This window comes from Lissotriton vulgaris, chromosome 5 (genome assembly GCF_964263255.1).
Source record: "Lissotriton vulgaris chromosome 5, aLisVul1.2, whole genome shotgun sequence".
Lineage (NCBI taxonomy): Eukaryota > Metazoa > Chordata > Amphibia > Caudata > Salamandridae > Lissotriton > Lissotriton vulgaris.
The window spans coordinates 1,905,174,912-1,905,319,090 of record NC_141693.1 but is presented as its reverse complement, the minus strand read 5'-3'; the positions used below and the strand labels follow the sequence as shown (position 1 = coordinate 1,905,319,090).

At 45.2% G+C, this 144,179-nt stretch overlaps 1 protein-coding gene and 3 non-coding genes across 4 annotated transcripts; 2 read left to right on the top strand and 2 right to left on the bottom strand.

The window, feature by feature from the left end:
* Nucleotides 1-45,699: 45,699 nt before the first annotated feature.
* YJU2B (YJU2 splicing factor homolog B) lies at nt 45,700-138,821 on the bottom strand. The gene is made up of 10 exons (XM_086924474.1): nt 138,555-138,821; nt 132,907-132,952; nt 129,047-129,100; nt 119,975-120,057; nt 118,287-118,342; nt 114,522-114,582; nt 112,008-112,150; nt 105,270-105,442; nt 72,860-72,998; nt 45,700-46,787 (listed from the first exon to the last, which is right to left on the bottom strand). Exons 2-10 carry the CDS (start codon nt 132,907-132,909, stop codon nt 46,291-46,293), a joined length of 1,209 nt encoding a protein of 402 aa, XP_086780600.1. The 5' UTR covers nt 132,910-132,952; nt 138,555-138,821; the 3' UTR covers nt 45,700-46,290.
* Nucleotides 138,822-139,200: 379 nt separating this feature from the next.
* TRNAW-CCA (transfer RNA tryptophan (anticodon CCA)) lies at nt 139,201-139,272 on the top strand. Its single transcript has one exon. It is a non-coding gene; the product is annotated as a tRNA-Trp (tRNA).
* Nucleotides 139,273-139,486: 214 nt separating this feature from the next.
* TRNAS-UGA (transfer RNA serine (anticodon UGA)) lies at nt 139,487-139,568 on the bottom strand. Its single transcript has one exon. It is a non-coding gene; the product is annotated as a tRNA-Ser (tRNA).
* A 567-nt stretch (nt 139,569-140,135) lies between these two features.
* TRNAT-AGU (transfer RNA threonine (anticodon AGU)) lies at nt 140,136-140,209 on the top strand. The gene has a single exon. It is a non-coding gene; the product is annotated as a tRNA-Thr (tRNA).
* The last annotated feature ends 3,970 nt before the right edge of the window (nt 140,210-144,179 follow it).

The following is a 144,179-nucleotide window of genomic DNA, read 5'->3' as shown; positions in this document are numbered from 1 at the left end:
AAGCACCAGATGCAGAGTCCCTCGTGTGCCCAGGAATGTTCAGACAACAATAAAAATGTCAAGATAACTCCAGTGATGAACATGATGGAGCGATCTGAGTTTTGACTAGTGGCAATTGTGACTCATCATAAAGTACCACAGAGGGTTAATGTGCCGGCTGCAAAGCATGTGTAAAATGCAGTTCACAGAATTGTATCTTACGTAGAGTGCAGTGGGTTACTGCTTTTGTCACTTTTGTTACTTTCAGGTCATAAGTTACAGTCCTTCTAATATAGCACAGTGAGGTATGTGCTGGTATTAAAGATCTGCATACAGACTGCAAGGCATAGGTTTAGAACATTGTGCTTTTTCCTGTGTCCTTCGTTATCTTAAGGTTGCTAAAAAAAAAGCTATGTTACAGTAGAAATAAATTTGTTACAGTTTAAATGTTGAGTTTGCGCTTCTCCTGACCAGGCACTCTTAAAATATATTGCCTACCAGTATGGATGGCAGGTGACTCCTTCACCTTGTTCTCTTAAGTAACATTTCCTATACATTGATTTTCACATTTCTATGATTCATTATCTCCGTAGAGTGTGTGTGATGTAATGAGAAGTGCTCTGAAATACTACATTGGGATGTACAGAACTATAAAAGAAATTGAGATCATTGCTCCGGAGAGATGGAGGGCACTGTTGGAGTATGGCAGTGAGGGAATCCGTGGAGAAGGAGGTCATTAGGGGTGATCACAAAGATTGCCACTTCGGGCACCACCAGCGCTAAAGCCGGCCCTGCCTGAAAAAGCACTGAAATGCACAAGTTGTTGTGCAGTCTATAACTAGCACAACAGCAAACAATCCATAATTCGCATACCAAGTGCAATGCTCATGGCCTCACCCTTGATGTGACAGTTGAATTACATATCCCATAATCCTTAACACTATGAAGGAGTCAGCTGTGAATGTAGTAATGTTTATTAGTTCATCTATGTGTTGTAATTTAGTTATATTGTGCTGTTCTGTGTTGTTATTTGCTGATATACCTGTTGCTATGTCATAAGCATTGCACGTCTTCCAGGAATCCGAAGATTTCCTAAGGAGGGCGGATATCCAAGGACTGGGATGAGGTAGATATAGACTTTGAGTGATATTAGTACTAAGTATTAGGAATTTGGCTTCCTTCTCTGCCTTCCTTGTCACAGTCCTCACTTCATTAAGGTTGTCTTCACAGCAAAAGTGATTTTACCTACAATGGACCTAGAAGGTTCTGATCCAAAACATTGCTTTGACAGAAATAAAAAGACAAAGAGTCAGAAGACCAGGGACTGGAGGGTCTACCTAACAAGTGCACACAACGATGTGAGATGCAAACATCAGGCTCCAATGGGAGACCTGTATGGCCTTTCTGGGAGATTCATCTGTTATCCTGGTTGACTTCTGGTGTAACTGACACGTGCTAATCAGGCATCCAACTACATGTGCTACACTTTAAAAATAAATCTCTTTTACCCATAATTTGCTATAGCTAACACTTGGGTAAATTCACCGAATATATGTGCTAATCTCTTGTGCAATTGTATAACAATCATTTGTGGAATACATTTTTTCCCCCTATTTCTACCTAAGATAAACATTGGTAATGACAGTGCCCTATTCTACTGATACATGTGGCAACCATATGCTTGCAATAAGAATGTTACCTTAACAATAAAAACACTGATGTGGCTGTTTTAATATGGATGATAATAAAAAAAAGACTTTCAGTTGTGACTTTTAGAGAAGGTTTACTTAAGAATAAAGAATAAATATGGTCTTTGTTTTGAAGTTCCTTGAAGTTGCTGCAGGGGAGGCATTAAAGAGTTAATACATAATGCTAGTCTCTGGGTATTTAATTAAATACAGATTCTTTCAACATAACTCTTGGAGAGCCGTCATTTTTGCAAAGCGTTACCTGAAGACCAGGTTCTGTACATTGAATACAAAGTGTTTTTCATCCTACACCAAATGAGGGAATTCTTCAGGACAAATTGGGTAGGATGGTGTGACAGAAGGCATTGAATCACTGCACTTCTTTTTTTTTTAAATTTTTGAAAACCTTTATTCGTGCATGTAAAGAGAACAAATACGGGCCTACAACCATCAGGCCGGCCACGATACTTTTAAGCACTGGTACAAACATTGCGGCCCCCTAGCGTCAACGGACAAAAAATAGCAACAATTTATGAATGTTACACTGAGGAGAACCATGACACCAGGGGAAAGGAGAAATGAAGGTTAATTTTAAAGTTTTTATAATTTTATCAGGGAAAAAGGCAATGAAGAATAAGTCCCAAGGAGATTCGAGTCCGCATACTATCTTCACATCACGGGAGAGCGGCAGTATTTCGGAAAACAACCGTGGAAATTTAAAATCTCAGGCAGTGAGGCGGTGCGAAGCAACAGCAGGATATTCACACCAGCAAGTACGCACCCCTTCAGCGCCGCCCCCACTCAGCCAGCCCCAAGCCTGGACCCAGAATCGAACCAACGAGAAGCACAGAAGACAGAAGAAAGAAATAAAGGCCCATAGAACTAATAAGAAATACTAAATTACCCCCCCACCCTACACCAATGCGGAGGCTACGGCCTACCCCCCCCCCCCCAGCATAGTGCCTGTCGCCCAGTAAATCCGAAATATAGAAGAGAAAGAAGAGCAAGAGAAGAATGAGAAGGAGGAAAGAAAAACGTTAACACCTATGATATAGGGGGTGAGAAAAGAATAAACTATTCTGATCTAAACTCCCAAAAAGAATAAGGTGGGGAGGAGCCTACGTAGCATCAGAGCACCCGGGACCCCCGGCCATCCACAGCTTCCACACACTAAAAACCTCCTACTCCCAAAGCAGCAGTGCTGTAATCAATTGCAACAATAGCATAGATGGAAGAAGTCATTTCGCGATGTGTGCTAACAACATATACAAAGCAGTTCCAATCCCTGTTCAGCCCACCCGGGAAGCCATATCGTTATGACTCAGCCCAATCCTGCCCTGATAGCGGGCGCAGGACAAAGCCAGCTCCTATAAATAAAAGCATTAACACTTAGAACCCCGGGCCCGTACAGAACCGCCTTCCCGTCAGCAAGGAACACAAAAGAACATAATAATCGCAATCTCAAATGGGAAAAAAGCTGCACTTGCAACAAATCAGCATAGCAAAATACAGTACAGTCCGGGTCTCCGCCAGCCAGTCAAGCAAAGCCGAGGTGAGGGGCACCTTCAACCCTGGCCAGAACGACGAAATCATCACTGCACTTCTTGGCACAAGAGGAATTTGCCACCAGTCATGAGAAGGTCTACACATATCTAATATCTAAGTAACTTGAGTAAGAATTTTCAGTAGCCTTGCATCCACTGAAAAATATTGTGAAGATGTTTCCTACCCTCGAGGAATCGCACCAGTATGTTACATTTTAGTGATTTTTTGTTTGCTACCAAATTTTGTTCAGTCGTGATTCAAATTACTTGAATTGGTTTTCAATTTCACTTGGTGCATACAGGGTCCATGCAATGACTGTTGTGTTTACAAGCACAGCAGCCATTTTTCAAAGACAAATGCAGCCTTTTTTTTACAAGATCTAAAATACTTATCTTGAAAGGGTAATAAATGCTTTGCCATAATACCACAACACTTCAACAAGGAATATGGAAATCCTTTCAGGGCTAGCTGAGTTCACTTCTAAACGGGGATGTATTTCACTGAAAGAAACAGATGGAAAACTACAATATTTAGACATTTATCACTAGCACACTGCACCTTAGAGTCTGAAAGGTAAAGTGTGGATGGACATACCACATGACAAAATATGATATTAAACAGAACAAGCATTGGCATAGCCAATAGGTCTCACCTTTAGGACCTTATAAGTGTTTAGTTATCCAGCACAATATCCTTGGTGAAACAACATCAAGTGTTGCATGGCTAAACACGTATAAGGTCCCAAAGGCGAGCCCTATTGGCTATGCCAATGCTTGTTTAATTTGTAATAAGTCGATTTGTCCTTGATGAAATTTGCAAACTTTGCAGTACATTTTGCAAAACTCTGGGTAAAAGGGAAACACCATTGTCTCATATTTACAGTTGACCTGGTTTAACTATTTCCATGTTTGGTGAATGGGAGCTCAAAGTTTATAGCATTGCCTGCACACGAGTATATCACTTCTCATGTCACTATTTAGTCCTGATCTCCTGTGACTACACTTTTTCAGAGCAAACATGCACAGCACTAGACTGCACTTCTGGATTAATTTGAGATAAAAACTGTGCCACCCTGAAATCACACACAACACAACCAACAGAACACCTTTGACAAAACATGTCACCTATATCCAACATGGAGCTAATGTGACCTCCAAGGGGGCTATTACAGTGCTCCCAATAACACTTGCCAAAATAAACCAAGCGCTAACATTCACACAGCCAGCAACTCTAGTCTTAGACTATGTTAATCACGTGGCAAAGGGCATGTTACCCGCTTAAGCGGTTGATAAGCATTTGGCATATGTCCACTGGCATAAATCTCAGAAACCGAAAATCACACAGCCAAGGCTTACTGAACTGGCAACTGCCATCCAACCAGAAACGGGCAGCTTTGCAGAAAGTGCGTTATACAAATGCCATCAACATAACATTTGTCTCCATAAGTTTCTCAAAGAAAAACATGCCTCCTCAAAAGTACTTTGGGAACCAGCCTCTAAATTAGGAGGTATGGGTATTTAACCCCTTGCATGCTTGTGTCGGCCGGGAACCGTCATAGTGGGCGTGTGCAGAGGACGGCCCCTGGCCATGCGAATCTAGTCCACTAATAAATACTCCCGCACAGGGGGAAAAATTTGCACGCACGGAAGGGGTTAAAAGAACATGCGAGGACATATAAAAAGGTGGAGGGCCCATGAATTTAGGTTGTTGTTATAAAAAAACAAAGTACATAATTTAGAGAAGGAAACATGTAGTATGTCATCTAGTCTAAAATGCTTTAAATTGCAGATTCAAAGGTACTAGCTACCACAATGTACTGTACAATGCCGTTTGTTTAATCAACGCAAATATCTATTGTGGGGAAAGTAACCATTTCTGCGGCGGCCTTCTAAAAGCCTTAGATTATATATTGTAATGTTGATTCATTAGTGACTGTGCCTCAAACTGTGCTTGGCGTTTAGGTATAGTGGGCGTGTCAGTGGCTGATTTAGGTGCTGTGTAAATGGCATTATGTAATTATTGAGTTCCTTCCCCAGGCTGCGTTTCAAGTAGTTTAAGGCCCTGTTCTGAGTGTACTCAGTGTCACAATCTGAGCCTGGGGAACACCGATTATTATGTGTGTCCATGGAATGAACAGTCCTCATGGTCGTGCCTGAAGACCACAATGTGCATGCGAGAAAGCTTATGTTGTTTCGCCCAGTCTATAACTGCATTTATTCAGCACTTACATAGCTGCCAAGGTTCCAGATTGGCATGTGTGACATTTTCATAATTTGGGTGCAATTATGAGTGACATTTCGAGGACTAGGAGTGACACTTTCTCAAAAGCAAAATCAAGCAATGAGGGAAACGTGTCATATATGTACCTTAGCACATCAAACGGTAAGAGCTGTCAGCCAGACCATCAATCACAGAGAGAGAATCAAAGAGAGCAGCATTCTAGAGTCAGGGAGTTCAGTTACCTGCAGGTCTGTGGACTGATGCTGGGTGATGAAATATAATGTGCACTGTTTTAAATAGTTTCTTGTGCATGTATTTAGCAAGAATTACCTTTCAAATTATATTGCTAAATGATTCTAATGCAGGTACGATTTTCAGTGCTACATAATTGTGAATGCAAAAGCATAAGAGCTATTAGAACATTGGAATGTTGGGAGCTCCATTGCAGACAATGGAGTGCTCCCTCCTCCTACGGGCCGGTAAAGGCCCGCAGAGCAACATTCAATACATACAAAGGCTTCTCGAAGTTTGAGGGTATTTATATCCCCTCGAGCTCCGAGAACCCTATGTTTCATTTGTTAGAACATTCTGCCCTCTAGTGTCAGAATGTTCTAATAGCCTTATAGCCCTTCGTAGGAGGGCTATACAGCTATTAAAGTCCAGCTGTTTCGTTAAAGTCCCTCGCCAGCGGGCCTTTAATAGCCGGTATAGCCCGCTACGGTGGGCTATAAGGCTATAATAAAATATGATACAGGTCTTGATAAACCAATGTAAGACACAGTCACTGTACTTGGGACCTCTATGCAGAAAAAACACCAACCTTTCCCTCGCAAAGCTCGAGGTTAGCACATCTCACTATCCACGTCACAATATCAAGAAAGAAATGATCATACCATCCTCCAGGTATGCATGTCAAATGCCTGCTCAAGAGTCCCCTGGACAACTTTAGAAGCAGCAGATTGGTTCTGGGCTCCTATAACTCGTTTAACCAATGCTGGCTCTGCACGCTCTGTAATTGCAGGTAGGCTCACTCTGTTCTACAGCTCAGAGCTGGCTGAAGGCAGGCTGTAGCCACTGGCTGCCGTTAGCTATTGAATTCAGCAGGGGGGGGGGGGAGTAAAATAGCAGCAGCTGATAGCACATGATGACCCAGGCCTGTGCGAGCTGCTGCAGGAAGTGCCGCGACTGTCACAGACGGGTGCCATGATTATCTGTACTACGCTCTGGCCGTTATTTTGTAGCGCTCCGGCCACGGTATTAGTGGATGTAAGGATGAGGCAGGCCTGGGAAAACTCCCGGGGTGGCAAAAGCGCAGTAAAAAAGTTGTGGGTCGGAGAACTTTAGGGAAACAAGTGAGGGGAGTGCATGGTGTTAAGACCAAACACTGACTAAACACTGGCCAAACTGCCAGGGTGCCGTATAGGAGGTCTGCGAGAGCTGAAATTGCTACTGGCAAAATGTTCTGAATTATGCTGTGCTCCCTCCGGCCGCGATTATAATAGGCAGCGCTCCCTCCGGATTCGATAAACTTACTTTGATCAACTAGAACGCCCACTGCACAGAAAACAAGCGAGACAACAAGCGCTTCACGGGTGACACGCGTAGCAGCAACACCAAAATCGAAGGCGGGCAGCAGGGGGTCCTCGGCTGGATTACCTTGTGGGAGCGAGCAGCAAGGCACGATAATTGGCATATGGCACCAGCTGCTCGCTCCCGCAGGGGAATTGCCAAACGTGCACGCGTTGCCATTCAAAGTAATGCAACGCATGCACATTTTGGCCCGCAAAGCTGTGTCCATTGCTAAAGGTCTCTTTCCTATGCAGCGCATGAGCGCTGCATGGGTGAGACCTAAAAATGAGGGTTGAACATTAAGAAAATTGAAGTGTTTTCAAAAATCACCCGCCTTAATGTGCTTCAACCCTTACTAGCTGGTGGGCTAGTGGCTTTCTCAAGGCTTCGGTATGTTAGATTCTGTAATAGTATGTTAAAAGCAGAGCAAGGGTGGCTCTTCCAATAGGGCAGAGGGGCATCACCCCACTGCTTTCTTGTAGTGCAAGAAGCAGAAATATAAAATGGTAAAACTACCATTTTATGTTTCTGCTTCTCCCACTGAGAGAAAGGGGAAGTGCCCGAATGAGGATAGTGGGGGGTGGGGGGCAGGCGGGGCGGTCCTGCTTGAGGGCAGGGGGAAGGCCCTGACTGTTTGGTCGGCACTTGGGCTGACCAAACTAGTCATGCTCACTCTCACTTTTTCTCTATGTACGATGCATGCAGCCTACATAGAGAAAATGGCCTCCATACAGGCAGGGGGATGGAGGCTGCCAGTGAAAAATACAGACCCGGCCAGGAGCCGCAGGAGCTGAGGTGGCGGCACGTGATCAGGGAAAGGTACGTTTTTTAAATTGGAATTACTATCCTGCTTCCCCCACCCGCGAACCCGCGCAAGCCCCCCCACCTGCATGTCATGCCGGCCGCTACTGTTTGCTCCTGTGACTCAGCTGAGCGCGGAGTGTCTGTGACACAATGGGTTCATCCCTGTGAAATATGGCCGCTTTTCTCAGGATTTCGTGCTCATGTTGGGATAGTAAGGCAGTCATTATGAGTTTTGTAGTAAATACTGGTAGTTCAGACCTGATTATATTTATTAGAGGGGGAAATGGCCAGTAAATAGTACACCAAAATCTGCATGTTTTTTCAACAACAAAAAAACTGTGGGAGGCAATAATAATTGTTTGTGGCAAATACCTAACACCTCAGTGTCAGTTTTAATTGTGTGTGACAATTATTGCACCCCGTAGCCTTCAGCTCAAAATTAAGGACTTAGCTTTTAAGCTGTAGCTGTCAATAGGGCTCAGTATTAGTTCTGCAGTAATGTCACAGAGATGCGTTTTTCACATTTTATGTCAGAAATATATTTTGCATCCCATTCCCAGGACTATCTGCTGATATTAAAGCTCATATTACATAGTGACGAATCTGATTCTCAAAGTTGTGTGAGCTTGTAAGCCAGAAAACCACGAATACTTAGAGCTGCCAAAGTTGATTTCATCCACATAAATGTATTGACTCACATGAATGTTTTCATGTGAATAAATGTAAAAACGTACGTTTTTGGGTGTTTACAAACTCATAGGCCATTCCTCCTGGGTACGACAACCGAGGGCCTTGTCTTCCCCAACCCAAACTCATCACAGACCCTTACCATCCTGGAAATGGTTGACAAATTCTTGCTTTCTTATCTGGCAACTCGGAGGCTCGATGGCATCAGCAGAACAGAAATGTGGTGCTGAGGAATGGAACCAGCAAGCTTGGCCTTTCCACCACAGTGGATTTCTGAAGGCTTCTCTATTGCCCTTTTACGACACAGCCTTGTTTCAGCATCTGCTTTAGCTTTGTACATTATATCTTTTGCATTTTTTTTCCAGCTTTTACTTTAGATGGAAGAAGTAAACACAGGCTTTTTAAGACTGGGCACCGGCTTCCCATTTTCCAAGAGCCCACTCCTCGCCTCCCACCACCGATAAAGTGATCTCTGGTTCTTCCCCCGTCTCTTTAGCTCAACCTCCTTCTACATACCTCTACCCCTGACTCTCTCTCGCTCTCTCTACCTATCTTACCTTTACCTCACCAGTCTCCTTCGTTTGCCTGCATCTCTATCCCTTTCTCCGAAGCTCTCCACATGTGTATCTCCCCCTTCCCTCACCTCTTTCTCAGCCATCATTCTATACCTTAACTCACCAATCTGTACCTCTGTCTACCTCCATTAACTTACTCTTCACATCATCTCCCTCTACCTTGGCTCTCTCTAATCTTTCTACCTCACTTCTTTCTTCCTCTCGATATTGTAGTATCTTATCTCTCTATCTCACAATAAATTGCAGCTCTTATCTATCTACCTTTGACTCTGTCACCTTCAGTACCACCCTCTAGCCCCCCTTCTGTGCCTCACATGCCTCTGTCCTTACTTTGCCTCATGCCTCCTAACCACCGCCCTCTACATCGTGATGTTCCCAGTCCCATCTCACCTCTGTCTGTCTCACACCTCTACAGCACCTCTCACATCTTGCAAGTACACTTCTATGTACCTGACCTCTCTGTCACTCACTAGCATGACCTCACCAGGTTACTATTCTCTTTGAACCTCACCGCACTGTTCCCATGTCACTGCCTCACCTCTCTCTCAACCTCATCTTTTGCTTTAACTCTACTCTCTTCATCTCACTTTAGCTCACCTCACTTCGCCCTTCTTTCCCCACACTTTCACTCACAACCTCAATTTCATTTATCTCTCTTCCCCATCTCATTCACTCTCATCTTTGTACCCCACCTCACTCACAAGCTAACCTCTCAATTTGCCTAACATTTATTCACGGCCTCACCTCTCCACCTCCCTTCTTTCTCCTTATTGGTTCCTCCTAACTCGCTTCTCACTACCTTACTCCTCTGTTGCTACCTCTTTCTCTACAGCAACCCTTTATTCAGTCGTTCATTCTCTTTTTACTCCACTGTCTCTGTACCACCTCTGCTTCAGTGCAACCTCTCTATCTCGCTCTTTACCCCTTCATCTATTGTTGTACCTCACTCTCTCTCTACTTTCATCTCATAGTGTACTTCACCTGTCTATCTACTTTATCTTTGCCTCTACAAATCATCTTTCAGTTCTTCATCCCGCGTGCTTTGTGCTTTTACTTGCTTTACCTAACCTATCTTTCCAAACCTCACCTCTCATTTTGTCCATCTCTGTCACCACTCCACCTCTGCTTTTCATCTCCTTATACTTTTAGAAAACGATAATATGGGAAGCCTTTGCTATTACATACATGCATTTTTTTAATGGTGTTTCTTGCATGAAAACTGAAAATGAATTTAAGGAAATAGTGTCATCATATTGATGTACAGCACTACACAGTCAATGAATGTATTTATTGTATAGTTAAAACCATTACAAGTGTAGCAGTGTGTTCAAAAGTTCATATGGGCAAATGATAACATCAGTATACGCAAAGATTGTCCTCATAGCTCATAAAAATTGGCAATTTCTTAAATGATAAATAATTCAATCGTATTGCTTTATTAACCTTCCTGCTACCTCGAATTTACTTGAAAATGCACCATTTGTTAACTTTTTTCAAAATCTTCTCGGGCGAGAACCCCCCCGGACCTTTGGAGGTTGTTCAGGCTCGCACGCCATGCTCGCCGCAGTGCAGTATGACAATAATTTTAGGCTCGATCACTTTCAAATGTCACCTATCGCCACTGAAGCAGAGGTTGCGGTAAGGTATGGGTTTCAAGCACGATCAGTGTAGTCTGTATGGGCTTCTCTGTAAAAACTCAGTGACCTAAATAATAAAGATGATACAACCTTGAAAAATAAAATAACATCAAGGCTGCACAGTACTAACATGTGTTGTGCTTATTTTGATAAACCTATCTGATGTACCTCTAATCCTAATGTGTCAGCACTCTTTCGCGTAACTTTTTAAAGTGTGTTCTTGAGAAAAGGGTCAACCCAGCTTTGAGCCATTTGACATGCAATCTTTATGGCATGGAGATTTGGCTGTTTTCAGAGGACATCCAGTACCTACGCTTTTCTCAACGATTGTGTAGCGACCAGAGCCTCCAACAGAGTGTATAAAATAGAGGCATGGCAGTCAGGCTTCTGATAATATAAACAGTGAGTTTGTTAAAAGTAAGGTCCCACAGCAATATCATTAGGAGCCAGAGCGAAGGACAGCAGGCAAGCACCATGCAGTCCACTATCTTTTAGTGGACTTGCTCCTTTCACAGCACAGCTCCGGCTGGTAGCTGCTGCTGTCCCTGCTTGCTGCTGCTGACCCTAAGGTTAGGAGTTCGAAGCCATCCTCCACCCACAGGCTCCTGCCTGTCATCCTTGGTGGTCCAGTTGTAGAGCGTCACTCCTCTACTGATTGACTGTCCTTCTGTCTCTCTTTCTGATTTCTCTGTTACTCTTTTTGCTTGTCCCTCTCTCTTTTATTTTGCCTCTGCCTTTTGGGCTTTGCTTTTTCCTTACTCCTTCTCTTGTCCTCTTTTTGATTTGACTCTGGCTTTTGGGCTTTGGTTGTCTTTCCTTTTTCCTTATTCCTCCTGTTTGTCCTGTTCAGCGCCCCCGCCGCTGTGATCCCCCACAGCCCACCCACCTCCAGTGTCATTTCCAACTCCAGTGTTTTCCTGCCTTCCAGCTGTCCAGCCCCCCTCCCACAGCACTACTTAATGGCGCATAGATCCTGGTTCTCAGACCTTCCACTGCTACACCGCCAACACCCTCCTTGCCCTCAACCCAGGAGGCCACGCCACCTGCCGTTTCGCATCACCGTAGAAGACCCATGGACCTATTGGAACTGTAACACGCCAGATCCTCTCACCACCCAGTCGACCAACAGTGCACCCGGCAGGTTCAACTGCATCCTCCTCAACGTGCGATCCCTCCACAAACGGACCACAGAAATCTGGGACCTCCTTGACGCCACCTCCCCCAACATTGCTTTCCTCCAGGAAACCTGGACTAACTCTTGCTCCGGACCGGACATCACCATTGCCATCCCGGATGGTTACAAAATCATCCGCAAGGACTGCCCGACTACCCAGGAGGAGGCATCGCCATCCTCCACAAGAACACCCTCTGACTAACCACACACTCTAATGACCATGGAACACCTCCACTTCCAGACCAACCCCAAAACCACCCTCCATGGCACCCTCGTCTACAGACTCCCCGGACCTTGACCGCCGCTCACTAATGCCATCGTAGACCTCATCGCACACCAGGCTCTCCCAGCCACCGAATACATCCTACTCAGAGACCTCAACATCCAAATGAACAAACAGCGACCAGAACACCGCCTCCCTACTGGAGAACCTCACCAACATCAGCCTCAAGCAAGTAGTCACTGCAATGAGCAACACAGCCGGACACATGCTAGCGCCAAGATGCACCCGGGCATGAGCTGCACTTTATAAGTTACATTTACATTACATTACCCTGTATTCTCCACCAGCAGTAACATCATCACACCAATGAACTCTGCCGGACTGACCACCATTGCATGCATTTCGGCTTCGCCACACCCACCGTACACTACCACCCTCACAGTCCCCCCTTCACAGCTGGATCAAGGCCACCGAAGAGCTGCTCGTCGACTCCCTCAGCACAACCACTCTATCAACCCTAATAGAGGCCAACACCGCAGTATGGCACCTTCACCGATGGAGCTCCAACTGCACCAATACTCTGGCACCCCTCTAGGGAAAGACCAGGCAAGCAACACTCCAAGAAAGCCAGCTGGTTCACTCCCACCCTCCTCGAGTCCTGACGCACCTGCAGACAATTCGAGGAAAGATGGAGGAACATCAAAACCCCGGAACACTACAATACCTTCAAATCAGCCATCAACGTACACCACCTCCTCCTCAAAACCACAAAGCAAACGGCCCTCCAAGACAGCATTAGCACCAACACACACAACAGCAAAGAGCTCTTCGCCATCATCAAGAAGCATTCACCGTCACCACCAACTACTTTCGTTCCCTCCTATTCCGGGGTGAGACTGCTGCCCTCATCCTACTTGACCTATCGGCCACCTTCGACACCATCTCCCACCGCACCCTAATCACAAGACTCCAAATCGCCGGCATCCGCGACAAGGGACTGTACTGGATCCACTCCTTCCTCACCGGCCAGGTTTCTAGCGTGTAATTGGACCAGAGTCTGACATCGCATATCCTGAGATGTAGGCTTTCTCACCAACCACGCCAGCATATGAAAAGCCGATTTGCCTCACAAAGAGCGAGTGGTTGTCTCAAAGGGAAAGTATGGATGCTGGATGGTGCCCGTCGCGAGTGGTAACGGAACATTGCTACAGCAGGATTTAAACCAACCCTGTCTACAACCACTGTCACTTGCAGTTGGTTGTAGTTGCACATGAAATCACAGTGGGGTACACACATTTGTTATCATGGACAGTGGTTACTACCTTTATTATTTTTTATTCTATTTAACATGTGATTGGTGTTTGTGTATGGAATTGTTTCCAGGCACAAATTATTTCCACGATGATGCGCACTCCTCCATATTGGATTGCAGTGACTTCTTTTATTGTTTTGGTGTTTAAGAGCTGTTTATTTTGTCCTTTTCTGTATCTACTTCCTACCACTATGTCTGGCATTGTACCTCCTCCTTCATTTCTCACTACATATGGGGAGCCACCCATGGACTGTGAAACATGGGAGGTTGTTTTTTTAGTGTATGTCGATGTTTTAGAAGGGGAAGACTGTGAACCTGAAAGGAAGTTGGTGCAATTGAAACACTGTCTGGATGGTATTGGATTAAAAGAATTTAAGAATCTATCAGTGATGGTTAATTCAGGCAATATCAATGTTTATCAATATGCGTCTAAACAATTGTGGTTACGGTGTGGAAGGAAAACCAATGTGGTAATGGAGAGATTTATTTTTCTATTCCAGAAAGCAATGTTCTGATGAGTCCATTGAGGATTATGTTTCTGTACTTAGATCCTTTGCTATTACATGCGATTTTGAGCACATTTCTTATGAGCAGATCCTAAGGGACCACATTTTGATGAGAACCAATAATAAGATTGCTAAACTCATTGGGGTATATCATCAACAAACTGCGATAAATATTGCAGAGCGCGCTCAGCAGGTATTTTTCTATCGCTGGATTTCATCGCTGAGTTAGTGCGTTATTATCAACGCTTATCTCAAAGGTGATAAGAAATCCAGCGAAAGCAGAAAACGCGGGAATAGCGCGCGAAATGCTGCAATATTTTTGGAGCGATAATGAAAACCTAGTGGATACGCCCCTATGGCCTTGGCCTTGCAATCCACCTCCCATTATTAAGATGGTTAAGTCAACTTCATGCAAAAAGAACAATTGATGGACAGAATGCAAAACAATGTCATACATTTACCCTAGTACAGAGATCTGGGCCTAAATCCATCTTTTTTTTGCTTACAATGCCATTTCAGTTTGGACCAAGCCATATGCACATCAGTCTTGACCCAGCGCCCAGTGGAAACAGTCCAGCCCGAACTGCCAGGCTAGGTCCTCACTGGACTGGAAACAAGCATCCTAGGACCAGTTTCAGGCTTTCAGCCCTCATCAGCCAGGATAGCTTGACACCAGTGGCATGGACAGCACGGGACCCAGGACTGGGCATACCCGTCCTACACGGGGTGACAAATGCAAAAAGAATAAATGATGGACAGAATGCAGAATAATGTCATTCATTCACCCCGTACAGAGATCTGGGCCTAAATCCATCGTTTTTTTAATCACCATGCCATTCCAGTTTGGACCCAGCCATATGCAAAACAGTCTTTACCCTGCACCCGATGGGAACAGTCCAGCCCGAACTGCCAGGCCAGGACCTCCCTGGACTGGAAACAAGCATCCTAGGACCAGTTTCCGGCTTTCAGCCCTCATCAGCCAGGATAGCTTGACTCCAGTGGCATGGAGAGCTCGGGACCAACGTCTGGGCATAACCGTCCCACACGGGGTGACTAATGCAAAAAGAACAATTGATGGACAGAATGCAGAATAATGTCATACATTCACCCCAGTACAGAGATCTGGGCCTAAATCCATCGTTTGTTTGCTCAGCATGCCATTCCAGTTTGGACCCAGCCATATGCAAATCAGTCTTGAGCCTGCGACCAATGGGAACAATCCAGCCCGAATTGTCAATACCAGGTTCTACTGGACTTGAAACTAGCATCCTGGGACCGGTTTCAGGCTTTCAGCCCTCATCAGCCAGGATAGCTTGACTCCAGTGGCATGGAGAGCACGGGACCCACGTCTGGGCATACCCGTCCCACTCGGGGTGACAAATGTTCAACACTCCGTCCATCATCCCCTTTGGTTTTGCTTTGTTTGCCCTGAGTTGGCAGGGTATGCCCAGACGTGGGTCCATTGTTCACTTTGCCACTGGATTCGAGATAGCCTGGCTGTGAGCCCGAAACTGGTCCAGGGATGCTTGGTTCTGGTCCAGAGAAGACATGGCTTGGCAGTTGGGGCTGGACTGTTCCCATGAGGCACAGGTTCAGATTGATTTGCATATAGCCATGTCTGAACTGGTTGGCGGAGTGAGCTAAAGAATGATGATGGATTAAACCCAGATCAGTTGACTGGGGGTGAATGCTTTGCAATGTTCAATACTCCGTCCATCATCCCCTTTGGTTCTGCTAAGTAAACTTTATTGAAGGAGTTAAATTCCTGTGATAAAGGGGCCTTAGCACGATTATTATAATCGCTTCCCTGGTCTGCTGTCAGCTTGATAATATCGCTGGTGTCTTGTCTATAAGTGGATTATTAAAAGAACATTGAACTTTATAAATCACGACTCAGCGTCTTTATAAGAGGACAGTTCAAAGACTTACTAATCTCCTATGATCGGTGGAGACTTACTCTTGCAGCGGTGCTTTTTCATCTATGATAAAAAGGTATCCCATGCTGTTTTACTCAGGAACGCATACTTTGCATGTCATTAGCTATGGCATGCAGGGCGATAAAAAAAACGGCAGCCAACGCGCGAAAACAAGCACTAACAAGGGTTAGCGTGAGCTTGTTAATAGTGCGATGAATATCTTGCCGCTTTTTGGCTTTTAAAGCCAAAAAAGTGGCGATATGGCCCTTGATAATATGCCCCATTTAGCATTATGAAAAGTTTGTACAAGAGCTAGGGGGCAATGTGAAAAGTGACGTCCACATTGTATCGAAATCTTGGGCTAAATTAAAGAAATATCACACTCAGAAAAATGATCCAATGCAGAAACCTGATGGAATGCCTAAGCAGCAAAAGCATGATGCGAGAAGAAAAGTTACCTTCTATTATAGGTGTGGTAGCAGCGCACACCTGGGCAATGTAAAAGTGTTCCCCGCAGTAGACAAACTTTGTTTGAGGTGTGGCGAAAAAGGGCATTTTGGTAGAGTATGCAGGTCACCTATTTAGACAGTGACTAAGGTACAAAGTTATTATGACTATGACAGCTCAAATGACAATAGCGAACTGGATATTAAAACAGTGTTAAGTATAATTGGAAGATCTGGTTCTACCAAATTTCTCTCATGTGTAATTACCATTGATGGGGTTGACCGACTTGTACTGGTGGATTCTTGTGTCTGGTACACTATTATCTCACAGGACATTGTTAGGGAAAATTGGCCCAATAAAAAACTTCTACCTCCAGATGTAGCACCAGGAGGATACAGTGACTTTAAAATTGGTTTGGCTCCTTTTCAGCTAAAATAGAATTTTCTGGATGACAAACGTTTGAGAAGATTTATGTAGCTAGAAATGGACATTTGTTGGGCTAGCAACACCAAGAGGAAATAGAGATCAAATTAGATCCTAGAGCTGACCCCCACCCTCCAGTGCAAATGTTACTGTGTATGGGAGATGTTTCTGGTTTTATTTATGATTCAAAATCATAGTTTCCCAGTGTATTCAGTGGCAAATTAGTAAACTACTGAGGATTTAAGCATAGTATTAGGCTACATGAAGGTTCTGTTCCCACTTGCCATGGGGTGACAAATGTACCATTCTCCTAAAGAAGCAAACTTAAGGAAATTCTACATGGTCTTTGTCAATAGAACATTATTCACCATGGGTTTCTCCGATTCTTATTTCTGTCAAACCTTCAGGAGAACTGAGGCTTTGCATCAATTTGCGCAGTTTTAATAATGCTATTTGTCTTGATCTGGTGGGCACATACCGCCAAGTCGCCTTGGGGGAAGAACCTGACAGCATTCATTAATTCCGAATGGCTATTTAGGTTTTGTCAGATGACGTTTGGACTTGCTATTGTGTCATCTGTTTTTCTAAGGCTAATGAAAGAAACTCTTGATGGTCTATAGGGTCCAATTGCATCCCAAGACGATACTGGGTTTTTGCAGGGATGTGGAAGAGCATGATCACAATTTGAAGAGAGTTCTGTCAGCCTTATCAGCTAAAGGCCTACACTACATTCTGACGGAAAAAAAAAATAGGTTGAGTATTTGGTTATTGCATTGGTGGCATTTGTTATAAACTCAAACTGAACCATGTTGAAAACATCCCCAAAGCTCCTATTCCCACCTCAAAGGAACAGTTAGTGGCATTCCTTGGATTCATTGAGTTCAGCTCAAAATGTATTCCCAATTACGCCAAGTTGGATCCCTTTAGATACTTGTTGAAAAAAGTGCAAAGTTTGTTTGCACTGAGGATATGTCTGCAGCATTTAATATTTTAAAGGAGTTTATTGTGAATGCATCTTGTTTGAAACCATTGGTTGTAGGAAAGCAGTGTTGTTGTGATGGTGGATGCCAGCAATTGCAATTTAGGTGGTGTGCTTATGCAGTGGGATCAGCGTAAACAATGGATTGTTGCTTATGCCAGCAGGGCTTTGCGGGTTGCAGAGAATAATTACTCCATATTAGCTATGTCTGCAAGATTGGCCAGGTTGGCTTTTAGGTTGCAGAATTCCCAGTATCAATTGGAGTTTGTGCATGGGAAGATGAATGTACACGCTGATTGCATAACCAGACGGAATATTCCAGCGAATGATCATGACGTTGTAGATAAAGAAGATTGTGAGGTAGCATTCACCCCACAGGATGTTAATTTTTTGGGGGGACCTATTGTTCAAGAGGCCAAACAGGTAGAGGAGATGGAAAGAGATGTTGAGCTCAACAAAGGTGTGCAGTGTATTTTGCACGGATGGTCGTAGGAGAAGTAGATGCCTAGAGAGTGGATAGATTATTCCAAAGTGCGGGAGGACTTGACTGCGGAGAATGGCATTGTGGTAAATTTGGACAAGTTTGTTCCTCCGTTTAATCTGTGGAAGATGGATATGGCCCATGAAGGTCACATGGGAATGTCAAGTGTCAGAAGGCGTGTCAGGGAGAGCTTCTGGTGGCCCGGAGTGGATGTTTTTGTTGGGCATCGGGTAAGGTTGTGTGGCACGTGTGCTTCCAGTGACAAGTCAGCTAATGCTATGTGTACTGAGCCACAGTCGGTTGAATTCCCTATTGCTTCATGGCGGAATTGGGGGTTAGAGATTATTGGTCCATTTGCAGTATTGCCCAGACAGGAGGCGCATTTGGGGTTGTTAAATGTTATGTTATGTTAAAAACACTTTTATAGCGCACAGCTGCCCCAGCCAAGGGGCGTTCCGGCGCTTCATGGAAAGTACCCAAACACAACACAGCAGCTACGGACAAAAAGCGCACAGATCAGAGAAACTAAACTGTGTGAAGGAACAGATGCGTTTTAATGGCTTTCCTAAACATCATGATCTCATCCATTTCACGAATGTGGGGCGGAAGAGAATTCCACAATTTTGCAGCCAGCACTCTAAAAGACCGACCTCCAGCCCTGCATTGCCTAAACCGTGGGACTACTACCAGATTTTGACCCAAAGATCTTAAAGTGCGTGAGGGCACATAAGGCACCATAATATTGTCAAGAATCTGGGGGGAGGCTAACTTAAGGATCTTAAAAGCGAGGCACAGGGTCTTAAAATGAATCCTCTGAGCTATGGGCAACTAGTGCAGCGAACGGATGGTACTGTCCGCCGAACAGAACCTCGGTAAGCCCACCAGGGCTCTGGCTGCGGCGTTCTGGACACGCTGCATCCGAGCGCTCTCGTCCCGGTTAGCTCCCAACAGGAGCGAGCTGGCGTAATCAAGCCGAGATAAAATGGATGCCTGTATGACTAGCTGCCTGGTGGAAGCATCAAAGAACCTCAAGATAGGTCTCAGCCCTCGTAAGATGCCAAAACAGGTGGCCGCCACTTTTTTAGTGTGGCCACAAAAACTGAGGGCAGGATCCAACCAAACCCCCAAGTCTTTTACCTCTAAAACAGGGATAGGAGTCACACCCAACTCAGGGGGCCACCATGTATCACCCCAAAGATCAGTCCTCTTGCCCACAATCATGACCTCAGTTTTTTTGGCATTTAGCTGGAGACAGTTGGCATTCATCCAGCTAGCCACCGCCAAAAGTCCATTCCGGAATCTGGGGGCGTCAAGGTCGGAGTCTCCACTCAGGACGACCGCCAGCTGCGTGTCGTCAGCATATGAGACCATGGTAATGCCCCACTGCTTGACGACAGCCGCCAGCGGTCTCACATAGAGATTGAATAATGTGGGACTCAACGACGAACCCTGCGGCACACCCAGCTCCAACGGATAGGACTTGGACTCAAAAGGCGAGGTGATTACTTTAAAGGTCCGCTCAGCAAGAAAGGACCTGAACCAGTCGAGTGCAGTGCCCGATACTCCCGCCTCACCAAGACGTTGGAGTAGGATCCTGTGCGAGACCGTGTCAAACACGGCACTGAGATCCAATAATATCAGTGCCGCAGTCTGACTAGAATCAAGCACGGAACGAAGGTGCTCTGTCATAGAGAGCAGTGCTGTCTCGGTGCTGTGACCAGCACAAAAGCCATTCTGGGATGGATCCAGAATGCCTGCCCTCATAAGATGTTCAGAGAGCACCCCATTCACAAAGGCTTCAGTGATTTTAGCCGCCCAGGGAAGGAGTGAAATCGGGCAATAGCTCTCGAGTTCGAGGGGCTCCATAGTAGCCTTTTTCAATATAGGTGTCACAACAGCCTGTTTCCATTTAACTGGAACGACACCCGAAGCAAGAGAGAGATTTATAAGGTGGCTCACTGGAGGGAGACAGATGGCCACAGAGTCTTTGAACTGGGCTGGACGCAGAGGATCATTAGGCGAGCCCGATTTCACTTTGCCGACCAACTTAAGGAATGTCTCCGACGATAAACTAGGGAAAGAGACTAAAGTATGACCTATGGTCGGTGTAAGGTTAGTAGGCTCAGCAACAGGCTCAGTACTAGGAAATGCACGGTAGATAGCTTAGACCTTTTCAATGAAGAAAGCAGCCAAATCTTCACAGTGAGCCGCTGAGCAAATTTCCGCCAAAGGGGCTCTATTAGCCGTCAGGTCCTTGAGGACCTTAAAAATTTATTTGGACGGGTTAGGACTATTTCTGAATTCCTGAGAGTAGTAAGCTGCACGGGCTCTACACACTGCTCTGTGATAAATTTAAATTTTTGCAAAATACAGCGTTTTTTTCTCAGCCTCATAAGATTTCCGCCAGTCCCTTTCTGCCTGTCTACAAGCCATTTTTAGTGGCAGCAGGGAGCTGTCGTACCATGGGCTGGGTTCTCTGGAGCGGCATTTAGTCCAAACGGCAGGAATCAATGGGTCCAGCGCCCGGGAAACCCAATCAGAAAATAGGTCATATCCAGAATCGACATTAAGAAGAGGACCTAATGGATTGACCTCCAAGAGATGATGAAAGTCCTCCAGATTGAGTTTCTTCCAGTGGCGTTTGAGCACTACTCTGTCCACAGGCATAAAAGGATGCGATTGTGTTGCTTGATTACTATTCCAAATAGTGAGTTAGTTAAACTGGTAAATGAAGTCACCTCACAGAATGTCGTTGAGTTATTGGCTGACATTCTTTGTAGGGAGGGTATCCCTCAAAGACTTGTAACTGATAATGGTCCTCAATGCGTCAGTACATTTATGGAGAGTTATTTGGAAAAATGTGAGTGACACATAGAAGAGTCACTGTTTTACATCCAGATGTGAATGGTAAGGTTGAGAAGTTTAACTGTGTGATCAAGGAAGCTATCCAGTTGGCTATGAAGGGAGGTCTCAACTGGAGGAATGCATTGCAGTCTATCTTATTAGCATATATGGCTTTGCCTAATTCTGTGACCACTGTGAATCATTTCAAGTTGTTGAGGGGCATAAACCCAGTACCAGTTTGGTTCCTTGGTGGTTGAAGAACAAACGTAAAATAGATGGTGAGGTTGCAGAGGTGGATTTTAAAGGTATTAGACGCAGGGTGGCGGAGTACAAGTATGAAATTAAACAGGAGTTAAGAAGGAGGACAACTTTTGTGAGCAAACAAGTTGTGAAAATTGGTGATATGGTCCACATCAAGGGAAGGATGGATGGTAAGGGGTGTGCCACTTGGTCGGATCCCTCCCAAGTTTTTCGGGAATGCAGTACGAATAGATGATGGCGGTGTCTGGAACCTTAACAGGGTATCTTTGTTTAAGGGTGAGAAAAAGTGTATGGACCAACATAGGAGCAATGTTTTTTGGGGATGTGGGAGTAAAAGAGTGTGAAAGAAACACCACTTGAGTGTAGAATACAGTGACAAGGACACTTCTAGAAGTGTGATGTCTCAACATCTACTAGGAGGTTCCAGGACTACGCTGTTGGTTTAAAAAGAATATATATATATAAGATTGAAACGAATTTGCAGTTCTCCGGAAGACTATGATAGCTGTGCCAAAGAAATGATGACTAGACTAAAACATAGAGGGTATTCTACTAATAGAGCCATGATAAGGGCTGGGGAGCGATCGCGTGACTCATTGTTAAGTCCTAAAGTTGTAGAGGTCACGAACAGTGAAGAAAGTCCCCGCTTGATAACTACATTCAGTAGGCAAGAAAGAAAAATCAAAGCTATCATACGAAAAAATTGGCCCATAGTACTCATGGATGGGGTACTATCAAGCAGACTAGAAGAGTCCCCCACTATCACTTTTAGACGGGCAAAATCAATGCGGGATAGTCTAGTCAGGACAAGCCCAGAAATCAAAATTGCCGGTACCTGGCTTACACAAAGAATAGGTTTTTTCAAGTGTTCATCATGCAGGGATTGCAGATTCGGTGTAAATACAACCCATTATACAACCCCCTTCTCTGATACATATATATATCAAGGGGTTGGCAGTTACAGGCATTCAGTTGTTGGTTTCAGTTGAGAAGAGGGTGCTTGTCGATAAACACTGGATCATTAATACAGAACATTTCCTGTGTGTCTCGCAATTTCCTACAGACAATAAGTACAATTTCCCCATTACTGCTTGGAGGAGTCTGGCAGGCCACTGTCAATGGTAGTGGACTTAACATCTGATTAGTGGAATCTCCACGTATGCACAAACTTGCACTTGACAACTGTGAATGGTGGGACTTGGTTGACCAGTAGCCACCACCTATCTCTACCTAAGTCAAAATCAAGGGATAAGTGTGCTGGAAAATTTGAAAAATAAAATGTAAAAAATTATTTTCACAGAGTATTTTCCTAGACAATTTGAATACAAATCATTACGTTTTCTACTCAAAGCTTGCGGGAGATAATGGATTTCAACCTTAATCGACTTTTAGCTTGAGTATTCTAACCTAACTCACATATAAAGAGAACTAGAGTGATTGGTATGTTATGTTATTGGATTTGAAGCGCATGGCTGCCCCAGCGACGGGGCGTCCCAGCTCTAGATCCGCAGGTACCAACCAAGGAGTGAGGGAGTGACAGACGATTAATCAGGAAAGAGCCAGGTCTTAACTTCCCTCCTGTAAACCTCATGATCCTGTAGATTCCTGATAGAGCTAGGGAGAGCATTCCAGAAAGATGAAGCTAAAACTCAGAAAGAGCGGCCTCCTGCTTGGGCTCCTCTAACACGGGGAGTGCATAGCAGATGTTGGTTCAAGGAGCGGAGGGTACGTTCAAGTACATAGGGAATGAGAAAATTGGCTAGAAGGAAAGGGGCTTGAGCATAGAAAATTCTGTGAGCGATGAACAAAGACTTGAATTGAATTCGAGTTCCTATCCAGAACCAGTGTAGCTTACGTATGTATTTGGAAGTAGAGCAAGATTTCAGGAGGGTGAAGAGGGTACGGGCACCAGCGTTTTCCACCCTCCTTACACGATTAATGCCTGTCTTATTGGCACCCAGGTACAGAGAGTTACAGCAGTCCAATCTTGAAAGGATAGTAGACTGGATGATGGTCTGGAGAGTTTGAGTGTCAAAAAACCCGAGCAGCGGCTTGAAACCGAGTAAAAGCCCAAAACAGGTGCGAGCCACTGATTTTGTCTGTGCCTGAAAAGTAAGTGACAGTCTCACCAAACGCCCAGGTTTTTTACGGTATCCTTGGGGAGAACAAAATGTTCATTAAAAAAAGTCGAAAGAGGAAAACATAGTGATTTGCCTTAATTAAGAAGTCTACGGATTCCACACTACTGATAAACAGAAAGGAAAATGGCAGCAGCAAATGCATTGTCTGTGAAAGGAAGAATGACACCTACTAACCAAAAACAAGCATTGAAAAAGCAATAGGGCTCGCCTTTGATTAAGTTCAAGCCATTTGCTTTGCTAATGGTATTGTATAGCAAAGCAAATGGCGTTAACTTAATCAAAGGCGAGACCTATTGCATTTTTAATGCTTGTTTCACAGAGTTTTCTGCATCTTTATCTCAGTCCCTTGCCTCTGCAGGTAATGACGCAGTCTCCAGGGCATCATGGCAGATGTTTATCACTGGAGGGGCCAGTTTGTGGTACTTAGACTCACTCAATTGGGGCTGATGATGCCTCGAGGAGCTCGGGGGTAACAGGGACAAATGATAGTGTGGGGCAAATATTAAATCTATATATTTCTAATCACCCTGCCCTCTGCAGAAATTCCAAAGCCACAGTCTGGTCAGAGGTCTGGGATCTAGTGAGTTATCTGAAGCTCTGAGACACAGAAGGGGGGACTCCTTACCTGTTTCTAACACTCAAATATGTGCTTATATCTCAGACACCAGGCAACATCATCGAAAGGTGCAGAAAATTCTGGAAACTGTACCACTAGCCTACGTATATTAACTGTTCAACTTTGAATACGTAGCTAATTTTATTCTATCCATGTCATAAATGGATTTAATATGTTTCTCGTCCTTAAAATCAGAACTTCTCCTTGGGTACAATTGTTGATGCACACAAGAACAAGAGTTGAGGAAGTGTAGAGGTGGTGGTGATAGAATCCCCCTCCTTTACTGGTCTATATAAACAACAGGATTCTATCAATGTGTATTCGTGAATACATTTTTGTTTTTTTTGTGATGATTATCTATCTAATAAGTGTGAAACAAGGCTCTCTCTTGTGATGGTAAGACGAGGGCACTATGTGCTTTTAAAATACCCCTAACACACTAAGAATCCCTTAGTGTCATGCTTCATCTACGGGGCGGGGCGTGCTGCGACCTACGGACTACGTGGGAGCACTAGATGTTGTGACAGTAGGCTATGTGTAGTGCAGTGTGAAGTGATATCAGTGAAGTGTAGGGACCTATATATGTGAATGCAAAGTTAAAAATTCCCTGGCTGGTAGAATTTTTTTTTTATTAACTTCTCTAGCTGGGAACGTTAAAAAAGGGTTTGTGGGTAGAGCGTAGTATGCTTGATACCTGGTAAACATGTTTCGTAAGCAGTCCCCTACTGCTTACTCATCAGGACCTCTGATGGTCCCTACTAAAAAAGTACTCAATTTTGAATTCTAAATAGTCTGCCTAAAGTCCTAAAACCAAGTAGCAAAAATCGGCTACCTAGTTTTGCTTCCGAGCTTGAGTGGGCCCAAGGTGAAGCGCAGAAAAAACTGACCTAATGAGGTCTCTGTGAAGGAAAATGGGAGGAAAAATGAAAGAGAAGAAACATGTAAAGTCATTGCTCTTTTCACATAGTTCTCAACGTCTGCATTTCTCTGGGGGTCATACTATCAATGCATATGTTTCCCTCTCTGATATGGGCGTTGGGAAAAGCATAATGCACTTTCCTTAATGGTTATAATATTGACATGATTAGTCATAAGCTTCTGACAACCACAAAATATGTGGGCCGATGGGACTCAGCGCGCACTCACACATGTCTTAATACATCTAAATCGCACCCCCAGCATGACTAGACGATGTGGCGGTGTTGTCGTTCGGGATTCTAAAATCAAAGGAAACTCATTATGTTACAAATCGTCTCTCTGTCTCTCAAAGCCTTGATGGTAATGCATTAATATGTGAAGAAACGTATTTGTCACGTGTGGCTGAAACAAAGAGCATACATACTGGTAAGATAAATCTATTGTGCCCATGAGCTGGCAAACGAAGAGTTATCCACGCGGTAAACTGAAAGAGAAACCGTAACATACAGTCATTTCACGAGCCTCTTAAGTGAAAATGCCTTCGTAATTGTTAGGACCAAGTTTAGAGACTCCTGGTCAAAGTCTTTACTTTCGTTACCGCTTGTCAAAGCAATGCCTTAATCGTACCCTTGTGCCGCTCCGAGGATAAAGGTGGCAGTATCTGAGCCGTCTTTTATCCTGTGCGAGAGAAAACTGTGTAGTCATCCCTTTCTTCGCTCCCTGTCAGTGGAGTAGGCTAGAACGCTGACCCAAGATGGCCGTCGTTCAGGGCACATTGGTATGAAACCAACGTGCTGGTGGAGTCTTTTTTCTCTTTTTACATGAAATTTCTGTAAGCCTACTGCAATATCAAGCGGACGAAGTGGGAAGTGGTCATTTTAAAATTCTCTATTTGCATTTCCTGCGCTCGTAATGAGGAAGTCCTATATTATTCATTAATGTGAAACACATCATCAGATTGCCCATTGGTGAAAAAATAACAGATCCTGCACACGCTGCAAAATGTGAACTGATTGTGAGGAAGTCCGATATTGGTCATGGGGCACTAGATTGGAGCACATTGTTGATTTTACCCATTGTGAGTCCCGTAGAGGGACGGGAAGGCCTCCATGTTGAAGCATGACACTAAGGGATTCTTAGTGTGTGAGGGGTATTTTAGTAGCACATAGTGCCCTCGTCTTACCATCACAAGAGAGAGCCTTGTTTCACACTTATTAGATAGATAATCATCACAAAAAAAAACTAAAATATATTCACGAATAAACATTGATAGAATCCGGTTTACAATTGTTGATGGCCTGGACTCATGGCCATCCTCGCTCACAAACAGTACAACAAAAGGCACTAGTGCTTAATCCACGGAGCTACCGTACCGTACAATACACCCTCCTTGTGACTGTGTATCTGAAGCACAACTAGCACCCCAGTCAGATACAAGTGCACACAGTGTAAGGCGGGCTGAATCCCAGTAACAACCTGGAAAAGACCCTAAAACTAACACAAAAGCATCACAAATCATTCACTCATTCAGTTTGCACCAAGTGTTTCATTTAATTTGTCTTCGAACAATGACGCTTTGACATGTAGCCTTCTCGCTCAAGAGTAAAACCAACAACTTAAAGTGTACAAAGAATGCACAGTATTTACATGATTTGATTCATCTGCAGCACGGCTCAGAAAAAGCGAAACACCGTGTAACGATGGCACTTGAGACATAAAGTTAAAATAAATATTTAGGCTCTCACAAGCATATCATCTGCTATCCACATTCTGCGTCAAAGCTTTCTCCGCTGTTCAGCCGATGGTCCAAACAAAGCAAATTACATATTCCAGCAGCCGCCTCTGCCATCCCACGAAGTGACCTTTGCAGAAAAACACAAGAAACTACAACTACAGTGGCCTACAACTCCCACCATGCACAGTATTTTCCGGCCTTAGGTTAACGCCGTCGTCTCGTGCAATCTACTAGCCGATCGCCAACTCACGTGGGGCAGAAAGAACACGTCTGAGTACATTAAAAATAAATAGCATCAACCGTCCGTGTTCAGCCTCCTGTTTGCCAGCGGTGAATGGTGGAGCAGCGCCCACCAGTGACTACTACGCCTTAAGGCACCACTGCAGCACGAAGTAAGATAAAACCGAAAGCAGTCGCTTTTATTGATGTTGCATGGTGCTGAAAACAAACAATTCTCTGCCAAATGTCTGTAATAGGTTGCAAAAGTGAAAGCGTTTCACTTGCGAGAGTGAGCAGCGCCAGGAGTGATAATTGCTACCATATGGCGCTGCGCGCTCCCGCAAGTGAATCGCCAAACGTGCAGGCGTTGCCATTGAAGGCAATGGAACGTGTGCACTTTTTTGGCTGAAAAGCCAAAGCAATTGCAAAAGGTCTTATTGCCTATGTAGCTCATGCGCGCTGCGTAGGTGAGACCTAACAAGTAGAGCAACACATTCAGTAACACCAGCAATCCAAGTCCTCTCAGTGAGACTCAGAGCAACAGCAATAAATACGGAAGGGGGGCTTTGTGTTGGGAAATGATTGCATGTTTTGTAAATGGTGGTGACAAATACTGGACAGAGTCCTCCAGCACAGAGAATCGTGCGAGTATGAGATGTGAGGAACCGTATTTGCTCTTTACTGCACGTCTTATGGTTAGAGGTGTGCAAAGTTGTCAAGATTTTATCTCTAAACGTCAGTCAGTTTTTTTCCACACTTCGCAAGCTCTGAAAGTTGTGAATATACAAATACTAGGCCGGAAATAAAAAATTCTCAGCAAAAAACAACAAATCCCCCCAAATAATTTAAGGAATTACCTCCACAGCTATTTTTTTTAATTCTTTGCAGAAGCAAGTGGAGTTCTGAGAAGTTTGCAAACATTGAGAAAAGTCAGCATGTGCATTTGATAAATCTTCATAGGTATAATTTACATTTTGACAAATCCTAGACTAGATATCTCTAATGCACTGCCCCTGCGCATTAACAGGCCCATTCGACACGTGAGGGCGCAACTCCTTCACTCATGCCTACATGATACCAAGTGTGCGGATCACTCTTGAAGAGAACCTGTGCACCTCTGTGCCAGAGGCCCACCATGGAGCCAAGGGAAACTGGCAAATTCGAGAGATCTTTGAACGGTAGATTCAAGCCCTCAGTTACTTGATTTGCAAGTTTGCCACAGATGTAACCTCTGGATGACATTCAATTATGGGAAAGTGACACGAACATAGCAATTCTCTGATTGCGAGAGGACGCTCACCTCCGATTGCCGATGTTGGGGGCATCACAGGAGCATCCTCGCCACGGATGAGATTTCACAACGTCCATCGCACACCCCCTTCTTTGATGTTGTCTCATAAATTGGAACGATGTACCCCAATGGAGAAGCCCACTACCTACATCATGGATGGACGGTGGGGGCAGCTTCCCACTCCTGCTTCCGATGAGCAAATCAGAGCCCAGAACGAAGATGACATCACAGTGCTGCTTCTTCCAGGCTGGACACTGTTCTATAAACAGCCTTGCTGATGTCACAATGCACATCCATCTCTGTCGATTGGCTATTCAAAAGCAGTAACACCAGCACAACCCTCAGCCAGTTGTAATGTGAAAGTTCTTCAATGGAATTCTGCACCTAGGAGATAGTGGAGAAGATGGCCGAACACTCCAGTTGAAATTAAACCAAATGTCAAATTATTTGTGCCACACATACACACAGAAAATGCATGGTGAATGAAGGCTTTTAACACATTCAAATTTGTACCAGAACTTTCTCAGTAGCCTGCAGGAGCTTCGTACTGTGCACGCTCATGCAGGAAATCGGTGCTGTGCCCGCTCAAGCCGGAGCTCTGTGCCCTGCACACGCATGCAGGAACTCTGTACTGGGAACGGTCATGCAGGACCTACCTACTCTGTACACTCATGCAGGCTCTCTGTACTGTGCCCGCTCAAGCAGGAGCTCAGTACTCTGCACACTCATGCAGAAGCTCCGCGCGCTCATGCAGGAGCTCTGTACTCTGCACAGTCCTGCAGGAACTCTGTACCGTGCGTGATCAAGCCAGAGCTCTGTACTCTGCACACTCTCGCAGGAACTCTGTACTGGGAACGGTCATGCAGAAGCTCCGTACTCTGCACGCTCATGCAGGAGCTCTGTACTCTGCACAGTCATGCAGGAACTCTGTACCGTGCGTGCTCAAGCAGAGCTCTGTACTCTGCACACTCATGCAGGAACTCTGTACTGGAAACGGTCATGCAGAAGCTCCGTACTCTGTACGCTCATGCAGGAGCTCTGTACTCTGCACAGTCATGCAGGAACTCTGTACCGTGCGTGATCAAGCCAGAGCTCTGTACTCTGCACACTCTCGCAGGAACTCTGTACTGGGAACGGTCATGCAGAAGCTCCGTACTCTGCACGCTCAAGCAGGAGCTCTGTACTCTGCACAGTCATGCAGGAACTCTGTACCGTGCGTGATCAAGCCAGAGCTCTGTACTCTGCACACTCATGCAGGAACTCTGTACTGGAAACGGTCATGCAGAAGCTCCGTACTCTGTACGCTCATGCAGGAGCTCTGCACTCTGCACAGTCATGCAGGAACTCTGTACCGTGCGTGCTCAAGCAGAGCTCTGTACTCTGCACACTCATGCAGGAACTCTGTACTGGAAACGGTCATGCAGAAGCTCCGTACTCTGTACGCTCATGCAGGAGCTCTGTACTCTGCACAGTCATGCAGGAACTCTGTACCGTGCGTGATCAAGCCAGAGCTCTGTACTCTGCACACTCTCGCAGGAACTCTGTACTGGGAACGGTCATGCAGAAGCTCCGTACTCTGCACGCTCAAGCAGGAGCTCTGTACTCTGCACAGTCATGCAGGAACTCTGTACCGTGCGTGCTCAAGCAGAGCTCTGTACTCTGCACACTCATGCAGGAACTCTGTACTGGGAACGGTCATGCAGAAGCTCCGTACTCTGCACGCTCAAGCAGGAGCTCTGTACTCTGCACACTCATGCAGGAACTCTGTACTGGAAACGGTCATGCAGAAGCTCCGTACTCTGTACGCTCATGCAGGAGCTCTGTACTCTGCACAGTCATGCAGGAACTCTGTAGCGTGCGTGATCAAGCCAGAGCTCTGTACTCTGCACACTCTCGCAGGAACTCTGTACTGGGAACGGTCATGCAGAAGCTCCGTACTCTGCACGCTCAAGCAGGAGCTCTGTACTCTGCACAGTCATGCAGGAACTCTGTACCGTGCGTGCTCAAGCAGAGCTCTGTACTCTGCACACTCATGCAGGAACTCTGTACTGGGAACGGTCATGCAGAAGCTCCGTACTCTGCACGCTCATGCAGGAGCTCTGTACTCTGCACCGTCATGCAGGAGCTCTGTACCGTGCGTGCTCAAGCCGGAGCTCTGTACTCTGCACACTCATGCAGGAACTCTGTACTGGGAACGGTCATGCAGGAGCTCCGTACTCTGCACGCTCATGCACAATAACTGTGAGGTTCTTCCTAGCTGTAAAAGAAATGCATACCTGTGCAGAGCTCAGTAGCTTTTAGGAGCTCTGTACTGTGCACGCTCTGTACTGTGAACACTCATGCACAATAACTGTGAGGTTCTTCTTAGCTGTAATGGAAAGGCATACCTGTGTACAGCTCAGTAGCTTGAAGGCGCTATGTACTGTGAACACTAATGCACAATAAACGTTCGGATCCTAGCTGTAATAGAAAAGGCATACCCGTATAGAGTTCAGCAGCTTGCAGGAGCTCCGTACTGTGCCCGTTCATGCACAATACATTTCGGGTTCCTAGCTGTAATATGAAAGGCATACCCGGCTGGAGCTCAGTAGCTATTATACAATGGCGTAACCCAGTAACCCTCAGAGCCTGGGTGAGTATACAAAAAGCTACAATGGCTCTGTCGGGGAACAGCAATTGCTTTGTGTATCAAGAACAAATCAACAGAAAGTGCAAACACATATTTATGCTCAATTAATTTATGGGAGAATACATCAGAAGCGCGCAACAAAGCAAAATCAATTTGAAACACCCCTGTAAGAAAAAGCGAACACAAAGATATTTTGCAAACAAGTTTTTGTTATTGGATATTTACAACTAGAAGTTGATGTTAGGATGGGATGCACAGCTTGTAAGTGAAAATTCATACAATTGGGTTCACCTAGGGTAGCGTAGATACCCCTAAAAACGCCAGTAGTAAGAACATGGAATGTGATTCCAGTAGGACACTGGGACCATCCCCTTGGGAACACCTTGATTTCCTCTTATGGACAGAGGATTCCACAATATTAAATGTATCAAGTTTTTTTCTTTTTATTGATCAAAAGTTCATTAGACGTTGATTCAAAACATATTGGTTTAGTTCATATTTTCACTCATTGGAAAGCATGAGTGACACCTTAATTCCTGAGACATCATTAAAGTTCAAAATATCCAATGCATTTCGGGCTGTACTATACGCCCTTCATCAGGGAATAATGCTGTAACAAAAGAAATATTCCAAATCACCATCTATCATATAACATTAAACAGTTCATTCAATTAAGCATCTGATAATTTCAAAACGTATGTCTATTCAGTTATACAGAACGAAAACAAAAGGCCAGTCAACTAAAAATAGATAACTCACATGTCTGTTGAGTGATTTGGTAACTGCTCAACTGGTGTGTTTAACGCTGTTGTAGAAAGAAAGAAACGCGGGTTGTAGTGAGTTGTGTCAACGCGAAATGTAAAGTATGTTGTAGCTGCCGTGTATTGGTAGATACACTAACCTGATGAACGGTAAATTCAAACGTGAGTTTGGCCGCTCGTCCGAGGGTCCATGCTCACGGCAATGTGAGATTTCTCAATGCAACAATGTTGCTGTTCGGTTAATGATTTGAAACGCGATGCCGATCACGTGGGTAATGGAGTTAGAAAAAAGACTATCAAACTGGAATGATTATAACTGATTACCCGTGTCATGGTGTGTATGTGCCAGAGATCGACGCCACATATAAGTGTCAGTTTAGTTCATGTAATTAAAAATAAGATAAATAAAAAATGTACATGGATAATAAAAAATGTAAACGAAAAGTGAACGACGGGGTATCAAACCGGTGCACATGAGGAGAAGTCTCCCGGAGACATGCTCCAGTAAATGGTGCTATTGAAGAACTGAGTTGGAATGACTGTTAATGTGGGTATGGTGAATGCTGAACAGGAGAACCAAACTTACAAAACACAAGGGCAAATTTACAGATTTAGAGTATGTATCATAGGTAACATGAAAATTCATTTCTATCATTCAAACCAAATGGCTTTTGCGTGCACAATTTGAAAATCCAATGATTCTCTCTTTGGAGAATATATTTTGTATTGTCTCTTCCTTCTGTTTTGTTGATAGTCTCTAGGATTATAAATTTAAGCTGGGCAATGCTGTGTTTAGCTTCCATGAAATGCATTGCAACGGTTGATTTTGCGTTCTTTAAACGTACGTTAGATTTATGCTCTGTGAGTCTGGTTTTCATCTTGCGTTCAGTCTTCCCGATGTATAACTTGCCACACGGGCATTTAAGAGCATATATGATGTTGGATGAATCACAAGTAGCATTGACTCTAAGTTTAATTTCTTGTCCTTTCATTGGATGGTTGATTTTATTACCTTTTATCACGTTATTGCAATGTCCGCAATTATAGCATGGTATAGTTCCATGATAGATTTCAGAGATAGAAATTCTTGGTTGAATCATTTCTCCTAAATTTCTTGATCTTGTAAATGCGAATAGAGGAGGTTCTTTGAAACTCTGATTGAAATCGGGTTCTAACATAAGCATTTGCCAATGTTTGAGGATAGTCTTTTTATATTTGTAGCTTGTGGTTGAGAATTTAGAAATGGCAACTATTCTTGTTTGCTCTTTCTTTTGGCTGGGTTGTAGAAGTGTGCTTCTGTCTTTCTGGTCAATTTTAGATTTTGATTGATCCAAAATGTGTTGTGGATATCCTCTTTGTTTGAACTTATCTTCCATCTCTTTTAATCTTTTTTGTGATGTGCTGTGTTCTGATGTTATCCTTTTGACTCTAGCCATCTGAGAGAAAGGTAAGAATTTCTTTAGATTGTGCTCATGAAAACTGCTGTAGTGGAGCATATTGTTGCGATCTGTGCTTTTGATGTGTAGATCAGTTGTGAGGCCCTTGTCTGTACGAATACTTTTCACGTCCAGGAATGCAATGGTGGTCTCTGATATTTCCCAAGTTCAGTTATAATCATTCCAGTTTGATAGTCTTTTTTCTAACTCCATTACCCACGTGATCGGCATCGCGTTTCAAATCATTAACCGAACAGCAACATTGTTGCATTGAGAAATCTCACATTGCCGTGAGCACGGACCCTCGGACGAGCGGCCAAACTCACGTTTGAATTTACCGTTCATCAGGTTAGTGTATCTACCAATACACGGCAGCTACAACATACTTTACATTTCGCGTTGACACAACTCACTACAACCCGCGTTTCTTTCTTTCTACAACAGCGTTAAACACACCAGTTGAGCAGTTACCAAATCACTCAACAGACATGTGAGTTATCTATTTTTAGTTGACTGGCCTTTTGTTTTCGTTCTGTATAACTGAATAGACATACGTTTTGAAATTATCAGATGCTTAATTGAATGAACTGTTTAATGTTATATGATAGATGGTGATTTGGAATATTTCTTTTGTTACAGCATTATTCCCTGATGAAGGGCGTATAGTACAGCCCGAAATGCATTGGATATTTTGAACTTTAATGATGTCTCAGGAATTAAGGTGTCACTCATGCTTTCCAATGAGTGAAAATATGAACTAAACCAATATGTTTTGAATCAACGTCTAATGAACTTTTGATCAATAAAAAGAAAAAAACTTGATACATTTAATATTGTGGAATCCTCTGTCCATAAGAGGAAATCAAGGTGTTCCCAAGGGGATGGTCCCAGTGTCCTACTGGAATCACATTCCATACATTTACAACTAGAACATGGGTAGACATATTTGCAAAGCTGTCCAGGTGAAAACAAAGTAAGGTGGTGATAAGTGTATTTAAAGTGACATGGGTGCAAGTGCTAGTGACAAGGTGTATATACAATTAGTGACATTATATACAATTATATATCAGCTCAATAAATTAGTGATTCTCTCTGGTGGTGGATAAGATGCTTTCTGTCGAGCCCAGAGAGTATGCGGCGGCTGAACCACAGTATTAAGCGTTGACGTTTCGACTCAAACGACGCACGAGTAGTGTGTCGCAGCAGGTCTTCTTCAGAACAGGTGGACAGCCCTGTATAATGGATGGAGTCCCGCAGTGAGTGTGGGCTTCCGGAATGGTCTGCAGAGTCAGGATAAGACTCAAATTGGAGAGGGAGGAGAAGGGTATTCTCTCCTGGTTCCTGCGGTGTGAGGGATTTCAGCCAAGTAATGCCAGTGGCAAGGGTAGTTAGTTCCAATGTGGGAATGTCCTACATTCACATTCTTAGTGGTACTCCGGACTGTCACTCTCACATCCTTAGTGATAATCAGGACTGTCACACTTACATTCTTAGTGATAATGAGGACTTTCACACTCACACTCACATCCGTAGAGATAATCAGGACAGCCACACTCACTTCCTTATTGATAATCAGGATGTCACACTCACATCCTTAGTGATAATCAGGACTGTCATTCTCGAATAGTTAATGGTATTCAAGACTGTCACACTCACATCCTTAGTGATAATCGGGACTGTCACTCACACTCGCATCCTTAGTGATAATCAGGACTCTCACACTCACATCTTTAGTGATAATCAGGATTGTTACACTTACATTCTTAGTGATAATCAGGACTAGGACGCTCACATCCTTAGAAATAGCCAAAACTGTCACACTCATACTCACATCCTTAGTAATAATCAGGCATGTCACACTCACATCCTTAGTGATAATCAGCAGTGCCACACTGACACTCAACTCCTTAGTACTGATAATCATGACTCTCACACTCACATCCTTAGTGATTGATAATTGGGACAGTCACACTTACATCCTTAGTGATAATCAGGACTGTCACACTCACATCCTTAGTGATAATCAGGACTGTCACACTCACATTCTTAGTGATAATCCGGACTGCCACACTTACACTAACATCTGTAGTGATAATAAGGACTGTCACACTAACACTCACATCCGTAGTGATAATCAGGACTGTCATACTTAGTGATAATGCTGACAATACAAACATTCTCCCCCAGTCAAAAGATCTGGGTTAAAACCATTGTTGTTTTGCCCACTACGCCACCTCATTTGTATGCTGTAACACTTTTCGCCCTAAGTGGGATGGGTATGTCCAGACGTGGGTCCCTTGCTCACAGTGCCACAGGATTCAAGCTAACCTGGCTGAAGAAGGGTGACATATCCTGAAACCGGTCCCAGGATGCTGGTTACCAGTCCAGGGAGGACCTGGCCTGGCAGTTCGGTCTGGACTGTTCCCATGGGGCAAAGGGTCAAGACTGATTTACATATGGCTGGGTCCAAACTGGGGTGGTGTAGTGGGCAAATGAACAATGGATTTAACCCAGATCTTTTCACTGGGAGAGAATGTTTGCATTGTCAGCATTCTATCCATCATTTGTTTGCTGTAACACTGCTAAGAAAGTGTAGCAATAGAACTGCCAACAAAAACCCCACATAGGTTAAGGCACAACTCTACAAAAGAAGGGTCCCTCTTGAGCAAGCTTGTAGGCAGCGGCTCAAAGGAAAGGTAAACACAGCTAAACTAGCTATAGCAGAACATGAAAATAACACGACTGAACAGCCACACAACCCAGAACATCTGTAACCCAAAAGGGGTAACGGAAAGAAAGTGACGGTACCGCCACAAGACCAAGAACCCTCCATGAGGATTAAGACCTAGGAAGATAACCAAACGTGGACAAGAGGCGCCTGACCGCCGAATCAGCATGGGTGTCAAAAAGAGTGACCCCATTAAAAGGTAGATCCCAAAGCTGCTCTTGAACATGCTCTGGGAAGATGCCATCGCACAACCAAGCATGGTGGCGTATGACCACCGATCTGGCCATAGCCCTACCCACAGAGTCAGTGGTGTCCATTGCAGCCCTAATCAAAAAGTGTGCCATATCATGGCCATCATGTATTATGCGGGCCAGATCGTCACAAGAGCTCTCCGCCATGGAGGGGAGGAGCAGCTCTACAGCGTCCCATAGGGCAAAAGTAGCTCGAGCAAACACACATACAGTGTTACAGTGTTGAGGGACGTGAGTGCAGAGCTTGTGGATGTGAACACATCGCAGCCACATGACTCCAACCACCGGGACTCCCAAGTGGGAGGATGCATTGGAGCCAATGTGGTAGAGAGGGCTGCCTGAAGCACAAAACCTCCAGCCCCAGGATAGAGGATTAAACAGGTGGGGTCATGGGGAGCTGGCCGACGGTGATGTGCCACAGCACGCTCCACAGAGTCCCCCGAAGAGGGCCTCGCCCATGTCCCGAGAAGGATGTCAAACAACAACTCCACAAACGGCAACAGTGGCTCCACATCCCCCGCACCCTGGTGGAGAAGATCCAGACACAGAGGGCGGCTGCATCCTCAAAAGGTCGCCAGCCCTACAACACATCGTCAGTGCTAATCAGGATTGCCACACACACATCCTTAGTGATAATCAGGACTGTTACACTCACATCTTTAGTGATAATCAGGACTGCCACACACACACTCACATCCGTAGTGACAATCAGGACTGTCACACTCACATCCTTAGTGATAATCAGCTGCGCCACACTCACATCCTTAGTTCTAATAATCAGGACTCTCCCACTCACATCCGTAGTGGTAATCAGGACTGTCACATTAACATCTTTAGTAATAATCAGGACTGTCTCACTCACATCCTTAGTGATAATCAGGATTGTCACACTCATATCCTTAGTGATAATCAGGACTGTGACACTCACATCTTTAGTATAAATCAGGAATGTCACACTCACATCTGTAGTGATAATCAGGACTGTCACACTGTCACTCACTTCCTTAGTGATAATCAGGACTGTCACACTCACACTGACATCCTTAGTGATAATCAGCACTGCCACACTTAGGCTCAACTCCCTAGTGATTGATAATCAGGACTGTCACACTCACTTTCGATTTTTAAATCTTTACACGGCAAAAGTCCTAAATTCATAAACAACCTGACAGTCAGGCATAACCCTACCCGTAACCTACGCTCAGCCCACCTCTCACTTCTCCACACCCCCTCCTTCAGACGGAAGCGCACAGGAGGCTGCAGATTTGCCATACTCGCTCCTAGACTTTGGAATTCCCTCCCCTTGGAAATCCGAGCCTGTCCGGACCTCATGAAATTCAGAAGAGCACTTAAAACCTGGCTCTATAAGCAAGCGTACAACTAATGTCTTATCGAGTACCGAATCCTGCTTTTTCCTAAAGCGCCATGAAACCAATCGGTGTAAGTGCGCTCTACAAATCATTCTTATTAACATTAACATTAACTTACACTCACATCCTTAGTGATAATCAGGACTATCATACTCACATCTTTAGTGATAATCAGGACTGTCACACTCACACTCACATCCGTAGTGATAATCAGGAGTGCACACTCACATCCTTAGTGATAATCAGGACTGCCACACTCACATCCTTAGTGATAATCAGGACTGCCACACTTACATCCTTTGTGATAATCAGGACTGTCATTCTCAAATAGTTAGTGATAATCAGGAGTGTGACACTCACATCCTTAGTGATAATCAGGACTGTCACACTTGCCTCAGTGCCCCCGCGAGGCGGTGACAGAAAGTCATCAGTAGATGATGGACGCAAGCTAAGCCGGCCAAGGCCCTCAATGTCCCCGCTCGGGAGAGCGTTGAAATGACTGACTGGGTGGGGAATCCAATAAAACCGGAGATGGCACCGGCGTCGAAGACCTCAGAAAGGGCCTCGACCGGCGGAGTGTCGACGACCTCCTAAAAGGCCTCAACCGCCCGAGTCGAGCCGGCATCGACTACCTTCGTAAAGGCCTCGACTGTCTGAGTCGATCCGGCATGGACTACCTAGGAAAAGGCCTCGAAGGTCTGGAGTCGGACCAGCGGTAACTCAACATCTTCTGAGGTGGGAACCTGCGGAGAGAGAGTGCGTCAAAACGGTGTTGCGCACCGTGCCGCAGCCTCCTCCAGCGATGCCGCTGGGAGCCTGGGGAGGCTGTTCGACAGCGCTGTGGTAAGGCGAGATGTCGTGGGATGGCCCTCTAGGCTGTGGCCCAACGTTGCGGCAACTCTGGAGTCAGTGTCAAGGCACTCGATCGGAGCCGAGGGTAACCTGACGGCGGAGACCCGACCTTAGGCCCTACCCCCACTGTGGGACCCGAAAGCACACCAGGGAGGGGGGCAATGCCAGAAAAGACTGCAGGGCCCTGCAGTAGCCCTCCACTTGAGGTCAAGAAAGGGGGGGTACGCAGAGTCCGACTCCCGAGGGCCTGAGTCCGGCAATAACGGGGAGCCAACATGATGTCGACGTGAAGCAGACGACCTCCGTGACTTCCGTCTGTGCCTACCGGAGGTAGGGGAATGATGGCGCCGGTCCCGGGACCTGCCCCAAACAGGAACGTCCTCCTGCGTGTACTTGCGCTGCGTGGATGGCTCCGGCGGAGAAGGAGACCTGCATCATGTGGGGTCCGTACGGGACATCCTGGGGGACAGTAATTTCATGCGGCGTTCCCGCAGGGATTTTGGCCGCGGCTGTCGGCGCCGCAATCCACAGAGTCATGGTGCTCCCCCAAACACCACATACAGATTTGGTTTGGGCCATTCGCTGACATCTGTCAGGAGCAGGACCGGCACGACTTGAAGCCCGCAAGGGGCATCGACTCACTGTTCCACGACGCCAATGGGCGTCGAAAAGGCCTGTAACAAAACAGGCCAGAGGTATCCCTTTCCCGGAGTTGCATTAGGACGCGGAAAAGAAGAAAACTGAAGTCAGCACGCCAGGAGGGGCTTACATGGCTCCATTGACGTCACTTCCGTGGATGGCGTCAGGACGGAGCCGGGGGACGCCGCCTCCCGGCATGCAGGTATTGCTAGGGAAAAAGATTTTCCAGATCCAGTCTTACGCCTGGGGAGATATTCTAAGTGAAGGAATCTGTGGCTAGATGTCTCTATCAGATATGCTTTACCAACAGGATGCAGGAGCGCATGAGGCCCAACAGCCTCAGAGTCACCCTCACCGAAATCCAGATTAGAGGCTGAAATATCGGAAACATAACCTGAATATCCTGGTCTCGCTGCTCGGAAAGATAAGCCCGAAACTGCACTGTGTCCAGAACAGCTCCGATGAAGGAAGCGTCTGAGGAGTCGGGTGTGACTTCGGCACGTTTATAGAGAACCCCAGCGAATGCAGGAGGTCCGCCATAGTCGGAAGGTAGGAAATGACTGCCTGGGGTAAGGATCCCTTCAGCAGCCAGTCGTCGAGGTAGGGGAAGACTGAAACCCTTACCTGCGCAGAAGAGGTGCAACCAAGCCATTACCTTGGTGAACACCCTAGGAGCATTGGTAAGGCCGAAGGGGAGCACAGTAAACTAAAAGTGCTCGTGGCCTACCTAAACCGCAGGTAACACCTGTAGCCCGGCAGGATGGGAATGTGTAAATACGCATCCTGCAGGTCCAACGCCACCATCCAGTTTCCTTGGTCTAGGGCAGACAAGACCTGAGCCAATGTGAGCATCTTCAATTTCTCCTTTTTGATGAGGAGATTGACAGTCCGAAGATCCAAAATGGGCCTTAGCCCCTTGTTCTTCTTAGGATTCAGAAAGTAGCGGGAATAACAGCCACAGCCTACTTCTGAAGCTGGAACCTTTTCTATAGCTCCTTTGGCCGAAAGAGCTGTAACTTCCTCTTGGAGCAGCTTTAATAGATCCTCTGCCAGCCGTTCCTGACTCGGCAGAATAGTAGGAGGAAAACAAAGGAAAGGAAGAGAATAGCCCTCCTGGACGATCTGCAAGACCCACTTGTCTGAAGTTATAGATCTCCAGCGGGGGAGATGACGAATTCTCCCACCCACTGGAGTAGTGTGCTCCTGCAGAATCAGCGTAGGATTGCTTGGAGGCTGCGTCTGCCAGGGGCAGTGTGATAGATGACTTCTAGATTCCATTCAGAGGACAGAATGTACCGCGTCCACGCACGGCTTGGGCAGTCTGAGCGGGATGGTGGCAAAGATAGGGCTGACGTGGCTGGAAACCCCTTCCGCTGTCACGAAAGGGGTGGACGGAAGACTGGCCTCAAGGAGTGGAGGAGAGGCCCAAGGATCTGGCCGTAGCTCGAGAGTCCTTGAACCTGACCAGAGCAGAGTCTGCCTTCCCCCCAAAAAGGCGGTTCCATCAAATTGGCCTGGACATCCCCCGAGAAGCCAGTTGTGTGAAGCCAGATGGGCGCCTCAAAGCCACTGTTGTTGAAATAGATCTGCCCAGCAAATCGGTCGTATCCAAACCACACTGACTGGCGAATTTTGCTGCATCTCCCGTCCATGACAGCTTGGGAGAGCACAGCTCGGGCCTCCTCTGAGACCTGTCACAGCACCTGCGCAACAGTCTCCCAAAGAGAGTGGGAGAAACGGCCCAATAAGCATGCATTATTCACCGACCGCATTGCCAGACTGGAGGAAGAAAACATCTTCTTCCCAAATGAGTCCAGTCTCTTGGATTCCATATCTGAACAGGCGGAAGGAAATGTGTCCAGGGAAGTAGAGGCCTGCCCCTCCAAACTTTCTGGGGTGGGGTGTTGGCTGAGGAACTTTGGGTCTCCCAGTGCTGGGCGATGGTGGTGTGCAATCGTCCTGTTCACAGGTGCCCCTGTGCGAGGATTGGACCATGTTCCTAGAAGGACGTCGGTAAGTACCTCATTAAAGGGCAAAAGGGGTTCAGAGGTGGAAGCCCCAAGTTGAAGCACTTCGGTCAGGAGATTAGTCCTGACCTGCATTGAGGGCAGCTCAAGTCTAAGGATCTCAGCTGCCCTCTTAACCTCTATGTCATAGGACGCCCCCTCCTCTGTAGCCACTGTAGGTGGAGAGAGCATGCCAGTGTTTGTGGAAGTATCCAGCCCACTGGCTTCCCCAAGTTCACCATACCAGTCCAGTCTTCTCAGAAACATCCTGGTTAATGGGTCTCCAGACTCCTCCCATTCCGCTCCTGAGCCTAGCATGTCCACAAAGTCCCGAGGCGACAACATACAACCCCTGGGTTCTGTTCATGTTGGAATCGGCGTCGCTAGACGCCGTTCCGGCTACGTGTTGTCTGGTGTTGTCTGGTATGAAGATGGGTCTTGCGCCACCTAAGGGCGCCAGCGACGTCTCGGGCACCGACTTCGGGTTTGAGACCGGGGAAGGTCACGTTGGCACGACCGGCATTTAACCGGATCCAAGATCGGACCTTGCATTAGAGCGTCGGTGTTAATTACCTCTTTCGACGACGGATGCCAGTTGAGATGAAGTCGAAGTCCGCTTGGTCTTCTTCTTCGTGTGCCTCTTCCCAGAGTGTCCAGATGACCTCGAATTGGAGGAAGAGGATTTTGGGCTACGTGAGTGATCCCGCGACCTCATCTTCCTCAAACAGGTTTGTGACTTCCTCGGAGTCTCAGTAGACAGTGTCAACTGCCGGGCAGTGAGCAACTTCATCGCATGCTCCCTCAAGGTCTTCGGAAACATCGCCCCGCAGTTTGATCACGACTTCAAATCGTGGTCTCGTTCAAGACACCAAAGACATACGTGGTGGGGATCGGTAATCGGCATCATGCGGGTACAAGTCCCACTTGGTTTAAAACCTGTCTTCCAACCAGACATCCCTCGCACACAAAGTTATCACTTCAAAAATATTGACAAAAGTCAAGAAAAAGCCTGCCAAAAAGTGGCAGAGGGGTAGCTCTTTCCAGATCAGCACTTAACTGGCGTGGAAAGAAAAGAACGGATGTTCGCGCACCTCGGTGGCGCCTATGTAGGCACTGCGACGTCATAACTGACACTACCGACGCCCAACTACGTCACGGGGAGCCGCATGGAGCCACCCGACGTCGCGCGCAAGCGGTATTGCCTGGAAAATTCAAAGGTAAGGAATCTGCACCTAGAAGTCTCTATCGGATAAATCTGTTTCAACTGGACATCACGAGAAGGTATTGAGCCATGTGGAGCCATGATCCGCTATAGCATGTAGCCTTGCTCCACTGGCGGAAACTAGCTCAAAAAAGAGATCAAGGCTGAAGTTAAAAATCTTTACCGGGCTAAGCCAAAAGTATCTTGTTGGCAAAGGATCTTCCTTAGACGCAAATTTAGAACAGCTCAGAGCTTCGAAGGGACTTCGTCCATTGGCCGGACGGCCTCATGGAAGCTATTTCTGCCAGCCTTGCACTCAGGGGGATTTTTGACTTCCATTTCAGAGATTAAGTCAGATGGTAAAACTTCTAACTGGAATGAACTTGTCTCTTATCTGACCCGCGCTCCATCGCAGTCGACCATAAATATTAGTCTTTCCCCAGTCCAGCTCGGACAGTTGCCAGCGGTTGGTGATTTGAGCTTTTTTCATTAAAATTGTCCCTATTTTTAGATGTAGGAGTAGAATTCTTATTGAGTTATGTTTTTGACTTTAACTGTTTTAGTATTTCTGAAAGTTTTACACATTTTCTTAAGTTAAGCATGTCTTCTGTGTGCCAAAGCTATCATATCAAACCAGCTTAGGTTTAAATTACTGAAACCTTTACTGGACCTCATGGAAATAGTGACATTGTTACTTGTGATGGACTACCATCCACCCCAACCAAGTTGCACTTCCTGAGCACTGTCGATCTGCACAGATCAGAGAAGGTGGAGAAGTGCGGCTCACTGGTTAGAGCAGGCAGACCCTGAAGCAGAGGTCAGACCCGGGACCAGGGTTCGATTCCTGACGCGGCAGGGTGTTGAGCTCAAATGTCCACAGACTCGATAATCGTCGCTTCGGTGCCTGACCTAATCATGGGTTCACACTCTGCAACTCTGGGCATTAAGCTTGCTTAATCTCCACAACGCCCCCCCCCCCCCCCCCCCGCGCGGCATGATGCCTGGCTTTCACCTTGGGGATGCCCTGTAGGGGCTATCTCACAGGGAATAACCAGGACGGGTTCCCAAGGCAAGCGCGGAGATACCCCTTCGGGAGTCGATTCTGGCGCTATATAAGAAATGTAATAATAATAACACAACATCGGAGCTGGTATGCCAGGAGTAGGCAGGGTTGTAGATTCGAATAGTGAGTTGGAGATGCAGAAGTGATGAATGTGGAGTGGTGATGTTAGCTATGAGTAACCGGCCACGTGCAAACCTGGCCAGTGGTGCAGATGCAGTAAGCAGGAGCAATCGACAGACAACCTGCAGGGTTGTTTTAGAACAGTTTATAAGTGACTTTCTTGAGGAACCTTAAGCACTCAGTATCTACATGGAATAAAGAGGTCACACTGGAGTGGCGAGCCAAGGTTCTGAAAACTCTAAAGCCAGGAGGGGACAGAGCTGCATAATACATCACTGGGTAAATCTGATAGCTAGTTCCAGGTGCAACCATGCGTGTTCACGAGGAAAGAAGTATTATGGAATCTCATGTTTTTCGCGAGGATCCATTTGATAACACATTAGGGAAGCTGGAGGAGAGTAGAGCCCCCACTCCTAAGTTGTTTTGGGTGGAACTTGGGCCATTGTGTGGCTAAGGTTTTGCAGAGCAACATCTTCTCAAAAGTACTTGGCAAGTCTGCACCCCTGCTTATCACACTGGCCCTCATAAATCCATCTACATTCAGAAGGCAATAGTGCTGTCATCAGTGCTTAATTTGTAAAAAACAGAAATGCAGGTGCTGAAAATGTTGCCAAGGAGGCCACCGCACAAGTCTTCATCCGGTGAGCCCCACTTTCAACACTCTCACTGCCTCAGTCTCTATCTTCTAACCTTGATCTGTTGTCTGTCCCCTAAGTCTTTTCTCTAAGAGTCTATCCTCACACCACTCTAATTGTTTCTATAACCTTTGTCACACCCTGTATTTCTGATTTGCCCTCTATCCATTTTAGCCCTGCCCTTTTTTCTCTTCACTTTTATCCATGCTCTGCTCTCTCTCCCCTCGATCTTGGCTCTTTACTATCACTCTCTAGCAGTGATTAGCTGTCTCTCCATTTTATCATTTGTCTGCTTGTTTTCCTCTGTCCTGTCCTCCAGATCCTTTCATTTTCTCTTCTTAATGCTCTCTTCTTCACATCATGGCTGCTTTATATTTGTATCCGATTTGCTCCCCTCCTTTTCTTCTACTTTGCTCCGTTTTATCTCTCTCCTCTCTTGTTGTTTCTTCTCCTCTTTACTCTCGCTGTCTCTCATCTTTAACGCTGCTGCTGCCTGTGACCCCTGTCGTCAGCCTGTATATGTCCCTGCTATATTGAACTCTGCATTTTCCTGTTGTCATTCCTAAAGAAGCAGATGTTTTACTTTCTTACCTTCACAAAATGTACACCAAATGAAAATGCTATTTTGCATATGTTAATCAGTGTGGTATGACTGGGTTTATTGCGGAACAGACGGCTGCTTGAGCACAGCAGGTCATGTCCCTGCAAGTGCTGCCAGCAATTAGTAGGTCCAGGCATGGCGACGGCATCGGCATCCACTGCTCAGCTTGCTGTGATCCTGCCTGCTACAGCACAGGCATTGTCCCCAGCAGTAATGCTGCCAATGCCGGCAAGTATGGCTGTGGTGCCTACTGGACTCACTCACGCTCAGCAAATACCATGCTTGGGTGCAGCGCACAGATTCTACTGGTGATGCCATGGCACACAAAGGTTGTGTCGGGCCACAGCCTCATCGAGCACATTAAGGATAGCAGCAATGCAGGGCTGCCGGATATGCTTCTCTGGCTACGCAACAAGTGGAAAGTCCACACTTACTTTCATTTATTCTTCCTCAAGAGCCCTCACCCTCAGGTGCCAAATGCGCTCTTGCAGCTTCCTTGCCTCAACTCTGTCATGAGCCAGCCCCCAGCTACAATTATTCAATGGGAGATTTAGGCTCAGGTAGTGGCAGGGTGCAGCAGACTAGGGGAATAGAATGCAAGCCATAGTTTGTCGATGACTTGGATATGTGATCAGCGTGATGACATCATCACTAATGTGGTGATACACAATCATGCCTGCCTGGACAGGCGTATGCCGGCCTGCCTATGAACATTTACCATGTATACACAAAGGTTTTGGGTCCAATGAACCGACCAGCCTGGACCTCAATAATTGCAAAACAGAAAAAATGGCTAGCCAGAATACTTTAGTTTAAGATTAAAGACCACACAGCCAATGAGTACTGTGTAATCAAGGCCTTATCACATCTTTCTATTTTGCACGCTATCCTTGGGGCAACCAATTATGACCCATATGTATTGCAGAAAATTACTTTCAATAGTGGTAAAAATGAATAAATCACCACTGTTCATTTGCTTTGCTGTTGCGTTGTGAGATTGTTCAACTTATTGATGAAGAGTAGATTACAATACTCTACCAATTAAATTCTGAAGTGTTGACTAACTGTGACATTGTGAAATAATAGTCTTTGGGTTTGGACCATTGTCTTATAATACCATCCTGGCTTAAGGGCAGACAGTTTTTTTTAAAACCCTCACTGACATACACAGTAAATCAAGAAAGATTCAATTTTGAACAAAAGGAGAAAGAAACGAGTAACCAATAAAACTGTTCAATATAATTTAGAAGACTGCAAAGAAATCTCAGAAAAAAATAGGGATAATTACTTTTACAATTCAAGCAGCCACAAAGAAACTGTACATGAGTGCTTTTACTGTAGTAAAAAAACGTAAAATGGTCACCATGTTTGGAGATTTTATAAAACTGAGGATGAAGATGTGTAAAAGGTTCTCTAAACGGCAGTTTCTCATTGAACAAAAGAGGGTCAGATGTCCCACAAACTCATGCCACAGAATCCGATCAAGACATGATGCCTTTGATCATTTCCAAAGTAAATAACGGGCACCTTCTTATTTACATTCAAACATAAGATGCCTCTTCAAGCATTTTTATATGCTGAACAACGAAAATGACAGAAAACGTCGAAAAACGAGGACAATAGTTTAAATGGTATGTAAACTACCTCAAACATCTTAGTGTGCAAAGTACCTCAAGGGGCATATGTAGAACAGCAGCAAAGATCCCATTAGATCTCCTCAGGTCATGTGACCTTCAGTGTCCTCCAATGTCTCCCGAGGCAGTAGTGCAACATCTGAAGAAACAGAAAGAGTTTTCTTGGGTGGAAAGTCAGGGGGCCTCAGACTCAGAGCTGGAGTCTGAATAGTCTGCAACCAGGGAGGAGCCCAGGTTAGCTGAGGACGAAGAAGCAGGTGGGGCTGTGGGCGGGCAAGACTCACTCCTCTCACCGTTCTCCTGCTTTTCAAGATCTTGATGATCGACCATAGAGAGCGACGATGCGCCATCATGGAGCGAATTATCAGTCTGCTTCATGATCCCAGGCTCACTGTGTACCTGCTCCCCTGTGTCCTCGCAACGCGTTGCAGAGTTCTTGTAGCACTCCAAGCCCTCCTTGGATTTCCGCCTCACGATGCCCAAACTGTCTGCTATTAATCCATGGCCATCGACAGAGGGCAGCTTTGGGGTTACCTTTCCACCAAGCCCCAGCTTTTTTAGGGTGTCACTCACTTTGGAACTGCTGCTGGTGTTAACAGGGCCCTGTGTAGAGGTGAACCAAGATCGGCTGGATATTGCTGTCCTTTTCTGCTTCTGTTTGTCCTCGTATGCTGAAACGATAAATACAAAATGTTCAGTCATAATCCAAATGAACCGCCTAAACTCATGTTATAGACGAGTACTAATCTATATTTAACATTTCCTGCTCATATTTCCTTTATAGCCTAGTTTTGTCAATGTCTTTGGCGTAGATAGCATGCCACCATATTACTTTACAACACTAAATCTGCATGTGAACTTGTGTAATCATCAAACACTATTAAAGCACCAATCTTACTTCTGTGTAAGGAGCATAGGGATATAACTTTAAAGCACCAAATGTACGTGTGTGTGTGTGTGGAGTATCAACTATAGTCATATAAGGCACCAAATGCACTTCTGTAGAAGAATCCGTGCTGTCAACAGTCAACATATCCCTTTAAAATGTTAATGTACTTGTGTGTATTGACTACAATGGTCTAATTTAACAGTAACACACTTATGTGCCACTATATAACTGTACTACATCAGACATACGTGTGTTTATGCGGAATTTCGTCATTGCGTTATAGCACCAAACGTACTCGTCCATTTCGAGCACCACCATATCGCTTTAATACACCAAACGTACTCCTACGTGTGGCATATTGCATATTACTTTATAACATTAAATATTCTTGTGAGAGTGGAGTAATGCCATATCATTTTAAAGCACCAAATGTACTTTGGGTGGAGTGCATTTATGGACATTTTATACATTTGCCTATTGACAATCTCCACACTAACACAGAACATGATTATGAACTAATATTTGCACAAAACATGTACTTTCCCATAAACGCAGTGGTCCAGGGCAGAAGCTTTAAACCATACAGATTTATACACATCTTACTGTTCCTAACAAACTAACCACAACTGAAGTTTCCAGAGTCTTGGGGTTACGGCTCACGCAGACTATGAAATTCTGGCCTGTAAGGCCTCTTCAATAATTTAGAGAGTCTGCATGCAGTTCAGATGCAATACTGCCCTTGAACATGAAAAAACAAGAGAAAGTGAAACCCTAAATTACATAATTCAAAGCGTAAGTCAGGGCTTAATTAACCCACCACTGAATCATGCCTTTGGAGCAAGTACCCAAGGCACCTTAAGGTGTTGTGTCCTCCCCCATCCTCTGTCTCCAAGTACATTTTAACCAAGAGTTTACCAAACTCCAAGCAACATAAATTCAAGCAGCAAATGCAAGCAGCATCTCTCTCGAAATACTGAGTAGGGTGTGTGAAATTTACACAATTTGCTTTTGCATAATTACGCACAAGCCTGGGCAAATTACGTTTAACTATGCGCAATTACACAAAATCCAAGTCTTATTTATTGCTTCATTTTAGCACGAAAAGCGTCTTTGGGTCAATTTTTGTTTCAAGGGCTTAATTCAATCTGCAAATAGAGGCAAAAAACACAATTGCCACATGCAACGCCCGATCGCATGCCAGTTGTTCCCGCACTCCGACGCTATAACTTTGCTGTAAGAATAATTAGGTGACCTGGTGTTATTTCGTGAATTATCGAGAAACAGTCATTACGCAAAATCTTCAAATTAGACGAATTATGCCGGCGTAATGAAAATTTCACCCAGGCCTCGTACTGAGATCTGGTACCCCAGGACAGTGAACCAGGACTGCCAAACAGTACATCATTTGCATATGCTCTTAGATACGAGTGGGCCTCGCTCGCCCTATAACCCAGGCCCTGCACTCGCTCCCATCTTACTGCCCTGCGCCCACTACCTGCAACCATCTTTCTGTACCAAGAAGAAAAACACAGACACTTATCAAGTTAGAACTACATGAAGAGTCTTTGCCTACTTCATCAAATGTGAGGCAGTTAGCCGTGTCAACAATTCCAGCAGAGGGCTTGGCATCTTGGACTGAGGAGGGAGGCCCAGACTGTGCACTAACTAGAAGGCGGTGACTTTGCCATGAGTCTTAATTGGTCAGCACTGAATGTCTGGACCGGTCAGAATACAGAAAAATGGGCAGTCGTTTGAGAAAACCTGTTGGAGTATTTTGGGGCAGACAGTATGTGGTGAATGAAGACAAGTGATCCCCAGAGAAGGAGGATGAAGAAAACCGATTAACATGTCCCACATACTGTATGTGACAGGGCTTAACTGCATGTCGATAGTCCAATGATATTGTTATTTGGTTCTTTCCCTCTACAAGTTTGAAGAGGCAAAGATGTCCACATTCTGCTCTATTCTACCCAACATGTAGAGTCTCACTTTCAGCAGGTCTACAATGGTACTTAGGCACCGGAGGATAACCCCAATTTTGGGCATTTGTTTGCATCTGTATCTCTCAACATGTCACCCTGTTAATAGAAGCATGAACCCCTCAAGCTAGAAATGCCAACTTTTTAAACAAGCATTTACAATGAAATAGGTCTCGCAATGACATTGTTTTGAGCTATCAGCATTGTAAATGATATTGGTTTTTTTTCCCTTCATGAAGCATTAACCGCTTAACCGCGGTGCGAATTCCGCTGCGGTGCAGCGGTTTTAACGAGTGGGCGGGCCCCGTCGGCCAACGGACATGCGCAGCACTAGCCAGGTAGTGCTCGCAACAGCTATTTGCCGACGGGAGCACGGAAGGGGTTAATCAAATGGTGTAATGCAAAATGGCAATAGCTCACTTTGTTGTAATTGTGAAATCTAGTGCATTGCATTTGTACTAGTGTGAGTTTTGTATTGTAAATGGTACTGGCTTTTAATAATGTTTTCTTTTATCACATTAATCTATTGCATTAAAAATGTTAATACCACAGGTCTCAGGACAGCAAACAGCTATTATTATGGCCACTGCCTGCTCCGCTTATGAGGGCTGCTGCAACAGGCAAGGAACCACTGGTCCTTAATGAAGTGCTTCCTGTTGTAAAAGGCAACTGTATGCTCTGCAAACAGTGATACTCATTGAACCAGAGCATGTGTCAGGACCTCAAGCACACACCTACCCATAGCGGACACACAACCACAAACTCTCCCAACCACACATACAGGCCGGCCTCTCATTGCCATGAAACGTTTGAGTGCCAAAATTTCACATTGGTTGCTGGTGAACGCTATAGAAAGGTGAGATAACTGAACTAATGAAGAAGTCACCAGCACACGACACGGTGTGAGGGAGGGTCCCCCTATACTGGCGTATGGTCCCACAATCATGCCAACCGTTTTTGTCCTCTTCGAATCTTATACATCACACATGCCCCAGCTTCTACCCACTGGCATGCGTCTGTTCAAGAATGTACCCTCCTAACCCCACAGTGGGCCTCATGGGTGGACGTCTCTCCGCTTCAAACACATCTTCTTGTGCCTGCCAAGTGCTTAGAAGCCATCTATAACGGTTTCTGAACAAGCAATGAATTATTTTAATTAAATGCTCTATGGATTTTTTTTATTGCTCTGTCTGATAAATTATAACTTTATTGTGGCTCCAGGTTTGGGAAGTCGTATTATGAAGCTGCACTAACAACAATAAATTGTTCCTAATCAATTCTATACAGTATATGAGAGAGGGAGAGAGAGAGAAAGAGTGGGAGAAGGGAGAGAGTGGGATATAGAGGGAGAGAGGGATACAGAGAGAGAGGAGAGAGGGAGAGAGAGAGAGAGGAGGGAGAGAGAGAGAGGAGGGAGAGCGAGAGAGAGGCAGATAGAGAGAGACAGATAGAGAGAGACAGAGAGAGAGAGAGAGAGCGCACGACGGAGAGAGCATTTTTATTTAAATAAAGGATTGTTTGATAATGTTCTTGCTGGAACGCTAGTTGTGAAGCGGAAGGCTGGAGTGGCCTGAGGGCTGCCCGTCTCAAATTGTGAGGAAGGTGTGAGGGGGTGTGGGGGTGAGATAGAGCTGGTTGAATTTTCATTTTAATGGAAGTGTCATCTGTTAGGCTGCGATGCGAGCGGTTTTGTGGAACAGCAACATTGAGTGGCAGGCGCGATTAAAGCGCCTCCCTTCTGGAAAGCTCTGGTGTCAATTAACACAGCGCATTCAGATAGGAAAGGTTTACATTAGTCAACTTCGAATTAAACTGAGTAGACGTAGAGGCTGCAGCCGCACCTCTAATGCACAGCATTTAAATCAATCCAGTACAATGTTGTAAATTACCTTTCTGTGTATACGTTTTAATGCTCTCATCTTTAAAAAAAAAGGCATCCCTAGAGTATGCGGACAAGCCTCTATTACAGAACCACATGTAGAAGACCTTGCAGCTCTGTTTTAGGTCTGCTTTAGCTCTGTGTCACAGCTCGCATCACCAACACCAAAAGCATGCACAGAGAGTGTCTTTGGGTCAGCCCCTAGGGTTTTATTCAACAGGCCTAAAGCGTACTGCAATGCGTGGATGGATACAAGAAGCATCCATTTGCTGCATCTGAGGCTGATTTGCATTTCTAAAAGTGCTCCAGCAGTGATTTTGCACCTAAATGAACAGCATCCACTACCTTGGCACCCGCAACACAGAGCTGTCAAGAAAGAGCTGTTGTTGTTGAGGGGGGTTCACTGCTCGCTCAGCACACAACAGGCGAGGCTCCATCCTTTCCACCATGAGCTTTAACTGGCACCGAGGGCACCTTCCGTTGGCAATGATGCGGTTTTAATTACTGCAGTAGGTTGGCAATTAACATGTAAATAACAGGCAGAAAAATAAGCAAGTATTAGTATTGTCATGGTGGGAGCTATGCTGCTAATCAGCGCTTTAATCAATGTCATTTACAGACCACTGCCTCCCCCATTTATTAGCAGAGTGAGCGGTGGGGGGGAAGGGCCATCCCATCGTGGGGTACGTAAATCACCCCAAAGGATGGAGGATACGCAGACCTCCTTCCGATGAAGCCACTGTCAGGTCTATTCCTCAAGGTGTCATAAATGTCTGGGGAATCGAGTGATGGATTCAACAGGCACTAAGTGGCCGCACTGCGCGCTGTGGCAAAGCTGAATGAAGCAACGTATCACGAGGAATTAAGAACCAGAGCGAGGAGACCTGCACCCTTCATTATTCCTGCCTCGGGAAACGGGTCCCTCATCTGTAATGTGTACATTAAGTAATATTATTGAGGCCCCATCCCTTGGAGAAGGATGCATCCCGTTCTCCAGTGGGCCTGAGGATTTGCAGAGTCCATGAGGTGGGAGCTGGGCCGGAGGGTGTGAGGAGCGGTCCTTGCTCAGCACTCACAGAGCATCATATAACATCATGTAACATAATGTACATAGCATGAAGTGGCCGGTCAGAGTCAGGGGGTACACCGACAGGGCCGGCAAAACCATTACGAAGAACTGTTTCTGCCATTTTCCACATTCTCTTGTGCCTTGGAGCAGCGTCAGGCAGTGGATAGGCACTGGCAAATGTGACTTAATGTCTGAGGGAGACTTAAAAGTATAACAGTCACCCTCCTTTCCATCACCTTGTAAACATAGTCCCAGGCTTGCTAACGAGTTTGGAAGGTCGCATCCCAAGGTATAATTAGAAACAGATGGCCCCCTAAAGCTCGTTCTGCGGAATGAAGCAAGCGATGAACTAATTAGAAACAGATGGCCCCTATAAAGATAAGGAATTGATTCACGACAGCCGTGCTGCAGACGATCCTGTTCAGATGGGCCAGACGAAAAGGCGTAAGGGCGGCAACCAAAAAGCCTCAGTTTCAATCAGTGGCCACCGTTTTACATAAACTGTGATGCCAGCCAAATAAAAAGAGGGCGGAGCTTCAAGTCCCCTTCTCAAATCTCCTCATCCACAATATCTCTCGCCGAGCAACAGCGCATGAACGCTGCAACGCTAGGTGAGACCTAAAAACATGCATAATGGTTCAATCATTCTTTGGGACTGCTGTGAACATTTGGAACGGGCATTCCCTGTTCTGTGGATGACAATGGGCTTAAGGAAGCTCTAAAATTACTTCTTTTTCAAAGACATTTTGAATCTAGTTCTTTGTGAATCACCTTGTGATCTCTACTTGGCATCTACACTTCTGACCTAGAGCTCTTGTGCCATTTCCTTCGAAGGACACATTCCTTATTTTCCATTTTCTTCCAACTGCAAACTTTTCTGTTTAACTTATCCGCCCTTCCTATTCTAAATGAATTCAAGTCAAGTAAAGTCAGAGGCATTTGTAACGCGCACATATCGCATCCAAAGAGTCTCATGGCGCTTGCAGACGGCTCTGACGAGAGGGGACAGCTTAATTTGCAAAAAGACATGTCTTCAGCTTCTTACGAAAGCAGCTGTGTTATGAGGTAGTGCGCAGGTTCAGGGGCATTTTGTTCCAGAAGGAGGGGGCAAGAAAGGAAAAGGCACGACCTCCATTTCTGGAGGTTTGTATTCTCAGAGGAGTGAGGAGTGACACAGTACTAGATCTGAGTTGCCTTATGGGCGCGTACAATGTAAGCTTATGGGACCAATATTTTGGGCCGTTGCCGTACATGTATTTGTGAACCAGACATAGCGTTTTTCCTACTTCAACTCAGCTAATAAGCTCTTCCCTTTGTCCCTGCCAACAGTCTTGATTATTGTAGCATTGTGCAGGTCTCTACTTTAAAATAAGTGAGACTCATCTCATTTGCATCACACTTTATCATTAAAGTACTCGTATTAGACTTGGTGATATCCTGTATACTTATAGCTTTTATTAAACATCCTTTGCCAACACCAAGTGCTTGGTAAATGAAAACGCACTCACTTGAGTTCTGTTTTATTAAACATGTATATGTCCTTGTGTATAACCTTATGCATACTCATAAATTATTGTTCTCCATTACTATACATCTGTAAAGATGTGATAATCCACACAGCGCTGTAAACGATTAATTTATTTATTTGAAACATTTTCAATAGCGTGAACATGACCCTCATGGGTATCAGAGAGCTTTACAGATGATAAGGAGCAGAGACGTATAAAACCTATAGTGTCAAACAGGAAGATAACAAGGCATCACCCTAGAAGAGGGTGTTGACCCTTCAATGTCAAAACAGGTAGGTCAAAAAGACAATAGCCCGACAAGGGAGTAATAATAATCATAAAAACCAGCACAGCACTGGTTAAGACAACACCAGCAAAGAGAGTGGTGGAACGATAATGGTAATGCAGAAAGATCAGAAAAGGCAATAGCATATCAAGCAAGCAATAATCAATGGCGTAATCTAGAAAAGAACAGGATCAGACCACCCCCTTCCGGACCAAAAAATATGGTGGTTCACAAAGAATGATTATAGTGCCTCTTTGCAGTGTACCAATCTCATCTCCGGTTTAGCCATCTCGAAGGAAATGCGCCCTCTGCTGTGGAGAAGGTGGAATGCAGCTGCGGTCCTTGCAGGTAACAGTGGTGGGGTAGTGGGGCCAGGTAAGGAGGGATTTCGAGGGTTGATGCAGAGGAAAAATTAAATAAATAATTAATGTTCCCTCTGCACCGTCCCTCGAAATCCCTCCTCACCCGGCCCCACCGCTGTTACCTGCACGGACCACGGCTGGTGGAATGTATACAGGTACAGAGGGCAGTGCATTAGTGCAATATTGCCTGCACACAGCAATGCCAGTGACACTCTGCCAAGCCCACCTATGAAAATGCTGAAGCCGTCTGGTGCACTTTATGGCAGCACTTACATAATGGTTCAAGTCCTGTGCGTGCAAGGTCACAAAGTGCTTTCATGCAGGAACATGAGCAAGACTTCCTGCGTGATAAAACGCGGTATACCTGGTTAACGTAGTGTGGTTTGAAGTGGCCATGAGAGGCGTGCAGCATGGTAGGAACAATTATACTATCACATGTGTACCCTTCCGCATGAATGAAGGCGACTTGAAAAGCGTAACCGGTTACCCCTGGCGCTAAGTGAGAGGACATCAATTGGATCTAGCAAAAGAGCCAAGTCAGCAGACCTTTACAGAATGTAAAATAGTTGGCTTCTGACCAAAGGTGGCCCCTGGGCAATCTAAGGGCTACATGGAACTGGAAATGAATCCAGCATGTAATTAATGACACGATGCATGTGCGATACTCTGTATTCTGCGAAATATTTACTCGAATAACAAAGCCAGATGTTTGCCGCGGCCCGGGCTGCACCTATAGCTTCAACAGCTTTTTTCAGATTGCCCCTATCAAGTGCGGGCCTATTACTGAAAGTCTAATCAATTGAACACACTGTTTCAGAGTTTGTGCTTTTATTCTATTCTGAAATTGCAGTTGATATTATAATATTAAAGAAAGGGAGACAATTCTTCCCTTCGATGACATCAGGTTCATGCCTTGAGTAGAGTGGTGGACACAAGCGCAATATTACATTTATTGACCTTTGACAACAAAGAATACTTACCCGAGAGGAAGGGGAGCCGCCTCCTAAGATCTCATCGCCTTTCTAAAGGCACTGAAACTAAAGATTGAGAGGATTTGTTGATTCACCCCCTCCCGTGGTTTACGTGGACTGTGGCTAAGGATGGAGGGGTGGTCACTGCTCCCCCATCCATGGTGTGATCCCCGCACTGTGGGAGAGGGGGTACCATCCGCTCCCCCACCCATGGTGGGATCCCCGCACTGTGGGAGAGGGGGTACCATCGACTCCGCCATGGCTTGAAGGGACCGCAGCAAAAGATCCTGCATAGCTCCGGGTCACCTGCACCGTGTCTTGAAGACACTACAGCTAAAGACGGCGAGGGGCTACTATCCGGCTCCACACAGCAGCTAAAGGTAGCGGGGAGTTACCAGACAGGTCACGCAAGCCTCCGTCTAGGGAAAACTGGATACCAGTGAAGGGGGTGCTGCCTCTGGGGGACACCTGGCCTTTGGGCTCAACTAGGCAAGCCGTCAGATCTCTGGCGACGTCATCAGCACTGCGCAGCAAGAAGACAGTACCGCAATAATGGAGTGGTCTGCACTGGTTGGAAAGGCATACTCCGGAGGAAAAGGTGACCTTCAGGTCGACAAAGCAAGGCTGGTTTGGGGGAAGGGACAAACACACCCCACCTCGTCCTCTTACTCAAAACACCTCTTTCGAGATAGCGAGGAAAGACTCAGAACGAAATAGAAGGCAGCGGTAAGAGGACATCTATTCCCAACACTTTAGTCTCCAATCAAAAATCATTTGCATAGACTCTTTATCTTTTCCTCCAGCGGACAACATGGCGGCTTCTGACCTAACGCTGGCGACCTCTGGAAAATCCCTCTCTAAGCGCATCAAGCATAACCCTCCGTCACCGCCTAAATCTACCTCACCCGTCTCAATGGAGATATTGTTAGAGGAAATTAGGGCATTACGCCCCTTTATGGAAGACACTAATGCAAAGCTTCAAGTCCTCACTGACACCTGGGCACAACTCAACAACAGAGTTACTGCAGTTGAACAATCTGTCTCTTCCATTACAGATACCTGCGCGAAATTTTCCCCTCTTCAGTCTCAAGTTTCTGTGCTTCAGCATCAAGTTGAGGAGCTTGAAAATCGCAATAGGCGCAATAACCTCTGTATTTATGGTCTTGCATAGGGACAGAAGGGGTGTGATCCTCTCACGTTCTTTAAATCTTTTATCCCCAAAGTCCTTCATATGCCAGAAGGCACCTTGCTTAACATTCAAAGAGCGCACAGACTGGGCTGTCTTTCCTCATCTGCTTCTCCCTAACAGAAGCCAAGAGGGGTGATCCTCTATTTTTTGGAATACACTGACTTATTAAAAGTTCTTTCTGCAGCCAAGTCTTCTCAGCATGTTACTTGGTCCAGATCCACTTTATTTTTTGCCCAGGATTACGCCAAGGCTACCGCGAACAGAAGGAAGGCTTTCCTCAACTGGAGACTTGCTCTTCATGCAATGGGCGCTCTATATGCACTCTTCCACCCATGCCTCTTCAGAGTTACCTACAACAACAGGACTACGACTTATGAGGATCTGCTCCGTCTACAAAGTTTCATAAACTCTCACTGTACCGACGCCATGGATTCTTCTTCCTCAAATGCTGGCTGATTATATGTCTTCCTTTTGGATGTTGTTTTGCCTCCCCTGTTGGTCTGTTGGTTTATAGATTGTATTCAATTCTCTCTTACCTTGTTTATTTATCGTCTTCTCTTTGTTCTTGTTTTTATTCCCACAGTTCTTTCCTTCTCCTGACGTGATGCCTCCCGGTCCTCCATTCTGCTTGATCCCGGTTGTGCCGCCCCCCGTCTGGTTCTTCCCCTCCCCTTGTATCCTTGAATCCTCCCTTTGTAGATATGTTCCCGGTTCATGTATTCATTTGGTTGTTCATATGTAGTCTTCTCTTACTGTTTTCTTTGTTTACTCCTGATCTTATTTCCTTTTTCCTCCTTTTTCTCTCTCTTGCTTTTTCTCTCACTTCTTTTGTTCCTTTTATTATTCAATGTTCTTTCCCTTCTTCTCCTATTGCGTTCTCTCTTTTCTGGCTCACCCTTTACCCTCTTAGGTATTCTATTCTCCGTCCCTCTTTTTCTGGTTCCATTTTCTCTCATTTGCAACATAGTTTGATTTTAAGCTTGTTTATTGCATTGTATGCTTTTTGTATCAACATGATTACTTCTTCTGAATTACATTCAGAGTTACTTCATGGCATGTTAAAGGGTTAAATAATCCCATTAAAAGACAATGAGTGCTATCCCATCTGGCTAGACTGAAAACTGACATTGCCATGCTACAAGAGACCCATCTTTCAGACATTGAAGCTTCTAAATTGAAACGGCTTTGGGTCGGTCATGTCTTCTTTTCCCCAGCCTTAGGGAAAAAGAATGGTGTTGTTATCTTAGTTCACAAAAAGTTTACTGTTTCTGTTACTCATCAGGAAACTGACTGATGGTCGCTGGGTGATCACAAAACTAACAGTTGACAATATACCTATGGGTATTTTTAATGTGTATGCCCCGGTTTCTGTTGACAATAATTTTTGGCCATTTATTTCGGACAAACTAATTTCTCTTGATGACAACTATATAATTTTATGGTGGTTTCTGCAATCAAGTTCATGATCCCATTCTCGATACACTCCCCAGTTAAATTTGTCAAGTCCAAAATGCACACTCAATTTACCTCTACTATTCGACGTAAATCCCTGACGGATATTTGGAGGCTATGTCACCCTGACCTCCAGGAATTTAGTTACTTTTCCCCTCCTCATAAAACACAATCCCGTATTGATTACCTTTTTCTTAGTAAGTCCCTTGCTCAATGTGCACTTGCCTCAGAGATAGATTCTATCCTAGTATCTGATCATGCCCCAGTTATTGTTGATTTGGACCTAATCCCTTTCTCTCCTTCCTACGGCAGATGGCGTTTTAACAATTCCCTTCTTGAAGCCCCTAAATTCTCTGGTCAAGTCAGTTCTTTCGTTGAAGAGTTCTTCACTACTAATCCCACTTCTGAATCTTCTCCGACCATGATCTGGGATTCCTTTAAAGCAACCGCTAGAGGTTTTATAATTAATTATATTTCTCAGAAAAAAAGGGGTTACAAGCAGCAATCCTCCCATCTTCTTGCCAAAATTAAACAGTTAGAATATTCCTACTATCATTCTCCCACGGACTCTTCTTTGAAAGATCTTATCACGGCCAAAGTCGCTTTCAATAAATTATCGACTGATGCCGTGGATTCCTTTCTTTTGAAGAGTAGTGCTCGTTACTATGGGGGTCAAATAAAATTGGGAAGCTCCTAGCTAACTATTTGAAAACTCAGCAAGACAGAATCCGGATTGCTTCTATAACAGACTCTACCGGTAAATCCCATTTCAAAGATGCTGATACCTTGCAGGAATTTGTCACTTTTTATAAACAACTCTACACTCCTGAATCCATACCCTCTCCTTCTGATTTATCCTCTTACTTTCAATCACTCGTTCCTCCTTCTTCTTCTTCCCATATCGATTTTGATTCGCTTGAATCAGATATCACCTTGGCGGAAATAGCTCACGCAGTTTCGGTCCTAAGACGTGGTAAGGCTCCTGGCCCAGATGGCTTCACTATCGAATTTTATGATAATTTTTCAAAGCTTCTCCTTCCGCATCTGCTCCTTCTTTTTAACTCCTTTATCGTTAATGGTTCTTCCCAGGGTACTTTTCAAGAAGCTATGATTTGTCTGATCCCCAAAGATAATAAAGACTCCTCATTTTGTAAAAATTACAGTCCCATTTCCCTTGTAAATACAGATTAGAAGATCTTTGCCAAGTTACTTGCTTTGCGTATTGATCCCATTTTACCTGAACTCATCAGCCCTGAACAATCTGGTTTCGTCAAGGGTTGTTTGTCCTCTGACAATTCTAGAGTTTTCTTTAATGTACTTAGTAAAGCCACTTGCAGCCATAACTTTGGACGCCGAAAAGGCATTTGACAGGATTAGTTGGGATTTTATGTTTCGTGCTCTTACCTGGATTGGCTTCCCCCTAAATTGATTTCCCTTATCTCCCTTTTATATTCCTGCCCTAGAGCTTCTATCTTTGCTAACAGGAAGATTTCTGATTACTTCTCACTTTCCAGAGGGGTTCGACAGGGTTGCCCCTTATCCCCCTTATTGTTTATTGTGGCACTAGAACCATTTCTAACTAAAATACGACAGGACACTCAAATCACTGGCTTTAATCCGGGCCCTAACCAAGTTAAATTGTCTGTCTATGCAGACGACATCCTTTTGTATTGTTCTAACCCTGAGTTCTCTTTACCTTCTTTTCTTATTCAAGTTGAAGCTTTTTCGCTGGTCTCGGGTTGTCGCCTTAATCGTGACAAGTGCCAAGTTCTGCCCCAAAATGTCTTATGTCTCCGTCATTATTTTGACCAAACTGGTTTCTCCTGGCAACCGTCCAAAGTAAAAATTTTAGTACTGTGGTTCTCCTCTTCTATTTTGGACACCGTGAAAGCCAATTTTGATTATATCACTAAAAAGTTGTCTGATTCTATCTCCAGATGGCACCCTCTCTTCCTCTCTTGGTGGGGTAGACTAGATTCAAAAATGATGCTGGCTCCTATCATCTTGTATTCTCTTTCTATGATACCTGTTCGTATACCTGGCTATTATTTCACAAGATTGGATTCAATCCTATTGAAGTTTCTCTGGAAGAACAAACCTTCACGTGTTGCTTTATCCTCTCTTAAAAAAGATAAGACGAATAGAGGTCTTAAGTTTCCGGACTTTAAATCATACCATTATTCATTTATTCATTATTAATTTATTTCATTTATTCATTATTCATTTATCCTTACACAAGCCTCTCGTTGGCTGTCTACGGACGTCCTTACTCATCCCCCTGTTTGGTTATCCATGGAAAAATCTCTCATTTCGCAGTTTGACTTTCCTGAGATTCTTGCTTTTTCTGCTAATGCTCCTTTTCTGCAATCTCCTATTATTGCTCACTCACGTCGCCTTTTAACTCCCCTTTTACCCTCCTCTTACCTCTCTCTTGCATCTTTATCTTAACAATCCATTTGGCATAACAAACTACTCTGAATCAAAAACCGCTCTTTTTTCTGGAAATCTTGGAAATCCAAGGGTTTACTGTGGATTTCTCAACTCCTACTCGATAACGTTCCAGTAACTTTTGCTGACCTCCAATCTCAATTTCTCCTTCCTAATGCTTTTAGGAAACAATATGATCTTCTACTCCCTGCTCTTCTCCAATACCTTCAATCCCTCCATTCTTCCTCTGACCTACCCTCTCTCTGTTTCCCGCTTTTGGATTCTTCTCCTTCGGCCTCTTGCATTTACAAATGTCTGCTAACTCCCTCTGAACGACTCAAATCGATGTCTGGGAACAGGACCTGTCATTATCTTGGCCCATCTCTTTATGGGATAAGATATGGTTAACGATTCATAAAACATCAAGGGCTGCCAATACTACTCAAACTCTCTATTTCATTTACCAAAGTTTATTATTTTCTCCGGCTAAGTTGGCATCATTTTCTCCCGATCTCTCACCTAAGTGCTGGTCCTGTCCTTGCCAATCTGCCGACTTACTCCATATGCTATTTCATTGTCCCAATATTGATACCTTCTGGTGTTCAATTTGGTCCCGTATAATCACTATTTTTAGCATAAAGGTCCCCTTTTCCCCCTCTGCTGTCCTATTAGGTTCCTTATCTCCAGATCTGCCCCATTCCCCTTCTCACTTTAAGTTACTGGATTCATTTTTAGCTGTATCTTTCCACTTGATCACCTCCAATTGGAAAGATTCAACAAAAGTCAGTTACTCTGCATGGTGGAATGCTATTTGTTTCAATCACAGACTTGATACCAACTACGTTACCCCTGTTTCCCTTGCAATTAAGAGGGACTTATTATGGATTCCTCTTACCACCTATCTTTCCTCATTCTCTACTCCAAGTTCCACCACCATTGGTACTCATACAAACTCATCTAATGAAGTCCGTCAACCTCCACGATTATCCTTTATTTGTCTTTTTACATGATTTTTCTTTTATTTTTTCCTAATTGATATTCATTGCTTATGTTTTTTGCCTTTATTACTGTTTTATTTACGGCATACAATGTTGTATTTGCATATATTGCCTTCCTTAATTGTTCTCTTATACAATTTTGTTTCCTCCTCCTTTCTTTTTCTTACTTTAGAGATACGTGTTTATTGATTACGTTTCATTGTACACCTGCATTTTATTTTTATCGTTTTCATATAATTTTATATTGCCTTGATGCACTGTTATTGTCTGATTATTATACTTGGTTTCAATAAACTTGAACTTAAAAAAAAAGTCATTTGCATTAGTTCTCTCAGCTGACTCATGGTGGTCTGAGGAAGGTATACCAGGTTGTCTTGTGGGCAGATGTTACTTTAAAGTCTGGATCGTAGTTGCTACTTGCTGCACTTCAAAAGAAACTAACCTTCCTTCAAACAAAGTTTATCATCGCGGTATACGCAAAAAAACGTGCATTCGTTAGTCAGCCATCTGGTGGTTCAATCCAGAATCGTTTCAAGAAGTTTCGAAATCAGTGTTTGTCAGAGGCCAGGCCTGAGGACATCAACAAGAACCCAAGGAATGATTGACGAGATTCAACCTTCAGACCTTGAGTAAGTGTGGTGTGAGCGGAGGGGTGGCTTCACAACTCTGTCTTAGAGGCTGTGTTGGGACAGATTGGCACTTAACGGCAGTGCTCCAACGGAATTGACCATTATTACTTGTTTACTTTCTACTACCTGCATTTCTTGTTTTCACTTTAGTGGTTAGCTCTTCCGGTTGTGAAGGAATGAGAGGGATACATCCTTCTAGCCGGTTCTCTCTCACTATAGATCTGGGTTAAGCCCTCTGGATTTAAATTCAGGTGCGGGTCATGTTTACTGCCCTGGATGCTAGGAACCCTTGGGGGCTGATTGACAAAACCTTCTGCGAGTACGGTAAGTGGTACTCGCACATGCCTTTGTGAATCAACCCCAGAATATCAAACTCCCTGTTTATAAAAGTGTAAAGAAGGAACATTCCTTGCTAATTTTACTAATCGAATACGGATATTCAGTTTTTACTCCCAGTTTAGCTCTTTAGTGTCCATTCACAATGGCATGTAAGGATACATACAATATTGATACTGGAGCACTACTTTATGTAATCCAAAATGACTAGGCTTGTTAGTCTCGGTCTACCCAGAAAATGTATTTCAAAGTCCTAATCAATACATTTACTTACAATAACGCAGGATACGTTGCAAAAAGGGAGAGCTATGGAGACCAAAGTTGCAAACTAACTACAGAGCTTGAATTTATGGTGAAAGTGTTATATCAAGACTTGAGCTGAAAGGCTTCACCAGGTTTGGATACAGGCCTCTTCTGAATATTGGTCAGCATGGTTTACGAATTAGGGCAGTAGACCAGACAGGCGACTGTCTGCCTGTGGTGCTACATCATTGAGACTATATCGGTCTATGGCTGGCAGGTGGACGAAATCAGAGTATGTTTGGGACACAGAACACGGCTCAGAGTTGCAGCTATCAGTCTCGGGTGCCACGGCCCCACAAGCACATAACTTCTCTTGTATCTTGATATTCCCGCAGTCACCTGAGTCCACTGTACCTTTATCCGCTCTGCAACAAATCTAACGAGGTTAGAGTATAAGATGAGCCCATTCTTCAAGTTACAGATCAGCTTCAGTCCCTGGTGCACTTGTCTTCACACTGGTGTGATGAGTATGCTGGTCTGTACTTAGTGAATGACCTGCTGTAACCTCTTTGTGCCAGTGTCCTTGTACTGCACGTCCCAGTTCATGTGTTGAGTTCTTTGACTGGGATGGATACATGAACAGGGCCCTCCTTGCACACCGTCCTTAATCGATACATTTACCTGCAGAGCAGTCTCTCTCTCACAGTATAGACTCAAGTCTTCATCTGGAAGAAGAGCCTGTGCACCAGTCCATAGAAGAACTTGGTTTGGTGAGTGTGGTGTGAGTGACAGTATGAATGGAAAGAAGCGAAGGATGTCAGAAGAAGGGCGTAATCGGTTCGTTATGGATATGCTGCTCCTTTCTGCTTGTTCATCCTAAATGAACATTACTTAGGAATGTATCCGGCTTGGAGACCATCATTCTAGGAGCTGCCTTCTATGAACTCAGTAACAACTATCAAGCCAAAATAGATCAGCACAGATAAACAACTGCGTTTATAGATTGTCATTAGGTATTTATATAATACTATTACTAGCTACTTGAGCACTGTATCATATAGTGATTAAATCTACGAAGGCAGTACTAGAAGCAATGTGGTTTGGTACCTTGCAGAAGATGAGTAGTGGATTCTAGACGTCGCACTGTCCAAAGTAGAGTCCCTCATTATTCAATACCATCCAGTGAGGCAACTTGGTAGTCGCAACCGGAGCTGATGTTCCATGCTGCCAACTCCATGTAGATGAGAGCCCATGCTTCATGCTACAAGCTACAGATGTGAGAGCCAATGCTCCATGTTACCATCTCCAGATAGAGGAGTCCATGCTCCATGCTACCAGCTCCAGATATGAGAGCCAATGCAACATGCTACCTGCTCCACATGAGAGCCCATGCTTCATGCTACCACCTCCAGATGTGAGAGCCGATGCTCCATGTTACCAGCTATAGTTAGATGAGAGTCCATGCTTCATGCTACCAGCTCCAGATATGAGAGCCAATGCTCCAGATAGATGAGAGCCCATGCTTCATGCTACAAGCTCCAGATGTGAGAGCCAATGCTCCAGTTAGATGAGAGCCAACTCCAGATGTGAGAGCCGATGTTCCATGCTACCAGCTCCAGATATTAGAGCCAATACTCCATGCTACCAGCTCCAGATGCGAGAGCCGGTGCTCCATGCTAGCAGCTCCAGATAGATGAGAGCACATGCTTTCATGCTACCAGATGTGAGAGCGGATGCTCCCTGCTACCAGCCCCAGATGTGAGAGCCGATGTTCCATGCTACCAGCTCCAGATATGAGAGCCAATGCTCCATGCTACCAGATCCAGATGCGAGAGCCGGTACTCCATGCTAGCAGCTCCAGATAGATGAGAGCACATGCTCATGCGACCAGATGTGAGAGCTGATGCTCCATGCTACCAGCTCCAGATAGATGAGAGGCGATGCTCCATGCTACCAGCTCCAGATGTGAAAGCCGATGCTCCATGCTACCAGCTCCATACAGATGGGAGCCCATGCTTCATGCTACCAGATGTGAGAGCCGATGCTCCATGCTACCAGCTCCAGATAGATGAGAGCCCATGTTTCATGCTACCAGCTCCAGATGTGAGATCCAATGCGCCATGCTACCAGCTCCAGATGGATGAGAGTCCATTCTTCATGCTACCAGATGTAAGAGCCGATGCTCCATGCTACCAGCTCCAGATGTGAGAGCCGATGCTCCAAATAGATGAGAGCCCATGCAAAGTGCTACCAGCTCCAGATGCTGGAGCCGATGCTTCATGCTACCAGCTCCAGATAGATGAGTCCATGCTTCATGCCACCAGCTCCATATATGAGAGCCGATGCTCCATGCTACCAGCTCCAGATAGAGGACAGTCCATGCTTCATGCTACCACCTCCAGATGTGAGAGCCGATACTCCAGCTAGATGAGAGCTCATGCTTCATGCTACATGCTACCAGCTCCAGATGTGAGAGCCGATGCTCCAGATAGGTGACAGCCCAGGCTTTATGTTACCAGCTCCAGATAGATGAGAGTTCATGCTTCATGCTACCTTCAGATATGAGAGCCCATGCTTCATGCTACCAGCTCCAGATATGCGAGCTGATGCGCCATACTGCCAGCTCCAGATAGATGAGCCCATGCTTCATGCTCCCAGCTCCACATATGAGAGCCGATGCGCTGTACTACCAGCTCCAGATAGAGGAGCGCCCATGCTTTATGCTCCCAGCTCCACATATGAGAGCTGATGCGCTATACTGCCAGCTCCAGATAGATGAGCCCATTCTTCATGCTACCAGCTCCACATGAGAGCCGATGCTTCATGCTACCAGCTCCAGATGTCAGCCGATGCTCCATGCTACCAGCTCAAGAAAGATGAGCCCATGCTTCATGCTACCAGCTCCAGATGTGAGAGCAGCTGCTTCATGCTACCAGCTGCATATGATGTGAGAGACAATGCTCCATGCTACCAGCTCAAGATATAAGAGCCAATGCCCCCAAGCTACCAGCTTCAGATATGAGAGCATATGCTCCATGCTACCAGCTTCAGATATAAGACCCAATGCTCCAAGCTAACAGCTCCAGATAGATGAGAGCCCATGCTTCATGCTACAAGCTAAATATGTGAGAGCCAATGCTCCATGTTACCATCTCCAGATAGAGGAGTTCATGCTCCATGCTACCAGCTCCAGATATGAGAGCTAATGCAACATGCTACCAGCTCCACATGAGAGCCCATGCTTCATGCTACCACCTCCAGATGTGAGAGCCGATGCTCCATGTTACCAGCTCCAGTTAGAGGAGAGTCCAGGCTTCATGCTACCAGCTCCAGATATGAGAGCCAATGCTCCAGATAGATGAGAGCCCATGCTTCATGCTACAAGCTCCAGATGTGAGAGCCGATGCTCCAGTTAGATGAGAGCCCATGCTTCATGACACCAACTCCAGATGTGAGAGCCGATGTTCCATGCTACCAGCTCCAGATATGAGAGCCAATGCTCCATGCTACCAGCTCCACATGCGAGAGCCGGTGCGCCATGCTAGCAGCTCCAGATAGATGAGAGCCCATGCTTCATGCTACCACCTCCAGATGTGGAGCAGATGCTTCATGTTACCAGCTCAAGATATGATAACCAATGCTCCATGCTACCAGCTCCACATATGAGAGCCCATGCTTCATGCTAACACCTCCAGATGCGAGAGCCAATGCTCCATGCTACCAGCTCCAGATAGGAGAGCCAATGCAACATGCTACCAGCTCCACATATGAGAGTCCATGCTTCATGCTACCAGCTCCAGATATGAGAGCCGAGGCTTAATGCTACCACCTCCAGATGTGAGAGCTGATGCTTCATGCTACCAGCTCAAGATATGAGAGTCCATGCTTCATGCTACCAGCTCAAGATACGAGAGCCGAGGCTTCATGCTACCAGCTCCAGATATAAGAACTAATGGTCCATGCACCAGCTCCAGATAGATGAGAATCCATGCTTCATGCTACCAGCTGCAGATATGCGAGCCGATGCGCCATGCTACCAGCTCCAGATATGAGAGCCAATGCTTCATGCTACCAGCTTCAGATAGATAAAAGTTGATGCTCTCAGCTGCATATATATTAATGTTATGTTATGTTAAGTGTATTTTTGAGCGCACAGCTGCCCCAGCGAAGGGGCGTCCTGGCGCTATATCTGAAAAGAACATAACAAACAAGCAGAAATCAAAAGGAAGCTAATAGGGCAGGGGGAAAAGATAAGTTTTCATAGCTTTCCTAAAAGCGAAAAGGTTTTCTAGAGAACGAATGTGGACAGGAAGTGCATTCCACATTTTGGCGGCCAACACCATGAACGATCGACCGCCCAATCTGCATTTATGGAATCGGGGAACAAGTGCCAGACTTTGGCCAGCAGAGCGCAGACTACGCGAAGGAGTACAAGGAGTCAGGAGATGCTGGAGGATGGCGGGAGTGTCAGATTTCAGAATTTTGAAAGCAAAACATAAGGCCTTAAATTCGATGCGTCTGATGACTGGCAACCAGTGTAGTTTAACAATTGTGCTGCGGGCTGAGCAGACACGCGGGAGGCCTACCAGGGCTCTGGCTGCCGCATTCTGGACCCGTTGGAATCGCAGGACTTCCGCCTGGTTAGCGCCCAGAAGTAATGCGCTGGCGTAGTCGAGTCTCGATAGTACACTCGCTTGAACCACCATCTGGCGAGTGGGGGCATCGAAGAATTTGAGGATAGGCCTCAGACCACGTAAGATGCCGAAGCACATAGATGCCACCTACTTAGTGTGGCACGAGAAGGTAAGTTTGGAGTCCAGCCAAACGCCAAGGTTCTTTAGTTCCGACACAGGTTTTGGGGGGGGTCCCAGCTCCTTAGGCCACCAGTTTGCACCCCACAGATCAGGCTGTTTTCCCAGTACCATCACCTCGGTTTTGAGGGCGTTGAGCTGTAAACAGTTGGCCGTTAGCCAGCTGGCAACTGCTCTCAAACCATCCGCAAAGTTGGATGCCAGTTGGTCGGAATCTCCGTTAAGGGCCACCGCCAACTGGGTATCATCGGCGTAGGATACCATTGTGAGACCCCAACTCTTCGCAACCTCCGCTAATGGTTGAACGTAAAGGTTGAAGAGAGTGGGGCTCAACGCCGACCCCTGCGGGACTCCTTGGGTGATGGCACGAGATTTAGATCTAAATGGTGGTACAACCACCTGAAAGGAGCGTTCCGAAAGGAACGACTGAAACCAGTCTAACGCACTGCCTGAAATGCCAGCCTCACTAAGCCTCTGGACAAGAATGGGATGGGATACAGTGTCAAAGGCGGCACTGAGGTCCAAAAGGACCAGTGCCGCCGTTTGACCAGCATCTAGTACAGAGCGGAGGTGTTCAACCATATATAAGAGTGCCGTCTCTGTACTGTGTCCAGGTCTAAAGCCATTCTGTGTGGGATCCAATAGTTGTGCTGAAGTCAGATGTTTCGTTAAGATGTTATTCACATGGGCCTCTGTGATCTTTGCCACCCATGGAAGGAGAGAGATTGGTCGATAGCTCTCCGGCTTCAACGGATCCAGTCCTGGTTTTTTTATGATAGGCATGACGCAGGCAGCCTTCCAGGCAGGCGGAACTAAACCGATGGTTAGGGATTTCTCCACTAGATGGCGAATAGGAGGAAGGCAGAGGGGCGCTGAGTCCACAAACTGGGCTGGTCTCAGAGGGTCATCTGGAGAGCCAGATTTGACCTTGGCCACCAGGAGATTAAACTCCGGTTCCGATGGTTTGGGAAGAGTGGCCAAGCCTTGAGAAGTACGAGGTGTTAAGGTTGTACTATCCGGGTCAACTTTGGGAAAAGAGCGATAGATGGCGTTAACTTTTTCCACAAAGAAACTGGCCAGACCCTCACAGTGAGCAAGGGAGCAGTTCTCGGTATTAGGGAGTCTGTTCACTGTGAACTCCTTCAGGACTTTAAAAACCAGTTTGGAAGGGTTAGAGCTTGCCTGGAATTCCCGTGCATAGTAATCAGCTCGGGCCCGGCAGACAGCTCTATGGTAAACCTTAACCTTAGCCAGGTAGGAGACTTTTAGGTCTTTCTCATATCTCTTCCTCCAAGCTCTTTTGGCTTGACGACAGGTGGCTTTTAATCGCCTGAGGTCCTCCGAGTACCAAGGGTTAGACTGGGAGGAACGGTTCCTGCTCCAGGTGGCTGGTATCAGTAGGTCGAGCGCTCGGACAATCCAAGCGCAAAAGGTGTAGTACCCAGATTCAACGTCATCTGGATGAGCCAGGGGTGTAGTGGTCAGAACACGATGGAAATCCTCAAATTTGAGCTTTTTCCAGGGACGCCTGAAAGATGTTTTATCGGGCTTCCCGGTAGGGCGAGCTGCCGTAGTAATAAAAAGCTCAATGAGGTGATGATCACTCCATCCCATGGGTTTGGGGGGTGAGACCTCAGCCAGTTGAAGGTTTGTGAAGACCGGATGTAAAATATGACCACCCTCATGAGTCGGATGACGGACCAATTGGGTCAACTGTACAGCTTCGAGATCGTCAAGCAAACCACTGACCGCTGGTACTTCCAAGGCGTCGAAATGGATGTTAAGATCGCCGATGATGGTGAGATTGGAGGTGAGCAGAGAGAGAGAGCTTACCAGCTCAGGAAGAGCTTTCCTAAAAGCACAGTCACTCCCAGGAGGGCGGTATATAACCAGACCTGAAAGGGTTTGGTTCGGGCTAGTGCTGATGGAGAATTAAGCACATTCAGCGCCCACCAAGTCCATAGGCTTCCAAGTGCAGGTGAAACAGGTTTTAAAAGCCATGGCAATACCTCCGCCTCTCCCCTTACGATTCAAGGTGTAGATTGCATAGCCTGGGGGGAAGGCCAGATTGATAATGGCCGAGTCCTCATCGCCTAGCCAGGTCTCCGTCATAAAGAAGACATCAGGGCCTTCTAGAGAGATAACTTCGTAAATATCTCGGTGGTGCTTCGACAGGGACCTGACATTATGGTGCCACAGTTTAATGGCACTAGGGGGAGGGGGTTCCTTATTCCGATGTAACACTACCTGACTAGGGGCCTTCAGCGGAGCCGATAATTCCCAACGGCCACATGGACAAGTATGAGGACCACACAGAGGATGTTGACCCACGTGCGAGCAGGGGGGCAGGGTATGTCTGATCAGGTGTAACGACTCAGAGGAGTAATGATAAATCATTATAACAGGAGAATAGAGTCCTACCACAGTCCACGCGTCCTGGCGCGGACGGGCGCAGACGGGCAGGACTCTGGCTTGACTCAGGCGCGAGTCAGGAGCTACCGCTGCGCGTCACCGCTATAGATGAGACCCGACGCCCCATGCTACCAGCTCCATACTTTAGAACTTATAGAACTCATAGAACTCATAGAGATGAGCCGATGTTCCTTGCTACCAGCTCCAGATAGATAAGGCAGATGCTCCATGCTACAAACTTCTTAAAGATGGGAAACAATGCTCCATGCTTCCAGCTACAGATAACTTGCTCCAATCAATAAGACATTTATAGAGCATGGTAAATCACCTGTGAGAGTCTCGAGGCGCTGGAGAAGATAGTTGCTGCATGGAGGTTCAATTATTCGAACATCCAGGTCTTTTGCTCTCTTCTGAATTGCTGGAGCGATGGAACAGTCCCAAAGTTGAGGGGAGGTTGTTCCAGGTCGTGGCTGACTGGCGTGAGAAGGAGCTGTTGGCTCGGTGGATGCGTGGGATGTCTGCGGGGGATGCTGATCGGAGGAATTGTGTCAGTTGGTGGAAGGTCAGAAGCTTGTTGAAATATGCTGGTCCTTCGTTGTGCAGGGCCTTGTAGGCGTAGGTCAGCATCTTGAACTGGCATCTCTTCTGAACCGGGAGCCAGTTTGGCTTCCTGGGATTAGATGAGTCATGCCGCTGTGTTCCGTATCATCTGGAGGTGTACCTTGATTCCTACATAGAGTGTGTTTCTCTAGTCCAGTCTGCTTGTGATGAGGGCTTGAGTGACACTTCTGGTGCTAGCCAGGAGCCACCTCAAGATCTTTCATAGCATGCGAACGGTGTGAAAGCGGGCGTATGATACTGCGTGGACTTATGGTCTTATGGTCTGTCGGGGCAACGGTTTTGCTGAGTTCTGCTGACCACTGTGTGTTGCTAATAGGTGAGTAGTGGATTCTAGACGTCACGTTGTTCAAAGTAGAGTTCTTCATTGTTCAATAGCATCCTGTGAGGCTGCTTGGAAGTCACAAACAGAGCTGATGCTACAGCTACCAACTCCATGTTGATAAGAGCTGATGCTCCATGCTACCAGCTCCAGAGAGATAAGTGCGAAAACAGCATCTTGCTACAGCTAGATTAGAGCTGACGCTACATGCTACCAGCGCTATTTAGATGAGAGGCAATGTTCCATGCCACCCCCTCCAGATATGAGAGCCAATGTTCAATGCTACCAGCTCTGGACAGATTTGAACAGATGCTGCATGCTACAAGCTCCTGATAGGTGAGAGCCGATGCTCAATGCTACCAGCTCCACATAGATGAGACGATGCTCTATGCTACCATCTCCAGATAGAATAAAGAGCCAGACAATACCTGAATATCATACAACCAACCAACATGTCTTGAAGGGGTACACTCCTGTAAATCAGAACTGCCCCTCACTCATTCTTTCAATGAAGAAACTGTACCAGCTTTGGTCCTTTCCCCCGTTTCTGAGTTTAGATTAATGCACATCAATTTTCCTCCTGCAAGAGTGCTTCTCATTAGGAGTATCTATAGCGTGGACCTATTCTGGGGACAGCGTAGGTATGTCCATGAAGCACAGATGAATGTACCTGGCGATGAAAGCTTACATACTGGACGCTGGTTTCTTCCTATGGAGTTGCTACTCATAGCCCTAAATGTTAGGACTATGGGCGTTAAATGTGATAAAGGCCGTGAGGCGGGGAGGGTGATTTGGCTGGAGAGAAGGGGGTACAATAGCTCTTTTGTGTTGATGATTAATGGACTTCATCAAGTGGTACATGTCTGTCATGGCCAACACCCCTTTATTAAGGGTATCAGCAGGTCCCACTTGTATTGAGCGACTGGGAAGGAAAAGGAATATTGTTAACCAAGCACAGCTGCCTTGGGAACTTGAAGGGGTTGTACTTGGACTCATGGTCTGCCTGCCATTCCCATGCAGGAGTGCGATATCAAGATTTACTCTTGAAAAGTAAATTTCATTGTTACACGTGACTTGTAGAGGAAGTGATGTGCGATCATTATTTCTTTTCATCAGCCCATCAGTGCTGCTCTGGTGTGAGGTGGCATGTATGCCCGACCCACGTCAACGTTATTTCAGATGCCTGCATAAATCTACCGTTGCTCCACCCACCTTCATTATGTGGCTGCAGTTGCTGCTGGTAAGTTGTTCTGCACAGTAGCAGAACTTTCAGACAGCAAGTACGCAGAATCAGGCATTTTTAAATTCAATGTTCATTCTACCATAACTCACTCCAGCTGGGCATGTAAAATTCTCGTACAGGCAAACTTTATAGTGTGAATTGTGGAGGACATAGAGCCACTCAGCCAGAAAGCGGTTACCTTCAGAATCAGAGGTGCACACCTTGAAAGTAAGGTCACCAAAATGTGTACTTTTCTGGAATTGAAGCCGCAGTGTCACTCTGTACACTCTTGCGGGGTGGCCTGAAAGAAGAAGCCTGCCAGGATGCCCAGTAAGACAGGAAGCATGAATGGATCTGTCCTCCATTATATTACTTGCAGTTCCACTCAAAGTAAGTATTTCCTAAGCGACCCATGCTGCGAAAACAGCTGATAAGTGCGTCAAGCGCTAGCTGTGCAGCTTAGTGAAAATCTAGGCCAATACATGATGATCAACTGAACTATCAAACACTGGAACAGGTTTTTAAATATATGAAAACCTACTTGTTTTGCGAACGGACCAGCCATCACCAGTAACGGATGAGCCAATATAGCTAGATATGAAAGCGATGAAGAGAGGTACGGAGAGAGACTGGAATAATTAACCTTCTTAGCGATAAAACCTACTGCGAGATTTGGGAACACTGATATTGTCTAAGCAAACACAACAGTACATTACATATTTAAGACTTTTAAAGTATTCACTTAAAATGAGTGGAAAGATGTGGTATGCACCTTTAGAAGGCATCACAATCCTTTACAAGAGAACAAGACGTTACACATTTTAAGGCACGGGGAGAGTAGGTAGTTTGCCCAGGATCAGAAGATGTTGTGCCATGGTCAGGATTAAAACCTAGTTCCCCATTTCCAAAGTCGGCAGCTGTTGTCACCTGATCGCATCTCCACCCCCAGTCATAGTCTTTGCATGATTGATTGCACTAAATATATAGATTGTGACATGGAAGGATGGTGACTAGACTACATGTGACCATGAACCTCTGGAGATGTTAATAAATGATGGGACTGAATAAATCTCTTGGTTCGGAGACGGGAGAGACCTCAATCCTTCCACCCCAATGACTAGAATGATAACACCATACATACAGTCCAGGCTGCGGTACTTGAGAAGAGCCGCCAACTGTCGGTCCTCTTCAGATTCTTGCACAAGGGGGATGTCGAGCGACGCTTTATCCAACAGGGCCTGGTCCTTCTCTTCTTCGTCTTTTAAAACTTTCTTCTCATCCTGAATCAAAGAATATGGAACATTAATGTAGAAATTAAAACCCATTATTTAAAAGTAAGCATACTATATTTTTCACAATTATGGAATGAATACATTCAAAATTATTTCATTTTCAGGGATGCAGGCACATTTATAAGGTTTGACCTGATGATGCAGTTGCCTACAGGACCTATTTTCTTTAATGTACAGAGTGGGTTTTGAGTCAGTCCTCTTTAGCCACTGTCTTTGAGTGATCCACTGCTTTCAGACATTGTCATCTGGATCATCATTTCTCTCTCATTGTCATGTTACTGGCCATTGGGTGTTTGTCCATCGCACAGGAAGTGGTTCATTGTAATACATGAGGCAATATCTTACATGTGAAAAGCTGACTTAAGAATTACACATTGTCGCCTTTGTTTCATACATGCATTGTACACAACAAAATACTTTCTTCAGGACAGTATTTTTTATGGTCTGACTTGACAGCACAGCTGTCGCCAGACAATCCTTTGAGAACCACCAGGAGAGGAGATTTAGCTCCACCCACATGTTGGGAGCCGGATGTACATATTTTGATTGAGCGGAAGTTGTGTGCTTCCACAAAACAGTGAGCTCTCCACACAGCTGTGATAATTTGTTTTGTTTAGGGCCACATGCATAACATTGTAATGCTATTCAAAGTATCTTAGCTACCTAGATAATGTATATTGTTTTTCTCTGGCAGCAGCACAGATGGAAGGAGGGCATCATTAACCTGCATTGATGCTTAGGTCGGACTTGACAGTGCAACTCTAGCCTGACCTTTTAACCTACACCAAGAGTATTTTGTAATTCTTTGCTTTCACACAAATACATATCCATTCCCATGCGATTTAATTGTAAGCTGAACATTTAACAACATCCCCTTATTGTTAGTCCTATTGACATTGTTAATGTTTGTTAACGCTTTTGTAAGGAGGGTGAGCCAGACATCAAGGCCAACTTTTTTATTTTCGGCTCCAAATATGATCCTCTATTTATCACACCCCATAAAATCTAACACCAATGTACTGGGTAAAATCTAACACCAATGTACTGGGTAAAATCTAACACCAATGTACTGAATATTTATCATGTGCAATAGTTATAGTCTACTTCGAGTTTTACCCTCAAGAATGAGGCATAAGATGTGGATATTCAGTACCTGTCACCCGAAAATCTACATGTCCCGTTATTTATCGGGCATTTTCCCCTGTACGTACCGGCAGGGATCACCTGCCGAAATGTATTTGAAGATAGTTGCAGGGGTGCAGTGTTAGCCACAAAACTCATAATTCCAGTGGATGTGGTAACATGAGTTACCCCATACACTAAACTTTAACAGGCCACTCGTAATTGGATCCTAGCACATTCCCTGCCTTCACCGTCCTGGTTATCGCTTCACTATTAGCTCAAGGCGGTCCAGCCGCATTCTCTGCCCAGTCCTGTTCCGCACCAAGGATCACAGCGGCCCCTGCACCTTCCTTATCACCACTTCACTATGGCTCGTGGCTTTCACAGGGCCTCATCTGCCGGCCTTCCTGCTCCTCACTGGTGCTTATGGCGATTCGGACTCCTTATCTCCACCGCTATCTATGTCGGTTTCATAGCTTTACAGGTTGGAGCAGCATTGTTTATTCCATTTTAACAGTGATTTCTCTGCTTCCGGTTCGCCAGGATCTGTGCGTGGAAGTGAACATTAGTGCTTAACTCTTCATGAGTCAGGCTTTTTTGGACCAAAATATGCGTCATAGATGTACGAGTCGGCTCTTAAGTTCCCAGAGGAGTCTCCTACAGTATTCAAAGTCTGAGCATTGAGGACTAATTCAAGCTCCACTGAACACACTGGAGGAGGGCAGGACACAGGAGTAACTGAGAACTCTGGGGCCACTCACAGCTCAGCAAACATACTACACACTAGTATACATGAATCCAATACATAAGGATGTTGAGATGACTTTAACCAGCATATACTTTAATAAACACATTAGCATATGTAAATTACAACTATTGTCTAAAATGACATTGAATGAAGCAAGTAACACAACACTTATTGAGTGGTGCATGTCATATTGGATTGTTGAATGACTCTCTCATTGTCATCTATGCATTATTAGCCCAGTAGAAAATATAGAGAATAAGTGCATTTCTGCCCTATGAAGCTATTGGCTGCTCAGGGCAAAAGAAAATATGTAGTCCATGCAATACTCTTCTGTGAACAAAGTTTTATTTCCTTAATTTTTAATGGACCCATTATTTAATTCAGTTCAATTAGAACAAGGCAGACTCGGATAATTAAGGTGGGGACCACATGATCTTCCTGGATCAAGTAAATGCTTTTATTGCTGTGTTACACATTGGGTATTGTTACAAATGTTATAGGATGCACTATAATCATGGAAAAACCTCTTGAGATTCCTCTTGACATGACACTGTTTATTGTACGATTCTTAAACTGATGGATTCAAGGATTAAGGGTAACATTTGTGAGAGGCACAACTTAAATTATTATAGTGAACAAGGCTGTCTTGAAAAAACCTCTTTATAAGAAACATAGGTAATTTGTTATTGTCTTTTCGGCTAATAAAAGGCACAAAATATCAGAATGACTCACAGAATTATATTTTATAATTGTTTGTGCACTAGCAAAATTATTTATTGGTGGGAATGTTACCAGAGAATCCAAGGCTGGGTCTGCAAACGGCTGAATAAGTAAATGCCCTTAAATGTATATCAGCACACTGGCACATTTAACCTCATATTGTTGGTAGTGAGAACATCCACACTGGTATTGGGAATGAGGAAAATAGGTTTATTAAGATGATTTCCTGAAGTGCCTCGACAGATGGCTGCCAGTTGAGGAGTGTTGCTTCAGCACATCTTACGCTTGTTTGTACGTCAGCTGAGGTCTCCCTGTGGAGGGCACTCAGTGGGCGGTGAGGCAAGCTCTCAAGCAAACCGGACTTCATGGCTTGCAAACCGCAGCAACGCCCCAAAAACCAGATTACAGGCAATCAATGTCACACTATTGACTTATTCAACTGTAGGTTTCTTTAGCAATTCTCCAGGATGCCTTCAATGACACATCAAGGTCAATCAGTTTCCACAGCACAGAGACTGCCCTCCTCGCTGCCATAGACGGCATCTGCTTCCTAATGGACCGGGGCAAGACCGCAGCCCTCATCCTGCTAGACCTTTCGGCTGCCTTTTACACCGTCTCCCACCTCACCCGAATCACCAGACTACGCTACGCCGGGATCCGTGAGAAGGCCAAGGAGTGGATCCACTCCTTCCTCACTGGCCGGACCCAACGAGGCAGACTGCCTCCGTTCCTTTCAGAACCCACGGAGATCAGCTGTGGAGTCCCCAAGGGTTCTCCCTGAGCCGCCCCTCTTCAGCGTCTACATAGTCCCTCGCACACCCATCGTCAGTAGCCACAGTTTTAACATCTTCTCCTACGCCGATGACACCCATCTGATCCTTTCCCTCACCAATGAACCCTCGACCGTCAAAACCAACTTCCACAATGGGATGCAAGCCATCGCTACATGGATGAAAGACAGCTGCCTCAAGCTTATCTCTGACAAGACTGAAGTCCTCATCCTGAGACCCACCACATCAGCCTGGGACAACTCCTGGTGGCCAGCCGCACAGTGTGCTTCCTTCACCCAGACAGACCACGCACGCAACCTTGGCATCATACTGGACTCTTCGTTCACAATGAACCGCCAAATCAACACAATTTCCTCAGCCTGCTTCCACACTCTCCGCTTGCTCTGAAAGACATGAAATTAAATTAAAAAGATTTATAAAGCGCATGGCTACCCGGGGACGTCCCCGCGTTACGGAGTTTGCTAGAGGAAACGATGGAGTTTAAGGAAAAAGTCAGGTTTTCAGTAGTTTACGGAAAGATAGAAGGTTGGATTCACTGCCGATGGCAAGGGGCAGGGAAATCCAAGGTTTGGGTGCATTGTACGAGAAGAGACGACCCCCTGTGCGTGCCTTCTTCATTCTGGCCGTGAAGGCTAAATGGAGGCGGTCAGACCGTAGCTTTCTATTGGCTTTGTATGGTCTGATCATGTCTTTTAGGATAGGGGGGCCCTTGCCATGAAGGAGCTTGTGAGTAGTGCACATGGTTTTAAAGAAGACGCTCTCATGTATTGGGAGCCAGTGGAGAGATCTTAGGGGAGGCTGTGAGGAGCCTGGCTCCCGAGTTCTGAACGACCTGGAGTTTAGCGATGACTGTTTTAGGAGCACCCAGGTACAAGGCATTATCATAATCCAGTCTGGAGAGGATAAGCCCCTGGATAAGAAGTTTCCTGGAATCGGGAGGTAGGAGGGGGAGGATTTTGTGGGTTGTTCGGACAAGACCAAAGCAGACGCTGTTGTGTCTTAACCCTTTTCTCTTTCCTTCACCCTTTCCTGGGAGGAAGAAGAATCTGAATCATCTGATGAGTCTGAATACAACCTATGCGTGCTCATCATAACAGAGGGTGAAACCAGAGAGAAGGAGGAAGAGAATGGTAATGAAATACCAAAGTGTGTCATCGCCATTGGTGGAGTCGAAATAGATATAGTTGTTGTTTCTGGAGCATTTTGTACAATTGTTAACAAGAATGTGTGGAAAAACAAACTTGCAGAAAAACTAGGAAATGAGTTAAAGGAAGCCGACATATCATTGAAAACATACACTGGTGAAATTGTTTATTTGGTTGGATGTAGAGAGCTGGATTTAAAATTCATGGACAGGAGTGCCAGGAGTAAGTTATACGTCTCAGAAAAAGGCCCTTCTGTACTGGGATGGAAAGATCAGAGGAAATTAGGGATAACTCTAAATCCCAACAGTTCGGAACCTGTGAGTTGGATTGCACCCAATGATTGTACACAATATAGCCATATTGAGACGATGAGAGAGAGAACTTTACTATCTATGGACAATATTGGTTGGCAAGGGGCTGCTGAGAGAACGGAAGGGACAAGTGAAACGGCAATGGAAAACTCCAAACAAATACAAAGTACGTACAAGGAAAAACGTAATACAAAACATATAAAGAAAGAAATCGTGATAAGTGAAGAGCAAAGAGTAAGAGTGGAAAAGTGTGGATTTGTCAAAAAGAGACAAAGTAGGTTTTCACAAACTATAATGGAGGAAGAAGACTTTCTATAACTCTGCCCACATCAGTGATGGGAAAGTGGGGCAGGCGTCTGCATTATCTGTGTGCAACCCCAAGGCAAGGGGAGATTATGCTGGTGACACTGTCCAGGATGGGAAAGAATGTACGTGTCATGATGAACTAGAGTACAACATCAAAAAGGATTACTTTGACTGGTTGTATTGTGAGGAGTCAGTGAATGAGGGTGAGGGGATCAACACACAAGTTGGAAACAAGTTTACTGCACCATTGGAAGTCGTGGAGATTTCCTGCAATTCTGCTGTGCTAGGTGATGAAAGAGAATGGCACACCTTAGATATGTACATTTGTCAAGGAGGCAATATCAAGAAAAGTAATGGCTGTGAACGATGCCCTGAGCAAGAAAAAAGCTACGGCAGTGAATCACAAGGGATGGAAGTGGAGTTAGAACTTGGAGTGGATCGCAATGGAGCAACAACCACAGCTCAGGATATCCTGGGTGGGCAAGACCGAGAGAACAGCGAATCTATTGGCAAACTTAAGGACGTCACCACGGATTCATCTGGAAGTGAACAAGAGGGAAATGAGTTTGAAGGTGCGAGAAGCGACTACATGCATGAAGATACTGGACAACTTTTACAAATCAAAGATGGAACTGTTATAGCACCGGCTGGTGCAAGTATGAGCGATCCAGAAGCTGTTGCAGCCTGCACTAGCAGTTTTAGCAGGGTTCTGATTGAACCCAACAAATTGGATGACTATGTTGGAGTGTAGCACCACGTTGTGAATTATTGGGGTTTCCAGCACGTGTCTAAATTCTCTCCTTTTTAGGGATGGAGATGTGTTGTGTTTTAACCCTTTTCTCTTCCCTTTACCCTTTCCTGCGCGTGCCTGTCCCCAGCGCGCAATTGGTTAATGCAGCTGGAATGTTGACAGCTGAGGGTTCCGTGGGTTGACAGTTGACATTTGACAGTTTGACTGAGTTGTGATCTGGCTGCGATGCTTACGCTTGCTGCGGTGTGTTGTCTTTGACAATAAATAATACTTCTAAAAACCTCTCATGTTCCCGAGCGTTGTATCTTAACAGACGCCCGCGGTTTTCCTTGCTTGGGTATTAAACGTGAAGTCCTGGTCAAGCCATATTCCCAGGCTTTTTATGTCTTCTTTTTGGATAGGTGCTGGTCCCATGCAAGATGGCCACATAGTATCGGGTGAGAAGTTAGATTGGTTGCCCAATACCAGGATCTCTGTTTTTTCATTGTTCAGCTTGAGGTGGAAGCTGTTCATCCAGCAGGTAATGTCTTTCAGGCAGGCGCATAGATTTTCAGGGGAGCTATCCAGCTGCTTCAGTGATATGATAAGCTGGGCAAAACCAAAGGAAATTATGGACGGAGCGTTGACAATACAAGCACTCACCCCCAGTCAACTGATCTGGGTTTAATCCATCACCGTTCTTTAGCCCACTCTGCCACCCCAGTTCAGACATGGCCATATGCAAATCAGTCCGACCCTGTGCCTCATGGGAACAGTCCAGCCCGAACTGCCAAGCCATGCCTTCCCTGGACCGGAAACAAGCAACCGATTAAACCTAGATCAGTTGACTGGGGGTGAGTGTTTGATTTGCTCAAACGGTCCGTCCATCATCCCCTTTTGTTTCGCTTTGTTCCCCCTAAATTGGCAGTGTATGCTCAGCCGTGAGTCCCTTGCGCACTTGGCCACTGGATTCAAGATAGCCTGGCTGATGAGGATTATGAATCCGAAACCGGTCCCGGGATGCTTGTTTCCGGTCCAGGGAAGACATGGCTTGGCAGTTCGGGCTGGACTGTTCCCATGAGGCACAGGGTCGGACTGATTTGCATATGGCCATGTCTGAACTGGGGTGGCTGAGTGAGCTAAAGAATGGTGATGGATTAAACCCAGATCAGTTGACTGTGGGTGAGTGTTTGATTTGCTCAAACGGTCCGTCCATCATCCCCTTTTGTTACGATAAGCTGGGTATCATCTCCGTAAGTGACCAGTTTAATCCCATGAGGGGTAACTATTTTCTCCAGAGGGGACATGTACACGTTGAGAAGTGTAGGGCTCAGGGATGAGCCCTGGGGAACTCCACAGTGCAAAGGAGTCGGTTGGGATTAAGTGTTGCCCTCAAGGACTTGGAAGGTTCTGTTATGTAGGAGCCAGGACAAGGCCGACCCGGTGACTCAGACTCCTTTGAGCCGGTGAACCAAAGTGTGGTGGCTCACCGTGTCAAAGGCTGCGCTTAGATCCAGGAGGATCACCCCTACGGATCCTCCTGAGTCGAGGATCTTTCTTGCCTCTTCCACTACTGCTACCAGAGCGGTTTCAGTGCCCTGACCAGGGCGGAAGCCAATCTGGGAGAGGTGTAGGAGTCCACAGGATTCGAGAAAGGCGGAGAGCTGGCGGTTGAAGAATTTTTCTGCCACCTTGCTGATTCCTGGCAGTAAGGAGATGGGGTGGCAGTTGCCCAGCTTGGTTGGATCCAGGTGGGGCTTTTTAAGAGTGCTTTTACTACGGCCCTTTTCCGGTTCAGGGGAACAGTGCCATGAGATAAGGAGGCGGTGATCAAATTAATGATGGGGGGGATCATAGTGGGTGAGACTAATTTTAGGATGTTTAGTGGAGCTGGGTCTTGCGGGGAACCGCTTTTGATTGATTCTAGAATGGGGAGAAATGTTTCCTCTGTGATTGGGGAGAAAGATTCCAAGGTAAGGTCCTTGTGCTGGGGTGCAAATGGTTGGGGTTCTGGTCGGTGATCAGTATTGTTGGGAGGGAGGAGTTTAAGAATATTTTTAATTTTGTTGGCAAAGAATTCTGCCAATTCATTGCAGCGGTGACCAGAGGGGTCAAGGGGAGGGTCAGGAATTTTTAAGAGTTTTTTTACAATGCGGAATGTTTCCCTGGAAGAGCTAGTGGAAGATCGAATTTTTTCTTCGAAGAAGGCAGCCAGAGTTGTTTTGAGGGCCGTTTTGTAGACTGCAATAGATTGTCTGTATTCAGTTTTTTTATTGGTAGCATAATCTTTCCTCCATGCTCTTTCTGATTTTTTACTTCGTTTTTAGGAGGCGTAGTTCATAGGTAAGCCAGGGGGATTTGGTCTTTCCACCTTGTTTCATATCTGCTACTGAAGGATCAGGGTCGTATGGGGACGAGGAGAGTTCCACTTGATGCCTCCACTCTTCAAAAGCTAGTTTCGACCAGGGCCGTTCGAGGGTGGGGGGAGCTAGTCAGAGGGAATGGGGGGGGGGGGGGGAATGTGCCAGCTGAGCGGGAATAAAAGATGATCTGACCAGAGCACGGGCACCGGCTCCAACACTTTTAGTTCAGAAAGATTTGAGAAGCTAGAGTCTAGGAGATGGCCTTTCGTGTGTGTGGGTTGAAGGTTCATAAGCTGAAGCTGGTAGGCTGCAAGGTCAAGTGCTAATTCGCTAGCCACTTTGTCCCCGGGGTTATCAAAGTGGAGATTTAAGTCTCCTAGGATGGTGAAGTTGGGTAAGGTGCTGGCCAGGGAGAGGGAGGCTTCAAGTAGTGTACTGCAGAATTGCCATAGTGCTCCCGGGGGCGGTATATGAGGATCCCAGATAGTGACTTCAGGGGGGAAAATTGAATAGTGAAATGAACATTTTCACAATCTGAAATGGGGCTGTCCAGAATACGACAGGTAAGGTGATTTTTAAATACAAATACTATTCCTCCCCTCTTGCCACTAGTTCTGTCGAGGCGTTGGATTAGGTATCCCGGAGGGAGAGCCTGGACAACGTCTGGGTCGGCATCTGAGGAGAGCCAGGTTTCCATCAGAAACAGAACCTCAAGGCGGCAGTCTTGTAGGAGCATGGAGATCTCCAAAGCATGTTTGGGCAGGGACCTGCAATTCAGCAGGGTAATGCTAATTTGATGCTCTGTTGGATGTTGAGTATCTAATGGGGATAACTTGTAAGAGCAATGGAAGCAGTGACTTTGTGGTTACCCAATGGAGAAGGAATGAGCACAGTGAGGCTTTGGAACCTGTCTGAGTTGAAGAAGTGTTTCCCTGGGGTAGTGTATGGGGGCCATGGGGATAGAGGGAGAGGTTCCTGGCCCTGGGCCCGGTCTGGCGCGGACGGGCGCAGACGGGCTTACCTTTGGCGCACCTTCGGCACGCCGGCGGCGCGTCCGCTGCGCGTTCATTTCATGCCGGTTAAGTGCTGCTCCGCCTGCCGCCTGGCCAAAGCGTCAGATGTGCCAGGGGGAGTGTCAGGCCGTGTGTGTCCACTCTCCACTCAAGAAGCGTTGGAGCACACATGCCTGGAACAAAGTGTCTAGTGCGATCAGGTACAGTGCAATACAAATGAATTTTTAAAACAAGAAGCAGCGTTAGTTAAAAGGGTATTTTCTTAAAAACAAACGTTCGCGCCAGCAGCACTCACATAAGTCCGCTGCACGCTCGGTTCGTGCCAATTAAGTACTGCTCTGCCTGCCGCCTAGCCGAAACGTCAGATGTGCCAGGGGGAGTGTCAGGCCGTGTGTGTCCACCCACCACTCAAGCAGCGTCAGCTGTGGTGGACCGGGGGTCGGATCACACAAGCCTGGAACAAAGTGCCTATTGCGATCAGGTACAGTGCAATACAAATGAATTATGACATTCAGATGGATCCCCTCAGAATCCAGGAAGACGGTCACCCATGTACTAATCAATAGCAGACTCATTTACGGCAACGCACTCTATGCTGACGCCATCCAGAAATAGCTCAAGAAACTACAGAAGGTCCAAAACGCTACCACCAGACTGATCCTCCACATCCCCATGCCGCAGCCACATCACGCAACCTCCAACAACTCGACTGGCTTCCCGTTAACAAAAGAGTCACCTTCAAGCTCTTCACTCAGGACTACAGGGCCCTACATTACAAAGGACCAGTGTACCTGAACGAAGGCCTCACCTTTCATGTACCCAATAGACAACTCAGAACATCAGAACCTCCTAACTTGCCCTCGCCTCCACACCCCGGATGCAAAAGACCAGAACCGGAGGAAGATCGTTCTCCTATCGTGCTGCCAAGACTTGGAACACCCAGCCTCTGCACCTCAGGCAATCAGCATCACTGACAATTCAGGAAGGACCGCAAGACCTGGCTCTTCGATTGATCCTCCACTGAGTCTGTCTGGAATCCCCCCTCTCCCAGCACCTCAACTCCCTTAGGGGTGAGTAGTCCCACTCTACAATCCCGCTGATTCATTGATTGATTGATTGATAGAAGGACAGTCTGAGGTTGTGCAGATGAAATGTGTGGTGCTTGCAGGGTTGGAACACCCACATACGGCTGAACATGTAAGAGTGTGATGTACCCAGCTGAATTTTCAAATGGTATCCAATATGGTTTAATTCTATGTCAGGAACCGGAGGCGAGAATTAGGCTTTTCTTTCTTCTTTAATTTAACCAGCAGCCTTAAAAAACAACAACAGGACAACAACAATAGGCCTTAATTTCCCATGAAGCCTATAGAAAACAAGCATTGGCATAGCCAATAGGTCTCGCTTTTGGGACCATATGTGTTTATCCTGAAGTTTAGGCTAAGTTGTAGAGTATTGTGCCTGATGTGTATTATGTTGAAAAGTTATAATGAAAAGTGTTATATGTGGTACTTAGTGGTATCATCATGTGGTGTGGATTTTTGCTGCATTGAGTATAGTGTAATTACGTGGTGTGTAATTATGTGATACTGAGTTTTGTTATGTGCAGTGTATTTATATTGCATTGAGTGTAGTCTAAATTTGTGGCGTGTTATTACGTGGCACTGAGTGATATTATGTGGATTGTATTTATGTTGTATTGAGTTGTGTGTAATTATGTGGCAGGTAATTATGGGTCACTGAGTGGTATTGTGTGGGTTGTATGTTGCATTTAGTAGAGTAATTATGTGGTATGTAATTATGTGGCAGTGAGTGGTATTATTTGGAGTGTATGTTGCATTGAGTGCAGTATAATTATTTAGCATATAATTATGTGGCACGGAGTTGTATAATGCAGAGTGTTTTTGTGTTGTATTGAGAAGAGTAATTATGTGGAGTGTAATTATGTGGCACTGATTGGTTTTATGTGGAGTGTGTTTATGTTGCATTGAGTAGTGTGTAATTATGTGGTAGTGAGTGGTATTTTGTGTTGCAATGAGTAGAGTATAATTATGTGGAGTGTAATTATGTGGCACGGGGTGGTATAATGTAGAATGTATTTATGTTGCATTGAGTAGAGTGTAATTATGCGTTATGTAATTATGTTGTAGTGAGTGGTATTATGGGGGGTGCAACAACATTAACTGTTGCATAGTTAAACACTTATAAGGTCCCAAAGGCGAGACCTATTTCCTATCTTAAAGGTGATTCCCGGTCTTCCAGTATCCTGTGTCACCTAATACAGCTGTATTACCACTAGTACCAAGCGTACTCGCTTCTCCCATTTGAAGAAGTTCAATACATCACAGGACATGACCACTTAAGAGGCTAAGAGTCCATAGTAAGAGTAAAGTACTACAGCTGCCTCTTGTATAACCATTGAACTGCTACTATAAGTATCATTATTATTATTATTGCTATTGGTGCTACTACTTTCTCTATTAGCGATAGTACTGCCAAATCAAAAACTTCTAAAGGTAGTGCTCAAAACACCACCATTATCACTGCATGTAAATCACTTCAGACAGACTCTTTCGTGCACCTTGGGCTATCCAACACAACTTGTTCACAACTTGTTCACAGGAGACCGGGACCCAACAATGTTTGGCCACGGCTTTACAATAACTGACGCTATAGTGCTCAACTCTCCAACTAATAATGGATGTAAGAAACTAGATCGCGAGATCTGGTCCGAGAACGTTGACCCTGGAAATGTAGTCAAAAGATATGATTAACTTTCCACCACTCTTTAAAAAACATATAGGATTGTCATAATATGGATTTTAGTTACTACTTAGCTCTTACTATCTATACAATGGATTGATAGACAGTGGGAGAGGGGTGGTCTGTTAGCCGTTTCATATTGAATAGCGTTTTATTTTATTTGCCCACACAGCCTATGAAAAAGTAACTTTTAAAAAGCAATCCAGTGGATGAGCCACTCCATGAAACGGACTTAAAGTAAGATGCACTCAGTGAGTTAACTGAACACCAGTGGGCCTGGAGGTCTTCATCTGCTGCTAATAAATATTTCATTTATAAAAGCATGATGGACAACAAGAGGCAGATACAACTGTGTACATTAAGCAAGAGTTCTGCAATATTTGCATCAAAGTTTGTTTTTCACTCTGCACGACTACATAAAACTTTTTTTGCACAGTAACACTACTTTTGTTAAGTTGGTGGCGGTCTCTAAATCGAATATCAGCAATTCAACTTAATCAACCTAAGAAAACAATCTATTTTTTGCAAAAATATTTCAGAGAAAAATGATGTTAGAAGGCAGCTAGCTCAACGTGCTCTTACGACATTCTGTTAACAAAATGCATTCCATAAAGCTGTTTTTCAGCCATGCCCAAATAATCTAGGGTCGAATCCTATTAAAATTAGGGAATTCGTTTGATAAGCCTGCTGTTCAAATATTGATTCGATGACAATTTTTTATAGAAGAAAACACATATATTACATCGAAGTAACACACATGCTGGGCCAGCCCACACTTTCCAATAAACTAGCAAAAAAGAGTATACCATGGCTGATGCTGTGTGAGATCTTGCTCGCCTGGTTAACACGTACTATTTTATCTATCCATCCTTGAGCATACTGGGTCTGTGCACTTATATCACTTCCACACCCAACAGCTTTAAGGTCTTACTCGCCAATCAAGACCCTGCTTCAGCCACCCACCGACACGGTTGATTCTCCACGCCCTCCCCCAGTCTGTAACGCTATTGCCGAAGAACAGCCTCTGGTTTTCACTCCTGCCTGAGACTGGCGATAGTATGTTTGATACAAGGGGGAATGAGTTTACAAGGGGCCCGAGTGTCACTTAAGGCCAAAGACAGGCTTCGAAACATCGCCTGTTAATACTGCCAGCCAGGCCCAAAAGGGTACACGCGCTTCTAATACCAGACTGGGCCACTGTGCCCACCGCTACTCCTGGCCAATAGACCCTGATTATAGAAGGAAGAAAGCTGCTAGCTTGAGCAGTAAACACACTGTTGACACTGACTGTACTAAGAAGAAAACACACTTCCGCTAATCACAATGTAAAACTAGAAATGTAACACGAGTTTAAGGGAAAATATCTAGCTGCAAAAAAATTGAAAGCATGATTGGCAAGGTCAGTAAACCAGCACTTTGCCGTCTGAACCATTGGAGCAGATAATGATAAAATCAGTACATTTCCATGCTGCTTTCATTAATTTTGTGCAATGCAGCAAGTGGAGGAAGTGATTAAACCAAAACTGACCTTCCGAACATTCCAGGTGTGACCAGCCCAAGCACAGAGGAACCCAAGCAGGAGGCGAACCACACCAGCCACCACGAGGAAAAGCCGGCCAATGGTGAGTAGAGCAGAGTGTAGGGCGCAGGTTTGAGATCCGCTGCTACCTTTAACTTAGGTGAACTGGCGATCAGTGTCACTTCTGAAATGAGCTCCAGAGATTAATGGGCGGAGTCGCAAATCTAACGGGTGACAATTGAGTGATTGAGTCAAAGAGTTTATAAATTTATAGATGACTCTAGGGAAGTGGTGCTTAAATTGTAAAAAAATTAAAAATTCAAAAAGCGAGATTGGGTAAGCAGGGGCTCAATTATTTTGTAGGAACCTGGCACTTTTCATGCCTCTTTTTCCATCAACCTACCCGTCTGTGGCTGTATCAAACTCTTGCAGATTATTTTTCATTCCTGATTTCCACCTTTGTCACGGTTTTCCTGTCTTTATCTTCCCACTTTCTCCTTGCTCTGCCTTTCTCTATATTCCTCTGGTTCCGTCAGTCACAAAACTTCATTCGGGCAATTATGGCCCTAAAAGTACAGATAATAACATTTCATAACCAGGTGAAGTAAAGGTCTGGATAAAAGTCTGATGAAAAAAAATAATTCCAGGTGACCAGAAATGAGTGCCAATGTCACCGACAACTAATGAAGCAAGGGCAGAAGGAGAGTATTCTGGAGATGCAGCATTTAACAATGTGATTGGATAACCGAGCTTCTAAGAATCATGCGTCTTGGAAGCCTCAATAGATCTGTTAAACAGACCTGCATGCGACGTGTGCTCTCGGTGTAGTGACTTGCTAGCATTTGGGTTATTAGTGCCTCTGATGTTTGTCTTTTTGTACAACCATATACGTTTGCTTATTGTGCCGTCTGAATGCGGTGTCTCTCTAGAATAGACAACCAGTTTATCTTGGGCACGTCATTCAGTTATTGTCAGTAGATGGCACTGTTGTACCAAGAAAGTAATGCACGGATCCAAGTTGTGTTTGATTACGTTAGAAAACTATGTGCCCTTTCAACAATAGACAGTCGCGAGGACATTTGTACCAGAAGTGCCCTGAGACACAAATTCCTTCTATGCTCTCTTGGGAGAGGAACCCATAATCATGGGGCTCTGCTAAAGAGACAGTGCTGGGAGGCAAGCCTTCCCGAAACCGTGAATTAGTGCCCAGAGACACGTGGACTGTGAGCTATACGGTCAGGCGCGTGAGCCGTGGGTCCTTGCGCGCGGTGCAACCGAGGCATACAAGAGAGAGTCTCCGGGTTGGAGAGCGGAATGCCTACTGTAGAGAAGAGTGACTGAACAATAACAAGCGTATGCGCCTCGCAGCAGGGGGAGGGGAGAGAGGAGGGGGGCCTGCGCGATTCACTTGCGGGAGGACGCTGAGATAATTGCTGCCATATGCCAGCTGCTCGCTCCTGCGAGGAGATCGCCAAACGTGCACGCGTTGCAATAGAAAGCAATGCAACGCGTGCACGTTTTTGGGGAGAAAAGTCCATTGATGACATGACAATCAGGCGGCTCCAGGGACGATAATAGACCATGTTCCCTGCTGGACGACCTCTTTCTTCGCTGCTAGCAGCCTCCTCTAGATAAATTACACTTCCCTCAGTACTATTTTTATGCTATGTGGATTTGGTTTGTTTGATCTGGATTTAAAATTGTCATAGGTGTCTCTGCTCAATAACATTGTGTTGGTATTTATGTAATTTTGTGTATTTCGATTGCATTTTATTGGTACGATTTCGGAGCCTCTGCTCCGCTTCACAGTCGTTTACATATGTGTATTATTGCTTGAATTATTGTTTTTTTCAACTTGTTGGAGCCTACACTCAGACGTGACCGGGGGGGGGAACGCTTCGTTCGCTCCTACGCAGCCACAAGGGTTGTGCAATTACCGGCGGGAGTGTGCGGCGGTCCGCCGACCGCCAGAGGGCACGTCTCCCTTCTTTCCTCAGGCATATCCTCAGCGGGTCGCGGGCAGAGGTCACGTCAGTTGCGGCCATCGCCGCATGCCTCCGCCCGCATCTGTGCTGTCGCGCCTAGTTTGCAGGCATACCTGGAGAGTGAACACCCCCCTGGGGGGTAAGATCAGTTGGTTTTCGGTGCTGAGCAGCACAGTTCTCCCAGGTTTATAATTATTTAAGTGCCTGTGTAGAAATAAGGGTGTTTTTTGTGCTGCTCCAAGTGTTGGTGTTACAGCAAACAAATGATGGACGGAATGCTGACAATGCAAACATTCTCCCCCAGTCAAAAGATCTAGGTTAAATCCATTGCTCCCTGGACCGGAAACAAGCATCCTGGGACCGGTTTCAGGGTATGTAAGCCTTCTTCGGCCAGGCTAGCTTGAATTCAGTGGCACAGTGAGCAAGGGACCCGGGTCTGGGCATACCCATCCCACTTAGGGCGAAAGTGTTACAGCAAACAGATGCTGGACGGAATGCTGACAATGCAAACATTCTCCCCCAGTCAAAAGATCTGGGTAAAATCCATCGTTCTTTTGCCCACTACGTCACCCCAGTTTGGACCCAGCCATATGCAAATCAGTCTTGACCCGGTGCCCCATGGGAACAGTCCACACCAAACTGCCAAGCCAGGTCCTCCCAAGTGTTGGGCCTACTAGAGGAGACCTAGATACTTAGGTCTGGCACTCTTTGAAATCCCGCCTGCCTGGGGTTAGTTTTGTTTACACTGTCTGAGCTCTGTCCCAGTACTGATAAGCCCTCTCACCTGGTGGGTGGCCACCTAGATACTTACCATACTCACCATACTCACCTGACTCCTACCTCAGGTCCTCAGCTTCTCCTGTTTTTAGGGGCATGGAGGACTTTGACAATTATTACAAGGAGGAAGAGGAGAGCCAATATTTCCCGCTCACAGACGACTTTTGCGACGCGGTTGATGCCTCCATCGTCAAGGCGGTCTCAGAGACGGTGGATCCTTTGGAGACGAGGTTAATTGACCTGGCGCAGAGGTGCCTTCAACCCCTCCCCGCGAGGGATGAGACTCTGGGCCGTCGGGCCCTAAACCTCCGGAGTCGGGCCCGCTATCCCTCCTGAGTAAACGCAAACAGCCCTATCCCGAAGGGGTGGATTTGGATGCGTTTGATAGGTTGAAGCAGGCATTTTTGGAAACTAAGGCTCCAGCTACGCCATTCGGTCTATCCCCTTCAGATCCTCCGCCTGCAGGAACCCAGGGACCAGTGACTTTCCCGCAACCTTCAGAGGACTCTCAGGGCACTTCAGACAGGAATTCCCATCATGGAAGGTCTTGGCGCCCCTCCCCCTCTCGCTCCTTGGACCCCCCTCAGGCCCTGGCTCCTAGGAGCGAACCCCAGTCTGACCTCCTAGATCCAGAGGACTTGTTGTACCCCCGCTCCTCGGAGTGGGTGCCCTGTGAGAAGGTGGCCAAATATGCGACAACGAGTCTGCGGAAACCCCTAGACAAGGAGGCCCGATCCCACCTTATGGCGGCATGCCCTCGCCCGTCCCTTGAGGGCCAGGTAGCCGTAACGCCTGAGATCAACGCTTAAATGGCGACCTTCCTCCACAAATATATCAAAGACCAGAAGAAGGGCATTGGCAGTTCTGGTGTGCATGCCAGGAGAAGTTACTGGACATCACAGGACCATTATTCAAGATTTTTGACATGGGTGAGGTCGCAAAGGCATCAGGAGCATTAATTCCACCAGAAGTCTTATCTAGTTGGGCCCAAAGGGTGATTAGTTTTCTAGGGAACGCGAACTGCGTCATCTCTACGGAGAGGTGCAGGTCGCTTCTCATCAAACTGGACCTGAAACTTGGCGAGCTGGCCCCCTCGGAGGCGGGTCAGGTAGCTCAGGGCGGCCGGTTCGTGGCCTGCCTATTTGTTATGAAATTGAGCAAATTTTTCTTCAAGTTCAATTCCCTGGACAAAGCTCAGTCCACTGTCAAGCCCATTTTTATTGCGCTGGTTTTTGGCTGATTCGGTCGTGGCAGGGGGTGCTCGGCTGGCCATTTCTCCCAGACAGTCTCCAGTAGAGGACAGCAGTAGCAGAGGGGACAGCAGAGGGGTTACCAGGACTTCTCGCGCTTCGGTGTTTCTACCTCACCAGAGGTCGATCCCGCCGCAGAGCAAAACGGAACACGAGGTGGAGGTGCACCCCCCGCTCGCGGTGAGTTCGGTCATCATCTCATGTCATTGTTTAGGGGGCAGGCTGGCCCACTTCATCAACAGTTGGTGTTCCTTCCTGGAAATATGGAAATTTGCTATGCATCTCCCAATCAGAAGCTTTCTTAAGCAATCTTTTCCTGGTTCAGAAACAGGATGGGGGTCAGCACCCAGTGATAATCCTCCAAGACTTCAACTACTGCCATTTCAAAATGGAGGGCATTCACCTTCTTGCGTTCCATGGACTGGATGGGCCGATCTACCTGACAGTCCCTATATTTCCTCCCCACCGTCGTTGTCTGCAGTTCCAGTGGTAGGGCAACATTTTCAAGATAAAGTGTTGTAACCTTCCTCTTTTAACCTTCCCTTGGTACATTCCTCTACCCCCTCCTCCTTCTTCCCCCTTGGAACGTTCCTCCAGAGTCCACTCTAGAATGTTGGTGAGCCTGTCAGTTATGGAGAGTGGATGACAGAATAAAGACGTTGGAACTTACCTGGCTTCAGTGTTCTTCTTCTTTACAACAATGGCGACGAGGATGGGACTTTGCAATGTCAAAGGGACAATGACCTCATGTGTAAATCTGTAATCTTGATTAAAAATCTCATTCAACTAGCTTTTGCCAATAAAATGGATGTGGAGAAGACGTTAAGAGAAGGTATTTGGGCATATCACACCTCTTCCGACTTGATAACGGGAGTAACCCCTTTTGCTTCCATCAGGGGAAGAGATCCAATTGCCAAATTTAATATCCCCTGATCCACCTCTCATATAGCCTTCTTCAAAGATGTAACCTGTTGTATGTTTATCCTCTTGGGCAGAAATGTGTTTCCGTGCCCCTTGGTTTTTGGTTGTCAACCTCCAATTGAATTGTATGTTAGTTTCATTAATTAGTACCCCCTGGGTTTCCTTTACCCTCTGCAAGATCAGCAACTACCTGGTTCCATTGCACATTCCCCCTTCATAGGGATATGTGTTGTAACCTTCCTCTTTAAACCTTCCCTTGGTACATTCCTCTCCCCCCTCCTACTTCCTCCCCCTTGGAAAGTTACTCAAGAGTTCACTCTAGAATGTTGGTGAGCCTGTCAGTTATGGAGAGGACAGAATAAAGACGTTGGAACTTACCTTGCATCAGTGTTCTTCTTCTTTACAACATAAACTCTCTTCCCTTTGGCCTGTCGTCAGCACCCTGGTGTTTCATCAAGGTCCTGCATCCAGTGGTGGAGATTTTGAGATCGCAGGGAGTCAGGATGATTACAAAGGCTAGGAAATGTTCAACTTCCTTTGCTATTCATTGTGTATTCTTATGCGTGAGGCCTGTTGCCCAGCACCCAGAAACCTGCATGCTCAAGGGCGATGTGGACTTTTGGTTGAGTTAATAATTTTCGGTTTCTAAAAATTGGACTGTGAGGTCTTTTTAATGAGCCCGCTTGACTCAAGGTAATTTTTAAAGGCATTGCCAGGGTGTTCACCTCAGAGATACAGGCCCACGAGTACATACTGAAAATTTCACATAAATACATTTACAGCACATTGGCAGCGCTCTGTTCTCACTCGCTGCAGGATGTCTGGGGTTGGTATAAGGGTGCTTCTGACGGCCTATGATTGGCAGGGATCCCCCGTTTTAAAAAAATGTTATCCTCCTTTTAATTTAGCTTTTTACTTTTTTTATCAGGATCTCCCCGTGTAGAGGCTAATTTCTGTTTATTGGGTTCATTTCTTCTTTTTTGTTAAGAATTTAACAGGGAGGGCAGCTAGAGGCACAGCAGGACACAGGAGGCATCACAAGGGATCATGGACCTTTCTTGCCTAATTGAAGAAGTGTGGGAGAGCGGGGTTCCAGAGGAGGCCTTTTGCGGCTTTTGTGGCATTTATGGCAACTATATCTAAATTGATCTGGGTTCATTGGAAATTAAATTATTTATTTCTTTGTAATTAAATGGGCAAGCTTAGAATAGCATCTATTAATATCTGTGGCTTCAATAATCCCCCCAAAAATGTAGGGTTGGTATGGATGTCCAATTTCTGAAGGCCGACATCCTCTGCCTTCAGGAGACACATATCGAAGTAGGCAGATGGGAGATCTCAGAGCTAGCAGGTTTTCAATTAATCTCCAGCACTACATAAGGAACAAAGACTAGACGGGTGGCAGTTATGGCACAGAATGGGATAGCTAGGTTTCCACGGCACGTTCAGACAAATTGGGGAAATGGGTGATCATTCAATGCTGCCTAGAAAACTATATGTTCACTTTGTGCTCGGTCTATGGCTCGGTTCTCGATGATCCCGCACTGTTAGAATGGCTAAACCTAGAGTTGGTAGGTTGGCCACTTCCTCTAATAATTTGTGGGGACTTCAATATTAACATAAACTGTCAAAAAGATAAATATGCGGGGTGGGGGTATCAAAGACGCAAACATAAGGTTTTTAGGTCTTAATCATAGCTTTGCCAACTACATGGGCTTTCTGATGTTTGGGCAAAGCAAAACCCTAACGACCCGGGATATTCATACTTCTCAGTACCATATCTAGTACACGCTACACTGGACTACTTTTTGTGTCGAAGGAGCTAGCGCAGTACAGCAAAATATTTAAATACCCGAGAGTCATGTCTGACCATAACCCTCGGGTTCTGGAGGTAAATGTCCACACTAATCCCCCCCATCCCCCCACGGCACGCTGGACTTTCAACAGGGCCTTGTACAGCATAGGAAGGTCTGAATACCTAGGTTTAGCAATAAGAATGTGGGGAGTGCCAACTTGCATGTAGTCTAGAATGCCCTTAAAGCTGGAATTTGGGGGGAGACCTCTAAGTATGGGTGGGCGAGTCAAAAAAAAAAGAGAAGGAAATTCTACAAACGCAATATGTGGAATTGGCAACAGCTGGGACTCATCTGATAGAAGCAATAGCCAAAGGGGGAAACTCAGAGGCAGCACAATTGGCAGTATTGGTTGCGAAATCAGCAATTATAGAAATTTCAGCCACGAAAACCGCAGGAAGATTTATGGCCTGGCGCAGCAGGGTATATGAAAGCGATGAAAGAGTAGGCCATATGCTGGCAGTCCGCACCAGGGAAAAAGTAGCACAGGGTAGAATCACAGGAATTAAAGACCCAAGCAACGGCTTAGTCCCAGAACCTGTGGCAGTTTGCTCCGCGTTCAAAAAGTTTTGTCAAAGGCTGTATACAGATGATTCCCAAGCAATAAAAGAATATCTACAGGGTTTGTGTGTGGAGCAGGTCTCCCCTGAGGAGAGAGAAAGTCTAGAAGCACCTATAAAGGAGGAGGTGCTAAGAAAGGCGATCGAGTCCACACCACCAGGAAAAGCAGTATGTACAGACTTAATTCCAGGTGAATTTTATAAAAAATGTGCTCCATTTATATGCAAGAGATTATTTTAAGAGCACAGTCAGGGGAGGAGGCTCCTGAATTCTGGAAATCGGCCAACATTGTGGTGTTCCTGAGAAAGGGGAACCCCATCAATGAATTGGGTTCATACCGACCAATTACGCTGGTCAATAGCGATATAAGATATATGCTAAAATCTTAGCTATTAGACTGGCCGCAGTCATTAAGAAACTGGTTTCCCCTCTCCAACATGGATTTGTCCCGGGACGGGGCACGACTGACCATATACGCAAAACTATCGCCCTTTTCGACTCTTACAAGGTTTCTGGAGACCCTATGGCTTTAATATTATTAGATGCAGAAACAGACTTTCGGTAGGGTCTCCTGGCCGTTTTTATAGGCCATTATGGAGAGAAAAGGCCTGGGCAAAGGGTTTATTGGCGCTAATCAGACCACGTACCGAGAACCTATTGCTAGAATAGCTTTGATGGGTGGTACGTCTGATATAATTAAGACGTCACACGGCACGCGACAGGGCTGTTCCTGTTACCCCCCTACTGTTCGCCTTATACATCGACCCATTAATTAGGAAATAGAAGGGAATGAAGAGATCCAGGCTATACACACTAAGGGAGGGAATACAAAAATGCTTGCCTATGCGGACGACCTGACTATAATTACTCCTAGTCCGGGTGATGCTCTTTCAGAAAATGAAAGGGAGGCAAGCTATTTTGGCGGTATCTCAGGGTACCAGCTTAACCGCAGCAAAACGCAAATTGTTATAAATGATAAGGTAGAACTCGAGGATGAACGAGTATCCCCGCTTGCTAGGTTCTTAGGGGATGAGGTTACAGCCAACATAGAGAAAATATGTGGATTAAATTTGAGACCACTACTCCAGAAATTTAAAACACACTTTATAAGAATAAATAATTTACACCTTACATTAATAGGGAGGAGCAAGGTTATCAAAATGATATTCTTACCAAAACTACTATACCTTTTAAGGGCCATCCCCATTGAAATTGATAAGTCCTGGTTTCAAGTTCTGAATCAGATGATCTCCAGATTTTTATCGGCCAGTCAACGCCCTCGAAGCGCCCTAAAAATCATGAACATTCCAAGAGATCGGGGGTGGTTCTGGGCGGTCCCTAACTTCCAACTGTAATACTGGGTAGCAACTATTTAGCAGGTAGTTGGTCTTCTGGGTAGGGAGCAGGCTGAACCGGGGGAGAAGCCGACTGTTTCCATATATGAATTAATATTTGGAGGAGAAGCTAGAGGCTGTCTTATGCTTCACATCGACTTTGCCTATTTCAAGAGGTTTAGATTTAAGATTTTTATCGGTGCTTTTAAGGTTTGGACTGCACTACAAAAGAAACTGGGACTTAAAAGAGTACACATATACACCCCCTGTTATTAACAATTTACTCCCAACTATATTTCACGACAGATATATGAAATGCTGGGATGAGAGAGGAGCAAGGGAAATTGGCGATCTTGTTGAGGGAGCGATATGCCTGTTTGAATAAATCAAAGAAAAATATGGGTTGGGGAACAACCATTTTTAAAAAAATATCTACAGATAAGGAGCTTCCTAACTAAAACATCAGGAGGAGCAGTTGGCTTCTCCAAGGTCCCCTTACTGGATATTTTGCTTGGATCCCAGCCAACACCGACTATAATATACAAGCTGTTAATTAAACAAATGGGTGATGATCTTTTAAAACACACAAACCGGTGGCAGGACCTTCTGCAGGCAGGGACAGGGGAATGCGAGGACTCACTCCTTTTGGGTCAGTCTGCATTTATCTCGGCTAACCTCCAGGTACATTGCTTTAAGACTTGGCATAATTTATATATTACGCCTGCACGAATATCCAGGTGAGGGGGATCCTCGGGCCTCCACTGTCCACTGTGTGGATATTTTGCTGCCGATAGTGTTCACATTGCCACATGTCCCAAACTTGACTCTCTCAGAGTAGAGACTGCCAAACATCTGGAAGACGTGGTGAGATTTGTGCTGGATTTGACACCCCAAGTGATAATCCTTGAATTATCAATATATGTCCAGGGCAATTCAGACGCTTGTGCTTACAGCTATGACTGTACTAAGACTGTCTGGCCACTATCAGGTTAGACCATGAACCCCCTTCTGTACACTATTGGCAATGGGAGATGACGGTGTACGAACGTAGAGGGCACAGGGTTCTGAAAAAAGGCTTTGAAATTTGGGCTCCTCTGGGCAGATGGATCAACAGGGTTGAAGGATCCATAGAATGCAGTCTGGGGCATGGGTAGTAACATAATGTGTATATGAACACATTGCCCTATTATCTTTGTGACTTTTTGTTATGATTTCTTTCTTCTTTTCTATTGTTCGGAATTCTCTTTTTCCTTACAAAAATCCAGATGTGTAAAAGTTTGCCAATCGCAACTGACTTTTAATCAGGGGTGGGAGGGGCGGGTGGGGGAGGGTATCAGCTCTAACGGTGTGGTGGCTATAATTGATGTATTTGCTTTGTTTGGAACATATGTTTAAAACCTTGAAATAAAGACTTAAAAAAAAACAGTATAGAAAAATAGGACAGCCTTATCCCAGACCAACCCAATCCCTCTTAACCATTATCACCACCAATGACATAAATGAAAAGAAACAGCCTCCGCCCTTTGCTAGTTCAGAGAATCCAAATGGGCTAACCATACCAACAAAAAGACTCAGACTGAATTAGGAGGTTTTTATAAACAACTCTGGTGAAACAGCCACAGTACTCAAGCCACTGAACACTCCTTGGTCTCTCTCCTCTTCAAAAGAGGAACACTACATCCACTAGACCCTAACAACTACCCACTTGCTTACATAGTGGAGCACAATCTGGATAAAGTAGCCACATGGCAACTTTAAGGCCCTACAGTCATCAATCATATCCTACATACGAAACGGATAGGCATCTGCCTCAAAAAAACCACAAAAACAGTTCAAGTCAATGTTTAGAACAACGTTTTGAGAGGCATCACACTATAGGTCACTCACCTTCGATTCAGTGGACCACGTCACTGCTGGGTACTGCCTACAACCGCAATGCACATCTCAGATGAATCCCTAAAATAAATCAGTGTTTCATTCAGAACATATTAAAAAAATAAAAAACAGACTAAGGACCTGATCTGCCTATTCAGGCTCACTCAGTTCCAGAGCCCCTGGTGGGTACTCACTTTCTCTCTGCTTCCTCTTTAGGTATTTACCTGAAACCTATTATGAAAGTCCTCAGAATCCTTAACCTCCACTAACACTCTTATAGCGAGGAGACAGAATTCCATTTGCTTGTATTGGTAGGGGGAGGAGGGGGGGGGGGGGGGGAGTTAGAGCCACAAATGTTTCCAAAGACTTCAAATGCTTATGGTACAACTGCACCAACACAGAAATATTCTTTTTGGGCCACATCACAGACTCAAAGTTGCTCTAATATGCTACGTTCTTACATTCTTCATTGACACTGGCCTATTAAAACAAACGCCTGGAAACTAGGGATCATGTGGGATGCCAACCTCATTCCTAATACTGAAATAAGGGTGGTAGTCATAGAAACATTGTAGCAAAAGAAAATCCTTAAAAACACATGCCTTGGCTTCAATACAGAAGCATAACAATGTGCTCTGGAATTTGTGCATACTAAATATTATTTTTTTACAGAAATCCAAAAATGCAGTGTGCAGCACACCTGTCTTCCAAAACATTAGGATACACCAAAGCATCAATAGCCTCCTGTAGACAGCAGAATCACTTTCAAATTTCTATACTTCAATGATAAATGTCTAGAAAGTTCAATACCCATGTACTTGCAGAAAAGAACTGAATGCTACTTTTGGCCTGTCCTCTTAGATGAACCAGCGACTTTCCCACTGGACTTCCAAAGCAATTTGCAATGGCAGTGAAGACAGGCGCTTCACTGTCAAAGCCCACACCTCTGAAATGACTTCCACCCTTGATTAAAACATCTCAAAATGAGTTAGCACAGAGAGGGGAAAGTAAGGGGGCAAATATGGCAGAGAGTACCCAACCATGTACTGTAAGTGAGATCGAGTCAACGGGACTAGATAGCATTGATTTAGGCACCCAATTAATAAATATAAATAAGGCAGCTGACCCTAATGAAACTACTATACTGGAAGGAAACACACTCATTCATTCCCCCAGGGACAGGAAAAGAAGAACAGTTGGGCGGGATGGGCTGAAAATCCTATCCTGGAATGTAGTAGGACTTGTGGCCAAATATGAAGATCAGGAATGGAGGCAACACATCGCCGGGTTTCATGTAATATGCCTGCAGGAGACCTGGATGATTGATTGTAACCATTTCTCCCTGGAAGGGTTTAAGTGTTTTTCAGTCCCTGCACATAGGTCAGCCCCAGGGAGAGCTATGGGAGGGCTGATCATATATGTAGACCTTCTCATACAAGGGTCTGGTCCAACCTCAACTGGGCATCACAGAACATGATGGCAGTGGGCTTTCGCTCAAAAGGGTTAAACATCATCCTGGTTAATTGGTACAATGCGGTGGGGGCAAATGGGAAAGGAAACACAATAAAAGAACTGGATTCCCGCCTAAACGCCCAGCTGACGATGGTGCCAACAGCAAAATCGGCAGCAGCTCCATCTGTAGTCCTGGTAGGGGATTTTAACTGTCATCTTTGCGCAAACCTTAAGCCATTGAACAAGAATTGGTCACGGTGTACAGTGGAGAAAGGGCCACACTTCTCGTATTCTATGGAAGGGGTGGAGCTAGATAAGGTGCTGAAAGGCCACAATTTGGTCCATACAATGGACCTGAGAGAAATGGGAAGTGGTGCGGAGCTCAACCCGACTTTTAAGGGCAGAGGATGTCGGTCGTACATTGACTACATTAAGGTGTCACCTATACTCAAAAGCTGGGTTAGTAGGGTGGACATAGAAAGTAGCATATTTAGCGATCATAACCCCCTGGTGCTAGAATTAAAAGGCGCAACTATTAAAAACATATCATGTGGGGTAGGAGCGACAGAGAAGATATCAGACCAAGGGAGAAGACTTAGATGGTCTAAAACAGATGGGGATAATTTTTACAAAAATGTAATAATCACAGGGGCAGACCCACTAAATACATGCCTCGACCCAAATATTGAGGGGGTAGCTGTAGTAATTGCATTTGAAAAGATGGCGCTCCTCATTGACGGACTATTGAGGACCACTGGGACTAGGATAGTGATGACCCCCGAACCTAGATGGTTCGATAAAGAATGCTCAAGGGCACACAAAGATCTTAAATCTAGCCTAAAAATAACCCCTAGAGATAGTATTTATATAGCTCAATGTAGGCTGACCTATAAGAAGGCACTAAAAGCCCGTAAAACCAGTCTTCAAATACAAGCTTGGGCGGATCGAAGGGAGGCGACGGAAAGAAGAGACCTGACTGAGTTCTGGAAAATTATAAATAAACCATGTTTCCAGGACTCAAATGCCCCACAAATTTTAAATACTATCTTGCCAGAGCAGTGGCACTCCCATTTCAGAAATTTATACAATCACACGGGAGAAATAAACAATGATGAAGGACAGAGGTTAAAACTGACTGCACGGCCAGAGATTACCCTGGCTGAAGTAGAAGGTGCAATCCTGGGGCTAAATAAAAATAAGGCACCTGGCCCGGATGGAATTCCTCCTGACCTATACCTCAGTAAAATAGAGCTGTGGGCGCCCATCCTCACGAGGGTCTTGAACGCGGCAGTGGAGGCGGGTCTGCCGCGTTCTTGGTCCTCGTCAACCATAGTTTCAATTTTAAAAAAAGGAAACCGAGATGACCCTAATTGCTATCGCCCGATATTTTTGATTGATGTCACGGCGAAGGTCCTGGGTAGGGTGGTTTTAAATCGCCTGACCGAATGGGCAGATACCCACCGGGTAATAACGGACACACAATATGGGTTCAGGGAGGGGAGGTCGACCACGGACCAATGCCTGAAGCTTTACTTGATGGTCGCTAAGTACACCATAGCCAGCAAGGAAGCAGTCTACCTGGGATTCATGGACCTCTCTGCGGCATTCGATCATGTGAACAGAGAGAAGCTATGGGCCCTGATGAAAGGTTTAGGGGTGGACCAGGATTTAGTTAACATCCTAAAGGCTTTGTACTGGAACACAACAGCGTCCGTCCGTTTTAACCAAGACGGAAGCAAGACCTCACCATTTCCATGCACTAGTGGAGTGCGGCAGGGCTGCATTTTAGCTCCTTTTTTGTTTTCACTTTATATTAATAATCTAGATAGGGATTTATGCAAACTTGGAGTGGATTCCCCGCAAATAGGCACTCGCCCAGTTCCCGTCCTGCTTTACGCGGACGACGCGGTGTTATTAGCCCGGACACCGCAGGGGTTACAGAGGCTCATTGATGGATTTGTGAGTTTTATGGCCTCACTTGATTTGATGGCAAATCTGGACAAATCATATGTTATGCTCGATGGAGCCAGACCAGACAACAAATTTTCTTATAAGATAGGAACCCACAAAATTAGTCTGGTGCAGTCCTTTCCCTATTTAGGTGTACTATTCGATGGGCTTCTAAAGTTTAGATCTTTAGTGGTCAAACATTGTGCAAAATTGGTGGCCTCATCTGGTGCTATAATGGGGTATAGGAGAAGGCTGGGGAGATGGTCTCCCGAGCAAGTGATGAATTTGTACAGATCGATATGCTGTGCTAAGGCAGCTTACGGGCGGAAGTTTGGGGTTTTGTGAACATATACCCGGTCCAGGCAGAGGAAAACAAATTCTTCAGAAGGATATTGAAAGTCCCATCGAGTACATCGGCCTACATTCTACACGAGGAACTGGGAGAACCCTACATTGAAGACCAGATTAAGATCAGACCCCTTTTGGCCTGGGTGAAAATCTGGTACAACCCTGAGGCAGACCTCAGTAGACAAATTATCACAGACTGTTTGAAACGAGACAAATGGAGCTCTATCCCCTGGCTAAATTATGTAAAGTGCACTCTAGAGTCCATTGGCTGTAAGAATCTCTTCACAGAACCTGAAGCCCTTACTGCCCAGAATAAAACGAGGGTCAAGAAAATGATTGGGGAATGGACACTTGCAAGGAGGGCGGCTACTGAAGAGTGTAAATCCACAGTTGTGGCTTATAGATTATTGAAAGTAGAGAGTGGAAGGGAACCCTATCTCTCACTGATCCATAATGCACAGGACAGATTTCATATGACCCGTTTTAGATTAAACCTGTTGCATCACTTGTTGGCTGATCCCCCTGGTTTTACCTTAACGGTCGAGCAGAAGGGTACCTGCGGCTGCGACAATAGGTCTCCGCAGGATACCCTTCATTTTGTTTTGCTGTGCCCTTTTTATTCATCACCTAGGCGAAAGTTCCTGGTGGGATTACTGAAACAAGCCAAGTTTAAACCTGCTAAGGTAGCATTAATGTTTTTACAGAAGGCTAATGATGCATATACCCTTTGCTGTATTATGAGTTTTATTAAGATGGTAGTGAGGCTAAGGAACTCAAGAGAGATGAGCTGAATAGGATGCCCTGCAAATTAAGATCAAATGAAATGAAATGTATTGGATGAATTATTATTTTTAATGTATTTTTAACAGTTTTTATGTACTTTTATGGTATCTTTTTAAGTGCCGAATAAAGAAATATTTGATTTGACTTCCACCCTGAATATCCCCCAGGCAAATATCACCACAAGTCCACATACTTACCATACTTACAAGAAGTTCACACGTGCCACAAAAACTTGCCATGCTAACTCAGCCTCATACACGAGAAATTATGAGTACACGCAATAGGGATGTCCTTGCATCAAGGCTGTCACATACTACAGCATAGAGTGAAACTGTAAAATGCATACTATAGGCACTCCCACGTAGTAAACAATTGATGTACATGTATTATTGTCACTGTTGTTTATATTGACATAAGTAATATAGGCCTTTGGATCCAGAGATAAACAGTGGCAAAAACACTAAGAAGCCACAGTCATACTAGGGGTTTGTTTACAAATAGGTTCTTGTTCATTGCTTTTGCGTATGATTTGTTGAGATGTCATATATGTGTTTTCCTTTGCTTTTAAATTTTAAATTCCTGAATTGTTAATTGTTTATGAATTACTGTGATTAATTGCTTTTACTTCTTCTTTTCAAAGAATATTTCTTTGAAATTTTAAAATTGTGTTGTCTAAACGCCTTTGTTTATGTATATGGTTTTTATTAAAAATAGACTGTGAACGATTCTATTTGGTTGTGGAAATTATTATGTATTCCCTGTAGTACAGTATACTATTTTTCCCTGTTTATGTTTGTATGGGTATCCATAATGGTATGAAAGTTTAACTAGCGCACCCCAGGGATTTCCCCTTGACTTGTACTCCCACGTGTACTACTACGGTTGCTGGTAAAAACAGGATATCGAAATGTTAATGCACCTTGGAGATCTTGGTAACCCTCTCCCATGTAACAATAGCACGAGCTCGCCCTAAGCACCTAGAGCAATAAAGTTATGCAGTGTGCTGCATAAATATAGCATCCTGAATGCCTTTCCCATTACTCTTCTCAACATGTATAGGGCCATGTTTATGAGAGGCATCAGCAAGCCTGCCATTCTAACCCTGGGAACCTTCTCTGTGAGAATAAAAAAGTGAATCAAAGGCAAAATAAGTCAAATAAAAATGTAGTTTCACTCATAGCAAATACAAATGCAGAAAAGTGTCTGCGAAACTATGGGTTACAACAGGAGTAGCACACAAACAGCCACATGCATCAAAGGAAATTGCATTCGCAAATGGTGCGAATCTCAAAATTCGGCCGTTTGCGAATGCAATTTCCATTTTTGGGATGCATTAACATTTTAGTAAGTTTGCCAATTTAAGAAATCGCAAAATTGCGATTTCTTAAATTGCGATTGCATTTAAGGAATCTCAAATTGAGATTCCTTAAATGCAATGCATCAAACTTTTAAAATTTGCGAATTCGCAAATAAGGGGAGCAAATTACCATGAAGTTGACCTTCATGGTAATTTGCGAAAACTTTAATAAATGCACTAAAGTGCATTTTTCAAAGTTCCATTTTACACACACACATGCCCTTGGGGAATGTGAGTGTGCAAAATGTACTCCTAAGCAGATTTCAGGGGTGCAACAGGGTGTCCTTTGGACACCCCTGCACCCTTGAAATTGCATTCTTAATTTGCGAATTTTCAATGGTGAATTGCAAATTAAGAATTTCTTTCCATTCATTCCTATGGGCCTCTAGGCCTACAGGAATGGATGGGGAAGTATTCTTTAATTGAATTGCGATTCCCAATTAGAGAATCGCAATTAAGGAATTTTGAGAAATCGCTATTTTTATAGCGATTTCTTGATGCATTGCATTTTGCAATTCCTTAATTGCGATTCCTTATTTTTCGCAATTAAGGAATCGCAAAATGCAATATTGCTGCATGTGCCTGTAAGTCTCTAGGAAGCTCAGGTCTAGGGCAGCATATATTAGTCCTTCAACGAACGTGTATCTGGTAGCCTGGAATAGGGTTGGATTTACTACGTCTCAACAGGTTTCCAAGCCCACCAGTCAAACACATGCGAACCATGAATTATCACCAACGATGAGGTTAAAGGCTTCAAGAGCTATCTTAGATGGAGTGGTGAAAGCAAGGCCCGACCGAGCGTTTGAACGATCTAGCCATTTTCACGAAAAGGTTTTAGAATATCGTAGAGTAAATTGTTATTTGGAATCTCTGCTGCTATATGGTACACTATTTTGCCTTCTAAAAGCCCTTGAACAGATTATGATCCATCAATCCATTTGTCAACAAATTTATTAAATGTAAAACAAAATCAACAAACAGCTTTTTCAATAAAAGAAAATCCCCAACATCTTAACAAATTAGAAACATATGATTTTGTGCACCAAAACGATTACACAAAAAGACGCAAAAACCCCACCTTCCAAAACATCCATATTGACTCACTATTCGATACTGCAGGCTTTCCAGTATGAATGCTGCCAATCGGGGGCATGGATGGGTGATTTCTGTAGACTTCGATAGAGACATGCGACCTGTTTTTAGTGGCTCTTATATGCTCATGTTTAGTTGGCATGTGGGGTGACAGGTGGACAGTGTCCATGATTCTGGATTTTTCAAGATGACCACTGAATGACTACACTTCAGATACACTACAGGTCTAAAGAGCATCTAACAAAACCACGTATCTATACTTACTAGGGAGAGGGTCAAAGGCATAGTCTGGCCTCACAACTTTTTTGTTTACAACTGCAATTTCTGGGTCCTCGTACATATTCTTAAGTCATTCAATGCACCAAGCTCTCAGCCAGTGGTGCTCAGGATAAATTGAGGAAATGGTTGGTCCAGTACTGGTTGTCAGACACAGTCGAAATAAGCCACTAATTATAGAATAAATACCCGTTTTTCTTTTAAACAGATTTAAAAAGTTGACCTAGGAATACACTGAGAGGTTTTTGATTGTTTTTATTATACTTAGTATTATAGTATTATAGTTTAGTGCGACAATTGCTGATCAAATTTAATACATTTTATATTTTGAATAATCATGTGAACATTATCATTTTAGGAAGGGTGCAACTGAATTTCCCCATAATAAAAATCAATGGCGAGCAATACTTTTAAGTGTTCCTTTTATGTTTTTTAGTAAAGAAAAAGGTGAGCTCGCCCATGGATGCTCTTTTATCACTAAACCCTCAAACCCCTTTTCTCCTGCCTGCAATGAAGCCTACTATTTCTCAATATTGGGCTTCGAGAGGTGCAGACTCCTCTGCTGCTGCCCCTTCCCCCTCTGAGAATGGTACTGCCTCACCCAGGCCAGGATATGAATCTGATCTGTGCTCCCTTCCACCGGGGGTGCTGTCACAGGTGATCATAAGGCGAGCCCCACTGCAGATTTTCTGCTACTACCAGTCTTCGCGGTAAGCATCCTGGAGAACAGTTTTCGTAAGGAAACTTTGCTTTCTAATAATTTTACAAAGCAGTCTGTGTTGTTTGGTGTGTGCATTACCCTGTAACTTTGAGCCAGAGATACACCTCACTGCACACACTGGGAAGCATGTGGAAGAGCTTTAATTACAGAACTGACAGAAGTAGAAGAAGGACAAGCATGTCTGCCATCCTACCCGGAACTTCTTCCTCAGAAGGCTGTTGAGTGCAAAGTCGTCCTTCCACGCACTCTGCGCCTCTTGGATGTTGGCGAGAGTCGGGATAGCTTTCTGTAGCTTCTGCTGGTCTTCAGTGCCATGCTCCAACCGGTACATAGGATCCGTTTCCAGCTTCTTCTTTTCATCATGTTCTAGGAGACAGACAGACAGACCAGCTCAATACAATTGACTGCAACATGAGGTTTCAACTACTTTTAGTGAACACCCAACACCAAACGTTAGTCTAGTTAGATAACTAAAGATTAATGCCCCTGGATAACTTGAAGAACGATTTTATTTAAGCATCTTGATAGTAGTTATTAGAAGTCTGTTTTTCACCCCTTACTTTTCTGCCTTTTTTCTACCTGCCTCTCTGGCTTCTTCAACAAATAATGCCATGTGGGGTTAACTATATAAACACGGATGTATAATCGATAACTGTCTCAACCTATGTTAACCCTGTAACAGATGTCGCAAATGTATTCTGTATAAAAATAAATTAAAAAAAATATGTAAAAAAAGACCAGGAAATATTGTTTTTTATTATCTTAATAAAGTTTTAGGCAATTTTTGAAAACCATGTAACCAATACTAAGATACAGGTTTTTCAAAGCGTATTGAAATGGAAAAGAAGAAACAGCGCTGCAATAAGATATACCATATCTTTCAAAATATACTCTCTAACTGGAAGCAATAATACTACTTCAGGATATATATCTAGGATGCTTAAAGATATTTCCTGGGATTAGGATGAAATGGTATGAGCGTACGTTATGGCCAATATTTGGGAAAGCGTTTTTTGATTAGAACACACACTAACATTATAAATACATACAGTATTAACCATTAACTGAATAAAATAATAAGGATCAGCTTGAGGGCAGCAGTAGGGAAGGAGCGTAAAGTGTTGTAGCTCCACAGCTTTCAAATTTTTTAATCATCCTGATTTTTGAGAAGCAGGCAGCAGAAACAGCATGAATTTGGCTGTGGAAAGAGAGACTTGTATCCCATGTAACCCCAAGGTTTCTTACTGATTCCTTGGGTGAGGGGGACGCACTCAGATCAACTGGCCACCAGAGGTTCGAGTCCAGGGGGGGGAAGGCTGATGGAAGAAAAGGACCTCGGTTTTTCCTGCGTTCAGTCTCAGGAAGTTATTATCCATCCAGCAGGCTATATCACGGAGGCAATCTTTCAAAGGGTCAAAAGTGGTCGGGTGGGGTCGTAATATGAGAACAAAAGCTGTATGTCATCAGCATATGAAGTCAGCTTTATTCCTGTCTGGGAAATTAACTCAGCCAGCGGGGAAAAATAAACATTAAAAAGAAGAGGACTCAATGAAGAGCCTTGGGGTACTCCCCATTTGAGCGGGCGACTGATGGAGGTGTACGGTGGTGTAAACACTGCTTGCGTACGATTGGACAAAAAAGAAGACAGCCAGTTGAGAGCTCTGCCCTGGATGCCTATTGACCGAAGACGGTCCAGCAGGACAGGGTGAGAGATGGTGTTGAATGCTGCGGAAAGATCCAGCTGCACCAACACCGCCCTTGAACCCCTGTCCAGCGTCCAACGTACGGAGTCGGCCATCTCTATCAGGGCTGACTCAGTGCTATAACCGGATCTAAATTCATGTTGGGAATCATGGAATAATCCATGAGTTTCTATAAAACCGGCCAGTTGCTGATGCACCAGCTTTTCGAGAATCTTAGCCGTAAATAAAAGGCAGGAAGTAATGAAATAGGCCTGTAATTGGCCGGGTTGTCCGGGTCGGCGCTGGCCTTTTTGAGGATAGGGACCAGACGGGTGTGTTTCCAGGAATCCGGGTATACACCGGTACTGAGGAAGTCGTTCCAAATACGATTAAGAATAGGATTAAGGAGAGAAGCAAGAGCTTTATATTGCTTGGCCGGCCAGGGGTCACTAGGTGATCCTGACTTACACTTAAGAAGCTCTGCGAGAGAACGATCTTCAGAAATCTCCTCAAATTCTGAGAAGACTGGAGCTAGGGCGTGATGGACAAATAATTTTTCCCTAGTTCCAAGGCTGTCAGTATTGGGGAAAGAATCGTATATAGTTGCTATTTTCTCCTCAAAGTAATCAGAGAGTAGGGTGCAGAAAGATTGCGACACTGGAAGTTGGGGGTTAAGGGCCTGAGGGTCAGTGAAGGTTTTTACCGTGTTGAAAATCTCCCTAGTGGAGCCTTGCACCTTGTTAATTTTCTCCGCAAATTAGCACCGTTTATGATTTATAATTTATCCGATAATCCTTAAGGGTGGCTCTGTACTTAGATTTACTATCCGCAGAACAGGAATTTCTCCAGCAGCATTGCAGAAGTTTACATGCCGATTTACATTTGCGAAGTTCATCCGAATACCAGGGTGTGGCGGGAGCTGGTCGGTGGGTTTTTATAGGACGGAGAGGGGCAATAGAGTCAATAGCCGTGGAAACCCAGTTGTTAAGATTGACCAGGCGTGAGTTCAAATCTAAAGCATCTGGAGGGGCAGCAGAGGGGAGGTGGTCAAATATTACTTCTTGTACTGGATAAACTGTAGACTTTGAGACTTACTCGAAGACCCAAATTGGTTACTGTTTTGAGACAATCTTGGAAATGCTCCCATGTCTTTATTGTGGCTATGCCTTTTATTAGCCAGTGTGGTAAAATACTTCAGTTGGATTGAGATCTAGCCCTTGATGAACAAGTTACTTACCTTCTGTAACGATATATCTGTAAGAAACATAGGTTAGTTAAAGATTCCTTACCTTAGAATTACCCCCAGGCATCAGACTGGTTCTAGAAAGTTTTTTCGACAGCAGTACCTCTGCGCGTCGGAAAGTGGAGTCTGTTGGCTCCACGTCCATTGTTGGCGTCGTGGTCGCCTGGATGACGTTGCGTTAGCTACTTAGATGCTGCCCTTGCGCACTGATGTCAGTTCTGTACACGACTTTCTACGCCAGAAACGCAGAGCCATGCAAGACACTGACCACTGATGCACAAAACTAGGGCACTGAAAGGATGTCCTTAACCTTAGAAATCAGTTTACAGAACGGGGAGGATGGGTGTGGCGGTAAGAAATCTATAACTAACCTAGGTTTCTTGCAGATATATTGTTACTGAAGGTAAGTAACTTGTTCATCTGAAAGAAACAGTTAGTTATAGATTCCTTACCTTAGAATAGATACTCTAGCAATAGCAACCCTGGAGGTGGGTCTGCGGACCAAGTTCACCCCAGGAAGTCCTGGAGGACAGAACGGCTAAAGAAGCAGTCCCTCCGGACTTGGCTGTCCAGGCAGTAGTGTTTTGTAAACGTGTGCAGCGATGCCCAAGTAACCACCTGACAGATGTAATTAAGAGGGACACCTCGTCCCAAAGCAGTAGTGGCTGCTGTCGCCCTGGTGGAATGGGCACGTAGCCCCACTAGAGGCTCTTATTTGCTAAAGCATAGCAGGCTTTAATTCACAAAACAACCCATCTGGAGATGGTCCACTTGTGTACGTCCGGACCTTTCTTGGCGCCCACGTACCCAACAAGGAGCTGGTCATTCACCCGAAACTATTTAGTGCGATCCAGATAGAAGGAAAGCGCACGGTTTGGGTTCAGATGGCGGAGCCTCTCTTCCTTCTTCGAAGGATTGGAGGCGGAAAGAAGGTGGGCAAAGTGATGGTTTGCCCAATATGAAAGGAGGTGACCACCTTGGGAAGAAAGGATGGACGAGCTCTTAGGACAACCTTGTCAGGATGTACAGCCAGAAAAGGAGGCTTGGTCGAAAGAACCTGGAGCTCACTCACTCTTCTGGCCATTGTGATGCCTACCAGGAATGCAGTCTTAAGATTTAAGAGTCTGAGAGGACAGTTGTGAGGCGGTTCTAAGGGAGCGCACATCAAATAGGTCAAGACCGAATTCAAGCCCCACTGAGGCATTACGAAAGGGATAGGAGGAAAGAGACGAGTAATGCCTTTTAATAAACCATTACAACCGGGGATTTGCAGAGAGAAGGCTGATCAGGAAGCCTAAGAAAAGCAGAAATGGCTGAGAGATAGCCCTTGATAGTGCCCAGAGCAGAGCCCTGCTGGGCGAAAGAAAGGAGGAACAAGAGAACCTCATAAAGATGGGCATAAAGGGGATCTACAGTCTTTGCTGCGCACCATGCCACAAATTTGTTCCATCAGCAGACATATACCTTCTTAGTGGAGGGACGGCTGGCTGCCAAGATTACATCACAGACTTCGGGAGGCAAGTCAAATGACGTCAACTGCTGCCGCTCAATCTCCACACAAGGAGGTGGAGGCTGGACAGGTTCAGGTGGAGGACCGTCCCCTGCTGCTGTGACAGAAGATCCTCCCAAAGAGGCAGTCAGATCGGAGGATTGATAGCCATGTTGAGCAGCTCGGGATACCAGACTCTTTGTGCCAATCCGGCGCCACAAGAATGACTTGGGCCTGGTCGTGCTTGAGCTTCTTCAGCACTCGGGACCGCAGTGGTATAAGCGGAAAGGCGTATAGAAGACCGCAACCCCACTCGCGACGAAAAGCGCCGCCCACGAGTGCCGCCTTAGAAATTCCAACGTGCAAAATTGCTAACATTGCGCGTTCTCTTCGTTGGCGAATAGATATAACCAAGGCTCTCCCCACTGCGGAAAGAGACTTTGCATCACCTCCGAGTGAAGACGCCATTCGTGATCCATCATGCACCTGCGGCTGAGTTTGTCCGCCATGGCGTTCAGAGAACCTGCCAGGTGTTGAACCACTAGGGATATGCCCTGATGTTCCAGCTATGTCCAGAGGTGGAGGTCCTCCTGACAGAGTCCACGGCCCCACTCCGCCCTATTTGATGCAGTACCACATAGCAGTGGTGTTGTCCGTGAACAACTGAACTACTCTTCCCGGGACAGAGGGAGGGAATGTTTGAGTGTCAGGCAGATCACCTGAGCTCCAGAAGCTTGACGTGGAGCCCGTACTCCGCCAGAGACCAGAGGCCTCTGATCTCCACCTCTCCCATGTGTTCCCCATCCCATAAGGGATGCATCTGTCACCACTGTGTGTTCTGGTTGGGGAAGGGAGAGGGATTTTGCAAATTCCCAATCCTAGTTAGTGAGCCACCACTGCAATTGTTGTGCAGTGCCCTTCGAGATCTGGATGCAATCGGACAGATTCCCCTGATGCTGTGCTCACAGGAACTTCAGGTCCCACTGAAGAGCCCGCATATGCCACCTGGCATGATCGATCAGCAGAATGCAGGAGGCCATGAGGCCCTGCAGCCTCAGGGTCATCCCAAGCGAAACCCGGGACAGAGGCTGGAAGATCTGATTCATAGCCCGAATATCCCGAACTTGCTGTTCGGGAGAATAAACCCGAAACTGCGTCATGTCCAGAACCGCTATGATGAAGAGGAGCTTCTGAGAGGGGGTCAGGTGTGACTTCGGCATGTTGATGGAGAACCCTAGCGAGTGCAGGAGGTCGGATGTAGTCTGGAGGTGGGAGACGACAGCCTGGGGCGAGCCCGCATTCAACAGCCAGTTGTCCAGATAGGGGAAGATTGGAACCCCCGATCTGCGCAGATGATCTGTGACCACCGCCATCACTTTCGTGAACACCCGAGGGGCGCTGGTAATGCCAAAGGGGAGTATGGTAAACTGGATGTGCTTGTGGCCTACCATGAACCGCAGGTAACTCCGGTGGTCCGGCAGCACGGGGATATGAAAGTAAAAGTCCTGCAAGTCCAACGCAACCATCCAGTCTCCAGGGTCTAGGGCAGACAAGACCTGAGCGAGCGTCAACATCTTGAACTTCTACTTCCTGAGGAAGCGGTTGAAGTTTCTCCCTCTATGACAGTCCCTGGAGCAAGAATAAGACGTTTTGGAAAAAGTATTAACTTCTCCAAGGCCTTTTGATGACCCAGCTGCTGTGCCTTGTCCTCTTTATTGGAGCCCATGCAGCCTGATTTTATCTCTGTCCTTGAGAGTTCTTCCGGAAAACGTGCTACAGTGTGTACATGTGTCAGGGCGATGATCTTCAAGAAGGCAAACAATGCAGACAGAGTGAGGATCTGTCTGAGCCTTCTTATTTTCACAGGATGGACACTTCACAAAAAGTGAAAGCATTCCGACAACAAAATAATCTGTTTCCTGCCATAACAAAATGTAATTGCACTCTAGGTGCTAAAAATGTTGAATGACTCTAAAATAAAAGGTTATGGAAATATTTTTCAATATTTTTGGCCAAAAAGGCAGAGTGCTAGAACCCCAGGATCCTACATCCAGGAGACGTAAAAATGAACTGACCTGTCACCGATGAGGCACGATGGGATACAGAATGTAATGTGACCTCCTAAAGGGACAATGTCAATTTTTCTTCACTACACTTAGCATGGAAGCCTACTGGCTAACAAGGTCTCATATTCCCTTTCCTTTTCAAAAAGGTTATGAAATCTGGCAATTTTTAGACTTTTTTGCAAACATGTATGTAAGGTACTATGGTACAGCGTTTATATACACATATTTATATTGTTGAAAGTGCTACAGGGTCCCAGTGCGTGGGAAGGACTACTTGTGCTTATGACTATTAATGAGGATCCACTGGAAGGTAAGAATAGATTCTCAGTGCTCAGGATTATCAACCAAGATCACATGGAGAACAGCACCAAGAACTCACAAGCTGTCACCTGCCACACTTACTTTCCTGTTACACCCTAATATAAATATTTTAATCCTTGCACACACTCACCTGTGGTCAAAATCTGTTCGTTATCCTTCATATCCCAACGTTCCTCCTTTCGCTGTGCACCACTCACTATGACATAGTCACAGTTGGCAGGATCAGTTTGCATCTCAATGTGATTTACACAGAGGTGGCATTTCATGCGAAACCTGTCCCAGAAAAGAAAGGCAGAGAGGAAGGTCAGCTGGCAGTTAGCACACTGGCATTGCTGCATTTATAGATCTAAAAATCTATTTGCCAGGTTGTTTTCCCACACACAAGACTCTTACCATCACCTCCTCTAACCATATCATGTTTGCTCGCCTGTTGACATAGCACCAGGAAACCCCAAGTGGGTAGTTGTTGTGCTATATAAGCGTGTTAACTTAACTGTCAGCTAGTTTTGCTTGTGCAATGATCCATTTACATCAGGATAAACATATTGCTGAGCAAAACAGGTAACCCAGCTGAACTGACGACCTTCAGTCGGTGGATTAAATGGCCACAATCGGAAGGCCCTGAGGCGATTTCCTTTTTTGGTTCTTTTTACGGGATACCGCCCCCCCCCCCCTACCCCCCTCCCACCTCACCCCCAACCCCTGCTGCCCTCCCCACTTTGCCCACCACTGCAGAGCTGTTCCATTAAGCACTGGTGTGGAGGTGGAGAAATGTCCGGTGGCAGAATAAACGCGGGCCAAAGTCCACATATCAGAACTTTCTTCATTACTAATGTGTTCCATCCTTTACAGCCTGCACATACACCAATAGCCCAGTGGTAAAGGCCAGCGCTGTGTTAATTCTATGAAATCCGTGGTAGGAGGCGATAAGACAAACAAAATAAAGTTAACCCCTTATAAGGATAGGGTACAAGGTCAGTTTTCATAATGCTGCAAGCGAGAAGTATACCCTAAAGATCAGGACACAGCAATAGTATAAAAAAAAGTTTTACGAGAACCCACTGCACGGTTTCTGTGCATACATTCTTGAATGGAATTCACAGGTAATGTCCTTCACTATTTTGCATACCTATCCAATGGATGCCAGTGTGTTCATGTGGGTACCTCCAGATCCCAAAAGATTCATGTTTTTAGGAAAAGGCATCAATACTACTATTCAAGCCCTCATATTCTTGCATCTGGATGGTGGTAACGCTTTGGTGTTTGGACCCTCGATTCCACACGGGCACTCACTGAGATCCCACTTCTGCAGCAGGTCTCAACCAGGGCTGATTGAAATATGATCACATCACACCCATCCTGACGGAACTTCATTGGTTCATCTTGCCAGCCTGCACCATCTTCAACCCCAACGTCATCAATTACAAATCCATCTTGACCAGCCCCCGCTTGTCTTGAGGACGAGATTGCCATTTCTGCTCACTTGCAACCAGACCACTATTAAACTAGAAACTAAGAAATGTAAAAATGAAGAAAGAAGGCAGCAGGCCTTTTCCATCTACGGACCCAGGATCATTCTAGAGCAAAATTCCTGTATCCATACAAACCGACAAAACGTCTGCTCCAATTTAGGAAACAGTTTTAGACACACATTTTTAAAGAACACTACATCACAAAGCAGTAAGAATCCAATATCAAGGCCATTCTCCTCTCACTTGCCGACTCTTATTACCTTTGATACTCTACAGCACTCCGCTGCCTGTTTAGCTAGGTTTGCACTATACAAATATCACATACAGACGTACAGACACACAAACAAACAAAGAAACAGCACCACAATACCAAAACACAATGAACAGTATAATTACAAAGCATAAGGTAACAACTGATGTATGAGGATCACACAATTTCAAATAACAAAAGTAACACAATGTCATACAGTAAAGAGGAAAAACTCACTTTTTCACAAATGACGTTCAAAATAAATAATGGAGGTAAAGAGCACACACCCAAAGAAAGGGCTGCAATGTACAACTCCACATTATGATAATTTTCTCCAACCACCAATGGAGGAACTTTGCTTGTTGAATACAAACACTCACCGAGTTTGACTAGAACGCAGAACCCAAAGGCCAGTAGCGGCACGCCTTATTTACTTTCTTTAGTTTAGGGGGTAAATGAAAAAGACTGTTTTAGTCGTTTCACAATTTCTAACAAACCCTATGTAAATGCAGACCATGGACCGACTGCATGGAAAGTACTGTATTTCCTGGGTGTCTGAAAGTCAATACATTCCTTGGTTCATATAGCACAACGAGCATTCCTGGGAGACGCTTTACACTGAGTGATGCCTTCCCTTTCAATGCTGCTAATGCACCAGTTCTGTATGAGAACCTTACACTCGTGGGCTGCAAGGTCACATGGAGAACGTGTTTGTGCACGCACTTCTGCATACATGTAATGCACTCGCCAGCGCAGCCACTGCCAGGCTCTACCACGGCCCCCCTGACCCGGGCTGGAGGAAGCCCTGCAATTAAATTGCATTAGACTGGTAACAAGTCAACGCCGTTATTTATAGGGTAATGTGATTGCACAGTCAAAAACGGAATCCTAAAATTGCTGTTAATTACAACCCGGACTTTACCTGTAGATGGGTGTTGTATAGTAATTGCCAACTTTCTTCTTCTCTGCGTTGTATCGGACACCTAAAAAAAGGAACAAGAGAAGGAGTGTAGTGAAAGAAGCATTGCCAGAAAACAGACAGAGGGGAGCCCCATAAGCCCACCCTTTGTGGTAAATCTGTGATTCATAAACACTACTAAATATTCCGGGGGCGCTTTAGCAGAAGGCTGGCTGAGCAGGTTTTATACTAGAGGATCGTATAACCATATAATCTAATGATGCACTGTTTACAGAGTCACGGTCAAAGGAGTGATCATGACAGATGAAAGGAACGCGCTGACCATTCCCATTTGATCCTAGAAGAAAACCGAATGTCTTTGATTTAAGAAACAAAACGTCAATACGGCAGAAACACACACAAGGTGAGTGTTGGACTTGGCCCTTTTTGCAGGATCATCCCAGAACTTTTTACCTTCCTCCTGTATTTTTTCTGACCTTTTTGATGTTGGTGTTTTTCTGATCCTGGGCACTTTAACACTGCTGTTCAGTGCTAAAGTGCATGTGCTCTCTATGGTAAACTTGGTAATATTGGTCTACACCTATTTGACATATTTAATTTACCTATCAGTCCCTTGTACAGTGGTATCACCTATACCCTGGGCCAGTAAATTAAATGCTACTGGTGGGCTTGCAGCACTGCTTGCACCACCAATCAAAGTAGCCTTTCAAACCTGTCTCAGGCCTGTGCTACTGCAGGGCCAGCGCGCAGTTTACTGCCGCTGTGACGTGGCACATAAAGTGGTGCCACGTCTGTGACTCCCCTTTTACTACATATCAGTCACCCCTAAGCTAGGCCATAGCTAGCCCTATGGGCAGGGTGCGGTGTAGGTAAAAGATAGGACATGTACCTTAAATGTGTGGCATGTCCTGGTAGTGACAAACAGCCTATTTGGTTTCTCACTACTGCAAGGCTGCCCTCTCATAGGGATGCATTGGAGATTCTGTGATATGTACTTCAGTGGTAATTCCTGACATGAGAGGGCTAGCGTGCTCAAGTTTGTTATGTTTGGAATAGTGGTGATAAATGCTGCCTATTGGCGTTTGTGGATTTATTATCACTATATAAGAAATGCCATAGAATTAGACATTTCTGTGTGCTGTGTGTCTTTGTGCCTGCCTGTTGCGTATTGACTGTCTGGCCTTGGAGTGACAGGGGCTGGGGAGGTGCAGTGGCTCCAGAGAGTCTGGATGAGTCAGCGCTAGGCTGAATAGGCCTGGTCTGCATTTGGAGTGGTGGGAGGAGTAGCACCTGAACCTGAATAGAGCTGTGTGTGCCTTCCACAATGATGGCTTTGCCCCCTTGTAGTGTGTCTGGGGCCAGGGCTTACAATTACAGTGGGGAGTGTTGAGCACTGAAAAGATATTTGTAAGTGCTCCCCAGAACAGGTTTGGACTGAGCTCAGAGCCCTGGGCCAGGGGAGGACAAAGAAACCTACTCGTATAAGTACTGGGACTGTGACCCCATGAGTGGTGCCTACTTGGAACTGAACGGACTCCTGGCAGAGCACTCTGCCAGGAGGAACCGCCCTGGGACCCAGTTGCTGCCTGAGGGGGTGCACTGCATGAAGTGCAGGGTCCTGCATACCAGAAGCGCGTGGTTGGCGCTTTTCAAGTTCTCCTCTAAGCCAAGAAATGGGCTCTTCCTATGAACGTGGCAAGAGCAGCTGTGCCGCAAACCCGTAGTCAGGCAGAGAAACCCTGAACATGGGCGGGGCTCCCTTGAAGAAAAGGAGAGCCCCGCATGTTCTCAGAGTCCGGGTGTGGGCGGGTCAAATGCTGTGAGAAGCTGGGTGGAGAAAGGCCCCGGCCGAAGGGAGACTTTCTGCTCCGTGCCTTCGCGGACCAGGAGGAGGGCCCGACCAGAGTGCTGAGAGTGCGGCCAGCATCCAGAAAAGGCAAAGACAAGGGCTGCTGCACCCGGCACAGCACTGTGAGCTCTGCAGCTCGTCACCTGGATAACAGAGGTGAGGCTGCCCACGTGAGCCATTCTTACAGCCATCTACGAGGCCTCGGAGGGCTGCGTACAGGCCACAGCGTTGTAGGGCTGGGGTAGCTCATGTCTGGCAGAAACGGTGTGTGTGTTGCACCTCCGCTCCTTCAAATTCAAAGCATTGGGGCATTATTAATTTCAAAGACAGGGTGAGTTACACCCTCGCCCCCTTGCTTGTGGCATTGTGCCTGGAATGGGATGAGACCTTGACGGAGACCGCCGGGGACAAGAATTGCCTTCTTCCAGGATATAGGCCGGCGTGTGGCCCGGAAGTCTGTACATAGGACACCAGGTACCCCAAAGGAGAGAGCAGGTGTCACGATAATGGGGGTTTTCAGGTAGCAGTGTGTGCACTGCTACAAGTGGGCTGTGGTGCACGAATGGATATCATTAGGGTGCACAAATGTATCTGGGACTTATGTTCCTATAGCCACATCTGAGAGAAAGTGATTTGTGACTTATGTAATGCTAATGCTTGCATGTAAGAGGGGTTACATGGCCCAGGTTTGCACACTAATGGCAAGAGGTACGACCCTTTAATTTAGCGCCTCGCAATGAAATGTACAACAGTATTATTACACTGTTTTGCGATTCCCAATGGGAAGGCAAATTGCGAGGCTCATTAATATTAATGAGCCTCTCGCAATTTGCGAGCCGACTGGGAATGCCAGGGATGGTGACCTGCTGGACTCAGCAGACCACCATGTCTGGAACAGTTTTTTAATAAAGTAGCTTTTTCTTTTTTTTAAATGAAACGTCTTCGTCTCATTTATAAGGGCAGGCAGTGGTCCCTGAGACTGCTGCCTGCCAAAAAAAATATTTTTAGACACAGTCACAAAGTGGATGGAATTGCGACTGCATTACCACCCTCTTGAAGAGAGTGGTAATTTGCAAGTGTTTTGCGACCGCAATTGCGGTCATAAAACATTCACACATAGCATTGCTGACGCAATTAGGGAGGGAACGCCCACTCCTAATTGGGACTCGCAATTCCTAAATTGCGACCCGCTATTTAGGAATTGTACAAGGCCAACAGAGATTTTGCATGCACAAATGGGTTCGCAAACCCTTTTGCGCATGCAAAATCATGTCGTACATCTGGCCGTATGTACTGTGATAGGGATTTTATTAATGTGTGCACACTGCTAGTAGGTACTATAGTGCACTACTAATGATGTTTAGACATAATGTGTTGTGCTAAGTTCAGTCCTAGCCTGTAATTACTGGTTATCCTTACTGTAATGTGTTTTTACAGTGGCCTGATTGTCCAAAGGATTTGTGCCATTTGTAAAGTCATGACAAGTGCCTGGTGATACAGTGTATAAGTGATTATGTTCTATTGTGTTCTTATGGATAATACAAAGGCTTATTTCTTTAGAACCTTGCGTGAAGTTTTTTTGGTGGTGTGCCTAGTGTGTCGCTGCTGTGTGAGTGGGTTGCGCAAACGCTATACACATTGCCTCTGGGATAAGCCTTACTGCTCTGCCAAGCTACCAAAGGGGTGAGCAGGGGTTATCTTCAGCGTGTAACTCCGTTGCCCTGACTAGTGTGGTGGTTTCTGCCTGGCTTAAGCGAATGCCTTGGCAACCAGAAATCCCATTTCTAACAGTAAGAAATAGAAAATCGAAATAACAAAGAAGGCCAGAGCGTAAGAGTCAAGTGTGACACAAAGCATAGATGTAATGGCCTCTCATTATCCACTGATATGCTGTAAAGGGCATAAAGTACCACACTTACCCATGCCAATGTGATTCTTGCAGCCATCACACCAGATGTTATATGGCATCTCAAATCTGTAGGATAAAGAGAGATGTAACTCATGCTTGTTGTACCAGATCCAAATAACAGACTGCTGACTAGGATTCAGAGGCATTTGAAGACAGCACCTGCTAGCATGACCAAAACAAAGGCAGGGTCATCATATCATATCGTTAATAGTTTTATATTTATAGTTTGCAGAATAACAGGCAAAACAACTATTGTGCAAGGTCTGAAGCCTATTCCTTATGCAAGGGACTCCTTTTATAAGGGATAATGAAATCCTTCTTTCCATTTACCACACATGGTAAGTATATGCAAGGTAAGTAAAATTTAATATGTACATGTTTTTAAAGAACACTTTTTTCCTGTTTTGTGGGAAACCCTTTATCACCACACAGCCCTGAACCCTGAAATTACCCTTACACTCCTTTAGCAATATTCACCCCTAAATTTACTCTTAGCTCCCTTTACCACTACCCACCCCTGAACCCTAAAAGTACCTCCCCTTACCTATTGTTATTTAAAATACACACACAAAGACACATACCTTACCTGTGCTTCCGATGGTAAAAGCATGCAGTGTTACGGCACGTGTCATAAATGCATCTGTATAGTAGAGGATGTGTAGTAAAGGCAAAAGTGGAAAAGACTTTGTGGGAAGGCATATTGCCACTCTGGGTAAAAGTGAATATTATCTATCTCCCAGAGGTATTCACTGGCTGCCTTATGTTTGAGGATTAATTTAGAAATTAAGCTAACTGTAAACCTATAACACCGGTCTAACAAATATATTGCAAAAGAGGGGACATTTGGTTAAAGACCATCTACACTAGGGATTCCCTGCTCAGACGTGAATTCCAACACCGAGTTGCCTAACATAATGCAAAATGGACAATACAATTTGAATAATGAGCACCATTACAAGTCTGTAGATCAACTTGTAATTTATTTGAGGTGTGAAAGGTTATTTGCTCAATTAGTCATAGACTTTAAGTTAAATAATATAAAGTCATAAAATTCTACATTTAAGAAATTAAAGTGACAGGCCTGCCTTATATAACATGCACGAAGAGTGTTACTGTCAAAAGAAAGGTTTGACATCAGTTTCGGAAATCTTGAAATTCTTGTTGACTCTTCAGGGTTAAAGTTAGTAAAAAGATCCTTAAAACTTAGGCACCAGAAAATATTTTCAATTTTAGTGTACACTTGGCCAGAAGATCAATCTGAAGCTACATTTTTAGTAATACCACTATGGCTGATATTATTAGGTAGGTACTATATTTATTTACTTTTTTATGTAAGGATTTTAAATTGGACAGTGTTAGTACAAATAAAACATTTTTAATCAGATGGTTTAATTTGTTTACCTTCACTGCTGGTATAGAAGATGTTCTAAATTTGAATCAGTCACTCAAAGAACGATTACAAACACTCAGACTAAACACTGTAGGCTAAAGGCGTGCTGACATGGTTTCCTAATAACACATTCAGGATACCAGTAAAGGAAACAGGTGACTTCATCCATAACATGAACTGAACATTGACTGATGTTGTAAATAATGTTACTCATTCTCACAGAAAAGTTCGGACACTGCCACCATGAAGATAGAGGAAAGGGCCTTTCTTTTTGTGTACCTGAAGTGAGTGTAGGAATGACATCTTACCTGATGATAAGAATGCCCTGAGAGAGCTTGCGTGCTCTCTCACGGAGAGGGTGACTGTTCTTATATCTGTTGAGAGATCCATGCTGTAAAAATAAATACAGATATATTACTTCGAAGAACTTACAACACAATCACGTGACTTGATAGATATACACACACACAGTGCTTGCTCAGATTAGTGCCTCAGGCCCGCATGACGCGAATGACTGAGACGGATACCAGGAGATTGGGTGCTGTAACTGGCCACGAGCACGTGCACCCGGGCTCTTTTATTGCGGGGCACGTCACTCATGACAACCGTGATTAGGGGTGCATCTGTATCCAGCCCTCAAGGGAGGAGCTGGGAGTACAGCTTCCTGCTGAACAGTAGAACGTGTCCAGCAGGACACAACATTCCTCCCCAACTTTATTGAGGAACAAACAAAACGTTAGTCCAACCTGTGGGGACAAAACAAACAGTTAACCAACACCACATGGTCCATCAGTCTTCTGTGTCAGGTGGCAGGAAAACGTCAGACATGAGCTGGTGACTTTGCTTGCAGCAGGACCATCTCGGCGGGCACCCGTAGTTTAACCTGAGGGGTTAAAGACACGACCCCTGGCTTGGAGACGTCCGCTGCATATCGTCAGTTCACTGATGATGACATGTCTAGCTGTCTTGCATGGTTTTCACTTTGCGGACGTCGGTGATGGTCTGTGGTGAGTTCTAACAGTTCCTTATAGTTCGATGCGTCATGAACATGTATGGAGTCCATGGTGAGAATTCACAGAGGTATTGCCGGATCGACTTTCTCTGTTGAACTGCTTGGCTGTAACTGGTAACCTGTCGGTGGGGCAATGTCTCTTCTCGCTCCCCCGCCTGGGGAGGCCCGTTATTGGGGTTGCTGTGGGACTGCAGGAGGGCTGCGGTGTGGCCCCTTGTGTGCCAACTGGGGGCAGCTTCAGGACCGCCGAGGAGCCGTTACTTAGTCGCACGCACAACCTGCACGAGTGGATGAGTCGTGGCCAAGACTTGCTCTTGCTGCAGCGGTTCAGGTGTAGGCCAGGTTCACAGGTAGCTTCTGATTTCTTTAGTCGGCTGGTGTGGCAACGGTGTAGGACTACAGTCCATCTGTACTCTGGTAGTGGTGTTTGATGCATGTGCTGAGGGCTAGCGTGATGGCGGTTGCCAGCCATGTGGTGAGTCAGGATGACAGATGGTGGTGACTTGCTGGGAGAGTCGGGTGTCATGAGGGACCAAGCAGCCCAGTGTCTCTGCCTGGCTGAGGTTGATCTTCGGTGGCGGCTTGATATGTAGAGTGTACAAATCCTGTCTTGCCTGTCTTGAGCCACTGCCGACTCCATCTTGAGGCGGTGCGAGGGCGGACACTCAGTGCTGATCTTCACCCGTGGCATCTGCGAACAGGAGCATGGATGTTGTTTGACTTAGATTGCTGACACTCTGGGTTGGGCGGTCGTCTGGGGAAGCATTGAGATGAGACTCGGTTTGCGCTTGCTGCGGCTTATGTTTGGTTCTCCCACGAGGCTGTATCCAGGGACGCCGATTGATGCTCACCTGGGGAAGCGTTGTGATGAGACTCGGTTTGCGCTTGCTTCGGCTTATGTTCGGTTCTCCCGTGAGGCTGTATCCAGGGAAGTCCGTCCGCCTTCGTGGCTGTCTGGCGTGTCAGGATGTGCTCTTGGCTTGCTGTGTGAGTCCTCGGTCTTCTCCCTTTGTTGGTCTGTTCAGCCCACTTGTGTTCATCCGGTTCTCAGTGTGACAGGCCTGTCCCTCTTTTCTTTCTTTGAAGCGGCGCTGTTGTGGCACCGGCTTCTGCCTTTCTTCCGGGGTGCTCGTCCGGACTGGTCACTTTGAATAACGGGCTCCGTGTTTGCTGTGCGATGTGACATCCGCCGGTTGTCGGAGCATCTCTTGCTGTGGCGGCCGGCCACGTTGTGCTGACCGGGTTTTTGGCTCTATTTCTGAGTGATGGTGACTTTAAGCTTGCTACCATCCTAGATCCCTATTCTTAGCTTGTTTTGGTCCTTTTCAGGCCTTTTTCCAGAACTAGAAGCATAAACTAGAGGATAGCCGCTTTATATGATGATAGATCCCTTATTCCTGACTCTAATCCATCTATTGCCTATTGGCTTTGACATAATTATGTGTCCTTTCATCATCCTACCTATAGTAGAGGGTGGATCCTGTAGTGCTGACTTTATATTACCTATTGGTAGGGTTTGTGTATAGAGTTAAGTGTCTATTTCATCCTTTTCGGGCCTACAAGGCCCAGAACCAGAGAGACTCCATTTTGCTTTCTGCCTCTGCAGACTGAGATGCATGTAGATCAAGTGTGATGTTTTAGTTATGAGGTGTTGTTTGCTCTTTGCAAACCAGAGAGAACCGGCCGGAGCTGAATCTTATCAGGAAATGTCCCTGGGCTCAAGTCTCTAGACGAAACAAGCAGTTGATCACAGTGGGGGCGTCTGGAGCAGGGAGCCTGGTGCATGGATTTGGTGGGAGGAGGCTACTGGCTGGAACTTTCCACTAGGAGAGAGCATTCAATATTAGCGAAGTGCAGAAGAGGCGGAGCGGTCCGTTGGTTTTTGGAACAGTTCAGGTCAGTTGGTTTTTGGAACAGTTCAGGTCAGTTGGTTTTTGGAGTAGTCAGAAGCAGTTGTGATCAGATGGTGTCTGGAGCTGAAGAGAGAGAAGTCAGATGATTTTTGGAGCTGAAGAAAGCAGTCAGTAGCAGTTACTTATCAGAAGGAGTTGTGATCAGTTGGAGCAGGCAGTTAACAGCTGGAGTTTGGAGTGATGCCTTTTGGAAGAGACTGAAGTTATATCGTGGATTAGTCTGTGGGAGCAGCTGGAGTGAGTTGGACATTGGAGCTGGAACAATCAGACAGAGTGAAGAAGCTAGTGGAGCGAACGGTTATCAGAGCGGCAGAAACGATATCATTAGACTGAAGTTGGAAGGTGAAGACAGTTCGTGGGGGAGAGGAATCCAGTGCAGAGTGATCAGCACAGATGTGTGTCCAAGAGTGCAGGGGAAGAGTCTGAGATGAGCCAAGGCACGGACGAGAGAGGAACCCAGATGACAGCTAGAACAAGACTTCATATTAATCAGGTGATATCTGTCCTGTTATATTAGTGCCCCTATACATTAATCTTGTCTTTTATTTCCTAGGCTAGATTCCCTACTGTATTGTTATACTGATTAATCCTTTTTCTTTCAGCGGTGTGCAGTCTGTTATAATCCATTTCCCTTTTTAGCTATCTACAGTTCCTGTAAGCTATATGTGGATGTGTTAGTAATCTGAGTTTTCTTGTTAATAAAGAGACCCCGCAGATCTGTGTATGTGTTTATTCCCCTTTAATTTTCAGGCTATGTCTAGATTGCTAGTTATTGTGATGTTATAATAATAAAGGAACCCCAGTTCTTAGTGAACAGCTGTTCAAGAGTTATTATTCATAATAAAGTTAACCTTTCTTCTAGTCAGATGCTGTTATGTGAACGGATGCATCTCCCGCCCAGGTAAATGGTAACTGAGCAAGGGAGTAGAGGAGCACGTACATTAGTAAATAACCTTTGCATATTGTAATTTGGCCATTCTTGTGTACCACATAAAATATAACAATTGTATAGGAGACATCCCCAGTAGATATTAGATATATAGAGAAACTTCCCAACAGAGAGATAGAGAGCTGAAGGTATTCATAGGACAGTGATCGTCGTTGTGTAGCGGCGTTAATGAGAGCATTGATCGTGATCAATGTGTATACCCACAAGATTGTGGCTTGAGAGAGCACTGATTGTGGTCAGTGTGTAATGAGATCGCCGCTAGGGAAAGTGGCGTTAGTGAGAGCATTGACCGTGGTCAATGTGTATACCCAGAGGATTGTGGCTTGAGTAAATACCCACAGGATAGTGGCTTGAGTAAATACCCACAGGATTGTGGCTTGAGTGAGCACTGATTGTGATCAGTGTGTAATGGTAAGTAATCGGAACTGCCCCCTTCACTATGAGTAGGAGGGTAGCATAGTCTGGGTCTGAGTTACCGCGAGGCCATAAGGTAGGAGTGTGGTGTAGAGCATGGAAGTCCTTAGTAATCAGTGAGTATTCCTAGTAAACCTATAGATTTAGTGGTGTTTTTGATGATATGAGCTTGTATATTGCTAATTCCCCATCCTCAGGTAGGTACCCAGGTGCCTTGCTAAATAGGTCCTGAGGAGGGAGGTGGTTACGTTTCGGCTGGATTGGTGGTGTCTTGGTGAGCTGATTCTATGTGGTGCGAAAATCCGGTCTTTACACACGTGCAGTGTGCAACTCCTCTTTTGCCTATCTTGGGTCACCGACGACTACATCTTGAGGCAGTGTGAGGGAAGGTTGTCTTTGGCCCACTGCAGGGCTTGGCTGGGGCCATAGAGGTGTAGAAACTCTCTTTGCTGTCTCCAGCATCACTTCTTCTCTTTGGAGAGGTCTCTCTCTTCTGGGCATTTGCTTGTGCTGACGAGCTTCTGGGAGCTTGTGTCGCGCTTCTCAGACTTCTCGCTCTTGGATCTTCTGTAGGGTGTCATCTTCTGGGGCTTGGCTTGCCCCTTTACCTAGCTTACGGTGATCTCGGTTCATTCCTGGGGTGTGTGTTTGTGGGTTTCTCGTTGGTGACCTGGTGTGGTCATTGCAGCAGAGCGTCATGTGGCTGTGGCTGCAGGTGACCACTGGAGAGTATCATGTGCACTTCTAGCTGTCTCGGTTTTCCACTGCAGCGGAGGCTGTCACTTGATACTTGCTAGGTGGCAAAACTACTGTGTGCCCTGCCGGAATGTTCATTAGGATGCCACAGCAGTCGTTTCTTGCAGGCCACGTCACAGCAGCTCTCTTCTACCAGGGGCTGTGAGTGTTGGGATCACAGGCCTTGTTGTGGGTCACTCTGGATGAATTGCTTCTGGCGAGGTCATGGGGGTGCATCATGAGCTTGCTAGCACCAGTGTGTGAGTCAAATGGTCATCAGCCTTCCTGCAGTGGTGAGATATGCCCACCAGGGGCCTGCAGTGCAACCCTGGCCTGTCTTTGCTTAGTGTGCCTGAGTGCTGTGATCCTAGTTGTATTGGTGGCAGGAGTAAGGGCCGACAGGTATCACTTAATGTAAGGGAACAGCCTGTGTTGCACCCCATCATGGTTACATGTCTCTGTACCTCTTTTCTTTACTACGCTATCCGCCTCGCAGCGTACCGAGGGTGCTGGTGTGGTGAAGAGATTCAGAAAAGGGAGTGGTGATGGACAGGGTATCTGAATTAAACAGAACACTCGTACCCAGTCAACAGATCAGGGCTTGATCCATCACCGTTTTTTAGCTCACTGCACCATCCCAGCTCAGAACCTGGCTACATGCAAATTAGTCTGTCCCTGGCCTTGAGCTAAAAAACGGTGATGGATCAAGCCCTGATCTCTCGACTGGGTAGGAGTGTTCTGCTTAATTCAGATACTCTGTCCATCACCACCCCCTTTTTTTCTGAATCGTTTTGTCCACCATAAGCGTGGAAGGGTATGCTCAGACATGAGTCCCTTGCTCACTGCACCATCAGGATTCAAGCAAGCCGGGCCGAAGACGGCTGTATTGCCAGAAACCAGTCCCCGGAAGCTTGTTTCCTTTCCAGTAAAAGAATTGACTTGGTAGTTTGGTCTGCCCTGTTCCCATGATGCACTGGGCCAGGGACAGACTAATTTGCATGTAGCCAGGTTCTGAGCTGGGATGGTGCAGTGAGTTAAAAAAACGGTGATGGATCAAGCCCCGATCTCTCGACTGGGTAGGAGTGTTCTGCTTAATTCAGATACTCTGTCCATCACCACCCCCTTTTTCTGAATCGGTGTGGTGAAGAGGGCAGCGAGGTGGCGCTGTTGACGGCGGTACTTGCAGGCCGTGTGAGCCGGGCCGGTGAAGTTCATTGGGCTGTTTCAGGAAAAGATCCCTTATACTATTTTTTGGTTGCAGTCTTTCAGCAGCTACGGACCGCGCTGGGGCAGAAGCTGAAGCCTGGGACTTGTGGTGCTGTGCTACGTTCGACCACTAGATGGCACGGCTGGTGCTCATACTGTGCATTGCAGCAGTTCCCCCTCTCGAAGGCAGGCTACCCGGGCTGGATCTGCTGGCTGGAGTTTGTTTGCGGGTAACTCCTGAAGACCGCTGGTTTGCCACGCTTCTCTAAATCAGCTGCTGGAGCTTGGGGCTGTTCGGTGGTGGCATCCAGCGCTGGGCCCAGACACTTGCTGGCAAATAGAACCCACGGCCGCACGCCTACCTCCGGACCATGTTGATCGCTGAAGGAAAGTAGGGGCGGTGCACATGGGCTGGGCGGCTTGCTGGCAGCGATGGAGGTGCCTTGAGCACGGGTCGCGCCGCAATGTATTTCTCCGCGTCCCGGCTCACACAGATGCAGGTTTGACACCGGGTGAAAAGCAGCCTCAGTTCTCATCCTCACTGTTTGGGTGTGCACCAGGCTGGCGGGTGACGGCCTTCTCGCTCCCGCACACAATGTGTGCATTGGGCGCCGCTTCGCGCCAGTGCGGTCGCTGGTGCCTCGCAGATGGAGGAGGCACGGGGACACTCGCCACCTTCCCTTCGGTGCCAGCCGTTGTCAAGGGCTGTGCTGGAGTGTGCTGTGGAGCAACTGCAGGCCGTGCACGTTACATCCTCAGGCCGAGCTTCATCATGCCCTGCACCGGTGCCATCGTGCTTGTCTGGGGGGTGTGCACACCGGTGTCGTTGCGGCGCCTCCCTTTTTTGTGCTGCGGACGCAGGGAGCGCAGTCGGCAGAGCAGTGCTTTGCTCGGGGTGGCAGGTCTGCTCTCGGTCGCTGCACAGTGAGGATCGCAAGGCTCTTCACTTGCGGCGGCGATTGCCTGAGTGTGGCGGAGGCCATTCCGGGAGCATGGTGGGAAGACTCGCGCTTTCCTTGGCGTTCAAGCAGCCGCTCCGGCGGGTGCTTGTCCACTCCTCCCTTTGCCAGGGCGATGTGAGTAGGAGACAGCCTGTCTCTGTGCCTCACACCTTCAAGGCAGGGCCGCGTCGCAATGATGAGCTCAACCCCCACCACCAACACGGCGGTGGCTCAGTACCTCCCCATGGGGGGCGAGGAAGCACCGGGCATGCAGGATTAGCTACCTGCCTCGTCGCCAATGTGGTGTCTGGTCTCAGGCCCGCATGACGTGAATGACTGAGACAGACACCAGGAGATTGGGTGCAGTAACTGGCCAGGAGCACGTGCACCCGGACCATTTTATTTGCGGGCCACGTCACTCGTGACACCTGTGATGGATGGGTGTGGGGGTGCATGTGTGTCCAGCCCTCAAGGGAGTGGGTGGGAGTACAGCTTCCTGCTGAACACTAGAACGTGTCCAGCAGGACGCTACAACTACGTCTACCACTGCGCCCCTTTCGATGGGACTGACTCCTACCGGTAGTTCTCACTGAGGGTGGCTCCTTTCCTGCTGGGCTCAAATAGCATTACGCTAACACCAAGGGCCTTTTCACAATGAAAGTCCTACTTACACGTTTTCACACCCTGCTATGACACAGCGCCTTGACACCTTTCTACCACAAAGTGCTTTTTCACAGCCTACTAGCATAAAGCAACTTTCTACCACAAAGCGACTTTTCACACCGTAGTAGTGTACTGAAAAACACTTTTCACACACTGCAGCCAACAAACAACTTTTTGCACTGGACTTTCACCAAGGAACTTTCCAACGGCAGTGCCAACATTCTACGCTGGTGCGATACCAAGTGCAGTTTTCATGGTGAACAGCCACTGACCTCCTTTTCACACCAGACTCCCACCATGCAACGTTTTAACACAATATGGCCACCAAGCACCTTTACAGTCGATGGTGTGTAAAAGCTTCCTCCCGTCTCCCATGTTGGCGTACTATATCCCTGTCTTTCATGGTCTTCTGGTCATTTATTTACACTTCTCTGATAGACCAAAACAGACAAGGCAGGAAGATCTACAGCCCCTGCAGACTGCTGCATACATTCGTTTTTTATTCTTGAATTTTTTTTCTTTGAAAAGAGGATTGTGAAAATAGTAGGCACTTTTTTTAATGTTTGTAACTTCTTTAATTTAACAAAAATTATGTTTAGCCATTACTTTCTGCGGACAGGCTACACAATTACCTTTCTTTCAAAAACTGGAACTTACAAGGAACCTTAATTTCAGATATCTGTATTTTAAAAAGTGCTTCAAGATCTGGCGAGAGGCAGAGCTTTTCAGGTCTTATGACAGGCAACAATGATCTCATTAATAGGAAGAAAGGATATAGTATACTCACAGTAAAATACAACTCAATGCAAAAAAAAAAAAAAAAAAAAAAAAAAAAAAAAAAAGGGAGAGTCACTCCCGTTCACTACCACTTTGAATGTTATTTAATCTTCAAATAAACATGGGGTAGAACACAGATTGATAGATTTCTATAAAAAGAGAACTCTCGCTAACAAATAGAGCATCTTAATGATCACCCTAAAAACATGGACACACATCCCCACATTCACTGATACGCTGATGTGAAAATGACCTTCCTTTCCAAGGGCCTATCAAGCTTTATCACCAGGTAAGATGGAAAGTTAGCCATCCACAGAAAAACCATTGCATGATACCTACTCAAGGGTTAGGATTTCACAATGAGGGCAGTTCACTGTGAAACTACTTCACCGCCAAAGAGACTATTAAGCAACATCAAGCAAGACTTTCAATATGTCGCAATTCTGTTTCAACATCCAGGAGTTTGGATGCCTAATAAGTGAAATCATTCCATGAATTCTTAAGGGTTTGAGATTTCCCTATGGGATCCGAGCACTCTAAACTGGGTAGCAAATGATTAAAAGGTGGAACTGAAGAATGTTGATTGCACATGAAAATACAAGCACTCTTTCATGCGAAGATACTTTAGCAACCCATTCTACCAGTGCAGTCCTTCACAATCAGTTAAATGAACCATTTGATATTTTTCTGTCAGTCAATATGCCAATTGCTACCAACTGTGTAGCACAAAAAAAGCTTATTTCCAGACTCCAATAACCGCATTCTCTTACCTTTGCAGGATCAAAATCTGGAGGGTAGTATTTATTGACCCCTTTTCTTTCACCCTGAAAATAATAAAGTAAAATGAATTATCAGTATTCAAAGTTCATTACATCCTCGTTTAACATACAATTGCATAAATATAAAACAAGATGGGTTTGATTAAAGGTTTTAGTGTATGAGTACAATGTAGAAAAAAAATCATGGTGTAAAAGCAGTGTCTATCATGTCCCACGTATTCTTTTCTTATTCGACTCCCCAAACAAATGCATGGTTTTACATCTTCTCGGAGTTTGAATATTTCACATGCCAATACAATGAAGGCAGATGGAATAGATAACATTGGACTGAGCCAAGCTGAAAGCGAATTTGACTCTCGAAGCCCAACTTCAGGTTGTAATAACTTCCTGAGAGGAAACAATCAACACATCCAAGTCAAACTTCATGCATTTGGCTGACACTCAACCTGTGTGAACATTGTGGAAGTTTATCTAGGTGAGACAGGCTAAGGGAGGATTACATTTACATAACCCTACAGCCAGATGTACAAGAAGTTATCTCGGAAGCCCCACATTACGTGCCACAAAATCTAGAGCTGAAGCGGTTATGAATGTAATTTGCCACTTCATCAAAAAAAAGGTATGCTCCTCCCTACAGGCAATCGTAAATCAGCACTAGAGTCGGACAAAGTGGTCTCTCCCATAATGGAAGGATCCACCTTCACCCTATCAAATATGCCAACAAAAGAAACAACTTCAAGGGTAATAATCTAAAGGACCCAGCACGAAGAGACAAATCAATCCGCCTCACATTGTGCAGAGTAAAAAACAAAAAGCTCCATCTACCAGATGTCCGTAGAGTAAAAGATCCAAATCAACTTACAGGATCAGGAGACCCCATTATGGATGAAAAATGCAAACTGCGTAGGAAAAACACGCACAGTAGCAGTTCTAGCTGTAATGTGCCACACAGTTATGCACACATGTTGTTTATCCCATCAAAGCCTGCTCTATTAGCTGTGCCAATGTTGGAAAAACGTAGCAAAAAAAAGGATCGAGTGTGACAACGTACTGATGGAGTACTTTACAGACATAAAATATTCCATGAAGAAGCACTCCCAGAACGTGGAATGATGGACTAAAATAGCCGACAGCAAGAGGCGAGTGAGTAATAATCTTCTGGGTGGAAGCACATTCCGCTCGGTGCATAATTTAAAGAATTGGTAATAATATGTATTCAAGACTGCTGTACTGGCAGGTAGGACCTAAAAAGAGGATGCCCTGAAATGAAAGGACCCGAAACACTTTATCCTGTTGTGCCCTGCATACAACCCTCTCCACAGAGGGACGATTCTGTGTAACTTGATAACACTGTCACTGTGAAGGTTGAGTAAGAGGGGTTTTCTATATGTGATGTACCAAGGAAACCTGTAACGTAAAGCTTCTGCTGAGCCGAAAGGATAATAGGAACAATTAAAGTACACCAAACGTTACTGTATGTCACATGAAATTTCTAAATACGTTGAACGGTGTCCATTGTTTAAGAGAATGTGGTCAAAAGCCGTGTAATAAACATAAAAGAACAGAACAGGAATACTAAATGCAGAGGATGGAAAGACGCACGGACAGTAACCTGTTAATGCGGCAGCCCTGGTACAGGAGGGTCAATTAGGGATTTGAAAGTACAGTGCAGTTATTCTTTCTGTAAATTTGCACTCTCTATCTTCCCTGAGTTTTTTCAGTTTCATAAAGAAGCATTAGGAATTTTTGAACGTAGTTGCCCCTACAAGGTCAGTATTTGCTTAAGCGTTCATGAATTCACTGAAGATCCCATCAAGGAGCGCAGTAGTCTCCAGCACCAGAATGCTGCTATCACAAGTGCAAGCCAAGCCACCAAGACTCTACAGTGGCAGAGCCTGTCTGGTAGAGCAGTCCTGGTCACAGTAGGCACTACTGCAAGAGATACTGTTGGAACTCTTATACAAAGGTCGCTCGGAGAAGGTTCACTAACTGCAATCCTCCTTACAGATCAGGTCGGAGGATAGCCACCAAGTGAAAGTATTCCAGGGCACGGAAGATGGCACCGCAATATTTATCCACAAAATCACACACCCTGAAATGTACACAGCAAAAAAAAGAAATGATGGATACCGTTGAGGCTTAGCCTGTGTCTTTAGAACTATTACAGGAAAAAAACACCTGGGAGAGGATTAGTGTGGGAAAATATATTGCTGTTGAAGATGGTCTTCTAAGGAATAATGTAATCCTGCTGGGTTTATTGTAGTCACAACCAGTCACTCGGGGTACATACCAGAAGCCTAGTAACAGAGTACTTCTGTCAATGGAGGTCTTGATAGGAGTTAACTGTTATGGGCAGAGAAGAAAAAAAGTGTTTGGTGTAGATCTTTCCGCCACTGTGGGTCCTCTCATCTCAGTGCTAAAGGCTGGATCTGCTCTACATGGAAGTAGTTCCAATTGGTAGACTTTAGGCGAGGGAGGTTGGTGCACCGACCTCTAAGAAACCCCAAATGTACCTCTCCTAGCTTTGAAATGACTCCAGAAACGAAATTCAAAACATGTTCCTCAAGGAGGAAATTGCTTTGACTCCTTCTGGGTCTGAGCTAATACAACTCATTTAAAGTGAAGAGAGCAACTGAACGTGCACTGGAATAAAATACTCACCCAAGTATCTGCCTTATCTTAACATAGCAAAGAGAGACTCAGATCTAAGGAGGAATGGGGGATTTGCTCTACTATTCGCTGGTCCCCACATCTCTTTACTTTAGTGGGGCAGGTGATAGTGATCAAAGACCAGCAACCCCAACTCCATATGCTTGAAAATAGCAATGACTATGTTTCTGGCTACCTATTAATTGTTTTGAATTAGGCTGGATCCACTTCCACGCTATGTTATCATACGTTCACTGAGAGGTAGCCTACTGTGAAAAAGTGTCTGAATTTGGCATTATCAGTGGTTGCCAGACTCCTTGCACTAGTTAGCTTCCACATGTACTTGTACCTGAGGAATAAAGGCACCAGTGGGTGCAACTAGTGCAAGATATTTGACTATCATCGTCATTGTCAAACCCAGACACATTTCTGCAGTAAGCTACCTCTCTTGGTGAACATATTGTACCTACTAAAGTGGACCAAGGACCGTCTTCCCAGAACCCTGTCACAGATATAGAATTATTCCTGCATGTTGGCCATCTGTGCTATGGAACTTTTACCTAGCGCAACACCCCCAGCACAAGAAACTCTAAATACCTACCAAAAGCATTGAACCCAGGAACTCCAATCACTTGAAGGGAACTAAGAAGAGATGTGGCAAGGAGTGCTCATGCACTTTCAATCAGATCTTACACTACTGATGCCTTGCACTAAACTCTCAAAGTTACAGTCTTAGTTAGCCATGTGCCTGAAAACTCAGAACATTTGTAGTCTCGAGTGACTATTTCAATATCCTTCCAACTCTTTCTCTCTAGCTCCATCATCCTCCACATACAACTTCCCTCACCATGAAGCAATAACGTTACCTGCACAAGCAAGTGATTAATAATGTATACTGCTGGGCAGTAGTCATAGGCTGTTCACTTACTGAGTGAAACAAATGCTACTACAACAGCAACAAAAGTAATTCATGGTTGCTTCTAGGTTATACAATACAGAAAATATAAAGTGTTAACATTATATGCTAAACATGAACCTGCTGACCCATTTAACTGTACATCCAAATTCATAAGCAGGCACTAAAAATAGACAAGAAGTTACAATAACAGCCAAAGCAAGAGGGGCTGTCGTGAGCGAAGTCTTCAGATACATTACTAAAACATAAAATATACATAAAGGATACAAATAGTAAGAATCCTTACCATGTTTAATTGTTTCTTTGTTCAACTGTCAGACGACTAATCTGTACTGTAAAAGAAAACACAGGGAGAGAAAAAAAAGGTTATGTACAGAGGAATAGTTGAAAGGACGTTGAGAACTAGATACGGAATGTGTGTATGATGGTAGCCACTCAGGGCCCCATTACGATGGCGACGCAACGGAAAACGGGACCGATCGCCAGAGGTGCGGCGGTCCCGCAGGGCCAATTAGGATGCGACTGCCACCCTGGCGGTCGCATCCCGCATCTTTTACACTGCGGCGGGCGGTGCTGTAAGCAGCACAAGCTGCAATGTAAAATTTGCATTTTGTGCATTTGCATGCACAATGTGACACGCACCGTGCGGTGCCTGCCACCTTGTACATGCCAATGTAGGGGAGTACCATGGGTAACCCCCAAGTGCACCCCCATCACCCCCGACGGGTCCCCAAAACCAAAGACTGCACGCCTTTCCATGGCGGCGCATTGAACCGTCAACAACATAATATGGTGGGCGGTGTCTGCTAGGCACCGCCACCATATTAGGGCCCAGGTCCGCACAGCAGGCAATCTTAACGATTGCCTGTCTGCGGAAAAGCGACGGACGCGCTGTACCCCCCGCCATTGTAATATGGCGGGGGTAAATGGCTGGCTGGCGGGGATAGATGTCGAGGCGATCGCCACCGCCGGTCGGGTGGTGGCGATCCGCCCGACATCATAATAACACCCTAAGTTCATTTCAGTTTTATGGTAATACATTTAGTGTAATCCCTGTGGAATATGTTTAGCCCAAGACTTTAATCACATCCTCTGCACAAGATACTTTTTGCCTGAATACATTAAAAAAAACGAAAGCTCTTGTAATGGTATTAAGCAGCAGTTACTTACATTTAGCAGTATAATAAAGTTAGCCATCAAAATGTTTTGGGTGTTTTTGTGCTTGCGCTGCATCTTTAAACCTGATGAAATTGGTATACACCTAATTGGCATATTTAATTACACTGAAGTTCCTAGTATGTGGTACCAAGGTGTACCCAGAGCCTGCAAGCTAAATGTCACAAGTGGATGGCAGCAGCCATTGTGCCATCACCTACTGCGATAATGTAAATAGGACGCCAGGCCTGTCACCAGTAGCCTGGGTGTGCAGGTTTTACATGCACATGCAACCTGTCAAATAAAACCATTCGGATAGTCCTAAACCTTCCTTTTAAATATTTATAAATCACCCCTACGTAGGCCTTATTGCCCAAAAGGCAAGATGCATGATATTTTAAAGTAGGACATATAAAGGTTTAGTATTAAACATAGCCTCACAGTAAAAAAGAGAGTTAAAAGCAATTTTCACCATAGAAGGGTTGGCTGTTCCATAGGAAAGCACCGGGGTATATTATTATTTTTAATAAATGTATATCCGGCTAGGCAACACCTAGAAACTTTATTTTGGGACATTTTTAAATAGAAATATTTATTACAGGCCCAATATCCTGCTGAAGTAGGATTTGTAATAAATATTTGGAAAAGATAACTTTTTAAAAGATATCTTTGCCCCATCTGAAACCTGTGGAAACTAAATCTGCATTTTGTCTCCCACTGCTACCAACCAGTAATTAGCATTTAAATAGATGTGACAGAGGTGCAAACTTGCTCCTAGAACGGGTACTAAAGGCATTAGGTGTTGGGGGGTTGATGCTGTGCCCTTGACAGAATGGCCTGTGGGCTAGGCCCAACTACTTAATAAACTTCAGAAAGGACTGCCCTTTCATAGGCAGACGTAGCTAACACACAGAGCTGCACCCAACTTTTGTTCCCCCAGCCAGACCACCCTCTATAACCGTGGGCATCTTGTTGACATAATAGTGTCAAATCCTGCTGCAGTGTCAAAACCCAAGTGACAGGTCTGCTGGGTTTACATATGACATTTGGTGGACACTTCAGAGGAAGGAAATAGAATGCCAAAACAATTTGTGTGTATTCACGGTCTAGTTGCTTAAAGTCTACCCGGGTTCTACCACACTGCTGTCTCTAGGTTTGTTGGGGGTAGAGCGAGAGGCTAAAACTGAATTTTAGAGTTAGGACGCAGGATGGCACTAGGATTACCAAAGTGAATTCCAGACACACATGGCCTGCAGAGCCAAAGTTTAGTCTGGCCGTAGACTTTGGTGAGCTTGAAAATATCCAAAGTGGGTAGGGTTAGCCTGTGAAAAATTCACTCCATTAGTTATGGCAGTGGTCTCCAACAGGTAGCTGGGAAGTTACTGGAAGTACGACAATATCCTAGAAAAAGTCCCCTGAAGTGCAGGCCAGCACAGTAGTTAATTCAGAAGGTGTAGTGTAGTCATACTGAAGAAGTTCACTTTCCATGAACAGGACAAGAACTTCTAAGGATGTGTTAACCAAAATTGGAAAAGAGTATAGAAAATCATTTATTTTGAACAACTAAATGCATATGTTTGAAAACAAAATGATTGCAATCCAAAACACACTTAAACTGGTCTTTGAATGGTAGTTCATACTGAGTTGTAAAGAAGTATAGGTTTTATTGTTTTCTTTAGGACAGAGGGTGCTTTCTGCTGTGGCTGATATTTCATTAGTCTTAGAATATAGACTAACACAATATTTGAAGAAAAGTTCAAAAAAGGTGAGTAAAATTGTATTTATGTCCCAAGTTCACAACTATTTACCTGGAAGATATACAGGGACGGAGATGTGGATTTTTTTAATAGTAAAGCTATACTAACCTGTATTTTTTTTATAATAATTCTTTTATTGTATAGTTAATAAAAACCGTTACAATGTGAAATATAAACTTGTTTTAAAATACTTTAAAAAATACATTATTATGCGGATGTTAAACCTGTATAAGTACCTTAATTATGTTGCATTAGTCAGTATTCTGGATATGGTATTTTGAAACCACACAATATTGTGACATACATGTGGGTGGCCACTACTGAGAAGGTCTCTGTTGTGGTCAGCACTGCAGCAATTGTCAGAGTTAGTAACACAGGACTATTTTCAATCAGAAGTAGCTCTTGCTTTAAAAAAAAGATTGCAGAATCCTGGATTATGGCACCCCGACAGGTCATTCCCATTCATTCGCTTGTGCCAGCCATAAATGTGGCATCTCCAGGCACCAACTCCTGGGTCTGTGGTAGATAAGAAAAGACTTGAATATGCTCAACAAAATGTAAATGTAAATGTGTTGTACTTGTATAGCGATGAAACTGAGGTCGGATGGATGCACAGCTCTGTTTTTGAAAGGTAAATGCACAGTGTTAGGTAATATTAATTTTGGTTTTATGGTGCTCCGCAAGGTGACGTCGAGGGCCCAGCGGCGTCAATCGAAATGCTTTGAAAGTGAGGCTAGAGGGTCTCTAGTCTCATCCCTTTGCCGGCACACATGTCGTCTTTCCTGGTAACAAAAGACTTCCACTCAATGTATTTTGGTTTACGTTTCTTTATATTTCATTGCAGTTTTAAGTCCAGTTTTTCAAAATTAGTTCTTATATCATCAAAATCATTATGAAAAGTGTTTACTTCAGGCAATGTCTTTATAGCGTGTCCAATGCATTTCGGGCATTTTCATCATGCCCTTCATCAGGGAATCGACAATGCCTGTCTGCAGGGGTTGTTTGGAATCTGGAGTATGGTAGAAAAGGGTTCCGGTCCGGTATTAGTCTTCTAAAACGCCCTTGTATAGCGCACAGCTACCCCGGACTGGGGTCTCCCGGCGCTTGTACTCATACCGCTCAGGAACCCTTCCTGGCTTTCCTTGTGAAGTGTCCACTCCTGGGCACCTCCATGGTGAAACCAGGCATCCCTCGCGCTGTTGGGGCCGTTGTGGAGATTAAGCAAGCTATTGCCAAGAGTTGCAGCGTGGGACCCATGATTAGAATAGGCACTGAGGCGAGAATATCCGGTCAGAGGAATTTATGAGCCCGAGACCCGCCGAGGCGGGAATCGAACCCTGGCCTTTTCCTGCAACTGCCCAGTAGAACAGTAGCAACTCGATCTGCACTTGACCCTCCTCTGTAGCCACCCTCTGAGCTTCCAAGTGCCTCCATTAAGGTCCTCTGGGGCTTTAAAAGTGTACTCCTGTGGTGGACTTGGACTTAAAGTACTAAAGTAAGAAGGTCAAATCTATGACCCGGACGAACCAGGTTAGTGTATTTAACTGGTACTCCATCATGGTCTAGGTCAAATTGCAAATAGGTCCTGTTCTACCGCAACTATTCACTATCATTAGCACTTTGTGCTTCTTCATATCTCCTGTTCCCCTTTTTGGATTTTTGCCATTTCTCCATTATGCTGTTTATCACTTTTTACTCTATTTTCCAATTCTTTCAGGTGGTTTTATTGTTTTGCATTTTAACTTTTTTAAAATAATTTTAGCACTGCATATATAAAGTACACATGGTCTCTGTACCATGGCTACCAAGAGGTAAAGCTCAGGTTAATTTAGTGACTTTTTGGGTTCACTCTTACAAGGATTGTGTCTTCTCAGGAAAGTTTTTAAGCTAGTAATAGAATACTTCCAGCACACCAAGGCCTTTTAAGACTTGAACTATATGGGTCAGATTTACAATAAACTAATGCAGCTCAGTTCAGCAAGTCATTTTGCTGCGCCACGCTGCATTAGTTTTGAAGCACAAACTGCTGCCATGCGCCGACACAGGCACCCTTGCACCAAGTGCAAAACTGCCTTAGTCACTGGATGAAATGGTGTTTTACAACTTCTATGTGTGCTGCATTAGCACACATAGAACTTGTAAAACCAATTGATTTAAAGGATTGTTTATTTACAGGAAGGTGTCCGGACACCTTCCTGTACATAAATAATCACCAGAGGAAAAGAAGGAGGAGAAATGATTACATTTCTCCTCGTTGCGCCTCCCTAAGCCTCCCCTGGGAAGGCGTAGCATTCAGACCCATTTCCTGATTTACGATTTCTTGTCAATCTGGAAATATGTCTGGTTCCATGGGAGTTGCGTGGGAACACCCACACCAAAGCCCCTTTCACACAAAGTGCTGCATGTAAAGGAGCCATTTACAAGGACAGGAAAAGCCACACAGCGAGGCTTTTCCTGTCCTTGTAAATATGGGGCAGAAAAATGCACTGCCGATGCGCCACATAAAGTGACGCACTGGCAGCGCAAGGGGCTTCTAAATCTGCCCCTCGGTTCGTTTACGAACATTCAATGGCGGCTTTTGATCAATGCTACCCGGTTTAATCTACAACAAAACGTCTACATCCAACCATAGTCTCCATCCTCTGCATAGCAAAACTCCCCCAATCTCCAATACAACACACACGGAGCACACTACAATGCCATCAAAATATGGCACAGACTGCCCACTACAAACCCTCACACCTTACCACGCCTCACTTCACTCCTTTTCACTAATGATATGGCACAGACACTACATCAAAACCGTACACCTGGTTGTGGTACAAAAAAAACAGAACCACAATCACACACAACAAACATAAACTGACAAATAAACAAAGTTCCAGTTAGAACATTTGCCTCTACTTCCAACTTCAAAAGCACCACAAGACAACCAGGACTACACAGACACACATGCCCAGCGAAAGTCAGAACAGGCACATGTAGGCGAGCTGGTGCCCGGGACAAGACTTGAGCTGTTTACCTTCCTGTCTCCGCGGTGGCGGTCTAATCATCCAAGCTCCCCCGTCCCATCATGCTACCCGGAAGTGCTTGAACTTCTATGCTTCCAACCAGAGACATGACCGGGAGGCATGGGTATGCCCGAAATAATTGAGGAGAGGCTTGTTTTGTTGTCTAACGTCAGTCCTCAACTATTATGGGAAAAACGTTTGTGCTAATCGAGACGATAAATAATCGAGAGGGTAAAAAATATATACACGCGGGTGCGCATGCGCACCAGGCACCGAAGGTCCGTTGTCCCAGTGCATGGTGGGAAGGGACTTTTATGGTCAAAGGGACTATCCTCCCCAACGCTCACTCAAGGCGCCACAACAAACAGAAAATCATTTTAGAGGTGTGCGTTTCAGACCGCAGTGGACGTTGCTGCTGTGTGTGTTGAGGAGGTGAAGAGACCACGGCTGCCAGCTCATAAACCAGAAGTATATTTTATAGATGTAACCGTAATATATTTTGCAGTCCGTATGCCACAAGACAATATACAAACATTGCAGACAACGGATTCACTGGTTGCCTCTTAAGTATGCCGTAGATAAAAATGTACGTATACGTAAACCTGACCACTTCGTTCTCGATGTCATTTTGAGGATTTCAGCAAAGACCTTTCAGTAGACCTCGTGGCGCAACGGTAGCGCGTCTGACTCCAGATCAGAAGGTTGCGTGTTCAAATCACGTCGGGGTCATGTTTGGTATATTATTTTTCTCTTTTAGAAAAATATATATTTATATTTTTATGGGATAACTAAACACTTACTGGTGTTTCTTCCGTGTGCCAAGAACTTATATCGTTAAAATGTAATTCGGCGTAAGTAAACACTAAGAGGATGAAGCCAGTGCATGGATTGGTTCCCAAAGTATTACAATTAAAATCATTTTACTGAACACAAAATGACAACTCGTAGTCGGCAGGATTCGAACCTGCGCGGGGAAACCCCAATGGATTTCAAGTCCATCGCCTTAACCACTCGGCCACGACTACCGATGGAAATGTAATTTATATGATAATAACCTCCAACCTATCTCTGTTCTGAAATATCATTGATATTAGTGGTCATTAAAATAAATGCAGGCGACACATACACAATAAACTCATAACTAATGTATGTGCAGCACTGTACATACTGAACTGTACTTGTCCATGCTTGTGTTAATATAACAGTGAAAACTCTAATGTATCATTTCCATGGAATTTACCATTTCAAACCGCATGCCACACTGTATATACAGCACTGCCACCTTGCCATATTACGTTCCAAACATGGCTGCATCAAAAACAAAAAATTTATAAAATATCTAATCATACAGAAAGCAACAAAACAATGTCATTTTGGAAAATGGACATTTAAATACGGTTATGTATTAATAAAGCACGCTGCAATCAGTCAGAGAAAATGATCATTTGATGTTAGGGGAACGATATTTGTAAGGACGTGAGCTCGGTATATTCCCACTGGTACACCAAATGGGGTCAATGAAACCTTCCAGAACGCGCGTGTTCCCTCATGATCAGTGCCTAGTTAAGATCTGAACTTCCTTGCAATCACAAGGCGCTGTGGCTTAGTTGGTTAAAGCGCCTGTCTAGTAAACAGGAGATCCTGAGTTCGAATCTCAGCAGTGCCTATGATTTTTTTTTTTATTCTCTTATTTTAGCTTTTGATTTGTTTGGATATTTGCATCTTTTCCAGATCACGAGTACTGAAACGAAAACCTAAGATCCCGTTCCTTTCATGCTATTTTATTGCTTGGTCTTCGCTTTCTGGACGAAACCCACAACACACAGCAGCATGCAAATAGCCTCTATTGACCCAGGTCCCTTCGATCATCCGAAACTAACCTCAAGCAACTTGCGCCCTAGGGTATTATTACTGAAACGCATAAACCGTATGCGAGCCCACATCACAAAGATGCGATCTTCATTTCTTTGAAACAAAAGGAAAAGGCTCGACTACAAAAAGAAGAAAGACGGAAAAAAACTAAAGCGAGAAAACAAAAACGGAAAAAAGACTACCTGTTAAACAAGCACAGACTAAGCCAATACGCCCGTCTAAGGTAGGTAGGTAAGCCATCCGATGGATATTACTTTTAGATTACAGCACTTCACAGGAACGAAAATGTAATTCTTATTGGAATAAATAATAAGTGCGACTGCTTTCAAATTCTATAACCAGAAGAGAGTTTAAACAAAAAAGGATGACTATATAATAGAAAGATTACAAAAGAAAAACAATATTGATAAAGTATTACACCATCAGCCGTGTGCCAAGAAGTGCCAGATTGGCAAGAATGGGCGCACTCATTGGCGTATGATGTGGTTGTCAGAAGTAAAATGTGAATGGCAGCTGAACTGATAAATACATGAAAAGAGTTGACCCGAAGCCCCTCTATGTGTCAATATTTGTGTATTTGTTATTTAGGATATTTTGTCTCATTACATGCGGCTGGCAACAGCTACAAATATCTCTAGACCAACCCACATTCCCCCCCAAAACGATGCAGATTATAGTGTTCTTACAAAACCCAGTGCGAGAGGATTAGATTGGCTTTTTTTTTTAGGCACTTACAACCAAGTGCCATTGGAAAATTTATATAATCATTGCCAAAGCTAACATATGTGTCTACTGTAAAGCATGCACATTCACGCAGAGCACGCTGATTTTCACAAACTGCAACAAATGTATAGACTGAAGCACCCATTGGCACAGATAAACATATTTATAGACATCAATGCACGCAGCTTAACACACATACACATCTATGATGTGAAGCAGGGGCATAGGGTGCTGTGCATATGATGCGCAGCAAGGAGCACGGAGTGAAGTTATTGTATAGCACAGGAGAACTAGCAGATGCGACCCCTAGGAAAGGCCGCACAATGCCACTTGGTGTCACACAGAAGAGGCTTTACCCAAGGTTAGGTGGGTTCTTTAGGGTAGGTGTGTCTGTTAGAGCAGTGCAAGGGAGCCAAAGTCCAACTCTTCATGGCCCCACCAGCCCCCCAGGAGCCACTTGCTACGCACTGCACGATTATACTGTGAAATTTATTATAAGTTTGGCTGGCAACAATTGTACATCTAACAAGGGTGAAAGTTCTAAGACAGGGATCTGCCTAGAGCGAAACACAAATCACTGTTAAGTCCTAACTGGTAGTGTTCCAACCAAATCGCATCATGTTTTCACTTTGCTGTAGCTGTCGAGTAGCGGAGGTGACTAGTATCACTGCTGAAGCTAAGTAGACAGGTGGTGATATTCGAAAGCTTCTTCAGCACAGTCTTTGTAGTGCAATGGCTGTTCCAAACAGATCTAACCTAAACTGGGACCAGAAGTTCCTAATGAAGGGTATAACACCTCACGTGGCACCTTTGATGGTAGGACTTCAGCCCACAGCAGCCCTGCAACAGAATGTTCGCTGGCCTGTTTGACTGGCGCCCCGTATCTTAAGGATGTTCTGGCTACCAACAAAAGGAGCTACTCTTCTTTACTCGCCTTAGTTTAAAAATGTATCTCAGTTCATTCCTCTGAATGTGGGTTAAAGGCCTATCAGCTGTGTTTAAATAAACCTCAGAGGCATACAGCCAGACTGTGGATGGGGATCATGGGACAAGCAGGGGCTCCTGGGCCCCAACTGGGGCAGTTGGAGTTGTTTTCCTGTGATGTGCCAGAGTCTGCAAAGTCGACCAAGTACAACTCTTTCTGCACTTGACTCTTAGGTTAGAAAGGGCAAGCATTTATTGGCTTCTCAGGGAGATAGGCTGGGTGTGTTTGAGTAGAGCACACAATCAATCAACAACCCATTCGCATCAATGTCCATCCTAGTGCTTATCTATTGAACTTTATATACACAATCATACTCAATACTACACACTAGTGGTAAGTGAAAAGAGGTCAGCGTCCCTCGGCGCAGCTTTTGCAGGTGCTGTGCCCACCTTGCTCCCTTGCTGTCCCTAGTGTTTGCACTATTAACCTGGAGCACAACATAGGAGTAATCGAAATACTAGATCGGTTTAAGTTGATCGTACTGTGAACTACAACAAAATGCTCATTTTGGTAACAAATATTTAACAATATATGCTGTGTAAAGCTGACATAGTAGTTCAGTTCAGTTCAGAAATCTTTATTCGAATTGCAAGAATTCATAAAAGCACATTCAACAAATTTACAGTAATATTATAAAATCCTTATATAAAATACAAACTTTGTTGGATCATAATAGACATCATACAAATTAGCAAGGTATCTATTCTAAGTAAAAGTCAAGGATTATCCATCATTTTACGTGCTCGGATGGCGATTCTCAAAAAAGTGCCAGTGCGAAAAACTATTTCTTCATTATCCAAGGAAATCAACATCTGATAGGATTCACTCAGGGAAAGAGGTCTATGTTTTTAAAAAAACGGAGTTAAAAACCATTTTACATATTTTATATAATATTTACAGAAGAAGAAAAAGTGCAAATCAGTTTGTGCGCTCACTCCATCACAGGGGCATGGTATATTTGCCAAGTTTACCCAATAGCCTAAGGGGAAACATAACAAAAATCTATCACTTCCAGGGCCGGACTGGGAACCGAGACCGGCCCCGGCAAAGTGCTCGGCCGGCCCCCCGGGAAGAGGTTGGGGGTGCAACCGAGCTCTTTGCTGGGCCGGTTTTCGGACGGTTTTGTTACCGGGCCGATTTTGCAGCTATGCTGCATAAACGGCCCTGTAACAAAAACGGCCCCTAGGGCCTCAAAACTGGCCCCCACCCTTGCGGCGCACCGGGGGATTGCCCGGTGCCCGCAATGACCAGTCCGGCCCTGATCACTTCCGGCTCTCGATCGGAACAAAAGGCTTCTTTCCCAGCTAATCATTTGCAAGGTAATGTAGATTGGTAGCGGGTGTCTATACAATTCCTTGCCCACGTAGCTGGAGACTGAGACCTTCTTGGATTCCTTGCTGGTCCTCTCTGAAATATAGAGTGCATAAAGTGCTTTTTTCAAGTCATTCGTATGGAATAAATCGGCTTTACTTAGATCTAAAAAGAGATTGCCTTTATCAATGCTACATAGACTCTTATAGACCCCCGAGAGCCAAGGGATATTCATTCCTCTCTCGCACTTAAGGCAATCATTTATAATTTCTTGTGTTAATGATGCAGATTTATTCCTCCACACCGAGAGCCAGAACAGAGCAGGTCGAGCGCTAATAAAATCACAAATAAAATTTAAGTTAAGTTCCCTATGGCAGTTATATTGGGGGGTAGAGATTGGAGCACCCAGTAGCTTTCTACAGAAACAATTTTCTTCAAGTCTCAGGGACATTAGACTTCACCACGTCAGCCATCTGAATTCCTGTGCGTGGAGTTCTGCTTGCAGGTGAGGCCTCCGTCGAGTAATCCGGAGTCTCTAGTTCTACGGTGAGTACCGCGGACTGGGCATCTTCTGAACTTTTGCTAAACCTGCGCGGGCCGTTGCAGCTAAGAGAGAGCTGCTGCGACTGAGAGCCCGCTCGAATCTGAACTGAGACCTTCCAAACTTTTGCTGAACCTTTAGGGGCTGCTGCAGCTAAGAGAGAGCTGCCGCCGTTGAGCGCCCGCATGACTCTGAACCTTTGAA

Coding starts and splice junctions, on each gene's coding strand:
- YJU2B (XM_086924474.1), bottom strand. Junction 105,443..112,007: donor CGAACAGATTTTGACCACAG/GTGAGTGTGTGC, acceptor TCTGTCTCCTAG/AACATGATGAAAAGAAGAAG. Junction 46,788..72,859: donor CAAGTACCGCAGCCTGGACT/GTATGTATGGTG, acceptor TTATCGTTTCAG/CATACGAGGACAAACAGAAG.